The sequence below is a fragment of the Scardinius erythrophthalmus genome (genome assembly GCF_964197995.2).
Source record: "Scardinius erythrophthalmus genome assembly, chromosome: 7".
NCBI classification, from domain to species: Eukaryota; Metazoa; Chordata; class Actinopteri; order Cypriniformes; family Leuciscidae; genus Scardinius; species Scardinius erythrophthalmus.
The window spans coordinates 3,034,203-3,163,388 of record NC_138227.1 but is presented as its reverse complement, the minus strand read 5'-3'; the positions used below and the strand labels follow the sequence as shown (position 1 = coordinate 3,163,388).

Genomic DNA, 129,186 nt, shown 5'->3' with positions numbered 1-129,186 from the left:
GAATTTTAATTATATTATTATATATAATAAAATGTTATACATTTATTTTAATTAAAGAGCGCTTTTAAAGGCCAGTGAAAGCATACGCTACTGTCAGTTAAGTCCTATTCGGACGCTAATATTGTTTCTCATGGGCTCGTACAGTAAGTCGGTTATTTTAGTGCCGTCCAATCCATAATATCAGTGTTTTTTCTCACCCAACCCGCATAAAAATCCCTGGCCAAATTAGTACCTACTGTTTTGACAAACAGGTCGTATGGTAATTTAATTACCTTCTGAATCCACATCTCCGAGTTTACAAGAAGAGATTCAAAATTCACTGTTTAAATCCTTTTTGATCACTGCCGAGCACCGTACGTATGACCAGGGGCGGAGCCAGACGATGTAAACATTCGGGGCTTAGCCCAAACCTAGGGGGGTCCGGGGGCATGCTCCCCCGTGTAGATTTTTTCCCAATTACGTCAGCTAAATGCACTATTTTTCAGGCTGTTTGAGATAATAGAATGCCTAAAAATCTATACACTATCTGGGAAAATTATGATAGTTACTCAGTAAAAAAAAAAAAAAAAAAAAAATCACCCAGTAGAGCCTACAACCTATTTTGAATTTAATTGTTCTCCAGCTGTAGTGAATCCAAAACACCAAAAATGTTAAGGATGACTCATTTTCACCCCTGGCAACTAAAAAGAGGCAACCATTATCTGACTTTTTAAGTTAGCCTACATAGGTAAAATTGGAATTTGGTGTAAACATCATTACTAATCTTAGGAGTTCAGTTCTGTTTATTTTGTGCTTAGCTGACAAATTTGCTACATCAGAATCCATGCCATAATAATTTAGGCTGCTCTACTAGCAAACAGCAAATGCTGCAGTGCCAAGTAAATGTGGTCTTCAATACTCTAAATCGAATAACAGGCCAACAAAATAATATTTACTAAAATGATATTATTTCTTTGGGAAATAGCACAGTATGATAAACAACATGACCATATATTATTATGTTATGGTACTTTATTTGTTTGACTACTGGTCACGTTTCTCCTGACTCTTCTTCTCTTACTCATGCTCCACTCATCTCTGGAAATGTCTTCCACAGAAAGAAGAAAGTATAAACCAAAGAAAGTATAAGTGTTTCTGATCACAAACTTAAGATGCAAAAAAGATTAAATGCAAATCTTATTCTCTTACATTTACTTCTGGCATCTGTGCTCCCCTTTACTCATCTGCTCTTCACTCCTTACTGCTAAACGCATTTTCATCTCTTGTCCCTCTTCCAATTCACCTGCTTTCATATTTCATTTCTTTTCATCTCTATTTTCTTTGCTTTCTCCCTCACTCATCCCTTTCTTCTCCACTCCTCAAATCCAGACTTCCACTTGTCCACTTCTCTCCTATTTCTCCACTCCTGATCACACATTTTTCTCCTCTCTCCTTCTCTTAACTTCTGCTTTTCACTTCTTTCTCACTCTCCTCATCATTTCTCCTCCTCTTGTCCTCCAGCCTCTCCTGCTCCACAGGTGTATTCGTGTCCTTGCCTCTTCACTCACTTATTCTTCCTCCTCATCACCAGACCATTATCTTTTATTTTCTCTCCTTCATTTACGTTCTCCTCCATCCTCCTTCATTTTCTTTGCTTTCTCCCTCACTCATCCCTTTCTTCTCCACTCCTCAAATCCAGACTTCCACTTGTCCACTTCTCTCCTATTTCTCCACTCCTCATCACACATTTTTCTCCTCTCTCCTTCTCTTAACTTCTGCTTTTCACTTCTTTCTCACTCTCCTCATCATTTCTCCTCCTCTTGTCCTCCAGCCTCTCCTGCTCCACAGGTGTATTCGTGTCCTTGCCTCTTCACTCACTTATTTTTCCTCCTTGCTCATTTTCAGACTTATCTCCTTTCTCCAAATTTAATAAATATATACATGTAAAAGCTATTAACCATACAGAAATTTTGTATATCTAACCTATTTAGTAAACATATTAAACATCTCCATTCTTTTGCTCCTTTTTCACTCTCCATTCTTTTCCTCCTACACACTTTCTTCTATTTCTTATTTGCATTCCTTTCCAACTGCCGTGCCTCCATTCTTTCTCTCACAAACCCTCTAAATCTTTGCTCTCCTATTGTTGTCTTGATCAAGCATTTTTGGTCGTCTTCTATTTCTGTTGCGGCAACATAAGGCTGTATCGACGTGGCTTTAATTGAGCGAATCTGTCAATAACGCTGTCAGGGTTGATGTCATTCAAATTGTCCTTTTCAATTGACATGATGGCCAAGTCGTTGAGCCTGTCTTGACCCATGGTGTTCCTTAACCATGTATGAAGACGGCGCAAGGCACTGAAGGAGCGTTCACAGCTGCAGCTGCTTACTGGAATCGTCAGGGCATCTTGGAAGAGAGCCTTCAGGGTGGGAAACATGTCTTCATCAAGCAGTTGGAACACAGTGGAGGTGTCAGGGACTGTCTCTTTCTCCATCCTTCTATTGATGAAACTTTTAGCCACTAGGAGTTCTTCTGGCTTCAACTGAATCTTATAATGGGAAGCAAGGCTTTTGAGGGCTTCTTCAGAGAGAAAGGTCTCTGAGGTTGGGTTGCAAGCATGAATACCTGACATAAGTGCTTCTCCCAGACCTGAAAACCGATGGGTGAGTTCCTCTACCATCCTGTCCAGACATGGATAAAAAAGCTTTTGTCTGAATTCATCTGAGGTGGTCAGATTGGAGGTTGACCCACAGGCTGACTCCACCACAAAACCATCATATCTTTTTTGTTTTTGCCTGGGACCAACAGGGAGCTGGATGTCATTTGCCTCACATAAGGCCATGGCCCTCCTGAACACATCTTCACCACCAGAGTCTGTGCGGAGCTCTGTCAAAGTTTGAAGGACTGCCGTCTTGTACTGAACTGCTTTGCTCAAGTCCAAACTTTCCCCCTGCAGGTACCGATGTAGACCTTCAGTTATGCCGAGGAGTTTGGAAAACATCACAAGCATGTAGAGTGTCTTTGTCTTGCAGAGTTTTGATCGGATCCCTAGGGCCATGGATGTGTTCATGTTGCTGAGACACGCTAAAATGGCAGAAAGGTTGTTCAAGACAGCATTGACAGACCTCACCTGGCACGCCCATCTTGTTGTGGAGAGCTGCACAAGTTCAGATGGCCTTAATCCAAGTTGTTTCTGCATTTCTATGAACTTGTTGTGGTTCACAAGTGAGTTGCTGAAAAATATGTACACATTCTCTAGCAGTTCAAAAAATGCGGTAGCTTCAGGTATAGCTTTGCATGTGTAGCACAGAACAAGGTTGAGTTCGTGTGCATAGCAGTGCACATACACTGCTTCAGGGTGTCGCTCTCTGAAGCGGGCTTGGACACCGCCCACTGCTCCACTCATGACAGATGCCCCATCATAGGCTTGTGCAACACACAGTAGGTCACCCAAGTTGTGCGACTGTAACATTGCCTCTATCTCATCTGTAATGGACTTTGCATCAAAGCCCTGTAACTTCCGAAGCCCAAGAAAACACTCTCGCACTACGCCCTTTTGCGTAACAAAACGCACACATACTGCAAGCTGCTCTGTGCATCTGTCTCTGGCCTCGTCGGCCATTACAGAGTACATCTTTGCAATCTTCATTTGCTTGATGATGCTTTCTGTGATTTCTTGTGAAATGCTGGTTATCATTTCATTTTGGGAAAAATGAGAGAGGTAAGTGGTATGAGAAGGGGGAGTATATTCTTGTAGAAATGGGTCAAATTGTTTAAGGAGCTTCATACATTCAATAAAGTTGCCTTGATTCTGGCTAGATTCCTGCTCATCATGCCCCCGGAATGGGATGCCTTGTTTTCCTAAAAAGGTGGTTGCTGCCACAATACTGTGAAGGTACTGGCGCCTCTCTGAGATTTCTGCTGCACTAGCAGTTTTCAGCTGCTCAATTACATCCCCATGAGTTTTTGTGCTTTTAAAACTCTGCCAGCATGTCATGGTGGAAATGTGGAGGGCACTTCTTTCATGCTCCCGGAAGGATTCCAAAGCCCTCTTCCAATTTGAAAACCCAGAGCAACTGAGTGCATCTTTATTAGGGACCGTTCGGTATTTATCGAAAGGGCCACCGGAGGAAAATAGGGGAGGGTCATGTCTTTTTATTCTATGTTGAGGGGAGGGTCATCCAACTTTTTTTAGTCTAGGGGGAGGGTCACCCAACTTTTATATTCATGGTAACAGCAACATTTCAAAGTGGCTTGTTTGGTGCTTTTTTTCCATTTAGCTCCATGTTGATCTCGCGTTATCAACCCCCTTCGATATCAGATGGGTCTGACCCAACAAAAATCCAGTTTGGCGCTGTTTGACAGTGTGTGCGCACTTCAGTTCGTGCTTAGAAAAAGTGCATCATGTCAGAACAGAATGCCAAAGAAATGTTTACCCGGCAAAGCTTTAAAGCACGAGCAAATAATGAACTTTTGTGATTGCAAATAAGTGCACAGTGTCCTGTGAGTGTAATTCTACCGCTGCATTAACATGTGATGTGAATGTACGTCGAGTTTTACAGTATTGGGACTGAGGCGCCAGAACTGCAGCTGATAGAATGTGCGCATAGCGCGATACTACCATATTTCCATTCTTATTTTGTTTCCACGATGTGTAAAATGTAGGGCTACCACATCTTTAAATTACTATTAGTATTATTTAAGTTAACATAATAAAATACGTAGACCTACACCACAAAAACTAGTTGAGGATAAATTCGTTAAAATTGGGCGATTCCAGTGTTATGGACGTCAAAATTGCAGTCAAAACTTGAAATATAAATTCTCAGAAAATGCATTTAATACCAATATTTTGAAACGTCTGAAAGGAGTCAAGACATTAGAAAAATATCAGTCTACACATGCGTTTTATATTTAATATGAGGGAAATACACGTGACGTGACACAAAAAATCTTTAACTTTTAGGTGGTAAAATATTTTTTAGTAATTCTATAAATTACACTGTGCAAACCAAAAGTTATATACCCACCGGATGAATAAAGATCGGCCTCCACAGAACATAAAATATTATTTTTATTTTATTTTATTTTTCGTGTTCGCATATTATGTGAAAAAACAAAAAAACAAAAACAATGTTACGGGCGTGACAGTTCTCCATTACGGACATGACTGCTCTGAAAGCGACTTTAAAAATTTCACAGAGACCTCAAACAGAAAGCACAAAGCCTTTCTTTAAAGTGAATTTCGTTTTTTTATTAATTATATCTTAATTTTAATCAATGTTTCATCTGTATTTAATAAATAAGAAGTAAATAAAGTAGAAAATAGATAATCATAATACGGAGGCGCGGGCGAGAGAACAGGGCCCGTATCCCTAAAGATTCTGAGAATCCTCTCAGAGAGCTCCTAACTTAACCTAAAAATTCCTTGCCAGGAGTTTTAGCTTAGAAGTGATTCCAGAACATTTTCAGTGAACTCTGAGCAAGGAATGGATGGAAAATCCTATCTTAGTGAGGAGGTGTGGTTGACCCCGTTGCTAGGTATGAGTCATCATTTCAAAAGCCGTGATTGGTTGATCCTACAAGTTTGATGAAAATGAACTTTTGGTGATAATGAGCAAAGGATGTACCCTCAAATCAATAAACATAATTATACACTCTAATCTTATGCAGACTGTAATTGTAAATAATATTTCACATTCAAGAAAATATCTGGAAAATGAATAGCAAGCTGTAGGGGTTATAGCCTAACATTAGAATCTAAAATATGTGAAAACTTAAGCTCATTACACCCTGTTCAAATAATGATTCGTGTCTTATTTGCTCATATTAATATCCTAGCTGGCATATTTTGTACTTTCACTCCCATATGGACCCCATTGAAAACAAGATGGCCTATCTCAAGGGGCTGTCCTTAATGAAGTAGAAATTGCAACGTTACAACTCAGTGTGGTCTTAACGAGGGTAACACGGCTCAGCTTTTATCAATGTCTGAGTGATTGCTGGCTGGTCTATTTATGAAGGCTTGTTAACAAATATCCTATACAAACACAGAAAATGGAGAAAAAAAGGACATCTCTCCTGCCTCCTCTGTTGGCCATTTTGTGCAGCTGCTTAGGGGAACTCCTAAGCCACTAAAAGCCCTCTTCCCTGCTCTTAGCAGATCTCGCCTTAGGAGCCCTTTTAAGCGCTAGGAATCTTGAGGAATAGCTTTTATATTAACTGGGATTTTCGTGTCACTTTTAGGGGAAATTCTAAGAAAACGTCATGACTCTGAGAATTTTCTTAGAATTTGGCCGCTAGGAGCCACTTTTTGCACAAAAATTCTTTAGGGATACGGGCCCTGGACTCTTGTCTCATAAATGAACCGAAACTCAGCGTAAGGTATGCTACTTGCCTCACAGACCTGAGAAATATATAGAAAGCTTTAAATGTCTACTTTTAAACAGAACAATTCAAAACGAAGGAAAACAGACTGCTTTCTGCTTATGAAATGTGCATCTGCTTATGAAATGTGCTTTCTGCTTATGAAATGTGCATCGTTTTCGTTCCTGTCATAGTACAGAAACAGCTCTGTTGAAAATCACCAATGATCTATTAATGGCAGCTGATTCTGGACTACTCACTATACTTATTCTCCTTGATCTAAGTGCAGCTTTTGACACCATTTCTCATAATATCCTCATTGACAGATTAGTCTCTATTGGTTTCACTGATACACCCTTGGAGTGGTTTAAATCATATCTTTCTGGCCGCACTCAGTTTATCCAGCTTAAACATTTCAAATCCGAATTATCCCGTCACTTCTGGTGTTCCCCAGGGCTCTGTCCTGGGGCCCCTTCTGTTTATCATCTATTTGCTGCCACTTGGTCATATCTTTCGCAAATATAACATTAGTTTTCATTGCTATGCGGATGACACCCAGCTCTACATGTCCACTAAACCTACCACATCTCTCCCTCCCAGTTCCCTTTCCGATTGCCTAATAGAAATCAAATCCTGGTTCTCTTGCAATTTTCTGAAACTAAACAGTGACAAAACTGAGGTTCTCCTCATTGGCACTAAATCAACATTGACTAAATCTGACAGTTTTTCTCTTATTATTGACAATTCCACAGTTTCTCCTTCCCCTCAGGTTAAGAGTCTGGGTGTGATCCTAGATAGCACACTTTCTTTTCAAGCTCACATTAATAACGTCACTCGATCTGCATACTTTCACTTACGTAACATCAATCGCCTCAGACCGTCTCTTTCACTCACTAGTACAGCAATTCTTGTTCATACACTGGTCACATCCCGTATTGATTATTGCAATTCCCTTCTTTTTGGTCTTCCTTTCAAAACTTTACATAAACTTCAACTGGTTCAGAACTCTGCTGCCCGAATTATCACCCGAACTCCTTTCATTAACCATATTACTCCTGTGCTTCAGCAGCTGCACTGGCTCCCGGTTAAATACCGCATTGATTTTAAGATTTTACTTCTGGCCTTTAAGGCTATCCATAATCTTGCACCTTTGTACCTCACCGACCTACTTCACATTAACACACCGACCCGGACTCTTAGGTCCTCTTCTTCTATACATCTTACTGTACCTTCTGCCCGTTTGACCACCATGGGGTTTAGAGCCTTCAGTCGCTCAGCCCCTCGTCTCTGGAACTCTCTTCCACCAGATATCCGTAATATTGACCCACTTTCTATTTTTAAATCCCGCCTAAAAACTCATCTCTTTAAGCTGGCATATCACACATGATCAATCCGTTCTTAATTTTGTTTTTAGTTATGTACCCTGATTTTATGCTCTGTAATTATTGTTTTTTTTTTACAATTTCATTGATTTATAAATGTATTGTACTAGTATGTTTTGTGAGGTGACCTTGAGTGTCCAGAAAGGCGCCATAAATAAAAAAATGTATTATCTCTCTCTGGCGCGTTCTGAGAAGATCGCGACGCATCGTCAACTTCATCTTTGCAGTCTCCTTGCTATATTTGACATATTAATAATCATTACTTTTGCCGGTTCTTTGTGACAGCTTTTAGATGCTTTGTTGGCAGCGCCACCCACATGTTGATCGAGTCACACCGCATCAGCACCGAAAACATGATTTTTTTCAAATCTAAAATCAAAAATCGTGATACGAACCGAATCGTATATTTGGTCTATCGTTACAGCCCTAGTAAGATGAGAAAGCAAGAGTTTATGGTTTAAAAAAACAAAAAACAATGGCTATCTGAACATCTTTGCCAAGCGCAAACCAGTACAGAAGTAGGCTAATCAATAAATTATCAGGGAGGGTCATGCCTTTTTTCACAATCATTTTGGAGGGTCATAGAAAAATTTATTGCTGGCGAAGGGAGGGTCATGTCTTTTTTGACAACAGATCTCAAAACTCCTCCGGTGGCCCCTTAAATAAAAAACGAACAGTCCCTAAGCGCGAATGTTTTGCCTTCCGTACAGGCGACATGAAAAACAAAATGTGCAGTTTCTGGTTACAGAATACTCTAGCCATTTAAATTGCTCAAACCATGTCTTGTTAAATGCTCTTTGTTGAGCTCCAAACTGGCTGAGGGGGTACTGTGGGAGATGAACCTGCTTTGGGCCACTTTCCGGAGTCCCTAGATCACTAACTGCAGTTAATCCACCTGCTGTCCCTTGCTGTGATGCCTGTCCTTCCTCTTCCCTAGCTGACTCATCTGTGTGACAAAATAGTCCCTCAAACACTGTAAAATCAGAAAACATTAGCTAGCGAGTAGTGATGGGTGGATGAAGCATTATGAAGCTTTGGGGCTTTTTTTTTCTATTTGTGCCGAAAAAGAGTGGAAGCTTGGGGGGCTTCAAACTCTACAAACACAGTGGTATCTGGAGTGTAAAACTTATAACAGCCCTTTTAGACTGGGGCCAAAACGCCACAATAACTCGCTGATAATAATTTAAGTCTCGTGTGCAATAAAAGTTCCAAAGACCTGTGTCTTATTATTAAATATGTATACTTTTTGTTCAGAATTGCTGCATTAAATATAGATGATGTAATATGTTACAGTAATAAAGATGAAAAACCGCACTCTCAAAGTATAATTTCATCGATTTATTGTTACCATGTCCACAGACGCGTTTCGGCCTAAGCCATCATCAGTGTGTACTGTGAAACACCGAAAAGATGGTTTTTTAGAAACATCACAGGTGAACCTAATTCCTCAAATCATCCGCACCGTTAGATGCATCAAGTTACCAATATTGTGGGAACACAAGGAATAACAACAAAAAAAAAAAATTAAAGAATTTTTTTTCCAGATAAAATAAATAAAAAAATAAAAAAACATATATACATACATATATATATATACATACACATATACATATATATATACATTTTTTAATTTTTTTTGGTAATTGTTCATAAGGGTCACATGTGAACATTATCTATGGCCTGTTTTGTTGTATTATTCCTTGTGTTCCCACAATGTTGGTAACTTGATGCATCTAACGGTGCGAATGATTTGAGGAATGAGGTTCACCTGTGATGTTTCTAAAAAACAATCTTTTCGGTGTTTCACAGTACACACTGATGGTGGCTTAGGCCGAAACGCGTCTGTGTGGACGTGGTAACAATAAATCTATGAAATTATACTTTGAGAGTGCGGTTTTTCATCTTTCTTTTTGATAACTTCTTTATTACTCGCACCCATTAACGATTTGGGAGTTGAGCGCACCTGTTCTCAATAATATGTTACAGTAAAATAATGATGCGTTGTCCAAAAAGCTTACATATAAAATTGTGGACAGTGATATTCATTTAATTAGCAATACTCTGCTGCTACTATTTATTCATTATTACTGTTCACCATAACAATTCCTTTAATTATGTAAATACTAATACGTTTATTACATTATTACAGGCGCATCTCAAATTTTGAATATTGTGGAAAAGGTCATTGTGCTGCACCACCAGAACAAGAATGACAGATTAAATTCTCAGGAAACCTTTGCAGATGTTTTGAGTTGATTAGCTGATTAGAGATCTTGTCAGGTCATATAAAAAATTATTTGTTCTAAAATTCTAATACATTTTGCGATAGGCGTACTGGAGTTTTGATTTCCATGAGCTGTAAGCCCTTATCACCAAGATTAAAACAATAAAAGGCTTGAAATATTTTACTTTTTATGTAATGACTGTAGAATATATTAAAGATTATTTTTTAAATTAAAGTATGGGGGGAAAAATAACTTTTCCACGATACTGATGCATCTGTACTTGGAATTGTTGTCATCAGGAGGAGGAAATATATTTTATCATGTCTTTCTAATCTTCTTTATCACTATATTTCTCAATTAGTCTCTCTTCTTATCGCACTAATGTGCCGACTGCCGAGATTATCTGTAAAACATGCCCTGAGATAACTTAGCATTTGATACAAGCTGTGTGTTTTGGTTTTAGTGTGTAACGTTACGTGACAAATCATCAGACAAATCATCCGCCCATCTCTATTAGCAACTAATTTCTCTTAATAACACCTAACGTTAACTCGCTAGCTAGTCAGCAATACAGTCACTTAACTCAAGTGTTACAACAGCGGATTCACAAACCTGTAACACTTGTCTTATCATCTGACGCTGCTTCTGAATCTCTCTCCGGCCGGTGAGGTTTACTGTTCCGTATAAAAAACTTTGTTATGTCCATATTATTAGCCAGTAAGCTCGCTACGACGCCGGTGAAACATACAATAGCCCGCCAGATGACTACGACGAAGAAGATGATTTATATTCTTATTCGTTAGTTTTTTGGCAGTTGGCAAACAAGCTGAGTGATGACGTCATTTTTGCCGCGCGCACCTTCGCGCTCGTGCGGACGCGTCGAGTATATGGCGGCAAATCAATGCCAATAATAAACGAGCGCACAACTGATGCGGGCGCGCGCGGTAAATGACATACGCGAGAGAATAACAGATCTACACGCGAAGAAACGGGAACTCGCGAGCTCATTCAAACCCTGCGCGCGCGCATGACATCATCTCTGCACGCAATACAAGCCCTCGCGTGCGCGCATGATCATTCCCCACGCGCTCGCGCTTGATCTGCTCTCGCCTGCTGCTTTTGCTCGCTCGAACACTTTTATTTTTGGCAGTCGAGGGGCGGGACTTACTGTTTTAATAACCTCAAATGTCATTGGTTACTTTTCCCCTTTTCCAGAAGTCAGTTGCGATTGGACGCCTGTCCAATGACTCGTAATTCACTTGACTTAAGACATGAGACATCACTTCATTTGTTTTATTTATTGTGTGTAATGTGATTTAATGCATTGTTAATATAGAATAGATTCTTACCAGATACCTTTATTAACAGAAAGTCTTATTGCATTGTGTTGTTAAGAGATATTTAGGCTACAGACTATGACGCATTTCCATGGTTATTAGCATTGCAAATTGACCCAAATTTGTATACATTTTTACATTTTATATTTATAACACTGTGATTTGTGATATTGGCATTAAAATATCTAAAATAAATTGGAGAAAAATGGGAATGTAAAGTCATACAGGTGAAACTCGAAAAATTAGAATAAGTTCATGTGCAAAAGTTTATTTATTTCAGTAATTCAACTTACAAGGTGAAACTAATATATAGACTTGTTACATGCAAAGTGAGATATTTCAAGCCTTTATTTGTTATAATTTTGATGATTATGGCTTACAGTTTATGAAAACCTTTTCACAATATTCTAATTTTGAATTTGTTTCTATTTTTGAACTTTTGCACGATGTTCTAACTTTTCGAGTTTCACCTGTATTTGCTGTATATCACCACTACATTACCACTATACTCTCATTCACCACTATTTACGTTTACCCAACCAAAATTATATTGGTTCTGAGAACCTCAGAAATGTAAAACGTGTCCATTAAATAGTTGCAAATATAACAAGGGCTTTGGGTGAAAGATACATTACTTGTTTATCAATATTCAAGAGTTGTTGTGTAAGCTTTTGTTATCATCCTGTGTATTACTATTATGTCAATTTTGAGTGGTTTATTATATTTTCTATTAAATGTAAAAGGGATTCTGGCTTCTCAAGTTAAGATACAGTACACAGCATAAATGATTACACCCCTCTGAAACCCAAACAAATTCAGATTTTTTTCTTTATCTAGGGCTTTTTTTTTTTTTGAAGATATGTTATGTTCAGATGGGGTGTAATCATTTATACGGTGTACTGTACTTGCCTCATACTTTCTCTTATTAGGTTATTAGCTTACAAAAAGTTAGATGGTTAAGATCACTATATAATATTTTAATATCTAATTTGCTGGGTTTAATTTTGTTCCTCTATATTTTGTAGCAAATTCTGAAAAGGCATTTGTAAGCTAATTCATGCTGTGTACTGTATCTTAACTTTGAGAAGCCAGAACCCCTTTTGCATTTAATAGAAAACATAATTAACCACTTATATTACCTAAAAATTTATAAAAGATTTGGTCAATTTGCAATGCTAATAACCATGGAAATGCGTCATAGTCTGTAGCCTAAATATCTCTTAACGACACAATGCAATAAGACTTTCTGTTAATAAAGGTATCTGGTAAGAATCTATTCTATATTAACAATGCATTAAATCACATTACACACAATAAATAAAACAAATGAAGTGATGTCTCATGTCACAAGTCAAGTGAATTACGAGTCATTGGACAGGCGTCCAATCGCAACTGACTTCTTGAAAAGGGGAAAAGTAACCAATGACATTTGAGGTTATTAAAACAGTAAGTCCCGCCCCTCGACTGCCAAAAATAAAAGTGTTCGAGCAAGCAAAAGCAGCAGGCGAGAGCAGATCAAGCGCGAGCGCGTGGGGAATGATCATGCGCGCACGCGAGGGCTTGTATTGCGTGCAGAGATGATGTCATGTGCGCGCGCAGGGTTTGAATGAGCTCGCGAGTTCCCGTTTCTTCGCGTGTAGATCTGTTATCCTCTCGCGTATGTCATTTACCGCGCGCGCCCGCATCAGTTGTGCGCTCATTTATTATTGGCATTGATTTGCCGCCATACGAGTACCGTCCGCCACCACGCACGGTAATAGAACTTTTGTTTCATTTTTTGCCGCTACTGTCAGAAAGACTGAGAGGAAATGAAACAAAGTTGAAGTTATTTTAAAAAACCTAAAAGATAAGGGGCTTTTGACAAAACATTCGGGGCTTAAGCCCAATTAGCCACCCCCCCGCTCCGCCCCTGCGTATGACGTACACTTTTATTACTGAAATGCTGTAAAGTATTTACAAGAACAATATTTCATCACAGCTCCATCTCAGCGAACAAAAATAGGAAAGAGAAGAAAGCACATAAATAATTGAAATGGTTATTATGGCAGCAATACAATTTTAAAATATGTCGGCAAGGCTATTATAGGCTATTATAGTTTGGGTTAATTTTTATAATATCCCATGAGCCCTAATAAATGCATTTATTATTAATTTCAACTATTTATGAAGTGCTTATTTTATAAAGAACACCGCTTTCTCACATAAACAGCCCCTGCACGAGAGAATAATTGATTCTCGAGCCATCGATATCAACCAATTCAACACCATCGCCACGGACAGCACCGGGTAACGTTGCACGTAAGAAGGTATATCTTAAGCAGCTTCCTAAGGTATAGATCGGGGAACACACCTAGAAATGGTATACTTTTAGTTAAGTTATACCTTAAGAGTCTTTGTAGCGCGCTAAGAGACAACGTTATCGGGAAACTCAGCCCTGAACTTTTGGCAATTTATGTGAAAAATAGTAAAGATATTAGGCCCTTGAATGGCTTGGGGAGTCAGCTATTAATAAGTTAACTAGCAGACGATGCTCTTAGTGATGCAGAGCAGATCCCAGCTGCCATTCATTTAGTCACATTTTTCCAAAGCTTCTGGTTTGAAATTAAATTTAAAAAAGTGCGAGTTGATGGCAGTGCATAATCGGACTGAATCTCAATTATTTAATATTCAATTAAAAAAATGAGGTAAAATATTTAGCAATTGTTATTACTAAAGACACTAAAACTAGAGAAAAAAATATTTGGCTGACAATATAACAAAAAGTCAAAATATGTTAAATGTGTGGTTACAAAGGGATATCTCCATTTTTGGCTGAATTTTATTACAGAAAACCGAAGTACTTTCTAGGCTGATTTACCCTGCATATTCATTAGGTATCTCTGACAGGTGGATAAAGGGTATTAATCAAATTCAGTATACATTTATTTGGAAAAACAAACACCATTACATAAGAAAGTCAGATGTAGTGAAGCCAATCAGTGAGGGAGGTTTGAATATTATTGATTTCGATGTTATGAATGGCGCTCTTAAATTGAAGTGGCTCCAAGCTTTCCTTAGGAATAAACATTCAGTTTAGTCTAGTTTTTCTTCAAAAATCTTTGATTCTTTTGTGGGCATTGATTTTATTTTGAGGTGTGACTTTGAGCCAGCAAAACTAAAGTGTAAATTGTCATCTTTTCATAGTCTGGTATTATTATATTGGAAACTGATATACAAACACAATTTTTCCCCACATAGTTGTTCTTTGTGGAATATATATATATGTATATATTTTTTGCAAGTTTATTTATATAGCACATTTCATACACAATGGCAATTCAAAGTGCTTTACATAGAAGAAATTAAAATAATAAAAAGAAATAAGAATAATTAAAACAGTTTAGAAAAATAAAAAAATAAAATACAGTACAGTACAGTACAGTCGGACGAACATTGGCACAGTGCTCATTCATTAAATGCATAGCTAAACAGATGTGTTTTGAGTCTGGATTTGAAAGTGACTACAGTAGGAGCACATCTGATCTCCTGTGGAAGCTGGTTCCAGCTGCGGCTGGCATAATAGCTAAAAGCAGACTCGCCATGCTTAGAGTGAACCCTTGGTATTTCTAGCTGATATGATCCTAATGATCTGAGTGATCTGTTGGGTTTATATTCAGTGAGCATATCTGCAATATATTGAGGTCCTAGGCCATTGAATGATTTATATACCAGTAATAATACTTTAAAATCAATCCTAAATCTAACTGGGAGCCAGTGTAAAGACCTGAGGACTGGTGTGATGTGTTCATATTTTCTGGTTCTGCTCAGCGTTCTGTATGAGCTGCAACTGTCTTATGGTCTTTTTGGGAAGTCCAGTGAGGAGTCCATTACAATAATCCACCCTGCTGGTGATGAAAGCATGAACAAGTTTCTCTAAGTCTTGTCTGGAAACAAAGCATCTTATTCTTGCAATATTTTTCAGATGATAGTGTGCTGATTTATTTATTGCTTTGACATGACTACTGAAACTAAGGTCTGACTCTAGTGTCACACCAAGATTCCTGACTTGATGTTTAGTTGTTTGACCCCTAGAGTGAAGGTATGCGTTCACCTTGAGAACTTCATCTTTGTTTCCAAACGCAATGACTTCAGTTTTGTCTTTGTTTAACTGAAGAAAGTTTTGGCACATCCAACTGTTGACTTCATCAATGCATTGGCACAGGGAGTCAATGGGGCTGTAATCATTAGGCGATAGGGCTAAGTAGAGCTGTGTGTCGTCTGCATAGCTGTGGTAAGCAATTTGGTTCTTTCTCATTATTTGGCTCATTGGGAGCATATACAGGTTGAACAGGAGTGGCGCAAGAATTGAGCCTTGAGGGACTCCGCATGTCATGGATGTCCACTCAGACTTATGGTCTCCTATACTCACATAATAACCTCTCCCATCTAAGTATGACCTGAACCATTTTAGGACTATCCCAGAATATTATATTCATTTTAGGACTATCCCAGAAATTCCTATTCCTTATTAATAGGAAATCTGTGTACTTTAAGGACTGGATAGATAAAGATGTCTGGTCCATTGTACACATTATGGACGGTGAAGGAAATTTCCTTAGTTATGACAATTTTTGTGAAAAATACAATATTATTTGTACTCGGAAATTATATGTGTGTTTGTTAAAAGCTGTTTCTGGTGGTTTGGTTCAGCTGGTTAAAGGTGCATTGTGTTATTCACCTGTGATTCCAAGATTGAAGAGTTTAATCATTTCTGGTCTTAATTTTACAGAGGAGGGCTGTAAGATTAAAGATTTAAGGCCTTTTGTAAATATAGAGACTTTCCCTTATAAAGTTAGAAAAATACCTCTTGTATTTGATTCCATAAAGACAAAGTGGGTCAAATTAGAACAAGATTTCTCACTTTCCCACTTTTTCCAAAGGTAATAGAAGTTCAGTTTAAAATTATGACTGATATTTATCCTTGTAATGAGTTCCTCAGACACAGATTTAATTTGCATTGTAATGAGTGCACCTTTTGTGAAGCAGACATAGAGTTGTTGGAACATTTATTTTATTTATGCAAATTCTCAAAAAAAAATCTGATTCTTTAAGAACCCTCCCACATTCTTACTTTTCCATAAAGATTTAATGATCTTCTTCAAATCTTTTTCAAGACTCGTGTAACAAAAAAGCCCTTAAATTATATAATCTTCTGAAGGTATTTTTTGATGATAACCCCCTTGTGTAATATTTTATTTATTATTGAATTCCCTCTTTAGGTTTATGGTGTTTATCTATACTGTTTGCTGCTATTTGGACTTCTTTGAAATGTAATAAGATTTGTCTTTTTGAGGTTTGTTTGGTATTTGTTATGTTTCTTTAAGCAAAAAAAAACAAAAAAAAAACTCTCTTTTGCAGCCTATCTCCAGCGGCCAGTCGATGAATTGCAGTTTAAGTCACTTCCGTGTTAGATTCAAGAGAGCGACAAATGTTTTGGTTCTGAAGCTTGTGTCGCAGCTGGAAAACTACCGTAAACTGCACAACCTGAGCTCTGCACGACAAGATCGTTTGAGCAGTCGAAATTCAGTGTTTGTGAGTTCAATATTATTCCTTACATGTTTAAGGTTGATTAGATATCAGTATATCTAAAGATAATCGAGTATTTTGTTCAGAAATTATGAATCATGCAAACTGCCGTCAAAACATCATTGTGGGTACAATGTACACATTCATATGTAAAAGAATACCCAGCAAACACATTTGCGTTGTGGCAACGTCTGTGGCACGTTGCATTTCTGCTATGGCAACGTCGCTGTCTACGTGCTCGCAACATTGTAACAAAGTAGAATTGTAAGACGCACCGTTACACTGTAGCAACGTTGCTACGCGACATTCAGCAACTGAGAGACGACGTTCTGGCCATTTTTTTTAAATGCTAGATATAGATATCCCCCATTTAGCATGTTTTGTGGTTAATTTTTAATTAGTCATATGTTAAAAAATTATATACTTTTTAAATATTGTTTATCCCTATTATTATTTATGGGCCTAACAGTAAATTCATTATAATCAGCACCTGCAAGTGTACACTTTGAAGAGTAAAAATGACATAGAAGGTTACCTAATTCAACTTTATTAAAACTGCATATGGTAATCAAACTTCCAAAAGTCATACATTTGTGAGAAAACAAAACAGGGAGTGGATTAACGTTAACTAGCATGAGCAGACATGAGAAAATTTAGCAAAGAAACGAATTAGATGACAAATGACAGGAAAAAATAAACAGTTGTGTGAGCAGTTACAAACATTTTTCTTTTCTCTGTGCGTTTCCAAAAAAACAAAACAAAAAAAAACATTAATGTGCAACAAGTAGCCTAGGCTATGCTCGCTGCCTGTTCAATGAGAGCTGAAATCAATTACTCATCATTAAAGTAATTTTGGCTTCATGGCATAAAGTTAAATATTTGTAATACCTGACCAGATGATGTTAAAAGCTGAAGTAAATTAAACGCAATTCTGATGAAGAATGAGTCAACACAATGAGCCCAACGGGCGGTTGAAATGCAAAAGGCTGATTTTCGCGCTTCAGGGCAGTGACGAGTACATATGTTGTCCAGTGGTTGTCACCGTTGTCACCAGAAACCGTTGGCACAACCTTAAGCAATGGCCCTGAACGGTGGTTTAATGTCAACATTGTGACAACGCTGTAACAACCTTCACCACACAACGTAGTTATAGCAACCTTTTGGCCATGTTGTTAAAACGTTGTTAGAAGGTTGGGTACGTTGCGCCAACGTTCTGTGTTTGCTGGGTTACTCATCATTAAAGTCATTTTGGCTTCATACTTTTGGCTTAAAGTTATTAAATATTTGTCATACCTGACCAGAAGATATTCAAATAAATGTCACATTAGACAAGGAAGTTGTAGGTTGTGTTTGAATAATTACATCTTATTTAGCTGAGGTAAATCAAACGCAATTCTCACATATGAATTGCTCAATGAAGAGTGAGAGACGGCCCAATGGTCAGTTGAAATTTAAAAGGCTGATTTTCGCGCTTCAGGGCAGTGACGAGTACATGTGGTTGTCCAGACCATAGACTGTAAAAAAAAGATGGACGACGCCCCTTAGCTCTCTTCCATTGGAGAGAAGTGAAGCCGCCAGTGTCCCGATATGGCGCTGACATCTTGGGGCTTGAGTTTGCTGGAGGAAAGTGTAGTTGTTACCACAAAAATATCATCTTAGAAATAAGATTAAAGAAGTTTCTTATGAACTTATTCACAGATTTTATCCAGCAAGTCATTACTTACAAAAATTTAAAAAAGGAATAAATGTAAATTGTACTTTTTGTAATGAATATGAGGAAACTGCCTTGCACTTATTTTGGCACTGTGCATACTCAGTTACATTATGGGGTAAGGTCCAAAAGTTTATTAGGGAGAATATTCAGTGTTTAAAACAACTCTTATGGGAAAATGTACTTTTTGGCTTAACTGACTATCCTGACCAAAAAGAACAGTACTTTTACTTAATTAATTAATTTATTCTGTTGACCAAATTTCACATTCATAAGTGTAAATTTAGCAATAAAAAAACCCCCAATTTTATGGTTTTGTTAACTGAAATATGTATTTATATTGACAGTATCAGAGACTCTGTGAATGAAAAAGCTGTAAGAACTTTGAAAATTTGTAAATTTTACAATTTATTTATTTGATTTTATATATGCGTGTATAATACTTTCCTCCCCCTGGCAATTGTTTTGTTTGTTGTAATTTGTATTTTCATCTTTTTCGGTTCCTTTTTTTATTTTATTTTATTTATTTTTTACTTTTTTGTTTCTTGAGAACATGTTGTATGTTATAGTTCTTCGAATAAATAAAAAATAAATAAATAAATCTTGGGGCTTGAGTCTGCGCAGTAGTGATTTCGGGACCAGACCTGCGCAGTAGTGAGCAGGAAGTAAAGCCGTGAAATCAAGGCCCCGTCCTCACTCTCGGTGTGAAATAATTAATTATAGAAATTTAGATATTAAATTTAAAGCTCCAATCTCCTCAGTCCTCCGAAGATCCCGAAAAAAAGTCTGTTGGTGCTTCAGTGACTACTCCGCTCAGAGAACCTGTCAATCACAGCTGTCAATCATGACATCACACCACCGTTTTTATAGCATCAAATAACTGTCAACAAAATGTCCCTTTTAATATGGGAGAATTAAAAAGAGCTTTAGCTAAAACGTGGAAAACAAGCCATCATGTTGAAACGTTTGAGTGTAGAGAAGTTAAGGAGAAGTTGTTAATGTTATTTAATAAAGTATAAGAAGGGAAACTCCCTGCGAGGAAGCAGGGGTGTTTTTCTGACGTTTGTATAATTTACAGGGTTTATTTTCTCTAATCTCTTGCTTTTAATTTGTTAAATCAAATACACCATATATTTGCTAAGAAGTCAAATACATTATCTATCTATCTATCTATCTATATATATATATATATATATATATATATATATATATTTACTTATTTATTTATTTATTTATTTATTTTTTCAGAATAAAACAGAAAATATACAGTACATGTCAAAAGTTTGGAAACATTACAATTGTTTTATGTTTTAGAATGAAATCTCTTTTGGCCATCAAGGCTGCATTTATTTAATCAAAAATACAGTAAAACATGAATATTGTGAAACATTATTACAATTTAAAATAGCTGTTTTCTATGTGAATATATAGTAAAGTGTAATTTATTCCTGTGATCAAAGCTGAATTTTCAGCATCATTACTCCAGTCTTCAGTGTCACATGATCCTTCAGAAATCATTCTAATATGATGATTTGATGCTCAAGAAACATTTATGATGATTATTATTATCAGTGCTTAAAACTGTTTTTGCTGTTTAATATTTTTGTCGAAACAATGAGACCATTCAAACATTATAATGTTACAATATTTGGTAAATGCTTTAATTAATTTAATAAATGCAAATAAATGCTGTTTATTGAACTTTCTATTCATCAGAATCCTGAAGAAAGTATCACGGTTTCCACAAATATGAAGCAGCACAACTGTTTTCAACATTGATGATCAGAAATGTTCCTTAAGCAGCAAATCAGTGTATAATAATGATTTCTGAAGTAGCGTGTGAATATATTCAAATAGAAAACAGTTCTTTTAATTTGTAATAATATTGTGCAATATTACTGTTTTATTGTATTTTTGATTAAATAAATGCAGCCTTGGTGAGCAGAAGAGACTTCTTTCAAAAACATTAAAATCTGTAATGTTTCCATGTTTTTGACAGGTACTGTATTTTATAGTTTCTATACTCTAATAAAGGCCGTCAAATAGCACTGCATTATTCATGTACTTTATTATAAGCTATATAAATAGTTTTGTAACATTAATTCAATGCAGTTAGCGTTGATGCATCAACATTGACTCAACATTGTTTCAATTATCGCTTGCTATCTTTGAAATTGACAAACGCAGGTTTATGAGTTTTGGCCGTTTGTTTACACGGCAATGACAATGTTTTGAGGGCTTGAAAAAGCAAATTTTTGAAAAAAAAAAAAAATTATGGACGTAGTGTCCGTGACATCACTTCGTTCTGAAGAGCATTTTTGAAGCCTTAAGTGGGCGGAGCCGGCCATCGCCATCTTGGCAGCGCGTCACTCCCGGATAAACGAAAATAGACGGATTAGCTGAGGTGACGTGATGCTAACAGACAGCAGACAAACGGCTAGTAGTGACAGCAGCTGCAATCCACCTGTCACTCAAGTGGCCACGCCCATAATTATGCTGAACTTTATAGCTTAATATAATTTAAAGGTGCATTGTGTAATATATAGGAGGATCTGTTGACAAAAATGCAATATACATAAGTATGTTTTCAGTGGTGTATAAAGACTTTATGTAATTAACTGTTAACTTGAAAGAAATTATATCTGCGAGGATTTTCAGTCCGGATTTAGACCGTACCATAGTACCGAGACAGCTCTCGTTAGTCACAAATGATTTGCTCTTATCATCCGATCGTGGTTGTGTCTCTCTATTAGTGTTACTCGATCTTAGTGCTGCATTTGACACCATTGACCACAACATTCTTTTAAATAGACTAGAAAACTATGTTGGCATTAGTGGAATTGCATTAGCATGGTTTAAATCATACTTATCTGACCGTTATCAGTTTGCAGCAGTAAATGAAGAGATGTCTTATCGATCACAAGTTCAGTATGGCGTACCACAAGGCTCAGTACTAGGACCGCTGCTGTTCACTCTGTACATGCTACCATTAGGAGATATCATTTGGAAACATGGAATTAGCTTTCACTGTTATGCTGACGATACTCAGCTCTATATTTCTTCAAAACCTAACGAAACTTACCAATTCACAAAATTAATGGAATGCATAGCTGATATAAAAAATTGGATGACTAGTATGGGTGTAATGGTTCACAAAATTCAAGGTTCAGTTCGATACGATACCCTTGTGTCACGGTTCCGTACGTTTTCGATACAGCAAAAAGAAAGAAATGCCAGAGAAATTTCCTTGATTTAATTTTTTTAATTATATTTTTATTAAAACTAACATCATAAAGTATGATATTTTTTTACTTTGAGCAATGATGGAGCTATACTTGACTTTTCTTAGGAGCAGCTTTTCTAACAGCTCCTTGGACAAAATGAAATGTAATATTGTAGTAGTTATAAACAAAGGTTTATTTTAGTTCAGATTAACATTTGAGGGCAGCAATTGTATTCATAATGTCAAAATAAAACCGACCTAATGTTACTTGAAAGCATTATAGCCTACTATTCCTGCCAAACTTCCATGGTTACAGTTAGTAGTGTTACAGTAAATCCATGGTGAATGTTGCTGATCTGTGGACACTGACTAGTTCATTCATGGCACAATGTTTCTTCCTGGTTTCCACGTCAGCGCTGTTTGATCCGTTAATAACGGAGAAATTTGAATGTTTCTCACTAGATCTCGCAGCGATGTTATTACTTCTGTGGCGAATTCAAATGCTTTCGTTACTGGATCTCTCTGTGTAGTAACAGTGCTGCTTGATCAAGATCGGCTCGCGCTGCATTGGTCCAAACTGATAAACGGTCCGTCAACCAGTAGCTCAGTTTCGTTCCGCTTACATTACATTTGCCATTTGATGTTGGGCAATGTTGTGGTCGCGCCGGCGTCTCTTACTTTATGAGCGTGCTTGCCACGCAACGCGCCTACATTTGAAATAACAAAATTTTGGTCGGCAGGAAAAATGGTCCAACGAACCGTTCGGTTTGAAAATGCGTACCGAAAACCGAACCAAAAGCCTCGTACCGAATGTTTCAATAAGAATATGTGTATCGTTACACCCCTAATGACTAGTAATTTCCTACTTCTAAATTCTGAAAAAACAGATTCTAATTATTTGACAAAAAACTTCCACACGTAATAATCTTGAATACTGTCTAACACTTGATGGCTGCTCTGTCAAGTCTTTGTCGTCGGTTAGGAACCTGGGTGTGCTCTTTGATACCAATCTTTCATTTGAAAGTCACGTGTCCAGTATCTGTAAAACCGCATTTTTCCATCTTAAAAATATATCTAAATTACGCCATATGCTCTCATTGACAAATGCGGAACAATTAGTTCATGCGTTCATGACCTCGAGGCTAGATTATTGTAATGCTCTACTGGGTGGTTGCCCTGCATGCTTGATAAACAAACTACAGCTAGTTCAAAATGCAGCAGCTCGAGTTCTTACCAGAACCAGGAAGTATGACCATATTAGCCCGGTTCTGTCAACACTGCATTGGCTGCCTATTAAACATTGCATACATTTTAAAATATTGCTGATTACTTACAAAGCACTAATTTGTTTAGCTTAACGCATTATAGTCCTTCACGTCTATTGCGATCTCAAAATTCCAGCCAGTTGATAATACCTAGAATATCAAAATATCAAAATTGACTGCTGCCGGTAGATCCTTTTCCTATTTAGCACCAAAACTTTGGAACAGTCTTCCTAACATTGTCCGGGATGCAGACACACTCTGTCAGTTCAAAGCTAGATTAAAGACACATTTCTTTGACCTAGCATTCACATAATACATTATAGACTTCTATAATTCAATGTTAGGCTGCATAGATTAGGCCAGCCGGAACCGGGAACACTTCCCATAAATCCTGATGTACTTGTTACATCATAAGAAGAATGGCATCTACGCTAATTTAAGTGTCTTTGTTTATCCCGAGGTTTTCCTGCAGCCTGCCGTATCCAGGCCGTATCCAGATCTGAAGAATGACCATCACCTGGACCCAGGGCTGGACTGGCCATCGGGCATACCGGGCATTTTCCCGGTGGGCCGACGTGCTTTTTGGGCCGATATATCTCATACTCATACATCATTTTTATTATTATTTTTTTGAAAAAATTTTTTTACGGCCCATAAAATTTGTACATCGGCGGCCCATTCGTTTTGTTTTGTTTTGCTTAATTGGCGGCGCTGGGTTTGTGCCGGTGTAATGCATTGGTCAAAAAAAGTCAGTGTTAGTTTTTTTTTCTTCTGACAGACCAGCCCATGAAACGCGTAGATCAGCGGCCCATTGGTTCTTTTCTTGATTGACACTGGGCTGGCCCAATCACAACTTTAAACGAGTGAGCGAGCGTGCAGCAGTGTCAGTGTGTATCTGTCAAAATAGTCAGCGAGATGGAGAAGAAACGCAAGGAATGTGCAGAGAAATAGCGTGAAAAAATAGAACCAGGCCCTTAAAGCAGACGCTTTATGCATCAAAATATATGTTTTCTGACCTTCATCAGCTCCAGCGGCAGATGATGATAGTGAGGAGGATCAGGAGAGAGATGAGAGAGTGTAGAGCCTGCGGTAAGCAGAACTAGTACTTTCAAGACACTTAGGCCATGTCATGATTGTAGGAACCCATAACCCAGTTACAGATTATTTCCACATCTGCATAGTTAACGATTACGCAATTCACTAGAAATTTAATGAGAGGCGTTTGTAAACCATGTTTTCCGCCAAAATAAAAGCTTGATGCAGTTTGCGTCAAAATAAAAGATCATGTGCTTATCTCTTTCAAGTATAGAAATTGGTACAAAACTAATTATGAAAGTTTCCTTTATTTTTTAGTGCATTTGTTTTACAAAATATGGCTATTACTGTCATTGGATTAATATTATAACTATTATTATGTAGTAGGTGTAATGTAAATAGACACTGTAACTAAAAGAGGTTTGAAATTTTCCTTGTTTAATTTAACCCCCTGAGGTCGACGGTATCGCCGGCGATACCAGCTCGCTTTTTTTTTATCAGTGTAAAAGAAACTCATGAATACTCTGTTGACTTTGATTTTCCATAGGAGTTCCATACATCAATCGATTCTGTTAAATGTGTATTATTTTTGTGTATACTCACAATAAAAACATAGTGTTGTGCTTTTCGACAAATAAAGAAAAATAAACACGAAGCGAGTTCTGCCTTCTCTCTGTCCGTGTAGTCCATTCTGAAACGCGTCCGAAAATGAACCATAACTCAGTGAATACTTCTCACACATACACGTGATATATGTCTTTATGAAGCTTGAAATCTCTTCTTTTAAATGAAGTAATTTATATAAAAAACAAATATTCTCATCTTGTGAAATCTGTATTAAAAGAGAGCGATTCCAGTCGACCTAATTAGAGCTAATTCAAATGTAATGTGACTCCGCCCACGGAGAGCGCACGCTATTCAAACGCAAATGGCTGAGGTAATCCGCGCAATCCTATGAACGCCCCCGTATCAGCTCGAGAAAACCAAAACACAAGTTTATTCAGAACATTACTTGCTTACACCGTCTCGCAGCGCTGTGAGGAATAATGAGGAATACAAGGAATACGAGCTGAGGAATACTAGTAAGTTTTTCCTTCTCGGGTATCTGTTTATTGACGAATGAACAGCATAGATGCGCGCTGTTTACCACAGCTGGCAAAAAACATATTACGTGACAGTTCTCCATTATGGACGCGAGCTCTAAAAAAAAAAACACTAAAAGACTTTCAAACTTTCACAGAGACCTCAAAACAGAAAGTACAAATCCTTTCTTTAAAACGAATTTCGTTTTGTATCAATTGTATCTTAATTTTAATAATATTTTCATTAACAAATTTCCTGGATTTAAAGTAAATAAGCCTATCGTCAACGAATGATGATGTTTTAGCAAACTGTATTGCTATACTGAGATGAGTAAAAATCGACTGAAATATGCAAATTAACATTTATATGCCCTAATATTTCATGAAAACAACTTTACAGTCAGGCGAAATATGAAAGACAACATTTTGTTTAGTAGATTTGGGTACAGTTTTTACTGTAGAATATACTGCCTCGTCAAATAAGCTTTTGTTTAGCAATTTCTATATATAAAATAGCCTAATATTTTTGTCAAAAATAAAGTCATCAACTAAGATGTTAGCTGTTCCAATGTTGGCTATATTCAAAGTAATGAATACATAGATAAAATGTAGGCCTATAATCTTTCTTTTTTTTTTTTTATAAAGAAAGAGTACACTTGAAATATTGTTGAAATTGTAATTATTGTTGTAATTGTAACCTTTTTAATAAAATAGCACAACATATGTACAAGATAGATGTAAGCAAAATCTTAAATGGTCAATATAAGTCTTCTAAATATCTTTTGTCCTTTGTGGCTCAGCCAGTTTCACACCTGTGTGAATGGCTCATCATTATGCAGAGTGGGTGGTAATTCAGGTGAAAACCACTCCTCGTTCACGCCCCCTCGCATATTGGCTTTCCAAGCAAAACCTGTTTTACATCAATTTAAATCAATGTATGATTTTATTTGAACGATAAAGCAAGACTATTTTCACATAATTTTGAAGAAAAAACTATAGGCGAGGACATCCATTGGTCAAAAGTCTTATTGACACATATTTACTATGTGTTTTGTGGCCTTATTTCAGAATTTTTAGTTTTTAGTTTTTTCAATATCCATGCATAAACATTATTCTCTCAAAAATTAAAACATGTACATACACGTGGCTCACATATTATGGTAGCCCTGTTTGTGCTTTATAGAGTGAATTTACACCTTTGCCATTAATATGTTTATAAGCAACTGAAAAAAGCACAAATGTCAGGGCATGTCAGAACATCTCAAGGGCCCAGAAAACCGCTCAGACTCCAGAGGGTTAATTTTGAACTCTCAAAGTGCACCAGATTGATGAATTTAACATTAAAATGCACAAAATTTTCTCACAGGGGGGGGGGGCATGCCCCCCAACCCCCCTAGAAGGACCGAGGTTCATCCACCACAGTTTTACCAAAAATCCTGTAAGAAACACTTGTATTGCTATGCCAATGCAGCTTATAGCTTGTTTTAGGATTCATCACTATGGAGTATAGTTCAACTGTATTAATAAATGTCAAAATTTCATCTGTTAACTCTCACTCGTTCCTATACTCACTCATTACATGGCATTAGTGGTTTTAATGAATAGGAGTTGGTATGCATATAATTAAGGGCGTGCAAAGATGGGTGGTGTTAATGATCATATAGTGGGCCGGTCTGGGCCAAAATGCCTGGGCTGATTTTTTGTCCCAGTCCAGCCCTGCCTGGACCCGATGACAACGCAGTGCTGAAGTGCCAACTAGTCTCTCCCTATGGAGGATCCCTTTACCACTCTAGAGATAAAGCGTTGTCGGGAAAATTCGTTTCGCGTACCTACCCCGAAGTGACAAAATAAAATAAAATTCTGTATCAAAATTTATAAGGAAAGACCAGTACTTTGTTTAGGCTTGGTTTGTAGGGAATTACAAACCTGCGCACATATATTCAAATGCACATAACTATAGAACCAATTCTTAATGCGCATGTGAACGCCATCAGCATTTATCACAGGTTCGCGTTTAAAGTCTGTGCAGAGAGAACGGTGTCATCTTAGCGGCCCCTAATTTAATAACAAATGATCGTTGCGACGGAAGCGAATCAATCAAAACTAACTTTAGCTGGAAAATAACTTTATTAACCCCCTGAGGTCGGCTATCGCGCCGGCGCGATAGGCTCGTTTTTTTCCTTATCAGTGCAAAAAAGAATCAAAATACTAATATTAATTTTTATCTTATATGCTTGTGTTATACATCAATCGATCCTGTTAAGTGTGTATTATTTTTGTGTATACTCACAATAAAAGCAAAGTGTTTTGCTTTTCGCCAAATAAAGAAAAATAAACATGATGTGAGTTCTGCCTTCTCTCTGTCAGTGAAGTCAATTCTAAAACGCGTCCGAAAATGAACCATAACTCAGCGAATACTCAGTCAAACAGGCATACAGACACACAGGCATGAAGCTTGAATTCTCTTCTTTTAATTGAAGTAATTTTTATTTAAAAAAAAACTAATATTCTCTGTTTATGTAATCTGTATGAAAAGAGAGAGATTTCAGTCGTTCTCATCTCAGCTCATTATGTTTTAATCTGACCCCGCCCACGGAGAGCGCGCGTTATTCAAACGCAAATGAATGAGGCCATCCATGCAAACTGTGAACGCCCCCATGTCAGCTCGAGAAAACACATCAAGTTTATTCAGATCATTGTACTTGTTTACACCGTCTCGCAGCGCTGTGAGGAATAATACTATCGTAATAATAATAATGGAAAATGTACCTCAGAAGTGCTGGTATTTCGAGGAGCAATGGATGGAATACTGTAGTACGTTTTTTTCATTCTCAAGTGAATCGCGTTTCTGTGTGTGAATGAATGAACGGCAGAGATGCGCTGTTTACCACAGCTCGCAAAAAGACGGTTAAAATTTGAATCGCGTTTCTGTGTGTGAATGAATGATCCACTTTTAGCAAACTATATTGCTATACTGAGATGAGTAAAAATCGACTGAAATATGTTGAAATAAAATGTATTTGCATTTTAAACTGCAAATTAACATTTATATTCCTTATAATAAAAACGAAAGACCTATGTTACAGACATATGAAAGACAACATTTCGTTGACTAGTTTTGGATAGATTATATATTTTTACTGTAAAATATCTGCCACCATAAGCTTTTGTTTGCCAATTTTTTTGCTAATATGTTAAATATAGTATGTTTTGTCAATGTAGGCTATATTCAAAGTAAAGAATCCTTAACTTTGAAATATCTATGATAAAATGTATACTTTAGTTTTTACAAAGAAAGATTACACTTGAATTGTTGTTGTAATTGTAACCTTTTTAATAAAAAAATATATATTTACAAGGTAGATGTAAACAAATTTTAAAAGGTAAATAAAGCCTTTTCTTTAAATAATTTTTATTGTGTTTTATTATTGACAAATTTGGGGAGAGGATACATATTCCAAAACTAAAAAAACAGTATGAGAATTAACTGCACAATTACTAGACATGTTTTCCTTGGATATTATACAATTTGCAAGCACAATTTGTGGGGAAAAAATAAATAAAAATTGAGATGCTTCCAACTGTGAACCAATGCTCTTGCATTCTTTCTTGTGGCTCAGTAACACACCTGAATGAATGGCTCATTAAGTATGTGGGATCCATTGTCTCCTCAGGTGTGAACCACTAAATATGCATGATGGTGTTGGATTGTTGACGCCCTTTGCGCATATTGCCTTTCCAAACAAAAAGTGTTTTACAAGATTTAAATCAATGTATTGTTTTATGTGAATGATTAGGCAGGATGATTTTCACATCATTTTGAAGAAAAAACTCTAGGCAACGACATCCATTAGTCTTTAAAGCCTTATTTCAGAAACTTTAGTTTTTAGTTTTTTCAATAACCATGCATAAACATTATTCTCTCAAAAATACAAACATGTACATGCATGTTGCTCACATATTATGGTAGCCCTGTTTGTGCTAAATAGAGTGTAATTACACCTTTGCCATTAATATGTTTAGACTGAAAAACTGAAAAAAGCACAAATGTCAGGGCATGTCAGAACATCTCAAAGACCCCAAAAACCCCTTAGACCCCAGAGGGTTAAAGAACCGCTATAAAGCCAAAACAATCTCTGTTACCTTAAATTATACATTTATCTCTGTAAAGCTGCTTTGAAACAATCTACATTGTTAAAAGCGCTATATAAATGAGGATGACTTGACTTGACTTATGTTTTTATTACCTTAGAATTAGTGGTTGACCGATATTGTTTTTTTGATGGCCGATGCCGATATCTTAGAGAGCAGGGTGGCCGATGGCCGATATAAAGACGATATTTTTATATATATTTATTTTAATCAATATTTAATAAATTATAAATAAATTATAAAAGAAATTTTTAAAATAAACATGCTTTTATACTTTAGAATGGCAACTTCTTAAATTTGCAATCCTATTACAGTATTTTTCACAAAGTAATTGTTTAGAAATATATGAATATGTGAATAAAAAGAATGTAAACACTGTAACAGGGCACTCAGTAATCTGGTTTATTTTCTTGCTGGTAATTATATTTTTTCAAATAAAGACAAGGTTAGGGATCGACCGATATGGATTTTTTAGTGCCGATGCCGATACCGATTTTTTTTTCATCAGCCTTAGCCGATGACCGATACGGGTTGCCGATTTTCTTGGGCCGATATTTGGAGCCGATACTGCTTTTGCTCACTCAGTTTACATCATAAAAATGACATGTATATAATATATAATGATAACAACTGTTACAAGTCTCAATTAAGAAAGGAACATTTATTGAACTTAAAAAAAAACAATATTTGACAAATATTAAAAAAAAGTTCAGTGCTGAAAATACTGAAAATAAATATTTAAGCATAATTCAAATTCTGAAAATAAATTCTGAATATAAATATTTAAGCATAATAAAATAATTTGACTGGAACATGTTATTCTGTGTAGTTGTCTGATCTATGTAATCGTGATCTCCATTTTAAACAAAACAAAAACGATTTTAAACCAAATAGATTCTAAGTTTATTATGAATTAGGGATCGCGTCTAAAACGTGTGGAAAGCACGGCCGCGCCGCTTCTACAAGCGCTTGCGTCTGTTGTTGCTATGCAAACATGAACTGCTCTCTCCATGATGACGAGGAAGTAAGGATTAATTTATTTCCTGCCCTTTACGACTACATATATTTATGGAGATGAGAAATAAAAACCCGCCCTGTCCAGCTATGATCCGCCGTTCGACCGAGCTTTCGATGTTGTCATGGAAAGGTCAGTTGTTTTTTGTCACATGACCTGCGTGCGCTTGCGGCATTCAAGTTTAGATGTTTTCATCTCACCACGGCATAGGAGCGCCTGGACAAACCGTTTATATTGTCTATGGGACAAACCGTTTATATACTGTCTATGGAACAAACGAGCGCGCTGCATCGCGTGCGTGTCACAACCGCGTCACTTCTTTTATGAGCACGCGTCCAAACGTCAGCTAGGTAGTCGCTGAATAAAACTCCCACAAATATAACGGAATCACCGACACCGAACAACGTCGGCATTATTTAATCCTATGACCAGTGTTTGTAACAGCTGCCTTATGCATATGGATAGCCTCAAACGTAGCTATTTGCAGCTCCCTAAATACAATGACAAGCAGTTTTATAGATGAGGCATTCGCGTTTTCCATTCGTGGACCCACAAACTTGCTTAGCTATAGTTTCACGCACATATAGAGCAACGTGTTTCCACTTTCAAAGTGTATTTCAGCTAAGTCAAACAGTTAAAAAGATGTTTTGAAATTTTAAAACTAACCGTTGTCTTGAAGAGGCTTCCAGCACTCTGCTAGTGTGGGAGGGGCAGTGCATGGGCTGCACGTGAACTGCAGCGTCTCCAGCAACACAGAGCTGCCTGCGGACACCTGTCTGTAATTAATGCCGGGAAAAAAACTATCGGCGAACGCAGCAGCCGCGTATCGGCCGATGCCGATACACGTCAAACCCGCAAATATCGGCCCGATTTATCGGCCGACCGATATATCGGTCGATCACTAGACAAGGTAATGCTAATTTTACATACAGCACAGTGAAAACGATATGAATATGACACAGTTGGCAACTGGTTATATATCAGCATATTTTAAAATGAAGGATTTAAAGTTTTTCGATCGCGTCTCCTGTGAAGCTGATCTTCTGTTCGCATTCACTCACTTCGCACGGACCGACCGTCACTTGCAGACAGTATTGCACACTTCACATGATATCACAGCTGGATTCGATCAAACCTGCAACGTTTGTGAAATTAAATGTTTATTAGATATTCAGAGATTTGTTTAAATGATGTAGATGCGCATTTGCTGAATGTTGACGGCAAATGAGAAAGTATTTTAGCCTGATTGTTTGGCCTTTTCTGTTACAAATAATATAAAAGCAAACGCTTTACTTTACTTACTTCGCATAAATTACCATTTACTTTATTTCTTTACCAGTTCTGTCTAACAAAGTATTAGATATGACTGACAGAGATCGTAAATTAATGAAGCCGGAGAATGTGAGTGAGCGCTGTTTGATCTGAGGAGCAGCCGTTGCCGTTCTCTTCAGGCACCGGTGTTCTCAGCGCCGCCCGTCAAAATAAAAGTCCGGAGCGCCGTCAAAATAAAAGTCCCGCTTCCAACACATCGGCCAATCAGAAAAACTTATCGGCCGATACCGATATTTCAAAAATGCCAAATATATAATGCCGATATATCGGTCGACCACTACTTAGAATGAGCCATTTCTACTGTATGTACATACACCGCGGGTCTCCTTACGCCGCCATGTTTCTACAGGAGCCCTAAACGGACAAACTGCTCTACAGAGTGCGTTGTTGTTCTTAGACACACATAGACCAATTTCGAGCCGACGTCACAGTTACATCACACCGTTAGCTGGTGGCAAAACAAAGGGAAAACTGGAGGCGACCAACACAAACCAACACAGATTCGGCTACATAATAAGGAGCTTAAATTATTAATATTGTTATTAAATGTCTTCTTGTTGTGTTGTTGAGTGCAAGAAGTGACGGAGTACAGGCTCCAATTTGAAATTTGATCGTATAATGTTTTCAAAATTATTGTGATTATTTGTGAATCATCTATGATTGTATAATGTTACATTGTTTTGATTTATTGTGATTAGACTTTTTGAAGAACCTGGTAAGAAAGGGTAATCAAATACATAGTTAAAAAATGAGTATGCTGTATCTGGAATGTTTATTTCTAGAAAATATTCACATCATTAAAATTGCACTGTAATGTCACTCTTTACATTGTCGTCTTCTGGTCTGGCCGTGGCGTTGGTTATGCAGAACTGCGGATCGTAGGCTACCACACAAGTCTTGAACGTGACCATTTAGTACAGTTATAGGCATCTAAAGATTTATATGCCATCAGTTTCTCTTTATACGCTCAGTTTCTCTATCAGGTAGGTGTAGAAGTCAGGCCACTCAACCGGAGGTAGCGTTAACGTTAATACAGTCAGATCGTCCATCCATTGACTGAGCGTGTACAGGTCAAAATACTTAACGTTAAAATAATTTTTGCAAATAACAATCGTGTTCCTGGACAGTGAGTGACATTACACATTAAGATAAAATCGGATTTTCTCCAGTCATTATTAAAAAAAGAGTCTACTTTATATGTACACTTCAGGCACCTATATGTCCCACAATGCTGTACGATTGTGACGTCACCACATATGTGTCTAATCACCACCACAACAAACAACTCTATGATATATTAATTATATATTTTTAATTTAAAACAACCCAAACACACCTAAATACATTTGGATGCTGCATTAAATTCTTAAAGGTAAAAAAATGTAAATATAAATAAACTCCATAGCTGATTCCAAGTGATCAAGGGCTTAGGACATTCCAATTCAGCCCATTGCAGTTTCCGCCAGTAGTGGGGGCACTCATGCAACGTAAGCAATGACGTACATCCGAGTGAACGAGAAGGAGGGAAGTTAGCGAGTGAAGGGCTTGACAATTTTGGACTGGAACGCAGCAATAAAGTGAATGTAAGTCCTCTTGCTGCCATTTTGAGCAGGAAAAATACAAATACGACACAGGAAAAAACAGTATCAACATTTTTTTTATTAACGTTTAAGAAGAAATTTCCATGTATCTTTTTGGCGTTAAAGCTGGAGGACTTTTGTGTTTGGTGGGTCGTTTTTTTTTTTTTTTTTACCTACCTGTTTTGACTAAACATGTTCAATTTAGTGTGTGAATGTTTCTTCATTCAGAGTCAGTGGAGGAGATCAAACTCATCAGATTCTCCTGTATCTTCATCATGGCTGATTCACAAGGATCCAGAGATGGAGATTTTTCTCCAGGATGCAGGTACTTTCAACAAACACTATTAAATATTGTGTTACATCACAGAAAATGATCTTTGTTGATCTTTGTTGTATTTAAATATAAAACTAACATGAAATATTAAATAAAAAGATCAGAAAAGTTATCTCAAAGTTCTTTTTGATGAAAGAATGTGTTTATATTAATATGGTTCCTATCATTAAGAATGAAGACATTGATCTAAAGTTTAATCTAAAGGATTAAACTGAACCTGTTCTCTGTTCCAGTTCAGTCCAGCAGAAGAGCTCAAACCCAGAGTCCAGCTGTGTGTCTGTGAAGAGTAACTTCTCTATGGAGCAGCCACTAACGTTTAAGAGTGGAAACACACAGCCTGATCTCAGGTATATCATTTCTATAAAAGATGTGCTTATAGTATGACACTTTTGAATTAGACGCATCATTTATATCAGTCAGTCTAATACTAGCAATGACATCAAGTAAGTGTAAGCTGAGATGTTTTCCACCTTTATATAATCGAGTGTAAAATTGAGCAGATTTTTCTAACCGCTGGTTCAGATTTGTTGAAAGCTTCACAGTGTCTGGTCAGAACAGTGATGCTTCACAGCAAGAGCACCGTTACTAGAGTACAGTAAGGTGGATTATCTTTAAAGGTCAGCAAATCATTGGTTTCTTCATCGGGCCATTGAAAGAAGTCATTTGTTGAAAGCTTCACAGTGTCTGGTCAGAACAGTGATGCTTCACAGCAAGAGCACCGTTACTAGAGTACAGTAAGGTGGATTATCTTTAAAGGTCAGCAAATCATTGGTTTCTTCATCGGGCCATTGAAAGAAGTCATGTGATCGTGGTTGATGTTCACCTGAGTTGAATCATCCTATAATTCTATAGTTGTTTTCAATTTGTTTGTTTTGAAATCATAATTCCAAATATTACCGTTTTTTTCTGTCGCTTTAGTAAATTTTTTGAATCACCAACCAACCAGTAAGTTAATTTCTCAAAATAGTTATAGATGTTAAAACAAAAGTGTTACAACAGTCCCTGGTCTTTCCTAAGACAGAAGTTTCCAGTAAAAGTGCACAACATTTATAACTCTGTATGCTTTTTATTTTACTTAGTTTTGAAACCAGTTCAGTCCAGCAGAAGAGCTCAAACCCAGAGTCCAGCTGTGTGTCTATGAAGAGTAACTTCTCTATGGAGCAGCCACTAACGTTTAAGAGTGGAGACAAACGGCCTGGTATCAGGTATATCATTACTATAAAAGATGTACTTATAGTATGATAGTTTTGAATTAGACGCATAATTTATCTCAGTCAGTCAATGACATCAAATAAATGTAAGTCGAGATTTTTTTCCACCTTTATATAATGGAGTAGGTGTAAAATTGATTGGATTTTTCGAACTGCTTGTTCAGATTTGTTGAAAGCTTAAATCGAGTTGGCTTATTACGATTTATTTTTTTATGCGCAGCTTGTGCATAAAAAATGTGCGGCTCTGTAGACGCTGCTCCATCTGAAAGCACTGCGAGTTTGAGTCACTTATAACTAGGGCTGAATGGTTAATCGCAATAAAACCGCACGCGATATGGCAAAGGCTGCGATTATTTTATGCGCAGCTGGTCAGTGGAGTGCGGCTGATTGGTAGTAAATACTGCCCCATTTGAACGCCAGAGGGCGCTCTCATGCAAACACGCTAAATATGCCACGCCGCAGAAGTACAATAATGCGCATCATTCCAGGAAATCCCTATCGCTGTAGCTGAATAAACAGAAGATTGAAACGCTTTGATTAAACATGACTTATAAACACACGACTGCCTTATTCTGTGTAAGAAGGCACATCATCTCACAGAAGGAGGAGCTCAGCTGTCGTTATGAAGTGAGTTTGGAGTAAATGCATGTTATTAAATGTTGTCTTTTGTTGGACGAGGTTCATGAATTCTTCTCATGTTTTGGAAAGATGTTTGACGCGTGTTGTTTTTTTTCAAATGCATGTTATAAGTGACTCAAACTCTCAATGCTTTCAGATGGAGCAGCGTTTATAGAGCCGTACGTCACTGATAAGCTGCGCATAAAAAACTAGAAAAAAAAGTTTGTTGAGACAAACTTTAAGTTGGCTTGAGAAAGCCGGACCAGAGAGTTTGAAGAAGTTTAAAGTAGTTAGAAGTTTTAAGTAGTTTGAAGTTTAAAGTAGTTTAAATTTTGATTGATAAATTAGATAGAAAAAAAAGAATAGTTAGAAAGAAGGAAAGATTAGTTAGAAAGAAAGAGAAAGAAAGAAATATTGATTGAAAGAAAGAAAGAAAGAAAGAAAGAAAGAAAGAAAGAAAGAAAGAAAGAAAGATTGATTAGTTAGAAAGAAAGATATATTAGTTAGAAGGAAAGAAAGAGAGAAAGAAAGATTGATTAGTTAGAAAGAAAGAAAGAAAGAAAGAAAGAAAGAAAGAAAGAAAGAAAGAAAGAAAGATTGATTAGTTAGAAAGAAAGAAAGATAAATAGATTAGTTAGAAAGAAAGATAAATAGATTAGTTAGAAAGAAAGAAAGATAAATAGATTAGTTAGAAAGAAAGAAAGAAAGAAAGAAAGAAAGAAAAAAGGAAAGAAAGAAAGATTAGTTAGAAAGATTAGTTAGAAAGAAAGAAAGAAAAATTAAGAGATTAGTTAGAAAGAAAGAAAAAGAAAGATTAGTTAGAAAGAAAGAAAGAAAAAAGAAAGATTAGCTAGAAAGAAAGAAAGAAAAAAGAAAGATTAGTTAGAAAAGAAAGAAAGAAAGAAAGAAAGAAAGAAAGAAAGAGAAAGATAGATTGATTGGTTAGAAAGAAAGAAAAAAAGATAGATTGGTTAAAAAAAGAAAGATGATAGATTGATTGGTTGGTTAGTTAGAAAGAAAGATGATAGATTGGTTTGAAAGAAAGAAAGATAGATTGGTTAGAAAGAAAGAAAAAAGATAGATTGGTTAAAAAGAAAGAAAGATAGATTGGTTAGAAAGAAAGATAGATAGATTGATTGGTTAGAAAGAAAGAAAAAATATAGATTGGTTAGAAAGAAAGAAAGATAGATTGATTAGAAAGAAAGATAGATTGATTGGTTAGAAAGAAAGAAAGATAGATTGGTTAGAAAGAAAGAAAGATAGATTGGTTAGAAAGAAAGAAAAAAGATAGATTGGTTAGAAAGAAAGAAAGAAAGAAAGAAAGAAAGAAAGAAAGAAAGATAGATTGGTTAGAAAGATAGATAGATAGATAGATAGATAGATAGATAGATAGATAGATATATAAATAGATAGATAGATAGATAGATAGATAGATAGATAGATAGATAGATAGATAGATAGAAAGATAGAAAGATAGATATATTAGTTAGAAAGAAAGAAAAAAGATATATTGGTTAGAAAGAAAGAAGGATAGATTGATTGGTAAGAAAGAAAAAAATATAGATTGGTTAGAAAGAAAGAAAGAAAGATAGATAGATAGATTGGTTAGAAAGAAAGAAAAAAATATAGATTTAAGTAGTTGTGAAGTAGATGAAGTAATTGTGCCCTCAGTCAAGATAAGTACAGTCCATCGTGGACGAGACTCGGGAGGAATCCTGGTGTGGTACAGGGAGGATCTGGCCAAACACATTTCCACCATTACAGTGGGGAAATTTCATTGCTGGTTAAAATTAAACCAAATTGGCATTTCAGCTACAGACACATATCTCTGTGCCATCTACATTCCCCCAGCGGAGTCCCCTTACCATGACGAGGAATACCTCAACAACATCCACACAGAAATCAGCTGTTTCCAGGCCCAGGGAAACGTGCTGCTGTGTGGAGACTTTGATGCCAGAACTGGATCTGAACCGGATGTCATAGATCCAAAGGGCAATGAATATGTGTTTGGCCAAAACCCCCCGAGTCTCACAAGAAAACTTCCACCGAGAAACAACCTTGATCAAACCGTGAATAAAAGCGGTAGAGAGTTGGTGCAGCTCTGCCGAGCCTCAGGCCTGTACATACTGAACGGCCGGATCAGAGGGGACTCTTTAGGGAGGTTCACGTGTTGTTCAGGTCTTGGAGCTAGTGTAGTTGACTATGCCATCACTGACATGGACCCTTCCTCCTTCAATGCATTCACTGTCAAACAGCAAACTCCGCTTTCTGACCATAACCAAACTAACATCTATATCAAAACACATCACACACCAGAACAACACAGGCCGGAAACCTGCCAAACCTGCCAAATGTATCCGGTCCAGCAGAGGTTCAGATGGGCTCCAGACAGCGCAGACAAATTTGTCCAAGCCCTCAGTTCTGAAGAACTAAAAAATCTAATAAATACATTTATTAATAAGAAATTCGAAACAACTAAAGATGGTGTTAATTCGGCTACAAACGAAATAAATTACATATTTAAAAAAGCAGCACATAAAAGTGAATTAAAAAAGAAAGGCAAAAAATACACTAAAAATACTCCAAAAGATGAAAAATGGTTTGACTCAGAATGCAAAACATTAAGAAAACAACTTAGAAAATTATCAAATCTGAAACATAAAGAACCAAACAACACTGAGATAAGAACTGAATACTTTTCTAAACTAAAAATATATAAAGACACAATTAGAGTGAAAAAGCAACACCATCTGACCAAAAGTATAGAAGAATTAGAGCATTCAATAAATCAGAATAAGTTCTGGGAAATGTGGAACAATCTGAGCACAACGAAACCACAAGACCTGCCAATACAAGATGGAGAAATTTGGACAAACCACTTTGAAAACTTATATAAAGAAATCCCATCAAACCAACTTAATGATAATTATAATCTGATCAAACAAAATTTACAAACTCTTAAAAGAGACAATTAATAATAATCAAAATCCACTTGACTTCCCAATTACACATGAAGAATTGACAAACAAACTCAAAAGCCAGAAAGGAAAGAAATCTTGTGGTCCGGACAGCATTCTAGGAGAGATGCTGAAACACAGCACACCTGAGCTGCAGGCGGCCGTGCTCAAACTGTTCAACATTGTACTCAGTTCAGGCTGTTTTCCTGACATCTGGAGCCAAGGACTTATTACCCCAATCCATAAGAGTGGAGATAAATTGGACCCTAATAATTTCAGAGGCATTTGTGTGAGCAGTAATCTGGGGAAGTTATTTAGCAGTATTTTAAACAACAGAATTGTAAGCTTCCTTAACGAACACAATGTCCTGAGCTCGAGTCAGATCGGCTTCGTTCCAAATCACAGAACTACTGACCACATCTACACCCTGCACACCCTAATCAATAAACACGTAAAACAGACCAAAAACGGAAAAATATTTGCATGCTTTGTCGATTTCAAAAAAGCATTTGATTCTATTTGGCACAACGGATTATATTACAAACTTTTACAAAGTGGTGTAGGGGGTAAAGTTTATGACACTATAAAATCAATGTATTCGAACAACAAATGTGCAATACGAATTGGCAACAAACACACAGAATTCTTCACCCAGGAAAGAGGAGTGCGGCAGGGCTGTAGCCTGAGTCCAACGCTGTTCAACATCTACATTAATGAACTAGCGGTGCAGCTGGAGCAGTCTACAGGCCCTGGACTCACTCTGCAGGACAGGAGCATCAAGCTCTTGCTGTACGCAGACGACCTGGTGCTGCTGTCACCCACTGCACAGGGACTACAGCAGCACCTGGACCTGCTGGAGAACTACTGCCAGAACTGGGCCCTGGCAGTCAACCTCACCAAGACCAACATTATGGTCTTTCAGAAGAAGCCCAGATGTCAGGAACACAGATACCAGTTCAGCCTAGGCAGCACCGCCCTAGAGCACACGATGCAGTACACCTACCTCGGCCTGTTCATCACTGCATCGGGGAGCTTCAGTATGGCAGTGAATGCTCTTAAAGATAAAGCTCGGAGAGCTCTCTACGCAATTAAGAAAAAATTCCAAAACATTGAATTACCGATTCCAATCTGGTGTAAAATCTTCGATAGTGTAATTCAGCCCATTGCGCTGTATGGAAGTGAGGTTTTGGGGTCCACTCAGTGATCAGAGCTACACTAGATGGGACAGGCATCCAACAGAAGCCCTACACACTGAATTCTGCAAAATGATTCTAAAACTACAAAGGAAAACACCCAATAATGCATGTAGGGCAGAATTAGGCCGATTCCCATTGATTATCAATATGCAAAAAAGATCCCTCAAATTCTGGATGCATCTAAAATCAAGTCCCACAGAATCATTACATTTTAAAGCACTACAAACCCAAGAACTGAACCCCGAAAAGAGTCCCCTCAGTCAGCTGGTTCTGAGACTCACTAACCAGACTAACCCTACTAACACTAACCAGTCTCAGACCAGCACTGCTCCTCACACACACATCAGGACAAACCAAATTATCAAACAGTCTAAAAATACATATCTGGAACATTGGGATCAGGAAACTAAAACACAAAGTAAATTACAATTCTATCGAAATCTGAAATCAAATTATGAACTGGAAGAATATCTCCAGAGTGTGAGAGACACAAAGCAGAGACGGATCCTGAGCCGGTACAGGCTGAGCGAACACAGTCTCGCCATCGAGACGGGCAGACACAGGAAGAGCTGGTTACCCCGAGAGCAGAGGGTGTGTGTTCACTGTACGACAGGAGAGGTCGAGACAGAGACGCACTTCCTCCTTCACTGTCACAAATACAGTTCAGTCAGAGAACTCTACTTTAGCAAACTCACTAACTTAATACAGAACTTTACAGCCATGACTGAAGTAGATCAGATGAAGATCCTGCTAGGAGAGGGCCAGACAGCAGCACTGGCTGCCAGATACGTGTGTGTGTGCCACAGCCTGAGAGACAGCAGGCGAATGTGTGTGTGATGTGTGTGTCTGACCTCAGTGTGTTTCCCTACTGTCCACCACAGTGACCTTCAGTGATATGTGTGTGTGTATATGTTAAAACACTGTGGTGTAAAATGTTCTGTGGTGTAAAATGTTCAAATGATATTATAATTTGTTACACTGTTAATTTGTACAATTAATTTAAGTTGTACATTTAGATTTAAGTTATATTATAATATTTTATTATTTTGTACTTTATAATTTTATACTTTATAATTATTCTATGTGTTCCAAGCTTTGGCAATATTGTAACATGTACAGTCATGCCAATAAAGCAATTTTTGAATTTGAATTGAATTGATTGGTTAGAAAGAAAGAAAGAAAGATAGATAGATTGGTTAGAAAGAAAGAAAAAAAGATAGATTGGTTAGAAAGAAAGAAAGATTGATTGGTTAGAAAGAAAGAAGGATAGATTGATTGGTTAGAAAGAAAGAAAAAAATATAGACTGGTTAGAAAGAAAGAAAGATAGATTGGTTAGAAAGAAAGAAAGATAGATTGATTGGTTAGAAAGAAAGAAAAAAAGATAGATTGGTTAGAAAGAAAGATAGATTGATTGGTTAGAAAGAAAGAAAGATAGATTGGTTAGAAAGAAAGAGAGAAAGATAGATTGATTGGTTAGAAAGAGAGAAAGATAGATTGATTGGTTAGAAAGAAAGAAAGATTGGTTAGAAAGAAAAAAGATAGATTGGTTAGAAAGAAAGAAAGATAGATTGATTGGTTAGAAAGAAAGAAGGATAGATTGATTGGTTAGAAAGAAAGAAAAAAATAGATTGGTTAGAAAGAAAGAAAGATAGATTGGTTAGAAAGAAAGAAAGATAGATTGATTGGTTAGAAAGAAAGAAAAAAGATAGATTGGTTAGAAAGAAAGAAAGATAGATTGATTGGTTAGAAGGAAAGAAAGATAGATTGGTTAGAAAGAAAGATAGATTGATTGGTTAGAAAGAAAGAAAAAAGATAGATTGGTTAGAAAGAAAGAGATTGGTTAGAAAGAAAGATAGATTGGTTAGAAAGAAAGAAAGATTGATTGGTTAGAAAGAAAGAAAGATAGATTGATTGGTTAGAAAGAAAGAAAGATAGATTGATTGGTTAGAAAGAAAGAAAGATAGATTGATTGGTTAGAAAGAAAGAAAGATAGATTGGTTAGAAAGAAAGATAGATTGATTGGTTAGAAAGAAAGAAAAAAGATAGATTGGTTAGAAAGAAAGAAAGATAGATTGGTTAGAAAGAAAGAAAGATTGATTGGTTAGAAAGAAAGAAAGATAGATTGATTGGTTAGAAAGAAAGATAGATTGGTTAGAAAGAAAGAAAAAAGATTGGTTAGAAAGAAAGATATATTGGTTAGAAAGAAAGAAAGATAGATTGATTGTTAGAAAGAAAGAAAGATAGATTGATTGGTTAGAAAGAAAGATAGATTGATTGATTGGTTAGAAAGAAAGAAAAAAGATAGATTGGTTAGAAAGAAAGAAAGATAGATTGATTGGTTAGAAAGAAAGAAAGATAGATAGACTGGTTAGAAAGAAAGAAAGATAGATTGGTTAGAAAGAAAGAAAGATTGATTGGTTAGAAAGAAAGAAAGATAGATTGATTGGTTAGAAAGAAAGAAAGATAGATTGATTGGTTAGAAAGAAAGAAAAAAGATAGATTGGTTAGAAAGAAAGAAAGATAGATTGGTTAGAAAGAAAGATAGATTGATTGGTTAGAAAGAAAGAAAAAAAGATAGATTGGTTAGAAAGAAAGAAAGAAAGAAAGAAAGAAAAAGAAAGATAGATTGATTGGTTAGAAAGAAAGAAAAAAAGATAGATTGGTTAGAAAGAAAGAAAGATAGATTGGTTATAAAGAAAGAAAGAAAGAAAGAAAGAAAGAAAGAAAGAAAGAAAGAAAGAAAAAGAAAGATAGATTGATTGGTTAGAAAGAAAGAAAAAAGATAGATTGGTTAGAAAGACAGAAAGAAAGAAAGAAAGAAAGAAAGAAAGAAAGAAAGAAAAAGAAAGATAGATAGATTGGTTAGAAGAAAGAAAAAAGATAGATTGTTAGAAAGAAAGAGAAAGAAAGAAAGAAAGAAAGAAAGAAAGAAAGAAAAAGAAAGATAGATTGATTGGTTAGAAAGAAAGAAAAAAGATAGATTGGTTAGAAAGATAGATTGATTGGTTAGAAAGAATGAAAGATAGATAGATTGGTTAGAAAGAAAGAAAGATAGATTGGTTAGAAAGAAAGAAAGATTTATTGGTTGGTTAGAAAGAAAGAAAGATAGATTGATTGGTTAGAAAGAAAGAAAGATAGATTGATTGGTTAGAAAGAAAGAAAAAAGATAGATTGGTTAGAAAGAAAGAAAGATAGATTGGTTAGAAAGACAGAAAGATAGATTGACTGGTTAGAAAGAAAGAAAGATAGATTGATTGGTTAGAAAGAAAGAAAAAAAGATGGATTGGTTAGAAAGAAAGAAAGAAAGAAAGAAAGAAAGAAAGAAAAAGAAAGATAGATTGATTGGTTAGAAAGAAAGAAAAAAGATAGATTGGTTAGAAAGAAAGAAAGATAGATTGGTTAGAAAGAAAGAAAGATAGATTGATTGGTTAGAAAGAAAGAAAGATAGATTGATTGGTTAGAAAGAAAGAAAAAAAGATGGATTGGTTAGAAAGAAAGAAAGAAAGAAAGAAAGAAAGAAAGAAAGAAAGAAAGAAAGAAAAAGAAAGATAGATTGATTGGTTAGAAAGAAAGATAGATTGGTTAGAAAGAAAGAAAGATTGATTGGTTAGAAAGAAAGAAAGATAGATTGATTGGTTAGAAAGAAAGAAAGATAGATTGATTGGTTAGAAAGAAAGAAAAAAGATTGGTTAGAAAGAAAGATATATTGGTTAGAAAGAAAGAAAGATAGATTGATTGTTAGAAAGAAAGAAAGATAGATTGATTGGTTAGAAAGAAAGATAGATTGATTGATTGGTTAGAAAGAAAGAAAAAAGATAGATTGGTTAGAAAGAAAGAAAGATAGATTGATTGGTTAGAAAGAAAGAAAGATAGATAGACTGGTTAGAAAGAAAGAAAGATAGATTGGTTAGAAAGAAAGAAAGATTCATTGGTTAGAAAGAAAGAAAGATAGATTGATTGGTTAGAAAGAAAGAAAGATAGATTGATTGGTTAGAAAGAAAGAAAAAAGATAGATTGGTTAGAAAGAAAGAAAGATAGATTGGTTAGAAAGAAAGATAGATTGATTGGTTAGAAAGAAAGAAAAAAAGATAGATTGGTTAGAAAGAAAGAAAGAAAGAAAGAAAGAAAGAAAGAAAAAGAAAGATAGATTGATTGGTTAGAAAGAAAGAAAAAAAGATAGATTGGTTAGAAAGAAAGAAAGATAGATTGGTTATAAAGAAAGAAAGAAAGAAAGAAAGAAAGAAAGAAAGAAAGAAAGAAAGAAAGAAAAAGAAAGATAGATTGATTGGTTAGAAAGAAAGAAAAAAGATAGATTGGTTAGAAAGACAGGAAGAAAGAAAGAAAGAAAGAAAGAAAGAAAGAAAGATAGATAGATTGGTTAGAAGAAAGAAAAAAGATAGATTGTTAGAAAGAAAGAGAAAGAAAGAAAGAAAGAAAGAAAGAAAGAAAGAAAAAGAAAGATAGATTGATTGGTTAGAAAGAAAGAAAAAAGATAGATTGGTTAGAAAGATAGATTGATTGGTTAGAAAGAATGAAAGATAGATAGATTGGTTAGAAAGAAAGAAAGATAGATTGGTTAGAAAGAAAGAAAGATTTATTGGTTGGTTAGAAAGAAAGAAAGATAGATTGATTGGTTAGAAAGAAAGAAAGATAGATTGATTGGTTAGAAAGAAAGAAAAAAGATAGATTGGTTAGAAAGAAAGAAAGATAGATTGGTTAGAAAGAAAGAAAGATAGATTGATTGGTTAGAAAGAAAGAAAGATAGATTGATTGGTTAGAAAGAAAGAAAAAAAGATGGATTGGTTAGAAAGAAAGAAAGAAAGAAAGAAAGAAAGAAAGAAAGAAAGAAAGAAAGAAAGAAAGAAAGAAAGAAAAAGAAAGATAGATTGATTGGTTAGAAAGAAAGAAAAAAGATAGATTGGTTAGAAAGAAAGATAGATTGGTTAGAAAGACAGAAAGAAAGAAAGAAAAAAGATAGGTTGGTTAGAAAGAAAGAAAGAAAGAAAGAAAGAAAGAAAGAAAGAAAGAAAGAAAGAAAGATAGATTGATTGGTTAGAAAGAAAGAAAAAAGATAGATTGGTTAGAAAGAAAGAAAGATAGATTGGTTAGAAAGACAGAAAGAAAGAAATTAAGAAAGAAAGAAATTAAGAAAGAAAGAAAGAAAGAAAGAAAGAAAGAAAGAAAAAGAAAGAAAGAAAGAAAGAAAGAAAGAAAGAAAGAAAGAAAGAAAGAAAGAAAAAGAAAGATAGATAGATTGGTTAGAAGAAAGAAAAAAGATAGATTGGTTAGAAAGAAAGATAGATTGATTGGTTAGAAAGAAAGAAAGATAGATTGATTGGTTAGAAAGAAAGAAAGATAGATTGATTGGTTAGAAAGAAAGAAAAAAAGATAGATTGGTTAGAAAGAAAGAAAGATAGATTGGTTAGAAAGAAAGAAAGATAGATTGATTGGTTAGAAAGAAAGAAAGAGATTGATTGGTTAGAAAGAAAGAAAGATAGATTGATTGGTTAGAAAGAAAGAAAGATAGATTGATTGGTTAGAAAGAAAGAAAGATAGATTGATTGGTTAGAAAGAAAGATAGATAGATTGGTTAGAAAGAAAGAAAAAAGATAGATTGGTTAGAAAGATAGATTGATTGGTTAGAAAGAAAGAAAAAAGATAGATTGGTTAGAAAGAAAGAAAGATTGGTTAGAAAGAAAGAAAGAAAGAAAGAAAGAAAAAGAAAAATAGATTGATTGGTTAGAAAGGAAGAAAGAAAGATAGATTGATTGGTTAGAAAGAAAGAAAGATAGATAGATTGGTTAGAAAGAAAGATAGATAGATAGATTGGTTAGAAAGAAAGAAAGATAGATAGATTGGTTAGAAAGAAAGAAAGATAGATAGATAGATTGGTTAGAAAGAAAGAAAGATAGATAGATTGGTTAGAAAGAAAGAAAGAAAGAAAGAAAGAAAGAAAGAAAGAAAGAAAGAAAGAAAGAAAGAAAGGTGGATTAGTTAGAAAGAAAGAAAGAAAGAAAGAAAGAAAGAAAGAAAGAAAGAAAGAAAGAAAGACTAATTAGTTAGAATGAAAGAAAGAAAGACTAATTAGTTAGAAAGAAAGAAAGAAAGAAAGAAAGAAAGAAAGACTAATTAGTTAGAATGAAAGAAAGAAAGACTAATTAGTTAGAAAGAAAGATAGATAGATAGATTGGTTAGAAAGAAAGAAAGATAGATAGATTGGTTAGAAAGAAAGAAAGATAGATAGATAGATTGGTTAGAAAGAAAGAAAGATAGATAGATTGGTTAGAAAGAAAGAAAGAAAGAAAGAAAGAAAGAAAGAAAGAAAGAAAGAAAGAAAGAAAGGTGGATTAGTTAGAAAGAAAGAAAGAAAGAAAGAAAGAATGGTGGATTAGTTAGAAAGAAAGAAAGAAAGAAAGAAAGAAAGAAAGACTAATTAGTTAGAATGAAAGAAAGAAAGACTAATTAGTTAGAAAGAAAGATAGATTAGTGAGAGAGAAAGAAAAAAGATTGATTAGTTAGAAAGAAAGAAGGAAAGAAAGAAAGATGGATTAGTTAGAAAGAAAGATTAGATAGAAAGATAGATTAGTTAGAAAGAAAGATAGATTAGTTAGAATGAAAGAAAGAAAGATATATTAGTTAGAAAGAAAGATGGATTAGTTAGTTAAAATGAAAGATGGATTAGTTAAAAAGAAAGATAGATTAGTTAAATAGATAGATTAGTTAGAAAGAGATAGATAGATAGATAGATAGATAGAAAAGGTTTGAAGATAGATAGATAGATAGATAGATAGATAGATAGATAGATAGATAGATAGATAGATAGATAGATAGATAGATAGATTAGTTAAAAGATAGATAGATAGATAGATAGATAGATAGATAGATAGATAGAAATAGTTTGAAGATAGATAGATAGATAGATAGATAGATAGATAGATAGATTTAGAATGGTAGTTTAATTGAGTCTAGGGCTTCAGAGAGTTTAAATTTGAGTTTTTGGTTTGTGCACTAATGGGCCAACGTAGTCTTGGCTCATTTTGAGCAGTCTGCAATGAAAGTCAATGGGGTTTTTATGATTTTTAATATTAATTTTTAAGAAAACTGAAAGTCAAACCAGTCTGAAAAGATATAGCACACCAAGTCAGAACAGTCTGAAGGTCTGACCCGAGTTTGGTTGCCGTAGCTTTAACGGTCTAGGAGGAGTTAGAGTCAGAAAATTTTGGCTAAGAAGAAAAAGAAGAACTAGAAAAAAAAGTTTGTTGAGACAAACTTTAAGTTGGCTTGAGAAAGCCTGACCAGAGAGTTTGAAGAAGTTTAAAGAAGTTAGAAGTTTAAAGTAGTTTGAAGTTTAAAGTAGTTTGAAGTTTAAAGTAGTTTGAAGTTTAAAGTAGTTTAAAGTTAGATTGATAGATTAGTTAGAAAGAATAGTTGGAAAGAAAGAAAGATTAGTTAGAAGGGAAGAAAGAAAGATTAGTTAGAAGGGAAGAAAGAGAGATTAGTTAGAAGGGAAGAAAGAAAGATTAGTTAGAAGGGAAGAAAGAAAGATTAGTTAGAAAGAAAGATTGGTTAGAAAGAAAGATTGGTTAGAAAGAAAGAAAGAAAGAAAGATTGGTTAGAAAGAAAGAAAGAAAGAAAGATTAGTTAGAAAGAAAGAAAGAAAGATTAGTTAGAAAGAAAGACAGAAAGAAAGATTAGTTAGAAAGAAAGAAAGAAAGAAAGAAAGATTAGTTAGAAAGAAAGAAAGAAAGAAAGAAAGAAAGAAAGAAAGAAAGAAAGAAAGAGAAAGAAAGAAAGATTGGTTAGAAAGAAAGAAAGAAAGATTAGAAAGAAAGAAAGAAAGATTAGTTAGAAAGAAAGATTAGTTAGAAGGGAAGAAAGAAAGATTAGTTAGAAAGAAAGAAAGATTAGTTAGAAGGGAAGAAAGAAAGATTAGTTTGAAAGAAAGAAAGATTAGTTAGAAAGAAAGAAAAAGAAAGAATGGTTAGAAAGAAAGAAAGATTGGTTAGAAAGAAAGAATTAAAGAAAGAAAGATTGGTTAGAAAGAAAGAAAGATTGGTTAGAAAGAAAGAAAAAGAAAGAATGGTTAGAAAGAAAGAAAGAAAGAAAGAAAGATTAGTTAGAAAGAAAGAAAGAAAGAAAGATTAGTTAGAAAGAAAGAAAGAAAGAAAGAAAGAAAGAAAGAAAGATTGGTTAGAAAGAAAGATTGGTTAGAAAGAAAGAAAGAAAGAAAGAAAGATTGGTTAGAAAGAAAGAAAGAAAGAAAGAAAGAAAGAAAGAAAGAAAGAAAGATTGGTTAGAAAGAAAGAAAGAAAGATTAGTTAGAAAGAAAGAAAGAAAGATTAGTTAGAAAGAAAGAAAGAAAGAAAGAAAGAAAGAAAGAAAGATTGGTTAGAAAGAAAGATTGGTTAGAAAGAAAGAAAGAAAGAAAGAAAGAAAGAAAGAGAAAGAAAGAAAGATTGGTTAGAAAGAAAGAAAGAAAGAAAGAAAGATTAGTTAGAAAGAAAGAAAGATTAGTTAGAAAGAAAGATTAGTTAGAAGGGAAGAAAGAAAGATTAGTTAGAAAGAAAGAAAGATTAGTTAGAAGGGAAGAAAGAAAGATTAGTTTGAAAGAAAGAAAGATTAGTTAGAAAGAAAGAAAAAGAAAGAATGGTTAGAAAGAAAGAAAGATTGGTTAGAAAGAAAGAAAGAAAGAAAGAAAGAAAGATTGGTTAGAAAGAAAGAAAAAGAAAGAATGGTTAGAAAGAAAGAAAGAAAGAAAGAAAGAAAGAAAGATTAGTTAGAAAGAAAGAAAGAAAGAAAGAAAGAAAGAAAGATTGGTTAGAAAGAAAGAAAGAAAGAAAGATTAGTTAGAAAGAAAGAAAGAAAGATTAGTTAGAAAGAAAGAAAGAAAGAAAGAAAGAAAGATTGGTTAGAAAGAAAGATTGGTTAGAAAGAAAGATTGGTTAGAAAGAAAGAAAGAAAGAAAGAAAGATTGGTTAGAAAGAAAGAAAGAAAGATTAGTTAGAAAGAAAGAAAGAAAGAAAGAAAGAAAGAAAGATTAGTTAGAAAGAAAGAAAGAGAAAGAAAGAAAGAAAGATTGGTTAGAAAGAAAGAAAGATTGGTTAGAAAGAAAGAAAGAAAGAAAGATTAGTTAGAAAGAAAGAAAGATTAGTTAGAAAGAAAGATTAGTTAGAAGGGAAGAAAGAAAGATTAGTTAGAAAGAAAGAAAGATTAGTTAGAAGGGAAGAAAGAAAGATTAGTTTGAAAGAAAGAAAGATTAGTTAGAAAGAAAGAAAAAGAAAGAATGGTTAGAAAGAAAGAAAGATTGGTTAGAAAGAAAGAAAGAAAGAAAGAAAGAAAGAAAGAAAGAAAGAAAGAAAGAAAGATTGGTTAGAAAGAAAGAAAGAAAGAAAGAAAGAAAGATTAGTTAGAAAGAAAGAAAGAAAGAAAGAAAGAAAGAAAGAAAGAAAGAAAGAAAGAAAGATTGGTTAGAAAGAAAGAAAGAAAGATTAGTTAGAAAGAAAGAAAGAAAGATTAGTTAGAAAGAAAGAAAGAAAGAAAGAAAGAAAGATTGGTTAGAAAGAAAGATTGGTTAGAAAGAAAGAAAGAAAGATTAGTTAGAAAGAAAGAAAGAAAGAAAGAAAGAAAGAAAGAAAGAAAGAAAGAAAGAAAGAAAGATTAGGTAGAAAGAAAGAAAGAGAAAGAAAGAAAGAAAGATTGGTTAGAAAGAAAGAAAGAAAGAAAGAAAGAAAGATTGGTTAGAAAGAAAGAAAGAAAGAAAGAAAGAAAGAAAGAAAGAAAGAAAGAAAGAAAGAAAGATTGGTTAGAAAGAAAGAAAGAAAGAAAGAAAGAAAGAAAGAAAGATTGGTTAGAATGAAAGAAAGAAAGAAAGAAAGAAAGATTGGTTAGAAAGAAAGAAAGAAAGAAAGATTGGTTAGAAAGAAAGATTGGTTAGAAAGAAAGAAAGAAAGAAAGAAAGAAAGAAAGAAAGAAAAAAGAAAGATTAGTTTGAAAAAAAAAAGAAAAAAGAAAGATTAGTTAGAAAGAAAGAAAGAAAGAAAGAAAGAAAGAAAGAAAGAAAGAAAAAAGATTAATTAGTTAGAAAGAAAGAAAGAGAAAGAAAGAAAGAAAGAGAAAGAAAGAAAGAAAGAAAGAAAGAAAGAAAGAAAGAGAAAGAAAGAAAGAAAGAAAGAAAAAAGATTAATTAGTTAGAAAGAAAGAAAGAAAGAAAGAAAGAAAGAAAGAAAGAAAAGATTAGTTAGAAAGAAAGAAAGAAAGAAAGAAAGAAAGAAAGAAAGAAAGAAAGAAGATTAGTTAGAAAGAAAGAAAGAAAGAAAGAAAGAAAGAAAGAAGATTAGTTAGAAAGAAAGAAAGAGAGAAAGAAAGAAGATTAGTTAGAAAGAAAGAAAGAAAGAAAGAAAGAAGATTAGTTAGAAAGAAAGAAAGAAAGAAAGAAAGAAAGAAAAAATAAAGATTATTAAGAAAGAAAAAGAAAGAAAGAAAGGAAAAAAGATTAGTTAGAAAGAAAGATAAGAAAGAAAGATTAGTTAGAAAGAAAGAAAGAAAAGAAAGATTAGTTAGAAAGAAAGAAAAAGAAAAAAGAAAGATTAGTTAGAAAGAAAGAAAAAGAAAAAAGAAAGATTAGTTAGAAAGAAAGAAAGAAAGAAAGACAGAAAAAAGATTAATTAGTTAGAAAGAAAGAAAGAAAGAAAGAAAGAAAAAAGATTAATTAGTTAGAAAGAAAGAAAAAGAAAAAAGAAAGATTAGTTAGAAAGAAAGAAAGAAAGAAAGAAAGAAAGAAAGAAAGAAAAAAGATTAATTAGTTAGAAAGAAAGAAAGAAAGAGAAAGAAAGAAAGAAAGAAAGAAAGAAAGAAAAAAGATTAATTAGTTAGAAAGAAAGAAAGAAAGAAAGAAAGAAAAGATTAGTTAGAAAGAAAGAAAGAAAGAAGATTAGTTAGAAAGAAAGAAAGAGAGAAAGAAAGAAGATTAGTTAGAAAGAAAGAAAGAAAGAAAGAAAGAAAGAAAGAAAGAAAGAAAGAAAGAAGATTAGTTAGAAAGAAAGAAGATTAGTTAGAAAGAAAGAAAGAAAGAAAGAAAGAAAGAAAGAAAGAAAGAAAGAAAGAAAGAAAAAATAAAGATTATTAAGAAAGAAAAAGAAAGAAAGAAAGAAAGAAAGGAAAAAAGATTAGTTAGAAAGAAAGATTAGTTAGAAAGAAAGAAAGAAAGAAAGAAAGAAAGAAAGAAAGAAAGAAAGAAAGAAAGAAAAGAAAGATTAGTTAGAAAGAAAGAAAAAGAAAAAAGAAAGATTAGTTAGAAAGAAAGAAAGAAAGAAAGAAAAAAGATTAATTAGTTAGAAAGAAAGAAAGAAAGAAAGAAAGAAAGAAAGAAAGAAGATTAATTAGTTAGAAAGAAAGAATAGTTAGAAAGAAAGAAAGAAAGAAAGAAAGAAAGAAAGAAAGAAAGATTGATTAGTTAGAAAGAAAGAGAGATAGATTAGTTAGAAAGATAGATAGATTAGTTAGAAATAAAGAAAGATAGATTAGTTAGTTAGAAAGATAGATAGATTAGTTAGAAAGAAAGAAAGATAGATAAGTTAGTTAGAAAGATAGATATATTAGTTAGAAAGGAAGAAAGATCGATAAGTTAAGAAAAGAAAGAAAGAAAGATAGATTATTTAGTTAGTTAGAAAGATAGATAGATTAGTAAGAAATAAATAAAGATAGATAAATTAGTTAGAAAGATAGATAGATTAGTAAGAAACAAAGATAGATAAGTTAGTTAGAAAGATAGATAGATTAGTAAGAAAGAAAGATAGATAAGTTAGTTAAAAAGATAGATAGATTAGTTAAATTGATTCGTTAGAAAGTATTAGTTAGAAAGAAAGATTAGTTAGAAAGAAAGAAAGAAAGAATAAAAGAAAGATTAGTTAGAAAGAAAGAAAGAAGGATTAGTTAGAAAGAAAGAAAGATTAGTTAGAAAGAAAGAAAGATTAGTTAGAAAGAAAGAAAGAAAGAAAGAAAGAGGGAAAGACTGATTAGTTAGAAAGAAAGAGATAGATTAGTTTGAAAGATAGATAGATTAGTAAGAAATAAAGAAAGATAGATTAGTTAGTTAGTTAGTTAGAAAGATAGACAGATTAGTTAGAAAGAAAGATAGATAAGTTAGTTAGAAAGATAGATAGATTAGTTAGAAAGAAAGAAAGAAAGAAAGAGATTACTTAGTTAGAAAGATAGATATATTAGTTAGAAAGAAAGATAGATAAGTTAGTTAGAAAGATAGATAGATTAGTAAGAAAGATAGATAAGTTAGTTAAAAAGATAGATTAGTTAAGAAAGAAAGATACGTTAGTTAGAAAGATAGATAGATTAGTTAGAAAGATAGAAAGATTAGTTAAAAAGAAAGAAAGATGGATTAGTAAGAAAGAAAGATGGATAAGTTAGTTAGAAAGATAGATAGATTAGTAAGAAAGAAAAATAGATATGTTAGTTAGAAAGATAGATAGATTAGTAAGAAAGAAAGAAAAAAGATAGATAAGTTAGTTAGAAAGATATATAGATTAGTTAGAAAGAAATATAAGTTAGTTAGAAAGATAGATTAGTTAGAATGAAAGAAAGATAGATAAGTTAGTTAGAAAGATAGATAGATTAGTAAGAAAGAAAGAAAGATAGATCGATAAGTTAGTTAGAAAGATAGATAGATTAGTTAGAAAGAAAGACAGATTGATAAGTTAGATAGATAGATAGATAGATAGATAGATAGATAGATAGATAGATAGATAGATAGATAGATAGATAGATAGATAGATAGATAGATAGATAGATAGATAGATAGATAGAAAACGTTTGAAGATAGATAGATGGATAGATAAGGTTTGAAGATAGATAGATAGATAGATAGATATGGTTTGAAGATAGATAGATAGATAGATAGATAGATAGATAGATAGATAGATAGATAGATAGATAGATAGATAGATAGATATGGTTTGAAGATAGATAGATAGATAGATAGATAGATAGATAGATAGATAGATAGATAGATAGATAGATAGATAGATAGATAGATAGATAAGGTTTGAAGATAGATAGATAGATAGATGGATAGATAAGGTTTGAAGATAGATAGATAGATAGATAGATAGATAGATAGATAGATAGATAGATAGATAGATAGATAGATAGATAGATTAGAACAGTATGAAGGTCTGACCCGAGTTTGGAGTATGTAGCTTGAACGGTCTAGGAGGAGTTAGTGTCCCAAAATTTGCGGTCAGAAAAAGAAGTAAGAAGAAGAAGAAGAAGAATAAGTTTAAATAGGATTTCAGTAAGTTGGCTTTCTCAAGCCAACTTAATAAGTTTAAATAGGATTTCAGTAAGTTGGCTTTCTCAAGCCAACTTAATAATAATAAGTTTAAATAGGATTTTAGTAAGTTGGCTTTCTCAAGCCAACTTAATAATCGCAGCCTTTGCGATTTTAAAATGGAAAGTGCGATTAATCGTTCAGCCCTAGTTATAAGCTGGGCTGGGCGATATGGCCAGATCCCCCCCCCCCCCCCACTTACAATCAATCTGCAGATGACAAAGAAATTGTTCAAAACAAGTTTTAACTTTATTTTGTTTTGGTTTTACCTTCTGGGATTTGATCTGGATTTTCCAACAAGCCAAAAAGACGAGATGTCTTTGTAAACAGTGAAAATGTAACATAAAATGGGTGGATTGGGGGGATGTAAAAAAAAAACTTGCATCACAATAAGTTAAAAACATTTGCTAACTAAACATAATTGTATTAAGTTTAGTGACAACACAATGTTACATGGTACAATGACTGGTATGCTACTGTTTTTATTGTTGCTTGACACAAATATCACAATTTCAATTAAATTCAATTCTTGTGATTTGATTCCAATCTTGATTCAATATCCATTCCTTTGGAAAAATATTAGGTATAGTAGATACATGTTAAACATACCGTAAACATACAGAGAGCCCTGTCAGCTGGTATTTCTATTATATTAAAATGCACAACACTCCCTGGTCTTTCCTAACACAGAAGTTTCCAGTAAAAGTGCTGAACATTTATAAGTCTGTATGCTTTTTATTTTACTTAGTTTTGAAACCAGTCCAGTCCATCAGAAGAGATCAAATCCAGAGTCCAGCTGTGTGTCTATGAAGAGTAACCGCTCTATGGAGCAGCCACTGACATTTAAGAGTGGAGACAAACGGCCTGATCTCAGGTATATAATTTCTAAAAAAGTTATACTTATAGTATTTTAATTTTATGAAATTATTAATATACAGCAGTGTAATGATCTGGATTTGAACCAAATAATTCTAAGTTAAAATCCTGCAAGTTTCAGTCTATTATTGATTATCATTTTTCTCTTGTGTAAAGCTCTATGTATTGTATTGTTAATACATTCACACACTGTAAAAGCTGTTGGTCTGTTACTCTGTTAATGACACAATTACATCAATATCAGTGTGTCTGATTCTTTACCCTCTTCATTCTGATTTAAGGTCAAATCTTCTATCCAGACCAGTTAAAAACAAAACTGTGTACAAGCCTGTGATTCAACCACAAGACTTTAATGGAAGCTTGTATCCTGGTTTCAGGTAAAATGCAGGACTTTTGTTGTTGTTGTTTAATTTCAGGTGTTGCACTTCTCATCACACATCACTCAAACACATGATTGAAACATTTCAGAAATCTATTGATGTTCTGTGTCCCATAATACAGCAAATATACAGTATATACAAAAATATTGTTGTAATTTATGATTATTTACTTCTCCAACTTGTGTAATAATGTGGTATTTTAATCTTACAGCCATGACTCTAATCCTGCTGAAGTCCTCAACACATTGAGATCAAATCTGAGACAGAAGTTTGAGTGTTTGTATGAAGGAATATCAAAGCAGGGAAACCCAACACTCCTGAACGAGATCTACACAGAGCTCTACATCACAGAGAGTGAAAGTGGAGTGATCAGTAATGAGCATGAGGTGAGACAGATTGAGATACAGTCCAGGAGAGCAGAAACAGAGGGCACACCGATCAAATGCAGTGACATCTTTAGACCTTTACCTGGACAAGACAAACCCATCAGAACTGTGCTGACAAAGGGAGTCGCTGGCATTGGGAAAACAGTCTCTGTGCAGAAGTTCATCCTGGACTGGGCTGAAGGGAAAGAGAATCAGGACGTCCAGCTCATTTTTCCACTTGCTTTCAGAGAGCTCAACTTGATGAAGGACAAAACACTCAGTCTTTCAGACCTTCTTCATCTCTTTTTCCCTGAAACAAAAGAAATGGAAATATCCAGTGATGAGTATAAAGTGTTGTTCATCTTTGATGGTCTGGATGAGTGTCGTCTGTCTCTGGATTTTCAGAGCGATGTGAGGTTGTATGATGTGACTGAATCAGCCTCAGTGGAAGAGCTGCTGACGAACCTCATTGTGGGGAATCTGCTTCCCTCTGCTCTCATCTGGATCACCTCCAGACCAGCAGCAGCGGATCTCGTCCCCTCTGAGTGTGTCCATCGAGTGACAGAGGTACGAGGCTTCAGTGACACACAGAAGGAGGAATACTTCTGGAAGAGAATCAGTGATCAGAGTCTGGCCGACAGGATCATCTCACACCTGGAGTCATCAAGGAGCCTCTTTATTATGTGCCACATCCCAGTGTTCTGCTGGATCTCAGCCACTGTTCTAGAGAAGATGTTGAGTAAAGCAGAGAGAGAAGAGATTCCCAAGACTCTCACTCAAATGTACACACACTTCCTACTCATTCAGACCAACATCAAACATGAGAAGGACTATGAGAAGAAAGTGAAAGATGAAGACATGATTGTCAAACTGGGGAAACTGGCTTATCAACAGCTTGTGAAAGGCAACCTGATCTTCTATGAGGAAGACCTGGGCGAGTGTGGCATTGATGAGACAGAAGCATCAGTTTACTCAGGATTGTGCACTCAGATCTTCACAGAGGAGTTGGGCTTGTGTCAGGGGAAAGTCTTCAGCTTTGTTCATCTGAGCATTCAGGAACATCTAGCAGCACTATATGTGCATCTCTCCTTTATCAACAATAACATCAATGTGTTTGACCAGATTACCAAACCAACTAATGGAGACACAGTTTCCCTATCTGATCTCCATCAGAGAGCTGTGGATGAGGCTTTAGACACTAAAAATGGGCATCTGGACCTTTTTCTTCGTTTCCTTCTGGGTCTGTCAGTGGAGTCTAATCAGAGTCTCTTACAAGAACTAAAGACACAGACAGCAAACAGCTCTCACAACAATGAGAAAACAGTTGACTATATTAAAGAAAAGATCAGTGAAAATCCCTCTCCAGATAAATACATCAATCTGTTTCACTGTCTGAATGAACTGGGTGATCTTTCACTAGTGAACGAAGCTGAACCTCATAGGAGCTCTGGAGGATTACGTGATGTAAAACTCTCCTCGTCTCAGTGGTCAGCTTTAGTGTTTGTGTTGTTGTCTTCAGAGGAGACATTGCAGGAGTTTAACCTGAGCAGCTTAATTGGAGACAGAAATGATCAGTAAGTAACACTGAGTACAATCATTGCAGTCTAAAACATTATGAACAAAGAGAAACTCAGAGATCAGAGGTGTTTAAATCACGGGGCACAGATTGATTTCTGGGATATTGTATATAATTTGCGGGTGTTTCTCAAACCGTGGCTGTGTCCTAGTAAGGCTGCATATCTCGACTGCCTCGTCATCAAGCGCCTCTGAAGGCCGTCTCCGTTTGAAGGGTCTTTTTAGGGACTTCATTTAGTGTCTTTAATTCTGCTCATTTTGAAGGATGCATCAAGTGTATCCTTCGTGTTCTTCAATCTCCCACAATCCTTTGCACACATTCCAATTCACGTAAAAGAACTGATGGAAAACGAGTCACCACTGAGTTTTTCTGAGTTCATTATGAAATGTAAGACACAAATAATGTATTCGGATATGCAGGCATACATGTTATCTTTTGTTTCTGTGTAAATTAATCACTAAACACTAAACTGACGGATGGAGACACAGACGGCTGTCATTCACTTTATTGCATTAATAAAAAAGCCAGTTAATAGAAAGATATTTAATAGAAAGTATTTTTCCAAAATTAAGTTTTAATAGTATTTTTGTGCCGTGACCGTGGGGCGGAAACGTGTAACGCAGCCATGCACACTTCCGAACGAAATGAACGAAAACGGAGAAGGGGGCTCCCTACTGGGCCATGCCTGCAATAATTTGATAGCACATCACCGCATAACTGACGCGCTGTAAGGATAAAAGATTAGATTAGCTTACTTCTCATTTCAAAGACAACTTGTTTAACACAAAATATTTCTTGATCCATGAAAATGTGCATTTTTTTTCACTATGGGCCATGAGAAGTATTAAGAAAATAAAATAGATTAATCATAATTTTTCTTTATCACCATCATCATTTTTCTTTATCACCAGATGCTTGCAAAATGATGGACAATGATTCATTTCCCTTAATTTCCTGTGACAATAAAACTAAGTAAATTATTAAATAAACAAGTAGGTAAATAAACAAGTAACAAGCAAACAAACTTGTGTGCTTAAAATTTCTGCGAATAATTTGCTGATGCAGGTACAAAAATACTTTTTCTCTCTCTTAAATGTCTCCATGGTGATAACCATAGCAACGGACAGGACAAAATTCTGATATGTCAAAATAGTGTTGTAGTGTAAATGCAGACTAATAGACCTGCCACTGCAACATTGACAAGAAAACAAAAAGCAAATCTGTGTTGGCTAATTACGAGGCTTCTACAGTTATAGATACTAAAACTTTTTCACATATCCTTTATAAACCAGTGTTTAATTAAAAAAATATTTGAGGGCATTTTGGAAGGTATAATGTATTATTTACTTGTGATATGAATTATTATTATTAGCATTAATAATTAACTTGTTTATTTTTTATTTTTTATTAGTGACACACAAAACACAGCAGATGAAGTTCTTCAGAAGCTGATGCCTGTAGTTACAGCAACTAGATCAGTTGTGTAAGTAACACTGAGAACAAGCATCACTGCTAAAACATTATAACATTTCTTACTTAAACATTATAAATTAATGGTTTAACAAAAAACATTTTTGGTTACAATAACAATTAAGAGTGTCACACTTAAGCTTTTAAACCCTCCACCTATCTGACCTGATTTGTGATCTACTTAACCATTTTTTATGATATTTGTGATAGAAATTTATTTTCAAATACTGTATATGCATGTATAATGTATGTATATAAACATTTATATTTAGACTTTTTAAATGTTAATACATTTATATTTAGGGAAAAAACAGATGCATTCAATGTATTCCATTTTATCAGATATATGTGTATATATATGTGTATATATATGTGTATATATATGTATAAATTTATATATGTGTATATTAGGGGTTGCACGACTACTGATTTCTGCTAGTCGATTTCTTATCAAAACAATACTCGAGTTACTCGACTACTCGTGGTTCATGCTACTGTAAATGAAAAGACATGAAATAGCTAGATCTTATCAATAAACATTATTAATTCATAGCCTAATGCAACAATTACATAAGTAAACTCTCAAAACATTATAATTATGACATTTCATTTTTAAATTTTCATGTAACAGTCTAAAGCCAAATAAATAGCCGTTCTTGCCTTTCATTTCAGACGGGGCCGTTCACATATCGCGTCTTTTTCGCACTCAAGTTCGTCATTTCAAATGTAGGCGCTCGCTCATAATGGAAGCAACGTGGTGCGCTAGTTTTTCCATGCAAGCCCTAGTGTATATACACTCACCTAAAGGATTATTAGGAACATCATACTAATACTGTGTTTGACCCCCTTTCGCCTTCAGAACTGCCTTCATTCAACTGGCATTGATTCAACAAGGTGCTGAAAGCATTCTTTAGAAATGTTGGCCCATATTGATAGGATAGCATCTTGCATTTGATGGAGATTTGTGGGATGCACATCCAGGGCACGAAGCTCCCGTTCCACCACATCCCAAAGATGCTCTATTGGGTTGAGATCTGGTGACTGTGGGGGCCATTTTAGTACAGTGAACTCATTGTCATGTTCAAGAAACCAATTTGAAATGATTCGAGCTTTGTGACATGGTGCGTTATCCTGCTGGAAGTAGCCATCAGAGGATGGGTACATGGTGGTCATAAAGGGATGGACATGGTCAGAAACAATGCTCAGGTAGGCCGTGGCATTTAAACGATGCCCAATTGGCACTAAGGGGCCTAAAGTGTGCCAAGAAAATATCCCCCACACCATTACACCACCACCACCAGCCTGCACAGTGGTAACAAGGCATGATGGATCCATGTTCTCATTCTGTTTACGCCAAATTCTGACTCTACCATCTGAATGTCTCAACAGAAATCGAGACTCATCAGACCAGGCAACATTTTTCCAGTCTTCAACTATCCAATTTTGGTGAGCTCGTGCAAATTGTAGCCTCTTTTTCCTATTTGTAGTGGACATGAGTGGTACCCGGTGGGGTCTACTGCTGTTGTAGCCCATCCGCCTCAAGGTTGTGCGTGTTGTGGCTTCACAAATGCTTTGCTGCATACCTTGGTTGTAACGAGTGGTTATTTCAGTCAAAGTTGCTCTTCTATCAGCTTGAATCAGTCGGCCCATTCTCCTCTGACCTCTAGCATCAACAAGGCATTTTCGCCCACAGGACTGCCGCATACTGGATGTTTTTCCCTTTTCACACCATTTTTTGTAAACCCTAGAAATGGTTGTGCGTGAAAATCCCAGTAACTGAACAGATTGTGAAATACTCAGACCGGCCCGTCTGGCACCAACAACCATGCCACTCTTAAAATTGCTTAAATCACCTTTCTTTCCCATTCTGACATTCAGTTTGGAGTTCAGGAGATTGTCTTGACCAGGACCACACCACTAAATGCATTGAAGCAACTGCCATGTGATTGGTTGATTAGATAATTGCATTAATGAGAAATTGAACAGGTGTTCCTAATAATCCTTTAGGTGAGTGTATATGTATATATATGTATATGTGTATATATGGATATGTATATATATATGTATATATGTATGTATATACAGTGAGGAAAATAAGTATTTGAACACCCTGCTATTTTGTAAGTTCTCCCACTTGGAAATCATGGAGGGGTCTGAAATTGTCATCGTAGGTGCATGTCCACTGTGAGAGACATAATCTAAAAAAAAAATCCAGAAATCACAATATATGATTTTTTAACTATTTATTTGTATGATACAGCTGCAAATAAGTATTTGAACACCTGTCTATCAGCTAGAATTCTGACCCTCAAAGACCTGTTAGTCTGCCTTTAAAATGTCCACCTCCACTCCATTTATTATCCTAAATTAGATGCACCTGTTTGAGGTCGTTAGCTGCATAAAGACACCTTTCCACCTCATACAATCAGTAAGAATCCAACTACTAACATGGCCAAGACCAAAGAGCTTTCCAAAGACACTAGAGACAAAATTGTACACCTCCACAAGGCTGGAAAGGGCTACGGGGAAATTGCCAAGCAGCTTGGTGAAAAAAGGTCCACTGTTGGAGCAATCATTAGAAAATGGAAGAAGCTAAACATGACTGTCAATCTCCCTCGGACTGGGGCTCCATGCAAGATCTCACCTCATGGGGTCTCAATGATCCTAAGAAAGGTGAGAAATCAGCCCAGAACTACACGGGAGGAGCTGGTCAATGACCTAAAAAGAGCTGGGACCACCGTTTCCAAGGTTACTGTTGGTAATACACTAAGACGTCATGGTTTGAAATCATGCATGATTTTCTCAGGTGTTCAAATACTTATTTGCAGCTGTATCATACAAATAAATAGTTAAAAAATCATACATTGTGATTACTGGATTTTTTTTTTTAGATTATGTCTCTCACAGTGGACATGCACCTACGATGACAATTTCAGACTCCTCCATGATTTCTAAGTGGGAGAACTTGCAAAATAGCAATAGGGTGTTCAAATACTTATTTTCCTCACTGTATGTATATGTGTATGTATATATATATATATATATATATATATATATATATATATATATATATATATATATATATATTATATATATGTATATATATATATGTATGTATGTGTATATATGTATATAGAGTGTGTCATTGTTCTCTACAGGTTGAGGGAGTGTGGTGTCACAGATGAAGGTTGTGCTGCTCTGGCTTCAGCTCTGAGATCAAACCCCTCACACCTGAGAAAACTGAATCTGTCAGATGGTAAACTAGGAGACTCGGGAGTAAAGCTGTTTTTTGCTGTACTGGAGAATCATCACTGTAAACTAGAGAAACTGTGGTAAGATCATACGTGACTCACATGAAACTGTCACTGCGAATTCATAAAGTATAATCAAAATGGAATAAAATGCAGGGAAATAACTATTATTACATTCATTACAAACTATTGAAACAACATGATCAAATTCATCAAATTAATTTCATGTCTGTTCATATGATGTAAGAGGATTAATATTTTTCTGTTTGAAGCATTTGCTGTATTTCTACTGCCGCTGTGAGTTCATGTGTTTGATCTGTAAACAGGGATTCAAGTTCTCCATTGCTACGACGGATTTCCATTAATTGCAGGGTTCCCCCCTGTCCTTAATGTCTAAAATTCAGGCCGTAAATAGGGTTACATTTCTCAAATAATGTAATAAATGTCTTAATTTGAGTTTGAATAGGTCTTGAATTAAGGAAAGACAAGATCAAAGCCTTGAGTATAGTGAAAGCACGTTCCTCTCTCCACTCAAAGAGTTCTGTAATAACTCTGCTCTGGGTCACTCTGGGTTTTCCATTCCCGCTCACGGAAAAGTTATTCTAATATGTTAATTTTTTTTATATCATGAACGTCTGAACACAACATTTATAATACTATATATAACGGTTTGGAGAGTATTCTACACATTTAATAAATAGAATTACACCTAAATGTCCAATTTCTCATGCCTGTGAAGTAGCCTATTCGCTGAGTTTAGGTTCATTTACAGGTCACGAGCAATGCAAGTGATCGTGCCGGCACCTTGAATGTCCTGATTATATTGTCTGCTATATTTCTTTCTCATTTATTAAATCTAGGCAATTGATTTGATGAAACATTGATTAAAATTAATATACAATTTATCCAAAACGGAATTCACTTTAACCCTCTGGAGTCTGAGGTGTTTTTGGGGCCCTTGAGATGTTTTGACATGACCTGACATTTGTGCTTATTTCAGCTACTTACAACATACTATTGGCCAACATGTAATTTTGTTGTATTCAGCACAAACTCTGCTACAATAATATGTGAGCAAAATGGATGTACATGTTTGCATTTTATAGAAAAAAAATATTATGCGTGGTTAGTATGTTTTGGGAAAAACATTGTCACTGCAATAAGGCCATTTAACACATACTGAATAGTTTTCCATAAGACTTTGGAATTACTATTCTTGTAGGCTAGAATTTTTTCTACAAAATGAGGTGAAAATCATTCTGACCACTCTTTCACAAACAACAATATAACGATTTTAATTTTGCATGTCAGTTTTTGTGTCAGCACTGCTGTATGCGTGGGCCATGAATATTAATGTGATTCACACCAGGGGTGTGACTAAAGACACTCCCCCCATGGCTAATGGGCCATCAAGGTGCTGTGAGGCAGCCTGAACAAAGAATGATGACCTAAGAATGATTCACTGATGAATAAAAAGTTAAAAAGAACAGCATTTATTCAAAATAGAAATCTTTTCTAACAATGGAAAGACTTAAAGTTATTACTATCACTTACATCCTTTCCAAAAAAGAAAGAAAAAAAGACCAAACTTTTGTTTTTTTATAAAAAAATATTTTTATTCAAAGAATCCTGAAAAAACTATTACAGGTTATAAAAAATATATATTAAGCAGCACAACGGTTTCCAACACTGATTTAAAACTCATTGCCGTTTTCTGTGACACACCACAGAGCTCTGTTATAAGTTGCTCCATAAACTCTTTATGTGACAAGTTACCATGTAGCTCTTTGTGCACAATGAAAGAGTTGGTGGAAGCAATGTCCAAGAAGTGTAGAAAAATCTTACTGTACCACTTCATGGTTATGTGCTGTGTTGTGTAGTACTGTATCAGCTGATCAGACAGGTCAACACCCCCCATGAGTTTGTTGTATGCAGTCACAGGTGCAGGACATGGAAATGTCTTTGTCCTCCATGTATCTTGTGTTTTCACCCTCATCTGCGCAGTGTCTCCTGTATAAGCAGAATGGATGGTTTTTGTCATTTCACACAAGAATAGGTAGGCTACTTTTATATTATGACGATGTAAACACAATTAGGCTACATTTCATCTGTAAAATATTACGTCTATGCACTTACTCTGTATGATTTCTCGATCGCACTGAGAACTGAAGGTTCACATTCCTAAAAAACAACATCAAAATAAAACTTTTAGCATACATTATACAAAGTAAACTGCTGAGCAAGTGATGGTTATGGACAAACAATGTATAGTTGATGGGCCATAGAACGGAGAAATATCTATTTATGGGCCATAGACCGCGTCACCGCGAGTATCTGTTGATGGGTATCCGCACGCATTTAGTGACACACGCAATGAACGGATCGTTCGCGAACGACACACATCACTACATTTCAAACATTTACACCTGTATTCACAAACATCTGTGCATAAGGCAGTATTGAAGCGTGTCTTAGGCTAACCAAAATCGAGCATTTATATAAAAATATAATGTAGACAGTAGGCTATATCACATATTTTACCGGAGGCTGAAACATATTTGCACTAAATCACATTAGTAGATATTCGCAAACAAGCTACATTACGCATAAAGAAGTATTTTAGCATTATTTCAGTGTCATAAGCTAATCAAAACTGAGTGAAATATATATGAAGTATATAAATTTAGCACTGAAAGGTTGCCTACCAGTCTAGTTCACATTTGAACATGTTTCTGTCTATTTATAGATGCATACATGTACGATATTAGGCTTAGTTCATGTTTTTACTCCAAACTCATTTCATAACATACATTTTAATCTGGCATGACCAGTTTAACATGTCTTACCTTAAAAATCTTCTCATCTTCAAATCGCGTTGTTCTGAGGTAAATCCCAAGGTAAACAGCACAGCACAGCACAAGGTAAACAGCACAGCACAGCACATCTTCAAACTCGATGAAAAGCAGAGAGGAGTAAGTTACCGAAGTCTCTTATTCTTTGTTTTGAGGTGATGAGGGCGTTTACAGGTCTGCGTTCTGCCGCGTGGATCATTTGCATGTCAATCGCTCGTGCGCGCGTGGGTGTGGTCACATTATAGTTAATTAGGATGTGTTTGAGAAACTGTACATGTCGCTGCTTTCTTACGGATTACTTAAACAGAGAATATTTGTTTTTTATATAATTTACATATTTTAAAAATAGAGACTCCAAGCGTTGTATAGACATGTGTTTTAAGTCTGTGTGACAAACATTCGCTGAGTTACAGGTCATTTTCTGTCGCGTTTCAGAATGAGTTTCACATTGAGAGAGACGGCAGAACGCGCATCATGTTTATTTTTCTTTATTTGGCGAAAAGCACAACACTTTGTTTTTATTATGAGTATGCACAAAAAAAATACACACTTAACAGGATCGATTGATGTACAACACAAGCATATAAGATAAAAATTAATATTAGAATTTTGATTTTGTTTGCACTGATAAGGAAAAAAAACGAGCCTATCGCGCCGGCGCGACAGCCGACCTCAGGGGGTTAAAGAAAGGCTTTATTTTTATTTTTTTTTATTTAACCTTTATTTAACCAGGAAGTCCCTTGAGACAGAATATCTTTCCAAGGGAAGAAAGGCTTTAAAGAAAGAAAGGCAAAACAAAACTTAATGAAGTGGTCAAAATCATGTCTGACGCACTCTATATGTCTCCCGATTTATTGCGCATCTAATGATCCAATCCTACTCATGCTGTCCACTTTTTATATAATCAACATAATGAAATAAAAAAATAACATATTTAAACATACATATGAAACTAAATGTGTTTTCTTTAATGGCTACAATACGTATAGTAGGCCTACATATTCTCTTTTCCTATTGGTCTCTGGAATTGCCAGTCCGCTGTAAACAAAGCTGATTTCATTACATCTCTTTCTAGTCATTCAGGTCTCAGCCTATTGGCCTTGACTGAGACCTGGATCACATTCAATTACTATCACTAGCCCTATTAAAATCCATTTTGTAGTTGTATATCGTCCCCCAGGGCAGCTTGGCACTTTCTTGGAAGAGCTTGATGTGCTACTCTCATCCTTCCCTGAGGACGGTACTCCTCTCATAGTTCTTGGAGACTTTAACATCCACCTAGAAAAACCTCAGGCTGCTGATTTCCACACTCTGCTTGCCTCATTCGACCTAAAATAAGTATCTACTGCGGCTACTCACAAATCAGGTAATAAATTGGACCTTATTTACACACACTACTGCTCCACTGACCATACACTGGTCACTCCACTGCACACCTCAGATCACTTCCTCCTCACTCTCAACATCAACCAGCCACAGAACACAACACACACTCCTCCACAGGTCACCTTTTGGCGAAACCTACGCTCACTCTCACCCTCTCGCCTATCCTCTCTTGTCTCATCCACACTTCCTCCACCTGATCAGCTTTCAACACTAGATACTGACAGTGCAACTGATAATCTTTTCTCCACTTTAACATCCTGTTTGGACAACTTCTGCCCCCTTTCCTCCAGACCATCCCAGGCCACACCCTCTGCCCTCTGCCCCCTGGTTATCTGATTTTCTCTGTGAACATCGTTCGAAACTCAGGGGTGCAGAGAGGAAGTGGCGCAAATCGAAAGATCCTACTGACCTTGGTCTTTATCAATCCCTCCTCTGTTCCTTCTCTGCTAATATCTCCACTGCTAAAATGACTTACTATCACAACAAAATTAACAATTCTTCAGACTCTCGCATACTTTTCAAAATCTTCTCCTCTCTTCTCAACCCTCCTCCTCCTCCTTCATCAACACTTACAGCTGACGATTTTGCTACATTCTTTATAAATAAAACAACCTCCATCATTTACCAATCCACAAACTGACACACACACTTTACCAGCTAACACACACTTTCTACCCTCCTTCTCTCTACTTTCAGATGCAAAAGTCTCCAATCTCCTCCTTTCCAATCACCCTACCACCTGCCCGCTTGATCCTATTCCCACTAACCTACTTCAAGCCATTTCATCCTCGGTTGTACCCACACTCACACACATCATAAACACCTTTCTTCACACTGGTACCTTTCCCACAGCATTTAAGCAGGCTCGTGTAACCCCACTGCTTAAGAAACCCACTCTAAATCCAGCACATCTGGAGAATTGCAGACCGGTATCTCTCCTTCCATTCGTCGCGAAAACACTTGAACGAGTTGTTTTCAACCAGATCTCTTCCTTCCTTACACAGAACAACCTCTTGGACAACAATCAGTCTGGTTTCAAAAGCGGACACTCAACTGAGACTGCCCTGCTCTCAGTAATTGAAGCTCTGAGACTGGCATAGCAGCTTCCAAATCCTCAGTTCTCATCCTGCTGGATCTGTCTGCTGCCTTTGACACAGTTAACCACCAGATCCTCCTGTCAGTCCTAAAGATGAAGGGCATCTCTGGAACCGCACTCATATGTTTCAAGTCTGACCTCTCAGGTAGGTCCTTTAGGGTATCGTGGAGGGGCATGGTGTCTAAGACCCAACATCTAGCTACTGGAGTGCCTCAGGGCTCAGTGCTTGGACCACTTCTCTTCTCCATCTACATGACATCACTAGGATCTGTGATTCAGAAACATGGCTTTTCCTATCACTGCTACGCTGATGACACACAACTCTACCTCTCATTCCAGCCCGACGATCCGACGGTAGCTGATCGTATCTCAGCCTGCCTGACAGACATTTCTGGCTGGATGAAGGACCACCACCTTCAACTAAACCTTGCGAAGACAGAGCTACTTGTGGTCCCGGCCAACCCAACACTTCACCACAACTTCACCATTCAGCTAGGCTCGTCATCCATAACTCCATCTAGGTCAGCCAGAAACCTTGGTGTGGTAATTGATGATCAATTGAACTTCACAGACCACATTGCTAGAACTGCCCGGTCATGTAGATTTGCCTTGTACAACATTAGGAGGATCAGGCCTTTCCTATTAGAACATGCTACTCAACTCCTTGTCCAAGCCCTTGTTTTATCCAGACTTGACTATTGTAACGCTCTCCTGGCTGGTCTTCAGCTTGCACAGTCAAACCTCTGCAACTGATCCAGAATGCCGCAGGTAGAGTGGTCTTTAACGAGCCGAAAAGGGCACGTCACTCCTCTCCTCACAAAATTGCACTGGTTGCCAGTTGCCGCTCGCATCAAATTCAAGTCACTGACGTTTGCCTACAGAACAACCACTGGTTCTGCTCCCTTTTACTTTAACTCTTTACTTCAGACTTACGTACCATCGAGGAACTTGCGCTCTGCAAGTGAACAACGTCTTGTGGTGCCATCTCAAAGAGGCACAAAATCTCTTTCTCTGACCTTTACCATGACTGTTCCCTGCTGGTGGAATGATCTGCCTATCTCAACCAGAGCGGCTGAGTCCATAGCCACTTTCAAGAAATGGGCTGAAGACGCTTCTTTTTCGACAGCACTTGATCCAGTAATACTAACACTTTCTCTACTACTCTATTCTATTCTGTTCTATAAAAAAATAAAATAAATCTGCGTTAGATTAAACTGAGAAGGGTCATAGCACTTGCATATTGTTGTCCTACTGTTAGTTTAACTACTTCTATTGTTCTCATTTGTAAGTCACTATGGATAAAAGCGTCTGCTAAATGAATAAATGTAAATGTACAGTACAGCGAAATTTTATATCGGAGCGGAATTTGAGCGAATTCGTTTTACTGGTGAGCATGTGGGGGAGGGGTGCGGTTTTCGAATAATAATCAAATAATTCTCAACGATCATCGAATATTATTGCTTGAAATGCCCATCCCTACAATAAATGCACTTTGTTCTGATGCTGGTGCTATTAGTTTCCCTCTTCTGTTCAGTGTTAACAGGTTGAGATAGAACATGCATTATAATTTCTTATTATAATGCTCAGGTTAAAACTGGATTTATTATTATTACAATGTCCTGGGTATAATGGCTAGGTTAAAAACAGATATTATATTATATATAGTTTGTGACATTGGCTTACTTTGTGGAAAATCTCTGTTGGCTTTTATTATTTTGAGAAATAAAAAACGTGTTAAAGGATTAGTTCACTTTCAAAAAAAAAAAATTCCTGATAATTTACTCACCCCCATGTCATCCCAAGATATCCATGCCTTTCTTCAGTCGAAAAGAAATTTAGGTTGAGGAAAACATTCCATGATTTTTCTCCATTTAATGGACTTCAATGGCACCCAGCTATTCAAATGTTCAAAGAAGGTTCAAATGTCCGTCTCAATGCAGTTTCAAATGCTCGACACAATCCCAGTCGAGAAATAAGGGTCTTATCCAGCGAAATGATTGGTTATTTTCACGCACACACAAAAAAAGAAAAATCAATTATATACTTTTTAACCACAAATGCCCATCTTGTACCATCTCTGAGATGCGCCACGCATTGCGTCATCACGTTGGAAAGGTCACGCGTCATGTGGCGCATCTCAGAGATGGTACAAGACAGGCATTTGTGGTTAAAAAGTATGTAATAAATAGGGAGAGCGAGCAAACAAAGCAGGTAACAAGGGAGGACAGGTGGGGCAAATTAATCAATAATCAGGTAACAAGATGTTATACAATCAACAGGAGAGCACATGGAAAAAGGAAACATGACAATCCATGTGCTCATACCAAGCGTGACAAACACATGAGCATATGGCCAGCAAACACAATCACCAGCCATGTGCCCCAACAAAACATGAACATGCAGCTAATGAGAACACTCATAAGCCACGTGTTCACACAAAACAATGACAACATGAAAGCACGCAGCCAGTGAAAAACACAAGCTGCATGCAACAGCACAAGACAAAACATGACATGAAAGCACATGAAACAAGGCACACAGATAATGCCTAGTTCACACTACACAACTTTAAACGTCGGCAGATCGCTGTGCTGTTCAGACTACATGACTTGCTCTGGAGTCTTGAAGTCGTTGTGGTGTTCACACTATGTGACACTACGTAAATCTTCTGCAACAGGGGGTTACACACTACACGAGCTGACAACAACTCTGTCACCCAACGACTCTATCCGGTCCTATTTTGTCAAGAAAACATGCGCAAGAAGTGGAATGGGAAATGGCGCATTGTCTATTTGAAAATGGATGGCGGGAAAAAATTGGCGGTGAAAAAATAAAAAAATAAAAAGATATAATAATAATAATAATATTATTTATATATATATATATATATATATATATATATATATATATATATATATATATATATATATATATATATATATATATATAGTGGTGGACAGAATTAATGGCACCCCTGGTAAATAAAAATGGCTGTAAAAAAATAAATCTGCATTGTTTATCCTTTTGATCTTTCATTAAAAAAATTCTCAAAAATCGAACCTTTCATTGACGTAAAAGAATTGAAAGTGGGGAGGAAATCACATTATGAAATAAATGTTTTTTTTCCAAAACACGTCGGCCACAATTATTGGCACCCCTTGAATTTTTTACGAGTAAAATATCTCTGAAGTATATTCTCATTAATATTTACCTTTATTTAGCACACCAGGGTGACTAGGAACATGAAATTGTTTAGCTATGACTTCTTGTTTCACAGGAGTTTAAATATGATGAATACACAAAGGCCAAATTTCTTTAATCATCCATCACAATGAGTAAAACCAAAGAATATAGTTCTGATGTGCATCAAAAGATTGTTGAGCATCACAAAATAGAAAGTGGCTGTAAGAAAATAGCTAAAGAATTGAAAATCCCCATTTTGACCATCAGGGCAATAATTAAGAAGTTATAATCAACTAAAGGTGTTACGAATCTGCCAGGAAGAGGACGTGTGTCTATATTGTCTTAATGCATGGTGAGAAGGAAAGTTTGAGTGGCCAAAGACTCTCCAAGAATCACAGATGGAGAATTGCAGAGATTACTTGAGTCTTGGGGGTCGGAAAGCCTAAAAAAAATTATCAAACAACCCCTACCTCACCACATGTTGTTTGGAAGGGGTTTCAAGAAAAATCCTCCTCGCTCCTCCAAAAATAAACTCCAACATATTCAGTTGTCAGACATAACTGGAACTTCAAAAGGGACCGGATTTTATGGTCAGATGAAACAAAAAAAAATGACTTTTTGGCAGAAAACCCACCAGATGTGTTTGGTGCTAACAGGGATAAAAAGTACCCAATGCCTACAGTTAAATATACTGCTGGATCTTATATGTTGTGGGCCTATTTTTTTGCTGGAGGTCCTGGACATCTTGTTCAGATACATGGTATTATGGATTCTAGCAAATACCAACAGATAAAAAATCAAAACCTGACTGCCTCTGCTATAAATCTTATAATGGGCTGTGGTTGGATCTTCCATCAGGACAACGGTCCAAAACAAATATAAAAATCAACACAAAAAATGGGTAACTGAGCACAAAATGAAGCTTCATGACTGTCCCATTCCCCTAAACTGAACACTATAGAAAATTAGTTGGGTGAACTGAACAGAAGAAGCACCAACATGAACTTGTGAATCTGAAGGATCTGGAGAGATTCTGTATGAAGGAATGGTCTCTGATCTCTTGTCAGTTATTCTCCAAACTCATCAGGCATTATAGAAGAAAACTCAGATCTGTTATCTTGGCAAAAGGAGGTTGCAAAAAGTATTTAATAACAGGGTGCCAATAATTGTGGCCAGCGTGTTTTGGAGAAAAACATTTATTTTATAATGTGATTTACCCCCACTTTCAATTCTTTTACTTCAATGAAAGGTTGGACTTTTGCGAATTTTTTGAATGAAAGATCAAAAGGATAAACAATGCAGATTTATTTTTTACAGCCATTTTTGATCTTATTTACCAGGGGTGCCATTAATTCTGACCACCACTGTATATATATAAGCCCGTTATAAGCTAGTTTATATATAAACTAGAGCGCATCTCATCGTAAATGAATGAAACTCAGCGTAGGCCTATGCCTCATATATTAGCATTTAATATCTTTGCTGCATCCTTTCTTGAACAGACAAGGGCTTTCTTGCGGCTCGCATCAGCAGAGCATTGCATCGTCCATAGACCGCAAAACAATCAGCGGATGGCGGGCGGGTGCGGCTTTGAAATTTGGTCAAAAAACATTGGTGCAGATGATGAGTTTTGTCATTTGACCCACGTCATAACCGTCATCACCAATTCTGAAACCGGCACACCCCTAATATATATATATATATATATATATATATAAGAGAGAGAGCGAGAGAGAGAGAGATAGATATAGATATAGATAGTTTGCGCAATGATCTGTTTAGAAAATATGGGTGAAAGGATGGATAAGCACACACGGGCAGCAGGGATTGTCTGTCAGAGAGAGTTGGAAGTGAGTAAAACATTATAATGAAAAAGCAGCTGCCTGTTGTGGTTTGGCAACGATGGTTAAAAATACAAAAGGCTTTTGTAATGTCAAAACAAGCTGATCATTGGCTGTTGCTTGTCGCGACACGTGACACCACAGGCTATCGAGTCAGCCGACAGCTCCAGATATTTGGCATGCTAGATATTTGTCTGGCGTCGGCGACGTGTCAGCGAGCGTTTTTTATGCGTCGTTAAGTATTTCACACTTAAAAATTGGCGAGCGCGGATCACCCGCAGATTGGCACGCGATTACAGCCCAAACGGTCGGCGAGCTCGTTAACTTGCAAATCGGGCTTAAATCGGGCTTAAAATCCTGTAGTGTGAACAAGCCATAAGACAAATCAGGTGTCAGGGCTCTGTCGCAAAACCAAGAAATAGACTAGACAAGTGACAGAACCCTGACACTACCCCTCCACCTGGCAGAGGAATCCTGGCCAGGGGCGGTGCCGGAGTGACAGACCAGGGGTGAGCTCCGGCTGATCTGGAGGTCCTGGCTGAGGGCCAGGGTAGTGCAGGGAGTTTGCGTGGCGCAGGCAGGGCAAGACACTCGAGCAGCTCTGGAACGGCCTCCTTGGACATTTCTGTGAGAGCAGGCTGCTCTGGGACGGCAGCGGACCGCTCTGGGACGGCCTCCAGGAGCTTGGGTGAAACCGGCATGACTGGCAGCATGGACATAGCCAGCAGGGCAAGGAGTTTGGGCGGCGCCAGCTTGACAGGCAGCAAGGGTGGGGCTGGCAGGGCAAGGAGCCTGGGGGACAGACTAGAGACCACCAGAATCGGGACCTCCTGGACCACTGGACTAAGTATCACCTAAGTCAGGTCCCCCCGGACCAACGGACTAGGGACCACCGGATGAAGGAAAGCAACAGGAGCACTCCACTTCCTCCAGCCTCTCTGGCCGCCACTGAATAGGAGGCAGATGAACCAAACCTTTTCTTCCTCCCTCTTCTCGAAGAGGTCATTGGAGGACTGGGGACTTGGCAGTTTGTGAAGTGAATGGGAGGTGGGCCAAGAGGCGGAAGGCCACCCTCCTCTCCACGATTGTAAACATACCCCACAAACTGCCAGAATGACAGTATCCCCAGCATTCCCATCTACCAAGCACGGACAGGCTCATTAAGGCTGTTGTCGAACATGTCCTTTAGCACTGCGTCGCTGATGTTGAGCCCCTCCGCTAAATACAGGACCTGGTAAGCAAACTCCTTCACACTGTTCTCCCCTTGCCGAAGAGAAAGGAGCTTGCTTCGTCTCTCCACCATCTGATGAGCAGAGGGGCAAGGAGATGGAAAAAGGAAGATACCTATTGTTTGCGGAGTCCTCAGTTGGCGGGTTCGTTATGTCAGGTGTGGGGGTGGTGAAAGGAGCGAGGACTCAAGTGCAGGACAATGGGTATTTAATGATAACAAAACAGACAACAAAAACTACCCCGAGGGGGATGACTTGAACTTGACTTGACTGCAGGGAAACATACAGTATACATACAACGACAAACCAGCACTGGACTGCAAACACAGGGAGAATAAATAGGGAGCGCAAATAGGGAGGACAGGTGGGGCAAATTAATCAATAATCAGGTAACAAGATGGGCGGGGTTAGACAATCAACAGGAGAGCACATGGAACAAGGAAACATGACAATCCATGTGCTTACACCAAACATGACAAACACATGAGCACATGGCCAGCAAACCATCACCAGCCATGTGCCCCAACAAAACAAAACATGAACATGCAGCTAATGAGAACACTCATAAGCCATGTGTTCACACAAAACATGACAACATGAAAGCATGCAGCCAGTGAAAAACACAAGCTGCATGGAACACAACACAGCACAAGACAAACCATGACTTGAAAGCACTTGAAACAAGGCACACAGACAAGACAAAACAGGTGTCAGGGCTCTGTCACAAAACCAAGAAATAGACTAGACAAGTGACAGAACCCAAAATGCACATACAGTAGTAATAAAAATAATACTACTTCTAATAATAATTTAACACTTAGCCTATTACAGATAAATGCCCAACGCTGGTTTTAGTTTTGCATTAAATAAATCAGTTTAGGCTTTAAAATAAATATTGTTTGAAGGCTAATTAATGGCACAATAATTTATGTTTATTTTATAGGCTACTTATATTTAAAATTTTTGTTTTGCATTGAATACCATTTAAAGGATTTGTTGTGGAAATTGCAATGCCATCCTCTCATAAAAAGCCATGTTAAGCATTTTTCTGTACAAATGGTTTATTATCAGGGATGTCCCGATACCACTTTTTCACTTCCGATACCGATACCGATGTCACAGCTTTGGCTATTTGCCGATACCGATATCAATCCGATATTTTTATTTTATTCTTGAACTAATACTAATAATAATAAAATATATGGAAGCACTTTGCTCAATTAGCCACATAAAAACATCTCACTCAAATGGAGAACAAATACTTCTCCAGTATATAGTCCACAACAACAGTTGATAATGAAAGACTGCCACCCTTTATTCAAGACCTTGAGATATTTGTTACCTTGAGGTTGTTTATAGCCTAGGCTAAAAAATGGTGGCAGGCAGGTGCAGCGGGTTTGGTGTGCTGGGGGCATTTCTGCTTTATGCGTTTATTTTAACAGTTCCAAAGTTTGGAGAATGAGCATGGCACTTGAATCGAAATGGATACAGTAACCTCGTGGAGGCAAATGTTTCCCTCAAGTTTGGGGGAATGCATTTTGGCTACGGAAAGACCATTGTGGCTACTACATTCGTGTTTCCTGGCCTCATGACCTCATTCAGAATAATAAAATCCTTTAATTTTATCACAGGTATGTCAGATCATAATTTAGTTCTTATAGCAAGGAAATTAAACAAAAATAGATTTACATTTAGAACAAATAAGAAAGAGGCCTTTTATAAAATACCCAATAAAGATTTGGCACATTTTGACCAAGAGTTGGAGAAGGTAGCCTGGAATATTTTGAACTCTAATGATGAAATAGGCTCATTTTGTGGGAGCTTTTTAGATCTAATCAATTAACATTAAGGTGAAATTTATTAAAAAGTGTGTTAACTTGAACAAAAAGGCACATTTACCCTGGTTGACAAAAGACATTTGGAAATTGATGAGGAGAAGAGATTTTCTACTTAAAAAGGCTTTAAAATCGAACATTGAAAATGATATGCGTCTATTTAAGGATTATCGGAATAAAGTAGTGAAAGAACTAAGGACTTCGAAAGCAAACTTTTTTATTGATTTGATAACACAAGCTAAAGGAAACAATCACTTAGTCTGGAAGCACATTAATACTATTTCTCGAAAAAAAATGTCTCATAAATGTTATGAAATTAAAATAAACAATGCTTTAACGCAAGAAGAATCAAAGGTAGCTTGTGCTTTTAATAGTTTTTTTAAAGATTCTGTTAATGAATTGGTTGTTGTTTTTGGTAACAGAACAATGGAAATTAAATATGTCGATTCAACTAAACCAGTGTTTCAAGTGAGCAAGAAGTCCTTAAAATTTTACAAGGACTTGAAAATTTCAAAGTCACAGGATGGTTATGGTTTAGATTCGTGTATGATTAGAAGGAATGCTGCCACACTATTTCGACCTACTACTCAGCTAATCAGTCGATCCATCAGAGAAGCGGTCTTCCCCGACTGTCTAAAAAAGGCAGTGGTTACACCTTTGCATAAGGGAGGAGATAAAGCTGAGCTGGCCAACTATAGACCAGTTAGTATCCTACCTGTAATATCTAAGGTAGTCGAGAATGTAGTGGCCATGCAACTGATGGATCATTTGAATTATGGAGAGCAGCCCCTGGATCCACTTCAGTTCGGTTTCAGAAAACACCATTCGACTGAAACGGCACTTTGTTATTTTGTTGAACAACTCAAAGCCATGTTGGATAAAGGGGGAGTGGTGGGTGCCATATTTTTAGATCTGAAAAGAGCATTCGACACGGTAAACCATAACATCCTGTTATCTAAATTGTCCGCTCACAATATTTCTGACGAGACATTACGATGGTTTAAATCTTATTTAGAGAATAGGAAGCACTGCACAAGAATTAAGACTACTTTGTCTTCTTATTTGGATTGCTCAGTTGGGGTGCCACAAGGCTCCATTTTGGGCCCTCTCTTGTTCAGTGTTTATATAAATGATCTTGTCCTGAAGTTCACGTACAAATGTACGCTGATGACGGCGTGATATATGTCCATGCAAAATTAAGTCAGAAAGCAGCAGCTGTGCTCCAGGGAGCGATGGAAAAAATTTCAGATTGGATGGTGCAATCATGCTTGACATTAAATTTTAGCAAAACTGTCTGCACGTTTTTTTCAATAAGGAATACTTCTCACTCCGGAAATTATTGTAAAAGGAACAAGAATTCACAAAGCAGAGTCTGTCAAGTATTTAGGCGTAGTGTTGGACAGGACACTGTCATTTAAAAAGCATGTTTCAAAATTGATAAAAACTGTAAAATTTAATTTATCGCAGTTCAGATATATTCGCCCGCAAATGAGCACAGATGCAGCCAAGCTTTATATGCATGCGATGATATTGTCACATTTTACATATTGCATCACAAGTTGGTCTCTATCAACCAAAAAGTTCTATCAAATCCAAAGCTTGTACAAACAGGCACTCAAAATTTTAGATAAAAAACCTGTTTCATACCACTACTGTAACATTGTGAAGAAATATAAATTATTAGAGGAGACTGTTATGTCAACTTTAGGTCCTCTACCTTTGGACAGAATTGCTTCTCTGTGAAAGCTGCAGGGAACTCGTTGCTTTTAACTATGCGAGAGAGTAGCACCTTGCAACAGTTTAAACTTAACCTGAAGAAGTGGTTGAAAGACGGTCAGATTTGTGATCATTAGCACAAAACTGGTTAATTGGGGTATTGTTAAAAATGTAAGAAGGTAAATTTAAAAGGGAACTGTAAATAGTTGTAAATACTGCAGGTATTGCAATTGCATGGTTGTTGAAATGATCCTTTTGTAGGTGTTTTATCTGTATTTTGTATTGTGAATGGACTCATCAGTGGGAATGTGCATTGTCCACTGTATTAACCTGCTGTCACTTTGCCTCTGTCCAGGGACTACAGATGAAAATTAGCTTGTAGCTATTTCTGGTCTGTGCAACACATTTGTTGTGCAATGTCCCTGTCAAAAAAAATAAAATAAAAATGTTTGGTAATTGTACCTGAATGAATTTAAAATTAATTTAATTTAATTAATAAATTTCAGATCAACATATTTGTTTCCTTAAAATTTTAATTAACTTTAACTTTATTGTCATCTGAATTATAATTTATTTCTGTATAAAATAATACTACCATTAAAAACACATTTGATTTTCTTTTTCAATCAATGTAGAATGTGTAACTTAAAAATAAACAGATTAGTGCTCTGTTTTAGGACAAGAAATGAAAATCAATGCAATATGATGAATGTCCAAAAGATGAGATCATTTTTGCTCTTAAACAGCGTGTGTGTGTTCGTGATTTTGGTTGGGTGACAGTTGTAGGTTACAGTTTGACAAGAGTTTACTATTTGACAAGAGTTACAGTTTGACAAAAGCACAATGTTGTGTTTTACACAAATATAAGTAGGCTAAACACTTTGCAGTTTTAATGATGTCCTGTATGAACAAAATGACGGAGTATGTTTCCACTGTTCGATCGCGCCCGTGCCTCTCTCTCTCTCTCTGACACACACACACACACACACTCCAGCATTGCAATCTTGGCATCGCAGCCTGCTCATTATGCTGCGTTCACACCAAACGCGAATAGAGCGTCAAATTTGCGTCTAGTTCGACGCTTGAACATTTTGAATCCATTCGCGCATCCAAAGCGAATAGGACGCACGTATAATGATAAAGCGAGCGTTTGAAGCGAAATAGACGCGCGTTCAGAGCTAAGGCGGGGCTACAGATTAGGTGTCCCTAAAGAACCCGCATATGTCTATGCGCGTATCTAACAGAAGTTCCGTATTACATTAATTAATGTGCACGCGAGTTTTATTTATTTTTATACCATGTGTTCTCCGTGTAAATCCATGCACCAAACCGTGACGCACTTACCGTTTCGGTTCAATACGAATATATGTACCTCCGTATATTAATGATATTTCTCCCCTCTGATTTCCGATCTAGCGTTCTGGGCCAGTATCGGCACGATACCGATGACGTGGATCGGATCTGGACATCCCTATTTATGATGTGTACAGAATTTGATCTTTTAATATGACTGTCTTAGTAACCTATTAAGCCACGTTAAGCATTTTCTTTATAATAGGGGTTTTGAGGAAAGCGCTTAACGTGTAATTAAACGCAATGTTTTCGTATTCTGGGCTCATCTGCTATTCTGTAGGCTACATATGCTTTATTAATAAGGTGTGTACAGAATTTGATCTTTTAACATGACTGTCTTAGTACATTAAGCCACGTTAATTGTTTTTCACGTTATAAGCGTTAATGTCCTGTATTGGGAGCTGCTACTATTTGCTTTAGCTTTTCAAACGTATAAGTATGATAAAGGCATGATAGGCTATATACATTTTATGTGGATAAAGGCATATTTTGTACATGACTACACATGTCCTTATTAGGCCTAGAAAATATATTGTTAAAACGGCATAATTTCGTTATTACAACATAATTGAGTGGGAAAAAAAATGTATATGGTAGCAATGCGCCACCGTACGAACTACCTTGAGATCAGGCTGAACTATTAGGCAGAGACTTCTGTGTTATCTTACACACTTTGTTCATTGTATTCGTTGTATTTCTTACATTTTGTTGCGTCCCGTATTATAAGGACGGGCTTGGCAAACGCTTTGGTTGATGGTAAAAGGAAACCAGCCCCAGCTGACAGATCACCAACGACACAAAACTAAGTTTCACAAAAGTATAATTTATTTAAAGTGAAAAGAATAATTAAATTAAGGAGCAATGGCTTCAGGGTGCCCCAAGGCCAAGATAATAAACAAAATAAACCTATAACCAAACATATATAAATTACCTAATCAGGGAACAAACAAAATTACAAAGTAACTTCCCTAACTCCCTATAAATAAACAAATCACAAACAAAGTCAAAATAAATGGCAGGACACCCCTACGCTCCTAAAACAGAACCAAATTAAATCATCATAAACAAACGAACACAATAAACTGAAGGTTTCGGGATCTGCCGACGGGAGGAAGAATCCGGAGCTCTTTACGCCAACAAGCCAACGCCAGAATGAGCTCGCCATCTTCGGTAAGCGCCGCCCTTTTAAAAGTGGCGAATCAGTAGATCCACCAATCAGACTCCACCGACGACAACCAATCCCTGCACACACATATACAAAACACCCACACAAAACAGATACCAAGGATCGTAACATATGTGTTGATGAATATTATGATAATATAATATGATAACAATAAATATACAAGGTAACACCTAAAAGTTACAGCCTAAACTCAAAGTTGTGAAAATCTAACCCCCCAAATTCTGGGTTGGGAAAACTGGCAAAACCAGTTAATATTAAAATACACTGAATGCCTTGTGAATGAAAGTTGAGAAAAGATTGGCGTTCACACACATCAAACAACAACGATCCCCTTCACGAGAAAGCCGACGCACTGAATCGTTCTTTGTTTAAATTAGTTCAAAGTTATTGTTAGATTTAATTTTATTACCTTGACAAACTATAGGCTACATAATTTAAAAGATTGAATACTCAGGCTTCAGTATTTGCAACAAATACATAAATAGGCTGTTTAAAGTTATTCCAGTTGTGGTTAAGAATCAGTAGCCTGGTTCTACCAGACTCTCGTACATTTCATTTGTACAGGGAGTCTGGCCTCTCTCCATTGACAAGCGTTAACTTCCTTGTAGGCGGGTACTCTTTTGAAGTTTAAAACTATTGGATCTGCCCAGAGTCACTCTGGACCTGCCATAACCAATCACTAACCTTTGGTCGTGACGTAACCCTACAACTCAAACTAGCTCACGACCTCAACGTCATCGTTCTCAGCCACTCCCTCTGTTCGCTGATTGGACCTCCAAAAAAGTGATCGGAGAAAACCAAAGAATACACCACAAATCCCAGACGTAGTACTGAAGGGAAATAAAATTGAGCAGAAGTACGCAGGAGGGCGGAGCCAGGCTAAAGAATCAGGGTGGACGCACTGGAATGTAGAAGCTAAAAACTGCAGTCTAATGCCACAAAAAAAAAAAAAAAAATGTATGACCACTTTGAAAAAATTAAAGCTTTGATATTACCATTTTGTTATTTTTTTGTGTTAATTGAATTAATCTAAAACCTTTTTATTTCTATGTATATATTTTATTTATTTATTTATAAAAAATTAAAGAAAACGTGCTGAGTTTCAGTTCATTGTGGCATGCTCCAAAGATCTATAAAGGAAACAGAGACATTCCGTTTGTTTTTGTTATTTTACTAAATCTGAATATTTTTTGTAAATGTATGAATTATGTCTTGCTTTTATCCGTATGACCATAAATTAGTAAGAGTTTACTCTCTTGGAAGGAGAAAATCCAGTGGTTGAGCCGCTGCCTCACGCACTGTTTCTGGCCTTGACTATAGAAGCTGGCATGGCATTAAAGGAGACATTTCATGCTTTTAAATCATTCCTTTTTACATATAAATCATACATTTGTAGTCTATATAAAGTGGAACTGCAATGCTTGGGTCTGAATTCCTCATTATTATAGCTCCACAGGCCCCTTTTCTACCCCTTTTCTGATGTGCGTCTGAGAGCAACTCGTTTTGGTGCGGTCTCTTTAAATACAATTGAGACACTTCATACCCCGCCCCCTCTCCAGTTTGCAGAGGTGACACTCGGTTCAACTCCACCCCGTTCGGCCATTTTTGTAGTTTGATAGCAGAGATACGATTATCTAGCGGCACAGAAACGTTTTATTCACACGTTATTAACAAAATGTCAACAACGGGAGACTTGTCCAGCCAGCCTTACATGTTCGAGCCAGAGCGAGATGAAAATGAAGACGACGAACCTGCAGAAGAACGTCTTCATATGGATGTATCGCAATGGTGTGTTACTGTATTTACACATGAAACTTTGGTCTTCCGACCTTTTACCACCGTGTCGATTTATTATGATTAATATGTGCGAGGGAGAGAGAGCAAGACAGCGTCTAGTTTGAAGACGGTGAAGTCTTGTTTACATTTTCGCCTGGCTCCGAAGAGAGTGTGCGCGCGCGCGACCGGGTCTCTCTCTCTGCTCGTTCTTTCAGTTAAACATGCGCCCTGTCACAAGCACAGCAGTTCATCTACATTAGATGGTGTAATGAAGCGTGTGGGTTACTACATCCAACAACCGAACATTTTAACTTACCCTCTCGTAACTTTCCTGCATCCTTTAGCTTGGACTACAAAATTGCAGCGAGAAATAAAAATGGCGGATTGCTCGAAGTGTTGGGCCGGAAGTCAATGTCCTTATTTGGCAGTTCCGCTGCAAATACTGTGACGTAATGGTTCAAAAAACGTCATAGAGAACAGAAAAATCGGAACAGGTTGAAAAATATGACCAAAACAGAATACAAAGATATCAACGAAGCACCTGAAGAGAATAATTTCAACTTTTCTGTACTTCTAAACACTCCAAATATACAACAAAATGCATTTAAGGGCTAAAAAAGTGGATTTAGCATGATATGTCCCCTTTAAGAAAAGAAAAGAGATATTATTATTAGTAGTAGTAGTAGTATAGCCTAAATATTATTATTATTATTATTATTATTATTATAAACTAGGCTACATTTTACATAGGCTAAAAAAAAGTAAAACAAAAAGTTATAATCTGTATTTTTTCTAATTGAAGAGGTTTCAGAACATTAATACAAAACAAACGCAGGAACAGAAATGTTAAAATAGGCGATTGATTCTGCTCGGAGTGAACCGATGGATTATTTAAAAAAAAAAATATATCCCTGGAAATATAATGCAGATTGTACTTTTAAGCGGCCAATGAAAGAACAATATTATTAAAATATCAGAATTATTTGGCAGAGATTTCTGCTACCTAAACTGTATACTGTAAACTGATTTAGGGTAAAAAGCATAACATGTCTGAACAGCAGGCTTGTGCAAAATTCAGAATTTCAGAATTGGCCTCCATTCAATTCATGAATTGGAATTTGAATTGAATTTACTCCGCCCCACAGGACATTGAATTGAATTTGAATTGGAATGACAGGAAGTGGAATTAAATTCATGGCAATTCAAAGAAATTCCACACAGTCACACAACAGAAAGAATGGGTTGAGTCTCGCATGCATTCAGTTTTAGGAAGGTTACTTTGTAAATGTTATTGCTTACTGTTATTAGTTACCCATTATAAATGTGGTTTGGATTACTTTATTTGGATAACTTTATCAAAGCAAAGCAATTTCGTTTTAAGTTGATTAGTAACTAGTTGAATTAAACATTTTACCTCAGTAATACAACTAAATACAATTACTTTAATTTTGTAATTTAATAACAGAAATTTCATTTCACATAACTATTTACTCCTCAACCCTGCATACATTTTGTTCTAAAATATATATTGATCAAATTCTTGAAATAAATTACCCCCTCAGTGTTGTTTAATTAGTTTTGTTCCAATGTAATTTTCATTTCAAAGTAATCACACAAACACAAAGTTGTTGTAAATGCAGTTATCATTTATTCCAATGCAAAAAATTACTGAGCAACACTGTTGCATCTAATTCTCAATAGCTCCTCAAATGTTTTTTTATTGAGTCTGCACAGTTCTGGTCTGAATATCTTTCCTGCAACACTAAAGATTCTCTCAACAGGTGCAGAGTGAAGTTGTAAGGGACCTCTGAAACTTAAAAAGTCCAGTGTTGCCCATCAAATTGTGCTTTCAAACAAATGTCCACCTCAAATTGTTTAGCAACCATTTTAAATACTTGGTTAAAGTAAAGCATTCTGGGAAATGGAGTCATGTTCCATCATGTTCCACAAAATTACAATTACAATAAATCAATTCAAGAATTTAATTGGAATTAAGGAGTCATTCTCAATTCAATTCTGAATTGTGCACAAGCCTGCTGAACAGGTCATGTCTGTGGCAAAGACACATTAAAATGCAATATAATTTTATGTTAGATTTACATAAGTCACATTTTCGTTATTATGTCCTTTGCAAGATAACTTTTACAGGTTATTTAAATGTCAAAGAAATGCGTTAAATTCACAGTGTGAATAATTCCACAATGTGGGATTGCTAAAATGGGACAGGATATTTTCACTTATAAGTTCACTAAAAAGTTATTGTAACACCCTTTTATGCTATAAACGCTGATGACAAGCATGTAAAAACTATTCATAACTGAATCATTAATATTTTTTTCTATTTGAGGTATACATAAACAATATAGCCTACTTAATGTGGTTCTCACACGTTTATGAGCTCGGTCGCATATGTAATCCTGGTTAAATAAGTTTTACAAATATTATTTATTTGTATGCTGCTTGAATAGAATATGATACATGTGAAAGTCTACATAAACATACATATATATACAGTGGGGCAAAAAAGTATTTAGTCATCCATCAATTGTGCAAGTTCTCCCACTTAAAAAGATGAGAGAGGCCTGTAATTTTGTACCATTAGTAAGTGAGTTAATACCCGCTACAACTGTGGCGAGCCAGCCAGGAGGTGGCGCTGTTGCTGAGTATTAACAGTTGTGATTTAAACGATTAAATTTGCTTGACCCTTAACAAACAAAAATGGATATAGTTGAGGCAGAGGGTATTACAGTTCCAAACCCTGTGATTGTTAGTGGCTTGACTAAAAACGAAAGTGATGATGAGTTAACTGACATCCTGAAAAGGTATGGTTCTTTTGCCAGAACCATTTTCATTAGTGACAAAGAATCAGAGTTTTACCAGAGCACAATAATTGAATATAACAGTGGTCAAGCCTTGGAAATGCTAGAACCCCAGCTGCCTTATTCTCACCAGCTGTCCAGTGATCCAGGTATCACTTACCACGTGAGGGCATTATCTAGTGTCTTTACACAGCATTTGGGCAGTAGCGTCACTAAATCTTACCTTGAAGGACTGAAAGAAATAGGAAAACTGAGTGGAACCAATTTTGAAGTAGTGTTGAGCCAGATGCTATCTCAAATGAGCGCAGAACTCACACCAGCATCCACTGATCTTGAGGCTGTAGATGGAAACCCTAATGGGCAACCACCCCAAATGCTCCCTGGCTAGAGCAAAAGCGCAATCGCCCCCCTCCATTTGCACAGCATCTGCTCATGCTACGCACAGAAGAAGACAAACATACAGCAAAGGTCACTCGTATGAAGCAGCATCTTGGGTCTTCTAAACCGAGAGCTCTGATGCATTCCCAAAGAACGTGGGTCTCTGCAGAACTTGAGCAAAGAGAAGCTCCAGGAGTTCACTTGCAACTGAAACACAAGAGCTCAAGAAACAGATTGCTAAGCTACAGAGCAGAGGTGGGTAGTAACGAAGTACATTTACTTCGTTACATTTACTTGAGTACTTTTTTAGAAAAATTGTACTTTTAAGAGTAGATTTGAATGTGGGTACTTTTTACTTTAACTCAAGTACATTTCTAATGAAAAAACTGTACTTTTACTTCGTTACATTGGGCGACGTTCCTCTCGTTACTTTATTTTAATGCAATATGTGTTGTTAAATGCGTAGTTTATTCCAAGCGTGCTGAACCTTTTTTTTCTGGACTTAAGCGATGCTCAATTCACAAATGAATCACTCTTTTGAGTCGATTCTGTTCAAAGACTTCATCAAACAAGTTGGCAGATCTAGTCGGTTCGCGAATCAGTTTGAATGATTCAGTTCCTGATTCTGTTCAGTTCCCTGCACGCACTACACGTCTGAAGCGATTTCAATTCACACTGGACTCGGAGTCGTAACAGGAAGATTTAAGCACATCAAGAGCGTTAGATGAAGTGGCAGTGGACCTACAGTACAGTCAAGTGAGAGCAAATCTTCAAATGCATCATATTTTTGCCATCGATGAAGATCTTTATTAGTTGAACATCTTCGTAAGCTGTCTGTGAATGAATGATTCCACAGGAGTCAGGACGATATATTCGATTTCATTTCACTCAGGTAATACATTTTGCAACCAAACAGATTATTATGCCACGATACTAGAAAGTGTGACATTACCCGTTTTTTGGACATATACATTAATTTACATTAAATAAAGCTACCATTGTTCACAGTTTATGAACACCCGCCATCCCGCGGTATTGTGTGTATTGTTGCGCAGTGGCGTGCGAACTCGACTTGAAAACGAATGCCTTTGCCTGCCGTAGACAGTTAACCAGTTTAAACATGCTTGCAGAAATATACATTTGATTATATTTTGGAGAACAGTCAGAAGAAGATCTGTCGATGTACTTTTATTTGGTTTTTTTTTTGTGTTCAGATGTTCAGTAGCAGCCATGAGCGCGAGCACATGTGAAGAGTTTTTAACTCTTCTCTGTCAATGCATGCCTTTGAATGCAACACTCTGCAGATTCACTTTATTTCAACATTGTCTAATAATCCAAACGTAGTTGTATAAGTTACTATTATACAAACCAGAGGACAGGCAATGATTTTCGAGCTATACAGATGGCAGAAATAATGCTTACGTCTCTCTTCTGTTTTTGTTGCAAAGATAGCTGATAATAATAGTCATTTAAATAAACAAAATCTAAATAATTAAATTTTATATATATGATGACTTCAGAGGCAAAAGCCTCTAAGTACCATCTGAAATTTTCTTCTAAAAGAGCATTTTTATCAAGCTTGTATGTTTATGTTCACACTTAAATGGCAATGAAATGTAGCCTACCTATTAATTGTCAAAGTGAAATTACTAACTTAAATATACGAGCTTAAAAAAATGATTGTTTTAGAAGAAAATTTCAGATGGCACTCAGAGGCTTTTGCATCATGAAGTCTTCATATATATATATATAACTAGTTACTCGCTACTTGAGTAGTTTTTTCATTGGATACTTTTTTACTCTTACTCAAGTAACTATTAAGATTATTACTTTTACTTTGAGTAAATATTTCTATAAGTACTTGTACTTTTACTTGAGTACAGTTTTTGGATACTCTACCCACCTCTGCTACAGAGTCAGTTGGCCAATCTCATGACCCAGCCTAAAACCGAGAAGAAATTCCCACTGCAAGAAGCAGTAGAAAAACAGTGCAAAACGAAGGTAGGAACTGCTGGCAATGTGAGTGCGAATCCAGTCAATAAGAGACCAACAGGCAGGCCGAGGCCATGGTTCTGTTTTACATATGGCGAGGATGGCCATGTTGCATCTTCTTGCACTTCTGAACCTAACCCTGCACTTGTCACTAACAAACGTAAGCTCTTAAAAGAGAAGCAGCTTCAGTGGGACGCTCAGAATCCCACCCCCAACCCTGATTTAAACTAGAGCCAGTCCTTATTGTGGGACAGACGGGGGCTGAAATTAAAGCAAAACGTCCCACTGCTAAACATGTCTCAAACAAATGTCAATTTTCTAGTAAACAAAGCGCTAGCCTCCCAAAGGGTTTAGTCGGTGCTAGGTGCATTGCGGAGGTCAGCATAGCCGGTAAAAAGTGTAATTGTTTATTAGACACTGGGTCACAAGTCACAACAGTCCCCAAGTCCTTTTATGAGCAGCATCTCTCAGAGTACCCCATTAACTCCATCAATGACATCTTGGAAGTAGAAGGCGCCAATGGTCTGTCTGTCCCATATGAAGGCTATATAGAAGTAGACATTACCTTTCCTGAGGAGTTCCTGGGTGTGAGTATTGAGGTGCCTACCGTAGCCCTAGTAGTACCTGATGTGAAATCTCACAATCAACCTTTGGTTCTAATAGGCACAAACACCTTGGATGTTCTCTATGAGCAACATTTGAATGCAAGTTCCCCAATGTACCAACCATCTTCATTTGGTTACAGAGTGGTTTTGAGGACACTTGAAACAAGATGGAGACAAAACAGAAATGGTGTTCTTGGTCATGTGCGGTTGAAAAGGAAAGTACCTGAGGTCATGGCTGCAGGTCAGACAGTAGTTGTGGAAGGTTCCATTGCAGTGCCCTGTGGGGTTGATACGTGTGTTGTGGTGGAGCATCCATCTAACTCATCTTTGCCTGGTGGGATATTTGTGAAACGCTGCCTACTTACCCTTTCTAAAACTCATCCTTACCATGTACCAGTGGTGCTCACAAATGAAACTGAATATGATATAGCTATCCCACCAAGGTGTATAGTAGCAAAACTCCATGCGATCAAATCAGTACTTACTCCTCCAAACACCTCTTTGGAAGATATGCACCTATCTGCTCAGGAGCTCAATTTCACCTTAAATTTTGGTGAGTCCCCATTACCAACGGAATGGAAGGACCGTATCACTAAAAAGCTCAGAGAAATGCCAGAAGTTTTCAGTCAGCACGACTTTGGGCACACGCAGAAGGTGAAACATCGCATAAATCTGAACAATGAAACTCCTTTTCAACACAGAGCACGGCCAATCCACCCACACGATATTGAGGCAGTCCGCAAGCATCTACGTGACCTTCTAGCAAGTGGAGTCATACGAGAGTCCGAGTCACCCTTTTCTTCACCCATAGTGGTGGTGAGAAAGAAAAACGGAGATATATGGCTGTGTATCGATTATAGGAAGTTATACCTCCAGACAGTGAAGGATGCGTATGCACTACCCAATCTTGAGGAAACCTTTTCTGCTCTGACAGGTTCCAGATGGTTTTCCGTACTAGATTTGAAATCGGGATATTATCAGAAGTTGAGGAGTCTGACAAACCCAAAACCGCCTTTGTCTGTCCATTGGGGTTTTGGGAATTCAATCGTATGCCCCAAGGTGTCACCAACGCACCAAGTACTGTCCAAAGATTAATGGGGAAGTGTATGGGGGAAATTAATCTGAAGGAAGTACTGGTCTTTTTGGACGACCTGATAATATTCTCTGACACTACAGAGGAGCATGAGAGACGGCTATTAAATGTTCTATCTCGCCTCAAAGAGTACGGACTGAAACTTTCTCTGGAGAAATGTAAATTTTTGGGTTTTTCCGGCTACTATCGCCGGTTCATTAAGGATTATTCATGGATCTTGAAACCACTCAATGATCTTACCTCAGGGTATCCACCGTCAAGGAAAAAGAGTGACAAAAAAGGTCAGTACTACAATCCTAAGGAGCCCTTTGGGAGTCGTTGGACGTCCCTATGTGAGGAAGCTTTTCAGTCCATTATCAGAAAGCTAACTAGTGCACCTGTCCTGGTTTATGCTGATCCCAAACTCCCCTACTTTCTCCATACAAACGCCAGCACCAAAGGGTTGGGAGCTGCACTGTATCAGGAACAAGGTGGGCAGATGCGTGCAATTGCATTTGCGAGCAGAGGGCTGTCACACAGTGAGGCAAGGTATCCCGCCCACAAAATTCCTTGCCCTTAAATTGGCAGTAACTGAAAAGTTTAGCGATTACCTTTATGGCAGTCAATTCACTGTCATTACCGATAGCAACCCTCTCACACATGTTCTTACCACTGCAAGATTAGATGCTACTAGTTATCGGTGGCTTGCAGCTCTTTCCACTTTTTCATTCAAGTTGCAGTACAGGGCGGGCAAGCTGAACATCGATGCCGATAGCCTTTCAAGGTGACCTCAAGAGCCTTTTCCAGAAAACCCCTTGTCCCAAAAGGAGCATGAAAGGATCCAACAGTTCATACAGCATCAGCTTACCAACAAAGAAGATTCTGTCAGCACTACGGATGATGTAGTCCAGGCCATCTATGAGAAGCACCTTGTTAGGCAGTCAGCAGATGTTGGCCCGGGCATTGCTCTCGTAAGCTCACTTGCACTATGTTCCGACGCTGTTCCCGAATGTTATGAACAGGAGGATAATTCTGATTGGTTACCTGTTACACCTCACCTTTCAAAAAACCTTGGTGACAAACAAAGAGCCGATCCAGCTCTTCGAGAGGTGATTTTGCATTTGGAGTTGGGGGAAAAACCTTCACCAACAGTAAGGAAGGAACTTCCTGGTCTTCCCTATTTCTTAAAAGAGTGAACCGCCTTGAGTTAACCCTTTAGGCGCCAGAGGTTTTTTCCTAAAACGTTCGATTTTGACATCTTAATTTCAAAAGGCTATATCTTAAAAGTGATAAAAGATAGAGACTTTCTTTAAATTAGAGAAATATTAAGGATGACCCAAAGTTTATGTAGGGATTACATTTTCCCATCTAATTTGCATATTATGACGTCATATGGTGGTGGCCATCTTGGATTATAGAATTTTCATGAAAAGTCACATGTTTAAATGATAAAATGCAGCACTTCTTTCCCCCAAAAATGTCCCTCACCTTCTGTATGCTATATTGCACAATACTGAATGCTCAGGTAAATAGTAAGTAGTAAACAAACTGTGTAAATCATTACTAATAAATGGTAGAAACAAACCGAATGCATGTAGCGGTTGGCCTTTTGCTGTAGAGATTTTCCATTTACTACGTACAGTAGGCACTCTGATTCCATGTATGGGGCACATATATATTATTCATATGACACACAAACACAAGTAGACAAGACCTGTTTAGTTCAAAAGCTCACTCTCCACAGCAAGGCACAGATCATGAGTGAGATGACGAGACAAGACGAGAGACAATGTTAGTATTTTTTTTTTGTGTGTGTGTGTGTGCTTTTTGTTGATTTTTAATTTTTTTTTGTTTGTTTTTTTTTAGCTGACAAAGATGCACACATCACAAGGACATGAACACACAAATAAGAACACATATTGTACACTACTAAATGGTCAGGGAAATAGATAGTAAATCAACAGTGTAAATCATTACTAATAAATGGCAAAAAAAAAAAAAAAAAAAAAGAATTTATGTTGCAGGTCTTTTGCTGTAGAGATAATGACTTCCTATCCATCCAGGTGACATTTCTTGTAGTGTTTCATGGTGTGGTCTTGCGATAGACTATGCATAATAGCCCCTCTGCCCCGTGTCACACCGCCTCTGCTCCTGCTACGAGCAGCGCGGGCGCGGCCAGATCTGCCTCGCGCGCGCGCCGAGTGTGCACAGCTGGGACTACTGTCATTGTCATTGCGACTCCCCACCCTGCTTTCACGTTGTCCCCTAACTGTCCTGTGAATACTTCGACCTCGTCTAACATACCCAGTGGCATTAGACAAAGTCTCCACCACAGTACTGTCGCCACGATTGCTGAGAGGCACACGGTCACCATGGCTAGCGCGGTAAAAATCTCCCGCCTCGTTCCCCACAACACTAACACGCCTGCTAACTTCGCGAAGAACACTCCGACCCCGGGAAACATTGTTCCCACCACTGACATTGGACAAAGGACCATCTATATTGGGCAAATGATTCACCGTTTGTGCTTGGTGTAGGGCTATACTTTCACTTTCAGAATCACCGTCATTTTCTGAAGGCAGATAACGTTATTCCCCTTCAGAATCAGGGTCCGCGAATAGAAGACCCAACACTTCATTGCGGGTAAGCTTTATTGATACCATTAGATGATAATAATAATAATAATAATAATCTAATGCAAATACTCGCTGACGTTGACAATATTGCTCTGATAAAATGGCTCACACACACTAGCTCCGCTTTTGTTCGCACTGATTCAATGCACTCTAGCTCGAAGATTTTGTATAGAAGCATGACGTTTTTTTGAGTCGGGGATGAAGTATGACATGTCTGCCATTTAGTGGAGGGGAGGTCGAACGAAATTTGACACCCTATTTGACAAAATCGGCCGTTTTATTCAGTGCCGCATCTTGTCGAGTAAAGGACGGTGTACTCTACAGGAGACGGAAAGACAAGGATTCCACCACTTACCAGCTAGTGCTCCCTGAAGAACTAAGATCCTCTGTGATGAACAGTTTACATGACCATATGGGTCACATGAGGATGGAGAGAACTTTGGATCTGGTCAGGTCCCGGTTCTACTGGCCAAAAATGGCTGCTGAAGTGGAACAGAAGGTCAGGACATGTGGTCGTTGTGTGCGAAGGACAAAAAGCCTCAAAAAGCTGCCCCCTTGGTCAACATCCAGGCCACCAGACCATTACAATTAGTTTGTATGGACTTCCTCTGATTGGAACCGGACAGAAGCAACACGAGAGACATCTTAGTGATCACATATTTTTTCACTAAGTATGCTATGGCAGTCCCTACCCCAAATCTAAAGGCGAGGACAGTTGCAAAGTGTCTTTGGGAGAACTTAATTGTGCACTATGGGTTTCCTGAACGCCTTCATAGTGACCAGGGCCCAGATTTTGAGTCGCGTACAATCAAAGAACTTTGTGAGATATCAGGTATTAAGAAAATTCGAACAACGCCTTACCATCCTAGAGGAAACCCTGTTGAACGCTTCAATAGAACCCAGCTGGATATGCTTGGCACATTAGAAGAGAAGGACAAAACCCATTGGAGAGATTTTGTCAAGCCATTAGTTCATGCATATAACTGCACAAAGCACGAAGTTACAGGGTTTACCCCCTACAAATTGATGTTTGGGCGCCAGCCTCGGTTGCCTGTTGACCTTGCCTTTGGGTTGCCATATCAAGATAGTCCGCAGACATCCCATTCTGAATATGTCAAGCATATAAGGTCTCATCTAGAAGAAAGCTATTTGCTTGCCTCCCATAGAGCATTAAAGAGCGCAGAGCGGAACAAAACCAGGTTTGACAAACGTGTGGAAAATTCCTCCTTGGAAGTCAATGATCGAGTGTTGGTGAGAAATGTTTGGCTGCATGGTAAGCACAAGTTAGCAGACAAGTGGGAGTCCGAGGTGTATGTAGTAGTAAAGCGAGCAGCTGACTTGCCAGTCTACACAGTTCGTCCTGAAAACAAGGATGGTCCTCTTTGTACACTTCACAGAGATCTTCTGCTCCCTTGCAGGTTCTTACCAACACCAGAAATCTCAAGCCCTACCTTGAATAAACCTACTTCTAAACCTAGAACACGTCAGAACCCTGGTATTCCAACATCTGATGATGATAACTCATTCGCTGACCCAGAGGATGAAGATCTTAATGGAAGATATAATGCTTTTCCAGTTGTGGAAACAGTAAGGTTCTCTACAATTCATGATATCTGTAGATCAAATAAAACTGGTTCTTCTGACACGGACTCATCTAACCAAGAACCCCCAGATGTTGATACTCCAGTTGACAACTTACCTATTGATACTCCAGTTGACGACTCATCTGTTGATGCTCTAGGAGTCCCTAAAACAAGTAATATACCTGACAAAGATCAAATTGAAACAGAAAACGACATACCTGTTTGAAGTGAAGATGAAGTTGAAGCGACAAACGTTGCTGAAATCTCAGATGTTCCTGTTGAAGGGGGAAAACAACAGCCAGAAATTGAGGGGGGGCATAACTCGGATATTCCGCTCAGACGCTCTAGTAGGCAGAGAGAGGAACCTGAGAGACTTAAATACTTTCAGCTTGGAAACCCTGTCTTATGTTGTTCAATCTTTGTTCCAAGGATTAAGCACTGCCCTTGTTAGCTCCCTCAATGGTGTTGAAGATCCAGGTGCCCTTTCCGTTTTACCTGATGTTTCACCCAATGTAGTGACTAATCAGCCACTCAGAACATTCAAAGGGGCTTGCATGATTTCAGGGGGGGAAAGTGTAACCCTGGTTAAATAAGTTTTACAAATATTATTTATTTGTATGCTGCTTGAATAGAATATGATTATTCATACATGTGAAAGTCTACATAAAAATACATATATATAAATCTAAATATCTGAATTGAGTTCAGAAATGAGTAACATCCAATCGGAGCGCTGCCCTTGCCTACGGATAGCGTTGCGCAGATTAGACAACAGACGCAGAGCTACTGAGACAGCCTATCTGATCTGACGAGAGAGTGTTAAAATTTACAAAATATAGTTCTTAAAACTGTTCAAAGTTCACAAAAACTGAATAAATCAGAGGGTAACTACAAGATATTGGATGATCCAGTGTGATTGTGTCGATCAGGCACTTTGGAGTTTACATTTTGACTCGTGTGGTTATGTCAGACCGCATGGTGTATTGAGTGCTCACCGCCGTTTGCTGACGCCATTTTGTTTGCGTGTGCCTGAAAAAAGAAAGATGTGAATGGACAGGCCAGGTTTTTTTTTCTCTGTGTGAGCATTCTTTCAAGTTGGATTTTCCTAATTGATGGCGAGCCTCCCACTTCGACCCTGAAACGATCACGAACCTAGAGGAAAGGATCATTTTCCATTCTATTATTTTTCTTCGGACAAGTAAGAGAACATATTCCCAGAGACTGGTTTCTTATAGTTTGTATGGGACTAAAACCATCACAGGAGCACAACTAGAAAATTTAAGACTGATCAATCTTCCGAGTGACAGAGTTGAACTTGGAAAAAAAAACTGATTTCAGTGTGAGTTACATGTGATATGACTGGTATTTGTTTTCATTTTTGATCACTTGAATACATTGATTGTGATTGTGATTACTGTTAAATGAATAGTAATTCAGAGGGTGCACCCAGGGTATATATATATAAAGTTTTTTTTTTTTTTACTGTTTTATTATGTACTTTGTTTATGCAATTGAGGTAAAAAGAAAACACTAAAGGAAAAAAAAATCACTAAACTCAAAGTAAAGTTGTTATTGGTTCAACTTACCTTCTGTCTCTGCCTGTTGCTCAGTATCACCGCCGCCTCCCCTTACGTACCGTGCAGTCTTCTGATTTTATTTGTCTGGTCCATTAGTAAGTGAGTTAATACCCGCTACACATGCTGTCAATATGCACCAGAGAGAGGTAAACACATCTTTGCATATTATTGGCTTCAGTACACGCTATAACTGAGAAAGAAACAGGACTGCCCCCTACTGGTAATGTGCGTCATGTGCCAGATAACTTCAATACGGGCCGAATCCCTTTCCCTGTGATGCGCATTCTTAATGGACACATCAAATCAAATCAAATCAAGTATATTTGTATAGCGCTTTTTACAATACAGATTGTATCAAAGCAGCTTCACAGTATTAAAATAAAATAATACAACACATCTGCACAACTTTTGATTTAAAGAAAATTTATATATAAATGTTTAAATGAAAATCAACTAAAATTAATAAATGTTGTTTTTCATGTTTAGTTCATGTTAACTAATGTAGTTAAATAATGTGTAACAAATGAAACCTTATTGTAGTGTTAGCAAATAATCCATCTCTGTGAGTCCATGTAATGCAAGTGGATTCAAAAACCACACAAAGTGAACACGCCGGTAATCCATAAACCCCAGCTAATGAATCAATGCTTCTGAAGTGAAACAATAGGTGTAAGAAATACAAATATTTAAAACTTTTTACAATATAAACCTTTGCTTCCGGCCAACATAACTTCTCATGTGAGCTTCAGAATGCAAATGTGTCGCTTCACGACGACAACATTAAAACCGCGTTTGACCATTTCCTGGAAATGAGTGTTTATAAACTTAAAAAGTGTAAAATATTATTATTATTTTTTTTTTTTTGTCGTTTCACTTCAGAACAACTCTTCAGTCCATCAATGCACGTCATGTGAATTACAGTTTTTCACTTTGTGTGGGTTTTTACAAGATCCTTTTTCTGCCAAGCAGGGGTGTAGAGCTCGAGCTCATCACACACCTTATCCAAATTGTCTGTTTTTCCCACCATGGTTAATAGATTTTGAGAAAAAGAATAGTGATTAGCTATAGTGCAATATATAACACATAAATGTCTGATATCAATATCTTTAGCATAATTTTCACTTATGCGCTTTGTAATACAAGTGCTGGTCATATAATTAGAATATCATGAAAAAGTTGATGTATTTCAGTAATTCCATTCAAAAAGTGAAACTTGTATAATTTATACATTCATTACACACATACTGATATATTTCAAGTGTTTATTTCTTTTAATTTTGATTATTATAACTGACAACTAATGAAAACCCCAAATTCAGTATCTCAGAAAATCAGAATATTTTGAAAAGGTTCAATATTGAAGACACCTAGTGCCACACTCTAATCAGCTAATTAACTCAAAACACCTGCAAAGGCCTTTAAATGGTCTCTCAGTCTTGTTCTGCAGGCTACACAATCATGGGGAAGACTGCTGACTTGACAGTTGTCCAAAAAATGACCATTGACACCTTGCACAAGGAGGGCAAGACACAAAAGGTCATTGCTAAAGAGGCTGGCTGTTCACAGAGCTCTGTGTCCAAGCACATTAATAGAGAGGCGAAGGGAAGGAAAAGATGTGGTAGAAAAAAGTGTACAAGCAATAGGGATAACCGCACCCTGGAGAGGATAGTGAAACAAAACCCAATCAAAAATGTGGGGGAGATTCACAAAGAGTGGACTGCAGCTGGAGTCAGTGCTTCAAGAACCACCACGCACAGATGTATGCAAGACATGGGTTTCAGCTGTCGCATTCCTGGTGTCAAGCCACTCTTGAACAAGACACAGCGTCAGAAGAGTCTCGCCTGGGCTAAAGACAAAAAGGACTGGACTGCTGCTGAGTGGTCCAAAGTTATGTTCTCTGATGAAAGTAAATTTTGCATTTCCTTTGGAAATCAAGGTCCCAGAGTCTGGAGGAAGAGAGGAGAGGCACAGAATCCACGTTGCTTGAAGTCCATTGTAAAGTTTCCACAGTCAGTGATGGTTTGGGGTGTCATGTCATCTGCTGGTGTTGGTCCACTGTGTTTTCTGAGGTCCAAGGTCAACGCAGGCGTCTACCAGGAAGTTTTAGAGCACTTCATGCTTCCTGCTGCTGACCAACTTTATGGAGATGCAGATTTCATTTTCTAACAGGACTTTGCACCTGCACACAATGCCAAAGCTACGAGTACCTGGTTTAAGGACCATGGTATCCCTGTTCTTAATTGGCCAGTAGGGCTGAAACGATTAGTCGACATTGTCGACAATAAAAAATTGTCAATAGAATACATTGTTGTCGAGTAGTCGTTTGATCTCATGTGACCTAATTTAAGGGCCTGCAATATCGCGATTTGACCGCTACGGCGCTGTAGCGCTAGAGTTACAAATGTTATTGCGGTAGAAGAAAACACAGCGCGAATTATGACGGAGTGCAAACAAATCCAAACTAGCAAGGTGTGTGAAAGTTTCACAAAACTTCAAACCAAGAATGCTGTCGTATGCAATACATGCAAGGCGGAACTTGCTTTTCACGGGAGCACAACATGCATGTTAAAGAAACTAAACTCATATTGTCATATCGCTTGTACGCCAGCAGAGGACACTCTTACCGCTCAATCTACACACATCATGGACTCAGTTTCCCACAATGCTTTGTTCTGTCATCTGTGTAATCATGTGCAGCTGTTTCCCATCACCTCATGATCCCTTAGTCTCTCTGCCTTTGTACCCAGGTCTGTTGTTTGTCTCATCGCAAAGTCTTGTCTAGAGTTCCACAGCATTACTGAGTGTTTTCCTTGTTTTCTGCTATTCCTTGTTTTCATATCTGCCTGTGTCCTGGGGTGTATTCCAGAAAGCAAGCTTATCTTACAGTCAAACATACCCTGAACCATAGGCGTAGATTACGCGGGGGACGCGGGGGACGTGTCCCCCCCACTTTTTATAAAATGTAAATTCGTCCCCCGCACTTTTTCATAGGGCAAGTGTGTCCACGACAAGCTGAGGTTTTCGCGGGTGTGTATAACCTACATTGAGATTTAAAATCCAAAGAGTCAAGGATAGTCTATCTACGTGACTTTCACGTTTCCATGGTAATCAGTCACTCTTGCATCACGACACGCCCATGCTCGCACCCGCGCCCAATCCATTTTTTTCATAGAGGTCGTCGCAATGAGTTCAAAACGGCAAAAAACTGTTCAATCCTTTTTCACGAAAAAGTCAAGCACTGTAAGTAAGTTGTCACGAATTGTGTTGCACAATGATGAATAACTCTGCCTATTTCTCTTGTTGAATAATTAACAAGTTTTGTTGTAAATTGAAAATATTCATTACCCGCATAAACGTGCACTTATTTTCAATATTTTTTTATTCGTAATGTCTATTATTTTCACAGATGTTATCAAAGCCCTTCAATTAGAATTAGAATGAACATGGTGATTGTTAATGCTGAGTTTGTATTTTCATGCATTAACCGCCTGCTTGAATCAGGCAGCGTTGTAACATGTGTACATGATGACAAACTTTAAGTTCTCTTGAAAAAGCCTAACCAGAAAGTTTTAAAAGCTTGAAGTTTGAAGGTTTTCAATTGGAAAGTTTTAGTTTAGTAAGATAGATAGATAGATAGATAGATAGATAGGATAATAAATAGTATAATATTAATAATAAATAGGGAATCACAGATAATGCAAGGATGATTCTGATTTAATTTCATTTAATGTTAAGTGGCGATTGATAGCCTAGTTGATAATACACTGACGGTAACAAAAGTTTCGCTGTTTCAATTTGAAATGAAAGATGGAGCATAGGCTACATTTAATAAAATTAAGGGAAAAATGCCCTTTATAAAGATAAAAAACGTATTCTGATAAGAGTGTTTTCCAACAGTGATGTAATGAAACATTGACAATTTAAGTTTGAAGGGAGCCTCTGTTTAGTCTATAGGAAATGTAATTTTGCCAAAAGAAGAACTTTTATTTTAAATAAATGTTATTTTTAAAGCAGCCTACTTCAGTGTGATATTTTACCATATTATCATGCTTAACAATGAGAATTTGAATAATTGTAATTGTGATGATCAAATATCATAGGTTTGTGCGGTTTGCGGGAGGATTATTTATTTTTAACAGTAGATTCGGGTGACTCAAAGTGCACCAGATTAATGAATTTATCTTTAAAATGTAAAAAAATTCTTCCAGGGGGGCATGCCCCCGGACCCCCCTAGAGGTACCGAGCTCCACCCACAGTAGGCTATATGATGGTCTACGAAAAATACAAATTTAATTATCTTATTATTAAAATACATGATCAGGATTTTACCACCTCCGCCTAGTTTTGAGCCAGGAAACCCTGCATGTGCAATATATAGTACTGAACATCTTTCTTTCTTTCTTTCTGTTTTATTGCTTTAAAAATAAATAGCATATTAAGCCAATTAAGCAAAAACCTGTCAACAAAAGTTGGAAAAAAACTGGTATTACACTTGACATTCTGTCCCCCTCACTTTTGAAATGATGGCTACGCCCCTGCCCTGAACTCTTGGTTGATTAAACCAAACCTTGCTTACTCAAGGTGTGCTGGTTCCAAAAACGTGTCTGGGAGTAATTGCACTTTTCCACTGCATGGTACTGCTCACTTCGGCTCGCTTTAAATGTTACCACCTCTGTTGAGGTTCCAAGCGTAAAATATATATTAAATATTAAACCTGCATTGCGTATACTGTATTTATTGAATTGAATCGCAGCCTTTGTGAATTCACAGTAGCACTATGCTATTGTTTGGTTTTTAAATGTTTTTAATATATCGTGCAGCCTTATATGGTATATAACCATGGAATAAAATTGAGTACTTGAATTTTATCAAGGAATCATGACAGTCCTAATTACATTAATTAAAACAACTTGGAGTCGACATGATTACATTCATTAATTTTAATATCACATCTGTGTAAATGAAGTGTAAGAAATTATTTTTTCTGTGTTCAAGTGTTCAGTCTCTCTTGAGTTGAGGTGATTGATCTGTAAATGATTAAACACATGAGCTGCTCCTCAGTAACCTGATACGATCAACATTTAACACTCTTTACTTTAAACAATCTCAGCACAGTCGGGACTTTAATACATGCAGAACAAGATGAATTAATCCTTAATGATCATCACATCCATCTTTTTCTGTGATCATCTTTACACATTATTTAATGTGATATAAACAATTTATATACGTTTTATATAAGCTTTCCCTCTCACACAAACACACACAAATAACATGGTGAATCTCACTTACATCAAACATGGTGATTTTTTTTTTTTTTTTTTTTTATAATGAAGTCTGTTGATTCGATCTGTGTGTCTGATCAGAGAGAGTGATGAGTATGTCATTGTTCTCTACAGGTTGGTTGATTGTGATGTCACAGATGAAGGTTGTGCTGCTCTGGCTTCAGCTCTGAGATCAAACCCCTCACACCTGAGAAAACTGGATCTGTCATATAATAAACTAGGAAACTCAGGAGTGAAGCTGATATCTGCTGTACTGGAAAATCCTCACTGTAAACTGAAGGAACTGTGGTAAGATCATCTCTACCATAAAGACTCGGAGTGAATAAGGATAAAATCAGAAAATGTCATAAAGTGCTTTAATACAGCCTTTATTGGATAAAATTTTATAATAACTGCACACTATTAATCATTATTTAAGCATTAGTAAACAGTTAATTCATCATTTATAAAGCATTAATAGACATTAATAAGCAGTTTATAGATACAGCTTAACTGTTTACTAATGCTTAAATAATGATTAATAGCGTGCAGTTATTATAAAGTGTTACCACATTAAAGGGGTCATATAATGTCATTTTTATACAAGCTAATATTAGGGTCTAAATTAAAAGTTTGTAATATACTTTAATTAAAAATTCTCATTAGTATTGTAAGAAAACACTAATTTTACCTGGTCAAAAACAGCTCTGTTTTCAGCACGCCGTTTAAGTGCATGTGTCTTTAAATGATAATGAGCTTTGCTCACCCCGCCCCTCTGTTCTGTGCATACACCGTTTCTAACACAATAGCCATAACGCGTTGTTCATTATAAACATGGGATTATGAATTATATTGAGAACGTCATACATACAAAACATGCCGTAATGTACCTTGAGTGTAAAAATAGCCGCATTCATCGTGAAGCGTGCAAGCGATTTACAAAGATTAATATAAAGATTATTATAAAGGTCAATAAAACGTTACACTCACTTGTTCTTCTGGAGGTGCAGCAGGAACACGAATAGTTGGTACTGATCCTTTTTTCAGGAGCAGCTTCTTAGCAAATAACCAGCTTTACTGACCCTCGTTTGTAAAGCAGTCTGGTGAAATGATTTGCGCAAACATGAAAGCATTGACGTTGATCGTGGGGAATATTCCCTTCGAAAACAAACTCAGCCACTTCAGCTGTACGGATTTAGGAACATCAACATGATGCTGTGTTCGTTATTAGACCCAAGAACAGAACACCACAATCGCTTAGACGCCATTCTACTCAGTGCTCCAGCTATCAACAATGACTGCGCCGGTCCGCACGGACTATAATTGACAGCTCGCTCACGAGGGCGCGAGGGCGGGTCTGTGTTGAAACGCTGCTGTCAATCAACCATCGTGGGAGGGGAGTCCCAATCAATCAACAGCTTGATTTAAGATGGGAGGAAACATATAATAAGATTTAAAAAAAAAAAAAACACTGGATGGATTTTTATCATTTTATGATGGTTGTGTACAGGCACTGCCAACACACATTTCAGTACAATCAACTTGTAAAAGTGCATGTACCATTATATGACCCCTTTAAGCACACACGCACACACGCACTGGGTCGAGGCACCATCTCCCGATTCGATACTATCACAATACTTGGGTGCCGATACGATATGTATTGCGATTTTTAAGAATTGTGATTCGATATTACAATGTATTGGGTGTTTTTTTTGTTGTTGTTGTTTTTTTACACTAGACCAGAGTTCTCAAACCGGTTCCACGGAGGGCCTAGTGTATGCAGGTTTTTGGTCTTTCCCTTCAATTAGTGCCCAATTAAGACCTAGACTACCAGGTGAGGGGAGATCTTAACCAATTAGTGACCTACTCAATCAGTTTGGTTCAAGGTAAAAGAGAAAACCTGCATACACTAGGCCAGGGATCAGCAACTCCGGTCCTGGAGGGCCACTGTCCTGCAGAGTTTAGCTTCAGCCCTGATAAAAACTCACCTGCCTGTATCTATCTAGTAATCCTGAAAACACTGATTGCCTTGTTCAGGTGTGTTTAATTAGGGTTGGAGCTAAACTCTGCAGGACAGTGGCCCTCCAGGACCGGAGTTGCTGATCCCTGCACTAGGCCCTCCGTGGAACCGGTTTGAGACCACTGCACTAGACTATGGGGAAAAGTTAAATTATACACTTATACAGACTGTACATGGTGTATAAGATGTCATATTTACAAAAACAATTCATCACATCTTTCTGAGTTTTATTTCAGAAGCGTCATACAGTTCTACATTCTCTTGTATAAATAATTAAATTACAAAAAACATTTTTTAACAATCACTTGTCGACACCTGATTTACTTTATTTTGATTTACTTTATACATCAGTGTTTATATTTGAACTTTAAACTTTTCTCAGTACTTCTATGATAATTTGAACTATTGTATCACAAAAATAATGATACTATTATGAGGTTGAAAAGACCTTTTGTGAAGCTGTTTCATGACAACTCTATCTGGATCAGCGGCAGCGCCAACACAGATTTAAATGTTGCGATATGATTTTGTCAAAGGTTTAATGGACAGACGAATTTAAAAAAGATCGCATGGGTGTTTGAATGGGGATCACAGTATTTTAGAGATTAATCGTGCAGCTCTTGTCATGAGTTAGGTTTGACTCTCTCTCTCTCGCTCTTCCCACTCCATTTCTTCCCACCTGTTTGCTATCACAATTAGCGCACACTATGATTGAGACTGAACCTGTTCCTCTTTGTGTTCGTCTTTCGTGCTATTTAGTGCCTTCCTGTTTTTGGCTTCTTTGCCAGATTATTGTTGAATGCTTCTCGCTCATGTTCACATCTCTCGTATGTTCAACGCCTTTTCTAGTTAGCTCTACTGTCTTATCTCTCTCTCAGCATATGAGGAGCGCGAGGGCTTTTTAGTGCATTCAGTCTCACGTCGCGTAAACAAACAAAAATCGTGATAGTTTGGTGAATTTGATTTTTTTCTCCCAGCCCTAACACACACACACGTTCCTTAAAATGTTTACAAATACATTAAGCACACACACACACACACGTTGGGTTTCCATGTTCTATAGGGACTTTCTATAGAAATAATGATTTTTTTTTTATACTGTACAAACTGTATATTCAATCCCTTAATCCTAACTGATGTAATTTAACAACGTGAACTGAGTATTTGTATATATTTCATATTGATAGCATTATGTTAGTGTTATGTTTATCTTTGGATATATAGGCTTAATGTGTGTCATTGTTCTCTATAGTTTGGAGGATTGTGGTGTCACAGATGAAGGTTGTGCTGCTCTGGCTTCAGCTCTGAGATCAAACCCCTCACACCTGAGACAACTGTATCTGTCTAGGAATAAACTAGGAGACTCAGGAGTGAAGCTGTTTTCTGCTCTACTCGCAAATCCTCATTGTAAACTGGAGATACTGAGGTAAGATCATCTCTACCATAAAGACTCGGAGTGAATAAGGATTGATATGTAGATAGTGTATTCAATATATCTTTGGCGTAAGCCCCATCCGGTGGTTCGGCAACAGATTCTGCTTGAACCGTCAGATCCTGCCGGCGGTAGAAGGCAGCGGTGAGGAGTCTCCCTGAAGAGGAACATTTACATCTTAATATATTATTATCCCCCAAAAGAAAGTAAAACTAACAGTTAAATAAATCGGACAAACTACAAACCAGACAACAGATGCAGGATACAGTGAAGAGTTTTTTTTTTTAATGGATATCACAGTATTTTAAAGATTAATCGTGCAGCTTACTGTCTTATCTCTCTCTCAGCATATGAGTAGCGTGAGGACTTTTCAGTGCATTCAGTCTCACGTCGTTTCCACGCGTCCACTAGAAAGGGATATTACGTCACCTATAGATAACGCGACACATTTCATCCTCGGTTGTAACAAAATTGGCTAACCTCTGTCTACCTCGTCTATAAGCAAGGACAAAAATAAAGCAATTTAATTTGAATAAAATATCGATTCTGGAATAAGAAAAATGCATTTTAAAATCGTAAACAAAAAATCACGATAGTTTGGTGAATCGATGTTTTTCTCCCAGCCTTAAAACACATAAACGTTCCTTAAAATGTTTACAAATACATTAAGCACACACACACACACACACACACACACGTTGGTTTTTCATGTTTTATGTTTTATTTTTATACTGTACAAACTGTATATTCTATCCCCTAATCCTAAGTGATGTATTTTAACAACGTGAACTAATGAGGATGTGTATATATTTCATATTGACAGCATTATGTTATCTTTGGATATTGGCTTAACCCTTGTGCATCAATTTAAAAAAGTTACTCATAGGTCCAAAGAGGACAAAAATGTCCATGTCAAAAAACGGCCATAAAAAGTTGAAGCTTGGGAGCACAGACTTAACTTTGGTATCATTTTAAAGAATACCCTTGCCAGATTATTGCTGAAGTTACATTTTTTTATAAGTAAATCCAAAAAAAAGTTATATAGGTTTAAGTTTATGAAAATTATTTATGAATATTATTTTATATAAAATATATATTTTATGAAACAAGTTGAACTCTAAAACGGCTAGAAAATCAAAGCCATAAATCTAAATAAGTTGTGTTCCAAATTTGAGGTTGATATCTCAAAAAATGAGCTTTCAGTAAGATTTTGTTTGGGCACAGTACCAGACTTTCCCCATTGGATCCCAGCAAATCTCCTCTGGTCACACAGTGATTGGCTTTGTTATTTGCAGTTGAGTTTTTCTCTATCAATACTACAAACACACAAACACATTTTTTTTTTTATATAACACACATACCAACCACACTCTGACATCCATACCAACACACCCACACAATTATAATTGCATAATTTATCCAGTTGGCTCTATAATAGCTCAAAATTCATGCAGTTAACAGTAACAAAAAAACAAAAACTTACTCATAGGTCCAAAAGGGACAAAAATGTCCATGTCAAAAAACTCTCATAAAAATGTTATGCTTGGGAGCAAATACTTAAGTTTGGTCTCATTTTAAAGATGACCCTTGGCAGATTGTTGTTGAAGTGAAAAAATTGAAAAACGTGCAACCAAATTTTTTTTATAGAAGTTTAAGTTTATGAAAAATATTTATGAACATTAAAATTAATATTTTATATAAAATATATACAAGTATTTTGTATAACTAGTGCAACATTTTTTTTTCAAATGAAATGGGGGTGAAATAGTAAAATTACAATAAAAATAGACACCTGTGCCAAAATTAATGCAGTTAACATTAAAAAAAACTAAAAACTTACACATAGGTCCAAAAGGGACAAAAATGTCCAAGTCAAAAAACTCTCATAAAAATGTTATGCTTGGGAGCAAATACTTAAGTTTGGTCTCATTTTAAAGATGACCCTTGGCAGATTGTTGTTGAAGTGAAAAAATTGAAAAAAGTGCAACCAAAAAAATGTTATAGAAGTTTAAGTTTATGAAAAATATTTATGAACATTATAATCAATATTTTATATAAAATATATATTTTATAAAACATTTGGAACTCTAAAACTGATATAAATTCAAAGCCATAAATCTAAACAGGTTGTGTTCCGAATTTGAGGATGATATCTCAAAAAATGAGCTTTCAGTAAGATTTTGTTTGGGCGCAGTACCAGACTTTCCCCATTGGATGCCAGCAAAACTCCACTGGTGAACACAGTGATTGGATTTTCGATTTGCAGTTGAGTTTTTCTCTCTCAAATATTACAAGCACACAAACAACCTTTTTATTTTATTACACACATACAAACCACACTTAGACATCCATACCAACAAACCCACACAATTATCGTTGCATAATTTATCCAGTTGGCTCTATAATATGCCGAAGCAGAAAACAGGAATAAAGCGAGTATTTGCTTTATAGGCCTAACCTGAAAAAATGGCACCATCTGATAAAAAATGGTAAAAATGTCAATTTTGAAGCCTTGCCAACAGAATGAAAGCCTATTAAAAAAGACTGCATCATTTTATAGTTAAACGGCACAGGGATTAAAAAATGCAGTTTTAATGGGTTTCAATGGGGACATTTTTGTCCAAAAGGCGCTGAGAGGAAGTATTTTGTGTAACTAGTGCAAAATAGATTTTTTAAAGGAAATGGTGATGAAATAGTAAAATTCCAATAAAAATACACACCTGTGCCAAATTTTATGCAGTTAGCATTAACACAGGCAAAGTGATCCAAAAAACAAAACTGAAAAGGACAAAAATGTCCTCAAGGATGCACAAGGGTTAATGTGTGTCATTGTTCTCTACAGGTTGAGGGATTGTGGTATCACAGATGAAGGTTGTGCTGCTCTGGCTTCAGCTCTGACATCAAACCCCTCACACCTGAGATATCTGGATCTGTCTGGGAATAAACTAGGAGACTCAGGAGTAAAGCTGCTGAAGGATCTGAAAGATGATCCACATTATAAACTGGAGACACTATTATGTAAGAATAGTTTTTAATGATTTTCATCATTATATTTTCATTTAAAGTTGAAATGACTGTTTTACTCGCTAGAGATAAAAGGAAATTGTACTAGGTTCAGTAACACCATGTGTGTGTATGTAAGTATTTTGTCTGAGATCATCAGATAATGAGTCTTAAATTCAGCTTCAGTTTCTGTAGGTCTTTGAACTTTAAACTGTGTTTAATATGAGTTTAATTCTGCTCATAGTGTTGTGTCAGACTATTTTCAGCTTTCCCCCTTTAATCTGTTAACCTTTGCCAGTGCGCCGGTGCACTGAAGCGTTTTTTTGTTATAAAGTTACTATCCGATTTAGGGCCCTATCTTGCACCTACTGCAATTGACTTTGTACACCGACGCATGTATCATTCCTATTTTGCACCCGCGCACAGCGGACTTTTCCCTCCACAGACGCACGTCGGTAAATTAGGAAATGTATTTGCGCTCCCAGGGGCGGTTCAGCGCAAAGAGGAGGCGTGTTCCGGCGCAAACGTTCCCTGGTGCTATTTTGCAGGTTTAGAAAACAATTACGCCACAGACCAGGAAAAACCTAGTCTAAGGTCAGTGGTGCGTTGCGCATGTTATTCATATGCTATTTTAAGGGCGCATGCTTGGCCATAATCAATGTAGCGTGTGCACAACGCGCATGCACTTTGCTTATCTCATCTACACACAGACGCAGCAGTTCTCATTTTTAGAAAACCATATATTATTACACGGAAAAATATTAACACACGAGGGAAATCATTGTTGTGTCCATGAAGATGTAAAAATAGGCATAAATCTAGCTTACACATTTACCCAAATTTTTATACGCCTGTTTAACCGAAGCTAATTTGGGTGGGTTTCTCCCATCCCCATACAATGTCACTTCTCTGTCTTTTACGGCCCTGTCGAGAACGTCGGTCTCCTCGGCTGTGAACCGCTCCTGGCAAATCCGCCGTTATTATAACAATCCGCCATGGAACAAGCGCGCCTGCTCTTAAAGGGAATGTGAGATGTCGCTCTGATTGGTTTATTTCACGTTACGCCCAAACCACACCTATGAATAATGAAGCTACTTCAGACCAACCCATTTTAGATCTGCGTCGGGCGCAAGAGTCATTTATCCCGCCGGTATAATAGCAACAGTGCCCACGACCCGCCCACAAAGTTACTTGCGTTTCGCACTTGATACTTGCGTTTCAGATCGTTAAAATAGGGCCCATAATGTTATTACCTTGACAAACTATATATCATTAAAAAGATATAAGACCCAAGTTTCAGTATTTGATCACTATTGTATTCTGAGAAACTTATAGTGAAAGTTATGTCTTAATTTGTGTCAGGAGTTATGTAATGAAAAAATTAGTCGATACCTTTAATATAAATTATGAGTGTCAGCCGCTCCCATTAAAAAAAAAACTCCTGTGTGGTCGTCATGACAGCGCTTGACAAAACAACGTCTCTCATGGCTTTTAGCTCAAAAATGTGCAGATTTGGAGAAATATTGATAGATTCTCATAGGTTTACATCAGATTTCTATAGACAGGAATAATATTTATTGAATTTATACCCAAACGCGTCGATGTAATCATTTTGAGCGCTGGATACTGATGTATTGTGTTTTCAATCCATACCAGCAGCCTGAGGGCGCCCTATGTGCACAGTATTGTCCATATATGGAACACATGAAGAAGTGCCATAATCATGTCACTTTCCAGGAACTCCCTGACACATACAAAGCTAACGGAGATCGCTGTAACATGCAGATAAAGACGTTATGAAGACAATAAACATGATTGCAATGATATTTGATTTACCTGTGTTCTTCGAGCCATGTCAGGTATTTTCATAATAATAGATTATCCCCTGGTTTCACAGACAGGGCTTAAGACTAGTCCTAGACTAAAATGTAAGTCTGAGCTGTTTCCACTGAAATGCACTGACTGATCTTAAAAATATATCAGTGCCTTTTTATTTTTAAGATGCACATCGGTAATGTTTTTTTTCTAAGCATGTTTATAAAAATTACTTAAATGTCCTAATTGATCTATGGTCTAATCCTGGCTTAGTTTAAGCCCTGTCTGTGAAACCGGGCCTATTATATTTATGATGTAATGCTAATCGATATAGACTTAATCATCGTGCAGAATATTATAAAATAATATATTTCCTGTCTGATTTTTTTTATCTGAAGCCAAATCAGATCACAGAACGTTATTTAAAACACTCAACTTGAGTTATAAAGTAAGTTTGGAGCACAAACATGGTTTTAATCTCATAAATTGTTGTGTATTGATGGTGTGCTAAGCTAACATGCTATCTAGCCCTAGGTGCACCTGCCACCTAGCTATGATTTTTTTATGATTTTTTTTAAATGGGAATGCTTACTGAAATGTTTCTTTTTTCAGGAAGGGCATTTGATACAGTTTCAAATGTGAAGTGAGAACTTTGATAAAAGAAATGAGGGATTGAAACAGTGTGAATAGCCAGTCGTTAGTAATTATAATGCAGACAAAAGAAAAGCATATTTAGAGCTATAACCAGGCTGGAGAGGTGTGAATGTGTGCAGGGGAGACTGAGACTGAGACTGAATGGGGCTCGTTTGCACCACAAAATAATAGAGACAATATACTGGATAGATGGTTAGAAGATGACAATAAACATCAGTTGCATTTTAGAGTCTAATCAAAATAAAGTCATATGACATGATCTTGAAAAACATTTAACTAAAAACAGAGTTTTAGACTTATCATCTTCAGATTTAAATATAACATGGTCAGACATGTGGCTTTAGCTGCAGTGCATTTCTAGATTGATACAATGCCAACTTCAATTTTATTTTCATGAAGATGTTTCATAAAAATACATTTCTAATAAATTTACAAAACTTTGAAGCTATTTATAATTTTTTTTTTACAAATGAATTCTACATTTACAATAAACTGCCAGGTGTCAGCTTTCAAATGAGATCATACTTGTGCTTTTTTTACAAAGGGTTTATGAACTGTATCTTTTTTTATTTTGGGTATGCCATTTTGGGGGATTTTTCAAAAGTGATGGTGCAGCCTAACAGGTTAACTGTTTCTAAGTGTGTGATAATCGGATATTTGGGTTGTTTGTTAACTGATATTAAATTTGTAGTGTAATGATCATTTCTGCTGGTTCTGTATCAGCTGTCCGTTGTGTGAAAGTGTAACGAGGACGCTGAGGCTGAGTGAGAATCCATGTGCGGAAGTTTATTAAAGACAGTTTCCACAAACAAATACGATAAGGCAGGCAGAGGGTCAAAACCAAGGTAGCAGTCAGATCTTTCAACATACAAAGGGGAATTCCAAAAGGCAAGAGTGAGTAGGCAGGCAATAGGTCCAAGCAAAAACATCAGTCCGATCAGGCAACCAAAACAAAGGGGATAATCCAGAAAATTGAAAAACAGAGAACCAGGCAGAATCATACACAGTAGACAGGCAGGATAAACAGGAAATAACGCTCAGTAAGGCAGGTAAACTGGCAATACTTCGCAATGAGTACAAGAATGGTCGCTGGTTAAATAGCAGTCAAACAGGAAATGAGTGCAGAAGAAGCAGAGGGAGTGGAACACAGTCAGTACTCAGATGAGGGCTCCCTCTGCTGGTTTGGCATTACAGAAAGTGACCTTTCATGTCCTTGATTTTGCAAATTGACTTTGAGCATCAGATAGAAGCTATATTATCATGTTTGAGAATGAATTGATATAGATTATCTGGTTAGTTTTCTTATGAAAATATGTGACATATGTAATATACTGCATATGTGACTGTGTGTGTGTTTTATTTTAGGTATTCGATGACAGTCTGATCTTCTGATGATCATCTGATGGTGAATAAGGATCCACTACAGAGACTCACAGTCAACAGAATCAACAGAGACTGAAGATACAGTGACTTCACTGTTATAAATGAAGACTTCATTTAGATTTCAACGATCCTCTGACAGACCTGATGAGGCAGCAGTGAAACACCTTTTATTTCACAGCAGCAAAATACAGTTTCTCATTCATAGATTAACCATTTTATTTGTATAAACACACCGTACCCCATTAAGCTTGGAGTTTTGTTACAGAGTAAATAAAGAGCCTGAATATCTTTGTGTTTGTGTTGTACCAGCAGAGGGAGACAGTGACTAATGAAATATTCATTTTACATAATTATGAAAAGAAGAAAAAAGTTCAAGCTTTTAGAACACAATGGAAGCTTGAGTTTATACATCATGTTTTTAATAATAGTTGCATTACATTTATTCATGTATTAAAGGGGTCATATGATGTGTTTTCATGGTTTCCTTTTTCTTTAGTAAGGTGGGCAAATGCCTTTTTGTCTCAGTGCATGCATTGTTTTAGTTTGGCAGGGTCGCCGCTAGCTTAGCTTAGCATAATGAATGGAATCCTTTGATGCCAGCTAGCATGTCCTGAGTAAAAGTGATACAAATTAAATTAAATAAAAAACCTAATTACTTCTTGTGGCCTGCACATTCACAACGAGTACAAATAGCAATGCAGATATTGACTTGGGACTATATTGGGGCGAAGCACAGGCTAATCACTGCTACTTGGGCGCAGAGATATCACACTCTACCTGGAATCCCCATAGGGGAATCCCCCAACTTTCCTCAACATATCAGCTTGACCTGCACCAAGTATCTTCGCTTTTGGATTGTGTTTAGTTTGAGAAGTAACAGCTACAGCAAACATGGTAATTACATTAATAGTAAAAGGTCATATACGAATGTAATGTTTCACAGAATTCCATCGAATGTGTAACTGAGAAATCAATGACCAGCAGCTCTGGATATCTGTGCTTCAACACCTCTCTACAAAATTAAACAGTATCGTGTTTGCGAAGAGCATTTTGCATCGGATGACTACTTTAAAAAAATGCTATATGGACACAGAAAGACGGTACTACGTCTGAAGGATACGGCCGTCCCATCCATTTTCAAAGCACAGGCAGAACAAAGTGCACATGTAAGTTGTATTTTATCACTCTTCCTTATGTGAATCTGTGTCTTTATTTGTTTATATTATAGATGCTGAGAAGCTGTATATAGACTCTAGTTCAAATTGCCTCCTCTAGTATAACCTCATGTTGAGTTCAACCTGTTTAGCGTGAACAACCAAACTGAAAAAAAAAAACTTATACTGTATACTCGGTGCAGCTCATGCTGGTATGTTGAGACAGTTGGGGGATTCCCCTATGGGGATTCCAGGTGGCAATATCTCTGCGCCCAAGTAGCAGTGCCTCGTCTCAATATAGTCCATATGTAAGTCAATATCTGCCTAGGAAATCGCCTAGTCTTAATCTGCATTGCTATTTGTACTCGTTGTGAATACGCACTGCTTTGCCAGCTAGCATGTCCTGAGTAATATGCACAGGCCACAAGAAGTAATTCGTTTTTTTTAAATTTTGACTTTTACTCAGGACATGCTAGCTGGCAACAAAGGATTCCATTCATTATGCTAAGCTAGCGGCGACCCTGCCAAACTAAAACAATGCATGCACTGAGACAAAAATGCATTTGCCCACCTATCTAAATGTAGGAAAGACAGTGAATAAGCCCTATTTCAAAAAACGGTGGAGTGTTCTTTTAACAATGAGAAAACTACATGCGTTACTGTAGATCATTGTGATAAATGATCCGTACAGAAGTACAATATAATTTGTATATTCTAACATGTTACTTTAAAATGTGTTGGGCTCTTTAAGAACATCCTTTCCCCTCAGAGCGCATGCACTAAGAATATACACGTGAGCTGTTCAAACACTGGATATGTGGTGTTGGCAACTAGAGCTCTGTTAATAAAAATCATTGCGTTCATATGTGGCAGTCATTGAGTAATTCCTTGGACGTACAACATGGTGTCAGAAGACGGCACGGACTTTTAGCCTGTGAGTGAACCAATTGTGTAGAAAACAGAGGCTGAACTCGTTACAGTTTTCTCAAGACCGCGCAGTGAGTGACAATGGCGGACTGTTTTAGAAGACCAGACCCGCTCACTTTTGATGTAAATATCGCCGACAATTGGCGAATCTTTGAGCAAGAGTATGACATTTTCATCGCCGCAGCACACTATGATAAGCCTGCCAAGACAAGGGCGTACATCCTCCTCAATCTCGCAGGGCCGGAAGCCATTGAACGGGAGCGTTCATTTGTCTATGCAGCGGAGGTTCGTGCACCAGGCGAGGACGGCGCGATCTTGACTCCTGCGGAATCTAGAGAAGATCCGGAGTGCCTGAAGAGGAAATTTCGTGAGATATGCAACCCACAACAAAATAAAACAATGGAGAGGCACAAGTTTCACTCCAGAAATCAGAAACAAGGTGAGACTTATTGAGGCTTTCATCAGTGATCTCAGGATTAAAGCTAAAAGTTGTCATTTTGGAGAATTGACAGACGAGCTGATCTGTGATCGGATAGTATGTGGAATCAACAATGAAAGCTTAAGGAAAGTACTGTTAAGAGACAGCGATTTAACTCTGATCAAAGCAATCTCAATTTGTCGTATACATGAAATGATAGAGGAGAATAACAAAACGTAGGCTATACCTCAGACTAGTGTTGTCAAAAGACCCGGTACTTCGGTACCAAGTCGGTACAAAAAAAATGTAAATGTCACGGTACCAAGTTTTCTTAAGTACCGGTGGTACCGAGGACCCTTTCAAACCCGGTTTCTTGATGCGCACGCATGCACTGAGCGCGTGCAGTTGCGCGTCCTCTTTATTAAAAGCGCTGACACATGCCGACCGGCGGTGCAGCTGATGTGGTAAATCCACTTGTTGATAAAAAAGGAGGAAAGAGCCATGTGTGGAACTATTTCGGATTTGCGGTTGATGACGAGGGGAACATCATTGATAATCAAAAACCCATTTGCAAACGATGTCATCGAAGTTTTCTCTCAAAAGAAACACATCTAGCTAACTTAATATAAGACCTCAAAGACCGACACCCGGATCTGATGAAAGAGTTCACGTTTCAAACTAATTTCAAATTTAGAGCTTCTGTTATGAATTATATTATAAATTATATATCACATTTTAATTTGAATGTCGGAATTAGTCGGATAGAAATAAAAAGCTGTTTGTGAAGTAAATCGTTAGCATCCGTGATGCGGCTAACGCTAATATAATAAGTGTGAGAATTAAGATTCTTTATTAACTATTTAAAGCTTCTATACATTTAATTAGGGTAAAAAAAAAACAAACAGGATGACATAAAGGCGCTTACTGCTTTTACACACTAGAGGGTTTTTTTTTAATTATTGTATATCCAAAAGGTGTACAAACATGTATGGTTCAGTGTTTATGTCCTCAAAATCAGTCTGTCAAAAAAGCAGTTCTAGCCTAGGCTTATTCTTGGCTGGATAACTAGCAGGTTTAAAAAAAATAAAAAAATAAATATGAACACAGTTTGATTAAATAAAAGTGCATTAAAAAACTTATGATACCATTCACTAACATTATGATACTTCATGCATTATCTAACATCAACTTACAGTGAGTGAATATATTTGAATGGCATTGTTTAACTTTATTAATAAAAATAGTGTGTTGGTCAGCTAGCATGTTTTTGTGTTTTGCTTTGGTACCGAGAACCATGAGTTTTTACTGGTAAATTTAGCCTAAATTAAACTTTGGTTTGGTACCGAAATTGGTACCGAGAACCGTGGATTTTCACTGGTATCGGTACCGAATACTGAAATTTTGGTACCATGACAACACTGCCTCAGACTGCAACTAAGGTGGATGCAATACAGCCATTTTCCAGCAGGTGGCGCCAACACACAAAACATAAACAAAGAACAGAACAACATGATTCACCAACCATAACCAATTGCAAAAATTGTGGAAATAATCATGTAGCAAAGAAAGAGAAATGCCCAGCTTTCGGACAACAATGTCATAACTGCAAGAAAATGAATCATTACAAGAAATGTTGCAAAGCACGTAGTCAGTTCGGTCAGAAGAAATTTAACCACAGGAAAGCAGTACATGAACTCGAAGTAGACGATCCTCCTGACCATGATGACACTTTTTATGTTGATGGCATTGAATTTGACAAGTGTGTTAACGTCGTTAACCCTTACATACCAGTGTTGGAGGAGGGATTTGTCACTGTACACATAAACAAAACTCCAATTGAGATGAAAGTTGACACTGGGGCATAATGTAACGTAATGTCACAAAAGCCTTTCAAACAAATTGCCAACAACGAACGGCCAGTGAAGCAATCAAAGACACCTAACCTTGTAGCTTATGGTGGAGGTAAAATTAAAATGAAAGGCTTGGTCTCATTGCAGTGTGGCTTAAATGGGCAAAATCACTCACTTTCATTCTTCTTGGTGGATCAAGATGTCCAACCGCTATTAGGATTTCGTGCATGCCTCGACATGGCGATCGTTACAATCAGCCCGGATGTGCATCATGTTAGTATGGAGGGCAGCACCGGAGATATTCTGACAGAGTACAAAGACTTATTTACTGACAAGCTCGGAGAACTTCCAATTACTTATTCTATGACAGTGGACCCCAGCGTGCAGCCAGTAGTTCGCCCTGCTCATCGCATTCCTCTGGCAATGCAAAGCCGTGTCAAAGCGGAGCTGGCCTTGGTGTCATAACGGCAGTCTCAGAGCCGACAGATTGGGTTTCCTCCATGGTGGTTACACACAAAAAGGACAGGCAAGAAATCAGGCTGTGTATTAACCCAAAAGATCTTAACATGGCTTTAAAAAGACCCCATCACCCTATGCGCAGCGTAGAGGAAGTAGCGTCCCAGATGTCAGGAGCAACCATATTTTCGGTGCTAGACGCAAAGAACTCTTTCTGGCAGGTTCGCCTCGACCACAAGTCCTCTATGATGACCACATTCAGCACTCCATTTGGGCGCTATAGATTTCTTCGTATGCCCTTCGGCATAAACTCCGCAAGCGAGGTGTTCCAGTGCTCAATGGAGCAGTTGTTTTCCGGGTATCCCTGTGCAATTATTGTTGACGACATCATCATCGGAGGTCGCAACCCTGCTGAACATGACATCAATCTGAAAAGGGTGTTGAACAGAGCATGTGAGATCAAGCTCAAGCTAAACCCTGTCAAATGCAAATTTCGACTGGACCAAGTCAGCTATGTGGGCCATATCTTTACGAGTGAAGGCCTAAAAGCAGATCCTTCCAAAACAAAAGCAATCTCTGAGATGTCAGCACCGAAGGATGTCCCTGCATTACAGCGTTTCCTCGGAATGGCAAATTATCTGGGGAAATTTATCCCAAACTTCAGCGACATTGCTGCGCCACTCAGAAAGCTGACACACAAAGAGACAGTATGGTGCTGGTACCAGCAACACCAACAAGCATTTGACACCCTCAAGTTGTGTTTGTCCACTCCACCTGTCTTATCATATTATGACGTAAAGAAGCCAGTTACGCTAACCTGCGATGCCTCATGCTTCGGGCTTGGTGCTGCATGCATGCAGGAGGGCAAACCAGTTGCATATGCGTCTCGCACACTCACAGACACAGAGACACGGTATGCGCAGATCGAAAAGGAGCTGCTAGCCGTCGTATTTGCCTGCACTAAGTTCAGGGACTATGTGTATGGGAAACCTACACCCGTTGAGACAGACCACCAGCCCCTGGTAACTATTCTGAAGAAACCAATCCACACAGCTCCCGCATGACTACAGAGGATGATGCTTAGGTTACAGTGCTATGACATCACTCTGGTGTACAAGAAGGGTAAGCTTATGTACCTTGCAGACACCCTATCTCGAGCTCCAAACACAGAAGTCCTTCCAGACACTGAAAACGACACATTTGAGGTCATGCCTATCAATTACATTTCCACTGCTAGACTGGGGGAACTTAGAAAGCATACGGCGGAGGATGAGGTGTTACAGGATCTCAGCACTGTGATTCAACGAGGTTGGCCAATTAAAGAACATAGCATGTGGCCCACTGTGCGTCCATACTTTCCCTACCGAGATGAGCTGGCTGTGGAAAATGGAATAGTGATGAAAGGCCACAAAACAGTCATTCCTCGCTCATTGCAAAGAGAATATATCGGCATAGTCCACAGAGGCCACCCTGGGCTAGACACTACCAAGCACAGAGCAAGAGGTATCATCTTCTGGCCAACGATGACGGCTGACATCACAGCGGAACTCCTCTCATGCTCAGTCTGCAACAGCACAAAGCCACACCAACAAAAAGAACCACTAAGACCATACCCAGTTCCAGACCTGCCTTGGTCTACTGTGGCAACAGATATGTTTGAGTGGCATGGACAAAATTATCTGGTGCTTGTGGACTCATACTCGGGTTGGTACGAGATTGACCTTCTTTGTAACATAACGTCGTCAGCTGTAATCATGAAACTAAAGAGGCATTTCTCAGTGCACGGCTCACCCCAGAGAACGTTGACACTCAAAGCACCACTACACACACAGAGGACTTTGCTCCCCATACACCACACTCACCACAAATACACCTTTCACAACCAGAATCCACACCTACTGACTTGACAAAGCACACAGTACAGTCTCCCACTAAGGTCAGTAATGTAAATTACAAAACACGTTCAGGTCGTATTTGCAAGCCGAATCCAAGGTACCAACAATGAGTTCCAGCAATGGGAGATTCAGTGACACTCTGGTTCTTATTCTGAATGCTGGATAAATGCGTTGATTATGGTCATTTCCATATTGTCAGCATCATTCTTTATGATGTGTTTTCTTCATGCATATAGAGATCATCTTGTGATTTGCATCTGTTATTGTTCAGTTGTTCACTGCAAAGGACACTTTGTTATAATGGAGGCCATTCATGATCGTTGTTAAGTATGTTTACTCTCTTTCTATGATTGATAGTTTCATCTAAAGGAAGGGGATGTAGATCATTGTGATAAATGATCCGTACAGAAGTACAATATAATTTGTATATTCTAACATGTTACTTTAAAATGTGTTGGGCTCTTTAAAGGGACAATAAGTAACTTTTTAGGCATTTTATTATCTAAAATCAATATTTTTATTCATAAATATGTCCTCAATGGTGTACAAATACCTCTGCCAATGATCTGACTTATCCTCGTAAACGAAGAATTTATTATCTTTATATACATTGGACGGGTAGGTCCACGGAGGCTTCCATGTAGTTCCGCCATCTTGAAAAACTATAATAGCAGAGAGGGACAAAAAGTACTAGGCCAACGCGTTTCCACAACGCGTTTTCGTTCAGAGCCCGCGTCACGTGACTGAAGTCAACAGAAGCGGAGGAGCAGAGCAGAGAGCCGCGGCAAGTTTAAAAGGCTGCACTTCACGGTTAAGTCACAGGATAACGAGTCATCTTCGTCGGAAAAGTCCACAATAAGACCGTAAAAGGAAACGTGATCGGAGATTACAAAAACAAGGGTTAATGTTGGGATAGCTAATGCAGGAGAAAGCTTTCAAAAGAGACGCTGAAGTTGCCTGCTTTCTTCTCGACAGGTAAGTCAATGTTAAGGTCTTAATTACAGGCTTTTTATTTTTATTTTTTTATTAGCCTATATATAGGATAGACCATATATATAGACCACCGTTTCCCAGCGGGGTGACGCGGCACCCTGGGGTGCTTCTGGCGAGAGCAGGGGTGCTGTGTAAAAAAACAATTTTTTACCATCAATCTCGGATCGTCGGAAGTCTCTAATAACAACAAATAATGCGCACAAATTTATAATAAAAATGCAAATCATAAGTTTTCGGCGTTGAATTGCGGAGGTTGCGCTTGCGTGTGATTTTATTCCCGTGCCTTATTCCCAGTGCATCCACATAAAGCTGCCTATTTTTCATTGATGCGCTTACAGTCAAATAGCCTACACACGAAAACATTGTCACAACGTCCGTCTTGCCGCGTATTCACATAAACACATCGGTTATGTCCGTGCTGCTGTCAACGCAACGCGTGCGATTAATGTTTTTCAGTTTAACACGTTAAAAATATTTAACGCAATTAAAGCAGCATTTTTTTCTGTCATCCTTTGGCTAGCGTTACATTATATAATCACGTTCTTCTTCATGCAAATGCTTCTAACCATGCAAGCGAGAAAATACAAAAGAGAATGCGCTGTCTGTGATGCTGACACGACGCGCGCCAGACTCGACTTCTCTTTCGCGCTTTCGCTTTGAGTATCCTCATGAGAGCAGTCTTAAATTAGTTAAATAAAGTCTTCAATGAACGTTAAGAGTTGTGAGAAAATGGGACGCGTGTGGGATCCACATGTGACAGTGCAGCAGTGACATCAGAATCAAATAAAAAGATGCCATTAAACAATTATTTGAAATATACTGTCTTTATGATGTTTCTACATTAATTTGGAGATTTACTGTGAAATTATTAGGCTACATAAAATATAGTAAAAACAAGCTATCTTGTGCAATTATAACAAAATTATATATTATATAAAATTAAAAATGTTTAATTCATTCATTCATTTGTAACATGCATGAACGAAGAAAAAAAAAGGAACAGGAAGAAGAAAATCTTATGGTAGCCTACCTGTCATATATTTGTGCACATCAAAAAAAAAAAAACAAAAAAAAAAAAAACCCAGCACATTTCAAAGTATAGTATCAAAATAGTATCGTGACAACACTAGTGTAGGGTGCCACACATTTTTTTTTTTTTATTTCAAAGGGTGCCTTGACTGAAAAAAGGTTGGGAAACACTGATATAGACATTAGAACATAGTTAAAAGTTAAACAGGCTCTTTGATGAATATCAGCTATTGAGTAAAGTAGAGAAGGTCCTATAAACAAGGTTGTAAGTTTTTTTTGTTCAAAACTGTAACATTCGTTTGTTCGTTGTGTCAAGTTGTAGTTTGTTTGAAATAACAAACCAGTTCACCTGAAGGAAAACTCGACGAGGTGCTATTAGAAGACATCCTGTCAAAGCTTTTTGGTACATATCGCTTACCGTAGATGCAATGCGCATTTGAAAACGCGAGGCGCTGGAGAGCAAAATTAGTTTGATTGCAAAATACAAATTCACCACTAGATGGGAGTAATTCCTACTTACTGTCCCTTTAAGAACATCCTTTCCCCTCAGTGCGCATGCACTAAGAATATACATCTGAGCTGTTCGAACACTGGATATGTGGTGTTGGCAACTAGAGCTCTGTTAATAAAAATCATTGCGTTCATATGTGGCAGTCATTGAGTAATTCCTTGGACGTACAACAGTTACTGTATGGAACAAATCTACAAACAAAAGAAAAAGGTTTGTCAAAAACAAACAACATTATTTTTCGATTCTTCATTGTTTAATATAGCTTTGCAAACTATGTGAATTCATAACCTGCAGTTCTCCTACCTAACATAAAATTTTAACCTAGCATACACTTAATGATTACCAATAATCACAGAGCTGATTAGCCACACAAGGCTGAAACAAATATATGTTTCAGCCTTGTATGGCATATATATATATATATATATATATATATATATATATATATATATATATATATATATATAATGTTTTTATTTCATATGTTTGCCTTTTATGGGTACATAAAAGGCAACATTACATACAATTCCCAATTAAAAAAAAAAGTAAACTTTGAAAGGATGCATGAAAGGAGTTTTTATGTGCAGTTGCTACTGTTAACAAGAATTCATAGCACAGAATTGATAAATAATAAATTATACTTTTAACTTATCTACTAATTAACATTTTGAAACACTGTTAATAACCCTGTACCTGTAATTACCTCCCTCCCTCCCTCCAACACACACACACAACACACAAACTTGTGCCATTTTAAGCTTGATCATGTGAGTAATTCATTCTGACAATTTGTGGCGTACCCTGACAACCCTTTTTTCTCTATGTCTACTGTAGTCATGCTCTAAACCAGAAGTACTTTTTCTGGGGCGTCCAGCTGTCAAATGCCGCCTCGAACCAGTCTTGGTTGATCTTCGGGCCACTGCTGTTGGCTGACAGCCAATAATGGGACCTGGTCGTCTAGCAGTTCATCTTAACGTCTTAACATCCCTTTACCAAAACAGTAAAATATAAAAAACTACTAGGGGTTCATGTAGGTTGTCTACAAACCAGAAGGTTGGTGGTTCAATCCCCGGTTCCACTTGACCAAGTGTCGAGGCGTCCATGAGCAAGACACCTAACCCCAGCTGCTCCCGACGAGCTGGATGGCGCCTTGCATGGCTGACTCCGCCGTCGGTGTGTGAATGAGTGAGTGAATGGGTGAATGTGAGGCAAAATGTAAAGCGCTTTGGTGGCCATTGGGTCTATTGAAAGCGCTATACATTAAAATGCCAGGACCAGTTGTGTTGGGTTGTGCTGCATCTTTTCAAGCTGATTGGCCATTGTAGTCCTGACATCACTGTAGTTGGTGTTTTCTGCCAGTTCACCAAATAGTTCAAGCATCCTCCTCACAGGAGATTGAGGTAGAGATGCTGTTTAACAAGAAAACAATAAAAACAATTAAATTGCAACAACCAATAAAAATAAAATAGCAACAAACACTTGGACCAGGAAACAAAACTACTCCAATTTACATACTTCATTATTTTAAAAATAGCATAAAATGTGTTTTCTAATAGCTTTATATATAGTTTAATATGAGTTTAATTCTGCTTAAAGTGTTATTTCAGATTACTTTCAACTTTCCCCCTTTAACTGTCTCTATGTGTGTGATAATATGAGATTTGCGTTGTTTGTTATTTAATGGTTTTAAATTTGTTGTGGAGTATAATGATCATTTCTGCTCGTTCTGTATCAGCTGTCCGTTGTGTGAAAGTGACCTTTCATGTCCTTTTGATTTTGTAGAGACTTTGAGCATCAGATAGAAGCTATATTATCATGTTTGAGAATGAATTGATATAGATTATCTTGTTAGTGATAAGTTTTCGTATAAAACTATGTGACATACACAATATCTCATACTGCATATGTGACTGTTTGTGTGTTTTATTTTAGGATTGGCTATGATTAAGATGACAATCTGATCATCTGATGGTGAATAAGGATCCACTACAGAGACTTTCAGTCAACAGAATCAACAGAGACTGAATATACAGTGACTTCACTGTTATAAATTAAGACTTCATTTAGATTTCAACAATCCTCTGACAGACCTGATGAGGCGGCAGTGAAACACCTTTTATTTTAGAGTAGCAGATTACAGTTCCTCATTCAGAGATTCACAATTTTATAAATACAAAAAGGTTGGAGTTTTGTTAGAGAAAATATAGAGCCTGAATGTGTTTGTATTGTACCAGCAGAGGGAGACAAAGACTAATGAAAGATTCATTTTTCATAATTATAAAAAAGAAAAACAGAGAGAAGAACAGATTTATCACCATAGTCAATCAATAATAAAATACTGGAATTCAATAAAGGCTCAATGTTAGTTTGACAGGTGGACATAAGTCACCACTGTAGTGATGAGTCTGGACTGGAACCATATATAGAAGAGTGAATGCAAATCTGTGAAAGAAACATTTTACAATTATTTTCACATTTTGCAAGTGCAAATTGAAACAGCAATAAATAAACCAAAATAAAAAAAGGTTGAACTTAAAATTTAAGATGGCATCTTAAACATAACATAAAGAAATATGAATAAAGTTTGTAAATAAACTGTAAAAGCTGTTTGAAAATGAGCAAAATTGTTTTTTGAGTTACTCCATTTAGTCTGATGAATATTAAAAAACAAATTAATAACTAAAACAACACCTAAACATTGTACAGTGAGAGTGGTTCACAGACGCCGTTGTCACGGTCTTGCTACCAAAGATAGCCTGTGATCATTTACTGAGAGTGTCATGATCATCTCAGTGTATTTGCTGCTATAACCTACATCTACTGACAAGCCAATAAAAATGCAACATGAAATGGCATATTGATCAACGCGACATGGCGCTAAAACTTAAAAGTCCTCAAGCTCCATTTGTAAAGTTGGTATGCCAAATTCACCTCTTTTCCCTAGCCATGAGGGTCCATCTTCTCCTCTTTCACTTCCTCCTCTTTTTTCAGCGCACATAAAAATGCACACAATTACCAAAGTGCGATTCATCTTGCCCTATTTGTTTACCAATAGCGCATGTTTCACATTGGTGGTGTTTGTCATGTTCAGCTGAATGTCATGTTTGTCATGTTCATGTTCAGTTGGCTTGTGTTACAGCAAATACATAAGAGTATCCGATCGATCGGCTTGGTCATCTGCATTTTCAGAATCGACTCAGACTCAAGCTGATATGGTAAAACTGTCGATATTATGTCTTTGGAAGCTGAAGCTTGCGAATATGGTAAGGTTACATTTCTGACACCTTGAGGTGTTCGGCCAATCACAACGCACTGGGTCAGCTGGCCAATCAGAGCACACTACACTTTTCAGAAGGATGGGCTTTGTAGAAATCGACTACAATAGGAACAACAGGAGCTACAATAATGTACAGTATGTGAGTAAATAATGTGTTTTGTACATTAAAGCATGGTAACATATTCTATTACACCGAATATACAAAATTATGATGTTTGAAAATAGATGCTTTCCAACAGGTGTTTTACCATTCGTTGTAAAACTGTGGACCTATTTTTCCAAACGCCTCACACCCGTACATTCTTCCGTTGAGAGGTTGAATAATAGACACTCCAGCCCAGTTGGTGGCGGAGTAATACCGTACCTCACAGCACATCCAATACAAGTCAATGGAGTTGGACAAAAACTACGATAAAACCTGTTGGAAAGCATCTTTTGCAGTGATTTTTGTGTGAGCATATCAGTGAACACCCCTGACCACTCGGTGAGTTTCATGTCTTTGTAAACAAAAGTTTAATGCGTTTTAGGAAGGATTGTTCCAGTGCACCTATGCAACCATTGTGGAGGTGGGGGGGGTGCTACCACAGAAACCGAAAATTCTCGGGCCAGCAGCATGTGTCCAAATTTCAATCTTAACCGTTCTATTTCATCAGAAACTATCTGAAAACAGGGCTTTAAGTGTAAAATACCGAACTTGTCCTTTAAAATAGCATGACAGAGGCAGTTTAAGACACTAGAGCTTGTGTTCATGCAGTGGTTTACGAGTGTCTGATCGTCTGTCAGTTCCAGTGAAGGTGCAGCAGTCGTGACTCTCTCAGCTGATCTCAGGTCAGATCAATTCTGAATTTTCTTCATTATTCAGTTTGACAGTGTATTTAAATTGAAAAATGCTGTTGTATTCACACTGTCTCAACAAACATCAACTTGTTGTTTGTTGTGCGTTTTAAAGGCAGTGACTAAAAAATGTATCATCTAGCCCTGCTTGACGCCATTTGGTAAAAAAATTAGCATATATATTAAACATGTTAAACGGCGTTAATGTTTTAAAACAAGATTTAACAATAACTTGTGATTAATTTCTCATAATTTATTCAATTACAAGTGTGTAAATTAACGTTTTAGTGAACACTAAATTATTGTCGTTCCTTGAAAAAATATCTGAATGAAACATTTTATTAATCACATTAGTTAGAAGTGAGGAGAGATGCTTGAAAACTTAATTGAGTTGATTAATTGAATGTTCTCCTGTGTTAATTAGGTTAATTATCTGAATGTGCTTCTCCTGAACTTTGTTAATAAAACATCATCTGTTGGCATTGAAGTTGTCATGGCGTGATCAAGTCAGATTATGTCAGTGTGTTTGGGCCGTGTGAATTAGCCTTCATTGAACTCAGAAGTGTGGGATAAAAAGAGACAGCCCTAGTGTTAAATATAGTTTCTTGTTATGTTGAAAATGTCATAACATTGTAATTTATCATCACAAAATACTTGGAAGTTATTTTCTAATCATCTAAAGTTTGCATACATGTGCCTGTATTCATTTTTCTTCATAATCAGAGGAAAGTATGAGAGACCAGAGGATTCGAAGAGCCATGAGTGTGTGCAGAAAAGTGCTCAGTGCTTTTCCTTCTCATGGAAAAGAAAGGAGAACGAGCAGCCGCTCAAGAGGAGCTCAAGCTGCCAAAGCACAGGTTGATCACAGAATCTCCACCAGTTCAGGGTCTCGCCATGCAATGAAAGCACGAGTGCTAGAGCAGGAGAAGGCCATTGCTAAAGTTAATCAGCCGATAAAAAAACAAGGCCCTTGCTTTTCATGGCAGGACATTGATGTCCTGGAGTTTGTTTGCAATAAGGCTCTAACTCTAACTCCACTTGCTGACTTCACTGATGGCCTTTCTGCTGAAGAACATGTGAGTGTGTCGTTCCTGAAACCTGAACTGCAGCTCTTCAATGAGGAGGTCTTGAAACCAGAAGCTGAAGACTCAGAGCTCACCAAGACCATCAAGGCTACTGTCATCAGCTCTCTGAATGAGGAATATGACCATGCTGCCACTGATGACCTTCTGAACATACAGTAGCATCCCTTATTGATCCTCGTTTCAAGACGCGCTCCATCAAAGATGACGAGGTTGAGGCTGTGAAACCCAGAGCCGTGGCTCAGATGCTGGATGAATGTCAGAGCACATCACAAGCTCCTCCTGCATTCCCATCATGCACTGCACTGGAGGAGGCGAAGGAGATGATGCTGCGACACCAGCCAAACTGCAGAAGAAGACACTGGCAGCTTTTTCATCAAGTCCTACACTCAGTGTGTGTCTACATCTGATCTTCCCGAACAGCAGTTATTGATGCTGAACTGAACAGCTCCTTCAAGCTCCTGATGCCGACAGCGAGAACAACCCCCTGGCATGGTGGAAGATCAACTCAACAACACACCCCTGAGTTCAGCCTCCTGGAAAACATTACTTGTGTATTCCTGCCACCAGCTCACCCTCAGAGCGGCTTTTAGCACAGCTGGCAATATTGTGTCCTGCAACAGGCCAGCTTTAAACACACACACTGTTGACGGACCACACACACCTGTAATAGTGTTACACATTATGTCCACAGAAGTTGTAGCATAGTTCTGTTATGTGGACATTTTGCACATTTATTTGTTACCTCTTAAAGACACAGACTAGTGTTTCTGGCAATACATTCTGTAATAGTGTTACAAATTATGTGCATTTGCCTGAAGTTGTATAGTTTTGTTTAGATTTTTCACATTTACACTACCTCTTAAAGACATGGCGTTACAAATGATGTTTACAATAGTTTTATGTATTTACATTTTGCATATTTATTCTTGTTTACCTTGTCACAACTTTTAAGTTTTAATTTATATTAGTAAGCTGTCTTTTTTTTTTTTGGTAAGGCCAAATGTGTTATGTTACTTTGCACAGTTTCATTATGTTTGCTCAGTTAATAAGTTAACATTTGTTAGTCTGTTTTTGTTAGTAAACTATATTTTAAAATGTAATTAATGAACCCTCTGGTTTCTTTTGGATTCATTCATTGTTGGGATAATCTCAAAGCTGGCAGCATTTACTAATTATATATGTTTATTTTAGTGTAGAAGATGATTTTAATGTAGGCCTACATGTTGCCGCATAATAAAAGATCATTAAGGTCCTTGCACACTAAGTCCGAAATTTTCGTATGCATTTTTTGTATATTTCATTCGGTGTTTCTGAATAGTCAAAACACCTCTCAAAATGCTTGCTACGGATGTGAAAAACGCAGAAAATCGAACCAGATCCAATAATTTTTTTTATGACAAGCAGTGTGTAAACGTGATTGACACAACGAGAGGTTGTATTTATTTTTTAACGTGCGAAAATTTCGGCCGAGAATTTCAAACTCAGTGTGCAAGGACCTTTACGCCTGACACTAGGTGGCGAATTCCAAGAGTCCGAATGTCGTGTGCAGTGGAAAGGCGGCTTTACGTTAATTTAAGACATCACAGACTGTTTACGTAAATATTCTCCAAGGCGGGCATTTTGGAATAATTTTGTGTCTATCTGGCAGTTTCCCCACCAAACAGCAGTTCATCAACCAATCAGATTTCAGCAACACACTCATATACTGTACACATGTAGGCCTACTGTTTTAATATTACCATCATTAATGATTTATATAATTTGCCCTCGACCCTCACGCATTTTAATCAGAATGTTATTTTTTTTTTACTTGACCCACCCGCGGATGTAAGTGCGATCCGCGCTTCACTAGACAGCGTATCTCACTCTTTATGCTAGCGTGTCAATTCACAAGTTCTAGCTATTTGCACCAATCTTCTGCCATACAATTGCATTTAGTGAACAATATCTGATGGTATATTTTACTAGATACTTTAAAGCAGTTTGACTGAGCACAAAAGCAGCTTCTTCTAATTGCGTCTGACCTTGTTCACAACGAGCGAACTGAACCTTTTTCACAGACTGTATAATGTTATCAGCATAACATTAAACTTTGCGTAAATCCTGCAAAGTTTTAATATATATATATATTTTTAAATGTATGTACATATAACACTATATTTGTATTATATATAAAAAAAAACTAAACTAGTTAACGCTGTTGACGCGTCTATGACAGTAAAGTTGACATCTTTCTCTCTTCTGACTGCCATTATTAATCTCTCTCTATATTTTTTTTACTCTTTTTGAAAGTTGTGAAAATGCTGTTATGGCGTTTTTCTTTTGTTATTCGAGCAAATGGAAACACAAAATAATATATATATTTAATGTAGTCTCTCATTCACTGCTATAGAAGTTAACCCAACTATGAAGCCTTCCACTTCTTCTGAGAAACCCGGAAATGTGAACAGGGTGAATAGGATGCTTCATGTCACGTTATTTTCTTGCATCTATCCAAAAGCTGTGATAGGCAATTTGGTAGCTCTTCATAATTGTCTATGGTCTTATTAAGCCTGGTGATGAAAGTTAATATATGCGAACTAAACTGATATACTTAAATAAGTATTTTAAGTATTTTAAATTCAAATTACAGTCCCTCACTGTATTTTATTACAAATTACATTTCATTTCTTTTTGTTAAGGAAAATACAAATGACAAAATACTTAAAAGTAATTAAATACATATTTCAAAACCTTGTAATTAAAATACTGCCTATCTCTGGTGATTTATTTTCTCTCTCCAGTCAGAGTAGGTCATGTGCCAAATCTAGACAAACCTGTTAGACTACATACTCTTTTCTGAACACAAAGTTCAGTTCAACTGAATCTGTTTTTCAGGCTGTGCTGTGAAGGAGAAAACATATTAACGAAGAACAAAACGTCAAGACAGTACAGTGCACTGGGACACATGGATCATATTTGCTTTTAAGGTAAAGTGAATGAGTGGAATTAAATATGACTTGGCTCATAGATTATTACATGATATATTTAACATAGACTTAACATCATTCTCTGAGAGTGTCTATCATTTGTTAACTGCACGTTTAATGTTGTGATTTTGAGAAAGCAAAAATAATCGCGATAAAATATGAATAAAAAATAATGATGGACATAAATTTTGTAGCCTAATATGAACATTATGAATCCATTTGACTTTGTGAGTGTAATGCAGTGGATCTAAAAAAAAAAAAAACTGAATAAACAAAATAAAAATGTATGACTGACAAAATATGAACGTACTACGGAGGAGGATTAGGGCCAGGCAATAATAAAAAAATAAAACCATCTCGAGATTAAAGTAATTATAATGCGAGATTAAACTCGTTAAATTTCGAGAAAAAAAGTCGAAATAAAATCTTGAGAATAAACTCATTAAATATCGAGAATAAAGTCGTTGTGTTGCGAGAAAAAACTCGTTAAATTTCGAGAAAAAAAGTCGAAATACAATCTCGAGAATAAACTCATTAAACATCGAGAATAAAGTCGTTGTGTTGCGAGAAAAAAACTCGTTAAATTTCGAGAAAAAAAGTCGAAATAAAATCTTGAGAATAAACTCATTAAATATCGAGAATAAAGTCGTTGTGTTGCGAGAAAAAACTCGTTAAATTTCGAGAAAAAAAGTCGAAATACAATCTTGAGAATAAACTCATTGAATTTCGAGAATAAAGTCGTTGTGTTTCGAGAAAAAAAGTCGAAATGAAATGTAGAGAATAACGCATTCGATCAGTGTTCATTGCATAGCCTACTGATATCAACCTCATCGAGGTTTCGTGGTTTCCCAGGATACCATAAGACACATTATTAATCGTTGTTGTTTGTGTACGCCTCCATCCACAGAATGTAACGACTGTAACCATCTATACAGCCATTAATGGCAATGCTGTACGGTTTTAGTTTATCATATCTTTCCATATGCCAGAGTGTATTTGGGCCAGCGCAAGTGGCGTCTTCTCAAGCGTCTCCTTCGTCGAAATTCCACACCTTGAGGATCAACAAGTTTAATAATGCGTCTTATGGTATCCTGGGAAACCACGAAACCTCCATGAATTTCATGTTGGACAAAAGCGAGTACATCGCGCAAATTGGACTGATTTTTTCTTCTAAAAACACCTAGCCGACCTAGACCTAATGTTCTATTCTTTGTTACTGAAAGAAAGTCAAAAATATAGATTGTCTAAGTGATCTAACTCTGTCATGTCCTCTATCAGGTTATGCAATGAACACTGATCAAATGCGTTATTCTCTAACGTTACATTTCATTTCGACTTTTTTTCTCGAAACACAACGACTTTATTCTCGACATTTAACGAGTTTATTCTCACAATTCTTCGACTTTTTTCTCGAAATTTAACGAGTTTTTTCTCGAAACACAACGACTTTATTCTCGAAATGTAATGAGTTTATTCTCAAGATTGTATTTCGACTTTTTTCTGGAAATTTAACGAGTTTTTTCTCGAAACACAACGACTTTATTCTCAATATTTAATGAGTTTATTCTCAAGATTGTATTTCGACTTTTTTTCTCGAAATTTAACGAGTTTTTTCTCGAAACACAACGACTTTATTCTCAATATTTAATGAGTTTATTCTCAGGATTGTGTTTCGACTTTTTTTCTCGAAATTTAACGAGTTTAATCTCGCATTATAATGACTTTAATCTCGAGATGGTTTTATTTTTTTTATTATTGCCTGGCCCTAATCCTCTTCCGTAACACAAACAAACAAAAAGAGAGAGAAAAAATAACGTTTTAACAAAATAACTTTAGCTTGCAAGGTCCTCTCAAAGTTCTGATCAAACGTTATTCCAGTAACGCCATACTCCATGATGTCATTACACAGGAAAGCATCTTCAAGTGCTTCAGGAAAGTTCATTAGTTTAAACGGGGTTAGTTCAGCCAAAACTGACATTTCTGTCACTAATGACTCACCCACATATCGTTCCAAACCCGTAAGACATTCGTTTATCTTCGGAACATAAATGAAGATATGATTTGAAGAGAAGAGAATATGAAGAGAATTAACAAACTGCTGCGTCTTGCGAAATAACATTGTAGCCGGATCTACTTCTCTCTGTTTATGTCTATGGCGAGTCACGCAGGTACTGTGCTACTCCGCAGCGGTTTAACTATAATAACCATGACTCAAGTATAGCCTACTTGCTGGAGTAAAATATCCTACCATGAATATGATTTTATGAATACAGTTCATTTATATTTACTGGTTTACTCATGTTCTCATATGGTGTTGCTCTCACCAAAAGCCACGTTTATGAAAACGATGATCAGGTTTCATCTTTTCAATATCAGAATGATCTGTGATGATCGTTTCGGATCTGTGTTAAAACTCACTGCATGTCCTGTTTACATGCATTCCCTTATCCAGTCATAATATTGTGTGCATTATTCAGTTATTTGCCTTGCAGAATTATTTTAGCGACTTTGTAATATCTCAGAAATTCTATAAAACTCACAACATCATCTGCGATATCCCCCTCCTCCTGCAATGAATAGTGACTCATAATAGCATAGAAAAACAATAAAGCAGAGCTAAACATGACTAAAAGAGTGTGATGTGAGATAACAGAAGAGATCACTTTAAAACATCAGGATTTATTCATGATTTAATCTGTTGCAAATTAATTTCTGTCCTCTCCTCTCGATGAGTTATGACCATTTCAGTAATTAAATTAAAAGTGGTCCAAAGTGCAAAAGTTATAAATGCATAAAAAATATATTAAAACTGTTAAAACGTTTACAATGTTTTGTAAATTACGGTTTTAATCTATCTGATTCTTTCAAATGTGTCACATTGCATTGTTCCACATTTGTAGATCGCTTTGAAAAAAAATTATCTGCTAAATGACTAAATGTAATTATAAACATGATTGGATGATGACAAACTAGTTTCAGATCATACAGATGTGATCAAACAAAGTCCTCTTGACTTTGTTTGATCACATCTGTATATGATGTATTATCAGGAACTCTGCATTCTGCATAAAGATAAATGAAAGACAAAACTGAACAACTGAAGGCAAGGATGAACAAATAAAAAGAATGAATGAATGAGCCAAAGAGAACAAAACAAAAAAATAAAACAAAACAGAAATAATGAAGAAAGGCTGATAAACAAACAAAAACTAGTAAAATAATAAATGAACAAACTAAAGATAAGACGAAATTTAATTAACCAAAGAATTAAAAAAA

At 36.8% G+C, this 129,186-nt stretch overlaps 2 protein-coding genes across 7 annotated transcripts; one reads left to right on the top strand and one right to left on the bottom strand.

Annotated features, from left to right (window-relative positions):
• Nucleotides 1-2,155: 2,155 nt before the first annotated feature.
• On the bottom strand, nt 2,156-3,976 carry LOC308693239 (zinc finger MYM-type protein 1; the record flags this gene model as incomplete). Its single annotated transcript, XM_081370031.1, has 1 exon — nt 2,156-3,976. The coding sequence occupies one exon, from the start codon at nt 3,974-3,976 to the stop codon at nt 2,156-2,158; it is 1,821 nt and encodes a 606-aa protein (XP_081226157.1).
• Nucleotides 3,977-16,728: 12,752 nt separating this feature from the next.
• LOC308694106 (NACHT, LRR and PYD domains-containing protein 3-like) lies at nt 16,729-108,987 on the top strand. 6 transcript variants are annotated; one of them, XM_081371397.1, is made up of 14 exons: nt 16,729-16,860; nt 33,478-33,574; nt 33,817-33,930; nt 34,663-34,788; nt 53,654-53,779; nt 54,063-54,158; nt 54,373-56,100; nt 57,514-57,585; nt 58,962-59,018; nt 60,731-60,904; nt 98,338-98,511; nt 101,478-101,651; nt 104,500-104,675; nt 108,495-108,979. In XM_081371397.1, the coding sequence occupies exons 2-14, from the start codon at nt 33,525-33,527 to the stop codon at nt 108,503-108,505; spliced, it is 3,078 nt and encodes a 1,025-aa protein (XP_081227523.1). In that variant the 5' UTR covers nt 16,729-16,860; nt 33,478-33,524; the 3' UTR covers nt 108,506-108,979. The 6 variants fall into 6 exon arrangements, 5 of the variants coding, with proteins under 5 accessions (XP_081227523.1, XP_081227524.1, XP_081227525.1 ...); XR_014030556.1 differs by lacking the exon at nt 58,962-59,018 and having other exon boundaries at nt 16,733-16,860; nt 98,338-98,386; nt 101,528-101,651; nt 108,495-108,800; XM_081371398.1 differs by lacking the exon at nt 58,962-59,018 and having other exon boundaries at nt 16,733-16,860; nt 108,495-108,987.
• Nucleotides 108,988-129,186: the final 20,199 nt, after the last annotated feature.

Excerpts from the sequence above, each read along its gene's own strand:
- LOC308694106 (XM_081371397.1), top strand. The coding sequence starts at position 33,525 with ATGGCTGATTCACAAGGATCCAGAGATGGAGATTTTTCTCCAGGATGC. Across the intron at positions 33,575-33,816 it reads GATTTTTCTCCAGGATGCAG|TTCAGTCCAGCAGAAGAGCT; the intron begins GTACTTTCAACA and ends TCTCTGTTCCAG. Across the intron at positions 54,159-54,372 it reads AGCTTGTATCCTGGTTTCAG|CCATGACTCTAATCCTGCTG; the intron begins GTAAAATGCAGG and ends TTAATCTTACAG.